A 144,179-nucleotide genomic window follows, 5' to 3' on the forward strand; every position below is an offset into this window, starting at 1 on the left:
GATTTTCTCCCGTACAATTCAGTTATAACTTTTGCTGGATTCTAAGAATTTTGTATTATAGAATATTCTTTCTTTTATTCCTTTTTGTTTTACTCATTCTTTGTATAAATTGCAGTGATATCAGCCATGTATAGTAACCGTTGCAGACAGAGCTTCAAGTCTATTTTTTTTTTAACTAAGTGAAATTCTATGTTAAATGTCATAAGAATTTTTCAGCTAAAGCATGAGTATAAATATGCATATACTCATGCCTTTCTCAACAGCTAGCTCAAGTGTCATGACTTTCTTGCTTATTAAAAAACAAGAAGTAATGGGAGTTGATAGCAGCACTGTACCCACATTACTAACTGTTGAGGTTTGAACACTTAAAATCTGTGTTACTGTCAGTTTTGACAGTTGGTAAAACTGTCCAACTAACTTAACTGTTTTACAGTTAAGTTAGTTAGTTAAGACCTATATATATAATGCTGGAAGTGCTCTATGAAGGAGGAGGAGTTGAAGACAGAAAATTCAGAGGGTTGAGAAAAACAGAAAGAGAGAGTTGTGAGTTTTGTATCTCGATTGTGAATCTGTAAGGAGCAAGACTCCATTGTTGCTTCAGGGTTTTTGATCCCTGTTTTGTACCTCTGATCAGAGTAATAAAATTCATCATCTCAGCCATGTTTAAGGCTGCTTTCTCCCGTGGATTAAGCTCATGATCACCTTGATTATGTAGCCCAACCACGTAAGTTCTTTGTGTTCATTTAGTGTTTTCTGCAAGTTATTCACTGGTTTAATTACTGGTTTATGTTGCTGGTTTAGTGTTGTTTGTATTCCTGATCTTTGTATGTTTAATTTGGTGTTGTGTTGGTTCTTGTTGGGAGTTCAAGCCTCCACAAATTGGTATCAGAGCCGAGGTTAATCTCGGTTGTTCAAGAATCAAATCAGTTCTTCAAAGAACTCACCAAGAAGATCAAGAATGTCCAGTTCAAAGTTTGAAATTGACAAGTTCAATGGTACAAATGACTTTGGTCTATGGAGAATCAAAATGAAAGCACTGTTGGTACATCAAGGTATTTCAGAGGCCTTGAATCTAGAAGCTCTTGCAGCTATTGATGACAAGAAGAAGAAGTTCGAAATAGAAACTAAAGCACACAGTGCAATTTTGCTCAGTTTGGGTGATGAAGTTTTAAGAGAAGTCTCAAGTGAGGAGAAAGCCTTGGGATTGTGGGAAAAGCTATCTGAGATCTACATGAAGAAATCCCTAGCCAACAAACTATATCTCAAGAAGAAACTGTACACTCTAAGAATGGATGAATCAAAGGAATTAAGAAAGCATCTTGATGACTATAACAAGATTGTCTTGGATCTGTGCAACATTGGGGTAAAGATTGATGATGAAGATCAAGCAATTATTTTGCTAAGTTCATTGCCTAAAAACTATGAACATTTTGTTGACACCATTCTGTATGGAAAAGACTCTCTCACCATGACAGAAGTCAAAGCTGCCCTAAGTTCTAAAGAGATTCAAAGAAAGGATGACAACAAGATTGAATCAAATGGTGAAGGTTTATTCACCAGAGGCAGAAGCACAAAAAGAGAGTATAAAGGGAACAAGAATCATCATGGGAATGGAGGATACAAGGCAAGATCTGGTTCAAGAAATGCAGTAGGGAAACAATGCTACTATTGCAAAAAGGAAGGGCACTTTAGGGATGATTGTCTTGCTCTCAAAGCCAAATTAAAGAGAGAGCAAAACAAGAAAAGCAAGTTCAAGGGAGAAGCTGACCTAGCTGCTGATGGTTATGAGTCTGCTGATGTACTTGTTGCATCAAGCATAAAGTCTGGTGAAGAATGGATACTGGACTCGGGTTGTTCATTTCACATGACACCAAATGACAAGCTGTTCAACACACTGTCGAATGAACAAGGTGGAAGTGTCCTATTGGGAAACAACAAATCATGCAAGATTGAAGGAATTGGATCAGTTCAAATGAAAATGCATGATGGTGAAATTAGAACTTTGCAACAAGTAAGGTATGTACCTGATCTAAAGAGAAACTTACTTTCAATTGGTGCTTTTGATAAAAATGGCTATACTGTTAAGATAGATGATGGCACACTGAAAGTTACTAGAGGATCACTTGTTGTTGCTAAAGGCAAACTCAAAAATGGTATATACTTTCTTGATGGGCACTCTGTTACTAGTTCTGCTGCACCAGCAATAGACAAATCACTTGTAAATAGTATCAAAATGTGGCATCTTAGGCTGGGACATGTAAGTGAAAGAGGATTGATGGAACTTGACAAACAAGGTGTTTTCAAAGGTGGCCTAAAAGAAAAGCTAGAATTCTGTGAATCTTGTGTGTTAGGGAAAAGTTGCAAAGTAAAATTCCCTAAAGGAATGCATACAACAACAGAAAAGTTAAGCTACATACATTCAGACCTATGGGGTCCTTCTAAGATTCAAACATTAGGGGGTGCAAACTATTTCCTTAGTATCATTGATGATTACTCTAGGAAAGTCTGGGTGTTCTTGCTTAAAAATAAGAATCTAGCATTTGAAACCTTTGTAAATTGGAGAACAATGATTGAGAAACAAACAGGGTGTTACATTAAGGTTCTAAGGACTGATAATGGACTCGAATTTTGCTCAGAAGAGTTCAAGAGCTACTGTACAAAAGAAGGCATTAGAAGACACAACACAGTTGTCAAAAATCTACAACAAAATGGATTGGCTGAAAGGATGAATAGAACTCTTCTTGAAAGAGTAAGATGTATGTTGAATAGTGCTGGTTTGGAAAGGAAGTTTTGGGGAGAAGCACTAAAGACAACCTGTTATTTAATCAACAGGTGTCCCTCAACAGCAATCAACTTCAAAACTCCACAAAAAATGTGGACTGGTCAAATTCCTAAGTATGAGCATCTAAAAGTATTTGGATGCACAGCCTATGCTCACATTAGGCAAGACAAACTTCAACCTAGAGCCATCAAGTGTCTATTCCTAGGCTATCCTGATGGGATCAAAGGATACAAGCTATTGTGTCTTGAAAATGGTTTTAAAAGGTGTATCATAAGTAGGGATGTTGTGTTTAGAGAGGATGAGATGGCCATGAAAACAACCAAAATACAGACTGAAACTGCTCCTGCTGCAGACACAAATTCAAGCAGTTTACAGCTTGAGGTGGAACCAAATGATTCAGATCAGACACAGGAAATTCAGATTGAAGAAGAACAAGAGAGATCAGGAAATGACCAGGAAGATCTCAGCAACTATCAGTTGGCCAGAGACAGAGAGAGAAGAGAAATAAAGCCACCTGATAGACTTGGATATGCTGAATTTATTGCATTTGCACTTACTGTTGCTGATGAAATTGACAGCTCAGTACCTTGAAACTTCTATGAAGCAGTGAATGGTAAGAATGGGAAGGCCTGGTTACAAGCAATTCAAGAAGAAATGACCTCACTCAGAAAGAACAGAACTTGGATTGTGGTCAAGAAACCTGCTGGAAAGAGAGTTGTTGGCTGCAAGTGGATTTTCAGAGAAAAGGAAGGTGATTCTAATGATGGTTCAAAGAAATTTAAAGCTAGGTTAGTAGCTAAGGGTTTCACTCAACAAGAAGGGGTAGATTTCAATGAAATCTTCTCACCAGTTGTCAAGCAAACCTCAATAAGAATGATACTGTCAAAGGCTGCTAAATTTGATCTTGAGGTGGATCAAATGGATGTAAGAACAGCTTTCCTACATGGAAATCTAGAGGAAGAGATCTATATGCAATTACCTGAAGGATTTGAAACCAAAGACAAAGATCAAGTCTGTCTCTTGAAGAAATCTCTATATGGCCTTAAACAAGCTCCTAGACAATGGAACTTGAAATTCGATGAATACATGAGTAAGATTGGTTACTGTAAGAGCAACTACGATCCTTGTGTATATTTTGCTAACAAAATCTACTTACTTTTGTATGTTGATGATATACTGGTTGTTGGGAAGGAAAGGACAGAAATTGACAAGTTAAAGCACCTGCTATGTGAAGAGTTCGAGATGAAGGATCTGGGAACAGCAAAGAGGATACTGGGAATTGATATAAAAAGAGAAAGACCTCACAAGATTACTCTATCTCAAAGCAATTACCTCAAGAAGGTTCTTGACAAGTTTGGAATGCAAAATTCCAAAGCTGTATCAACACCACTAGCACAGCATTTCAAATTATCTGCTACTCAATCTCCAACAACTGATGCTGAAAGAAAACACATGAGCAGTGTACCCTATGCTAGTTGTGTAGGAAGTCTAATGTACTCAATGGTGTGTACAAGACCAGACATTGCACATGCCGTGAGGGTCACAAGCAGATATTTGGCAAATCCTGGAATGAAACATTGGTCTGCACTCAAGTGGACAATGAGATACATTAAAGGTACTCTGAACACTGGTTTGGTATTTGACAGTAGAAATCAAATACATGGTGATGTAACTGACTATGTAGATTCGGATTATGCAGGGAACATTGATACTAGAAGGTCATTAACAGGATATGTGTTTACTGTTTATGGAGGATGTGTTAGCTGGAAATCGAACTTGCAAAAAGTGGTTGCTTTGTCATCCACTGAAGCTGAATATATGGCTGCTACAGAAGCCATCAAGGAAGCAATTTGGCTCAAGGGAATGTCATCTGAAATGGAAGTAAACTCTGATGATATCACTGTTTTCTGTGATAATCAAAGTGCTTTGCATCTCATGAAAAATCCCATGTTTCATGAGAGATCAAAGCACATTGACATAAAACTACATTTCATTCGAGACATAATCAGCTCGAAGCAAGTTCAAGTCAAGAAAATTGGGACTAATGATAACCCTGCAGACATTTTCACAAAGAGTACCACAGGTGACAAGTTTAGACATTGTCTAAACTTACTAAGTGTAAACTAAAAGCCATGTCTCATATTGGAGACAACCTATATTGGAATTAGAAAGCAGTCTACAATTTTCATTGGAAACTTCAAAGATATTCAAGTGATCAAACCAGGTGGAATTGTTGAGGTTTGAACACTTAAAATCTGTGTTACTGTCAGTTTTGACAGTTGGTAAAACTGTCCAACTAACTTAACTGTTTTACAGTTAAGTTAGTTAGTTAACACCTATATATATATTGCTGGAAGTGCTCTATGAAGGAGGAGGAGTTGAAGACAGAAAATTCAGAGGGTTGAGAAAAACAGAAAGAGAGAGTTGTGAGTTTTGTATCTCGATTGTGAATCTGTAAGGAGCAAGACTCCATTGTTGCTTCAGGGTTTTTGATCCCTGTTTTGTACCTCTGTTCAGAGTAATAAAATTCATCATCTCAGCCATGTTTAAGGCTGCTTTCTCCCGTGGATTAAGCTCATGATCACCTTGATTATGTAGCCCAACCACGTAAGTTCTTTGTGTTCATTTAGTGTTTTCTGCAAGTTATTCACTGGTTTAATTACTGGTTTATGTTGCTGGTTTAGTGTTGTTTGTATTCCTGATCTTTGTATGTTTAATTTGGTGTTGTGTTGGTTCTTGTTGGGAGTTCAAGCCTCCACACTAACAAAACAAAAAAAGGTTTTAACCACTGGGCACAGCGCTTGTTTGAGTGATAGATTTGCCATTTTGGTTATCTCATGAATGAGAATCCGATGAAATTATAGCTCAATACAAAATAAATTTCAGTTATTTAGAATAACCTGAAATCTATTCCGTCTTTTCAAAGTTCCGGGAATGATCATGTGTAATTAACTTTTTGAGTTCGGAAATTAAAATGGGTTTTTTTTATAAATATGGCTTTTTTGTAAGTGGTTTAGAAATATATGGAGAAATAAAGAAATTTTATAAAATCTGGAAAAATGAATAAAAAATTTAAAATATGGAAATAACTAATTAATATATATAATATCTCTCAACTAATGATTTGGCAAGTAGAAAACCCCTATTTTTTTCATTGTTTTCCTTAAGCCAAGATTTTCTCCTTTGTTTTTTTTTTTTTTTTTTAGCAACAATCAAATTCTTTTTTATTGAAAAAATTAGTAATAGTCTAATTTATTGTTTGACACCCTATAACAAATTTCTAAAGTTTTTTATAACTTTTAATATTCTACACAAATATTTATGAAGTTTTGTCATTGATCTTAACTTTTTTTTTTTTTTTTAAATTTGGATTTTAAGTTTGCTAGTGCCACACATAATGAAATAACCTATATATTTAGCTATTTACCCTAATTAATATGAAGAAAAAAATAGAATGTTAATTTTCAATATATTAAAAAAAAAAGTAACCTAGTAGTCATATAAGTGATACTTTTTAAGACCATATAGTTAATTTGGAACCTTAAAAAAAGCAATAACAAAAAAAAATCATAGTAAAAAAAAAGTAAAAAAAAATATCCTGATACTTTTTGGACACTATAGAAGTACTTTGTAAAAGTAACTTGGAACAATTAATAAAGATAATGATAAAAGGAACCTACTTATTTTAACATTATTAAAGTAACCTAAATAATTACATGCATAACAAATAGTAACCTAGTACTTTTAAATGCCATAAAAATTAACATATGCTAGAGACAACATCACAAAGTAACCCGATATATTTTTAATACCACTACCATTACACATGTAGTTTATTGGCAATATAAAAAAGTAACATAATATTTTTTAAACGCCACTACTATTACAAAGTAACTCGATGATTCTAAAGTAACCTGGTACCTAGAATATTGAATTTAGTTGTGTGCTACATGTTGACTGATTTTAATGCAAACATAACATTTTTTTTTTTCCTTTTTGTCTTTTATTATATTTTTGAAAGTAACTTGGTACTTGAAATATTAAATTTTCTTGTTATTCTATATTTCTTTTACACATGTAACCTATTAATAACATCAAAAAGTAAACTGATATTTTCTAAAGTAACTTGGTACCTGGAATATTGAATTTTGTTAGTAACATAATTTTCCATCTTTTGTCTTTTATTTTGCTTTCTAGAGTAATTTGGTACCTAAAATATGAAATTTTGTTGATGTGCTACATTTTTTACACATATGTAACCTATTCGCAACCTCAAAAAGTAACCCAATATTTTTTAAAATAATTCAATACCTGAAATATTAAATTTGGTTGATGTGTTATATTTCTTACACATGTAACCTATTGACAAATCAAAAGTAACCTGATGTTTGCTAAAGTAACCTGGAACCTTAAATATTAAATTAGGTTTAATGTGTTATATTTTGACTGATTTTAATGCAAAAGTAACATGTTTTTTTGTTTTTGTCTTTTTGTCTTTTATCCTGCTTTCTAAAGTAACTTGGTACCTAAGAATTTAAATAAAATATCATTGCATTCCTTTATAAAATATAATATCAAAATGTTAATTTATATTCAAATAAATAAAAAAAAATACTTTGTAATAATTAAGTCAAAAATAAAATAAACCTTCTACGTATATTAATAAATAGATTTCTTTAAAGAAAAAATAAAATAGAAATTTAAGCTAAGAAAGAATGATTATGTAGAGTTAAAATAAATAAAATAATTATAATATAAAAATAATATAAATGTATATATATTAATGATTTGCTTTAAAAAATATTAGAAATCTCTAAACATAGGTTAATAAAATGAAAATGTGGCTTTATTTAATAAAAACTTAAAAATATGGAAATCTTTTTCCATACAACTAACTTAAATTGTAAAAAAGCCATAAGTTAAGTAAATCTCTAATTTTTCCATATTTATGAAATTTAAGAAAAAAATGCCATATTCTACGTAATTAACTTTTTGAGTTCGGAAATTAAAATCACTATGGACAACGATCAAGTCAGTACATACATTTGCTATCAATCTGCGTCTTTTGATAAAAGCCCATTGGGCCGAAGGCCCAAGATGTAGACGGAATCATATGTGGCACCTTTTATGTGTTGTTTTCATTCAACGAACGTGAAATATGTATACAATTATGATTATCTGAAATGTCGTAAAACTCAACGGTTCTAATTAGCTAGATAGAAAATTACATTATAAGTGCTAATAAGACTTATAGGCACGAATAGTAAAATTGATGTATAGTTTGTTATGAAGGGCCATCAATTTTTGCTATGATGATATTACATATACAATTTATATGTATATGTATGAATCGATAACGACATCGCTCATGTATACCTTGTGATGAGACATGAATTTACTTATTATGAAGGCCCAGCTTAATTAGTACACATTAAAGTCATATGATGGCCATCACAACCAAAACCAAGCAACTATTTCAAGACATATGGGGCAAAAATGGAAAAGGAAAACTATAAATTAACAGAAGAAAATGAGATTTTAACAATTTTTAACTATCTAATTATCCATCATACCATGTCTCCAATGTTAGATACACATTACATTTACATCTTTATCAGTTTAGATTTTGACAAAGAGGCCTGGACAAAACCGTCCCGTCATTAGTAGCATAAATTTACCTATCTAAAAATACGTATACAAATGTCTACATTTCTCTTAAATTAACACAAACTAAAATTAATACAACTGTATTCAAAAGCTAATTAATTGATGAGTTTGGAGTACTTAATCCAGTCCTAGCTAGCTCATAAATATTTTATAGTCAGCATTTATTGGCAAAAATTATTCAGTTTATATGTATATTGAGCAATTAATTAAGCTCATAATATTTATCATTTATTGTCAGATATTGATTCATATTATGCAATCAATTACAGAATATATGCCCAATTAGAGGAGATGACATTTACCTTTAATTTACAAAAGGTCTCTACTGATGTGTAACACTCTTCTCGATGTCATATTATTAGTAGTGTAATTAAGTATCATATTCTTATATAACTTAAGAAAATAGTTTTTAGAGAATATTATCAACCAATCGTGAGATGTTACCTATAAAAAGTATTGGATACAACTGGTGCCCCATAGCAATGCTCACTCAAATCGCACACTTATTATTGTATATTAAATATTAACAATTTATATTTTTAAGTAAAGACTATATCACTTTTAATTATATAGTAAAAATTAATTACACATTATTATGTCTAAGTGTTCAAAAGTATATATAATTTTTTTTTTAACAAAATGATTAAAATCACTCATGAATTTACGACGCAGACATCCGCCACCGGCGTTAAAACTTCCTCGAACCACGATAGCTCATCGTCTAACCGTAAAGTATGTTTTGCGGGTCGCTAAATTCACAGAGCGAGCCACATGGGACAAAACTGCCACCGGAAATTTAGACAATAAAACTATAACATCTTCAAACAACGCTCCTAGCTCATTGAAATTATATAATTTGAGTGTGTCTGAATCATTATTGTGTATTTATATAGAAAAATTATATTATAGATTAAAGAAATTATAATTTAAATTTTCTTATATAATTATATATATATTGTAGTAAGCATACAAAAATAAAGTTTAAATAGTTAATAGCATACTTAAATCTTTAAACTCTATTTTTAATAATTGTAAAATATTTAAAAAAATTCAAAACAGTATATGTCTAATAAAAATATGAAAAATTTATTTTTCTAAAAAATAAAAAATAAAAATATATAAAAAAAATATATATTAATTCTTACTTATAGGAACAAAATGAAATCCTAATTTTTTTTAATATATAATTTTGACCATACTCATTCATTCATACTTTTCGATGCTTACAGAAAGATACTATATATCAAAGAGAGTATATGTATATAGAGTTTTGGAGACAATTTCACCACTCTATTATTTATCTTTTGCAGATATATAATATAATAGAGAGAAAAGAGATAAGACAAACAAATATCAATCGACAGAGATAAACACACAATGTTTTTTTATTATTATTATTATTATTATTTCTTTTCATTGTTATGCAATCCAGTTTTGCATTCACTTTAGAATAAGACACTGAGTGTTTGCCCATATTATTTGATGGAGGTGATTCTATTAGGAAGGGAAATTATGGGGTATAATGTTTGATTAATTAAAATGAATCCTATTTGCGATTAATTACCTATTAGCCTACCTAGGTTACTTTTGAGATATAGTGGTACCACTAATATAATCTTTAACTTGGATCAATGTCCGTTTTACCTATTTTTCTAACTTTGTTGTCGTCAACTGTGGAGAATTATGCTGTGGGTAGTATTATGGTCTATTTTAATTACAACTATAATGATAGTACTGGTGGTAGTAGCAATAATAGCTTATACCGTAGTAATAACATGTTACATCGACATATAGATTAGCATAGAAAAGGATAAGGAAGAAATGTCCAACATAGCTAGGGAAAAAGGTGTTGGTTTGCACATTCCCTCCAAAACCCCATTATTTCTCTTAATTAGGATGTAATAATAAATTGACAAATATATATGACCAAATTATACTTAATTATTATCTCTCTTAATCACTCCCCATTCTCCAATGTGAGAGGCCTAAATTTTTAACCTCTTTTCCGTTGTCCAAAAGTTTAGCTGAGCTAGCTACCTAGCATCATCGCCACACACAAATAAATGTGAAGATAAAAACTAAAATTGGATACTATCAATTATCAATTTAACATAGTACTATCGTAATTAAAAACGTGATAAACTTTATAGTACTATGTTTGTTCATTTGGTTGGTTTTTTTTTTCTTTGGAAAGAAATAGTACTATATTTGTATTGTATTAACGACACATTTTAAGATGTTAAATTCTTTTAATGTTTTTTTTTGGTTATAATAAGAAAAAAGAAGCATATATTGTGACTACAGTATTATTAATTATCTAGTAAAGACACAAATTGAACCATTTTAATCCATCATACATTTTTTTTGGTCAACGTAAATAAATATAATAATTATGATTTTATTAGCATTTTTGTTGCTAGATGGTATAGTGCGTAAGATGGAAGGTGTTACACCATTATTTCCCATCTCCTTCCTCATTCGGCATTTAGTATCGCATAACCTGACAAAAATTAATTACAGTTGTTAATAAATATTAATTATTGCTAAATTAATAATAAAAAATAAAATGGTTAAATAAGATGAGTTAGCCGAGCCGGCTTAAAAGCCGAGGTTTGCGCTTCGTTCGCGTAACCCGATAACAACACGCGCAGTTGCACGTGCAAAGACAGTCCCGAATTAAAAATGTAAAACCGTCACTTATATAATTACTTATTTTTATTTTTTTCTTACTCAGCAATTCAACAAAAATAATAATTTTTTTAAAAAAAAGGTCTTGTCAAAACTGAAAATAAAAATAAATAAAAATGAAAAATAGGAGGGGACACGAGTATATAACTACATTTGAGTGGGAGCATACACTCACTCTTACTGTTGTTTATTAAGTCTCAACTACTACTCCGAGCGAAACACAGTCTCTCAGAGAAGAGAGAGAAAGAGAGAGAGAGGGAAAGTGGTTTTCAATAGCATATTTCCTCCATTAATGCTTCTCAGCAACAAAGCGTGAAATCCTCTTTGATCATTTTCCTAAACAATCCCCAGCACTACCTACTGCTATTAAGGTTCAGACGAAGTTGTTCAGATTCGATAAACAGAGCCTAGCTTAGCTGCTAACTATATATATATATAGTCTTCTGTCTATATTTATACATATTTATATTCAAGTGGAAAGAGAGGTTGAAATGGAGTTGAGTCAAGTAACGTTAGAGATCTTCACAAAGCTGGAGCAGAAATGGCTCTCTCACTATGAAAACACTAAGAAGGTTCGGATTCTTAGCATTGACGGCGGCGGAACCACTGGCATTGTCGCTGGTGCCGCCTTAGTTCACCTTGAGGAACAGATCCGCCTCAAGACCGGTGATCCTCATGCTCAAATAGCCGATTTCTTTGACCTGGTTACTGGTACAGGCATTGGAGCTATTCTAGCAGCTATGATCACCGCCGACGACGGCGCAGGTCGTCCTCTGTTCACGGCGAGGGAAGCGGTCAATGCAATCGCTGAGAAGAACTCTGACCTGTATAAGGTCAAGTTTACCGGAATGTTTAGCCGGCGTCAGAGGTACACCGGCGCAAGCATGGATAAGGTGCTGAAGGAGTTGTTTAGGAGAGAGGACGGGAAAGATTTAACACTGAAAGAAACGTGTAAGCCTCTCCTTGTGCCGTGCTTCGACCTGAAAAGCTCAGCGCCATTCGTCTTCTCCCGAGCCGACGCGTCCGAGTCAGCAAGTTTCAACTTCGACCTGTGGAAGGTCTGCCGCGCCACATCAGCGACGCCTAGCCACTTCAAGCCCTTCAGCTTAAGCTCCGTCGACGGGAAGACGTCGTGCTACGCCGTAGACGGCGGACTAGTAATGAACAACCCAACGGCGGCGGCGGTGACGCATGTTCTCCACAACAAACGAGATTTCCCTTCGGTTAACGGCGTTGAGGATCTGTTAGTTCTGTCGTTGGGTAACGGTCCGCTGATCGGACGGAAACCATTCCGCGACGGCGCCAACTCCGATTGCTCCACGTCATCGGTTGTTGACATTGTGCTTGACGGGGTATCGGAGACCATTGACCAAATGTTGGGGAACGCATTCTGTTGGAATCGTACGGACTACGTCAGAATTCAGGTAATTCATTTATTACTCTTTTATTAATCCCTTTGAGTTCCTTCCTAGCCAATTTTCTATTTGGTTGGCATTGAAATTGGTAGAGAGTTAATAAAGTCGTTCGTATTAATGTTATTTGTTCCTTCATTTTGGGTACTTCCGTTCAAAATGACGGAGTTTAATGACGACGTCGTTTTCGAAAATGTGCAGGCAAACGGGTTAGTGGGACCGAGAACGAAGGATAACGAGGAGGTCGTGGTGGTGGAAGTCATGAAGGAAAGAGGGGTTGAGTCGTTACCATTTGGCGGGAAGCGGTTACTGACGGAAACTAACGGACAGAGAATCCAGAGTTTTGTTGAACGTCTCGTCGCTTCCGGAAAGACCAGTCTCCCACCTAGTCCTTGCAAGGCAGCCATCGTTAGTCCTCTTGCTAACGGCCGTTAATTACTAAAAAAACGAAAATTATATATAATTTTTTTTTTTAACTCTGTAAGACTGTAATGTAACCCACCTCAGGTTCACTTTTTTTTATATATAAATGTCCTTTCCGAGTTATATAGCTTAGCACTTATAAATTATAATAACAACTTGCTCTTTTCTTTTTCCTTTTTTAATTTGTTGTTCTGTGCATAAATTATTGTTTATTTATATTAATTAACTGCCATCATATGAGGTCTTTCCTTTGTGTCTTAAAAAATTATGGCCTGTAAATTGGAGTAAACTCTGGAATTCCTTTATACAAATCTGCTTGCAGTTGATGTATGCTGAAACATGAGGAAGGAAAAAGGAATCAATCCTATTATTTGGTGAGAAGGAGATATTGTACTATAATAGTACTCTTCTAATATGTAAATCCATGAAAGTTTTGCACAAATTTCAGTTTATTATATTTAGAAAAATGCTAAAGCATATCAGCAATACTCAATAATTACCCAACAAAAGAAGGTGATTTTTTGTGGAATGTAATCGTATTACGTCTTTGGCTACTTTTTTTTGGGTAGGTCGGTTAGGTGTGGGAGGACAAGCCTGTGCCATATACCCGTACTTCTCCACTAGTTTTGTTCTTGACAAATGAATCGAAAAGGTAGTCTTCTAAACCAGTATTAAATGGCCAACAAAATTTGTTGCTGGAGATAAATAAAAATTCACATTTGTTTATATGGGGAGAGAGAGAGAAAGAGAAACATATATACTTAATTACTTAAAGGATACATACATGGGAGTGAAACACTCATAGTTAATTAGTTAGGTAGAATATACTTTTTGGTGTACAACTCCATGTTTATTACTTTTAATCAAGCAACATGGGACATTCAGTAAGACAAGATTCAACTCATTAAAAAAGATTGAAGCTACCAAATGGTTTAGCCAACCTGGTTTATGAGGACTCTTTTATAGGCAATTCACAAATAGGAGAATTAGAATTGAATGGGATTTGTCTTTTCACAGCATGGCACTTGGCGTTTATGGTAACTGGGTTTGGTGTTGGTTCGGCAGATCTTGTCTAATTTGAGTAATAGAGCTTTGTTGGAACCAAATCAAATTATTAAGTACAATGTAAATTAGAGGGGTGAGGGGACCTCAGCTCATTGATTCATCTATTGTATAGCAATAATGTTATGGTACTTTAGTTCACATAAGAAAAAAAATAACAAAATGAACCTCATTAAAAATATATACATATAACTTATCTTGAAATTATGACATTGGTAAAGTTTTGTTTCCAAATTATTATTTTTTTTTTATATAAAAAATTATCCTCAAATTATGAAGATAATTACAATTTTTTTCTATCCATTATTATTATTATTATTGTTATTATTATTTTTGCTTATTTTTTGAGATTAATGTGGCTACGAGACATACATATAATTACAGTACGAGAATTTATTTAATTAATTTAAAGCTAGTTGGATCTAAGTATAATAACTTTAATTATTCAAGCTAAAATTATAGATACTCTTAAATTTTATTGATATCTATGTAATTACTTTTCAATTAGTCTCTCAAAAGTATAGTAGATTAGTCCTCGATAAGTATACAGTAAGAAATAAATGTTTACACAAAAAATAAATAAAATACAACTATTAAGGTATCACTGATCTTTATCATAGCTAATGGGGATGTGTTGTGCCACCAAAGCTAGATTTCCAAACTTAAGTCTCCAACCCACTCTAGAAAATTTTCTTTTATTCTAATTTGACTGTGAGAATGAACCTTACTGTTGAATCATATTTTTCAAATATGTCTGCAGCTTATAACATTGAGGTCTAATGTGACCCCTTCTATTGCAGAAGTGACATGTTGGCACAAATTGTTTTAAAATGGTTGCACTCTTTTCCAGTAGATGGCCATTTTGGTTTCTCAGCTTCACTGGCTTCAATCGATGCTTCTTCAAATCCATCTTTGCTATTGTTTCCAACAATAGTAACAAATGATGGTTTGGCACCTGATTCGAACTCACTTGGCCTTTCACTTGGAAATTCTATTTCCTTGTTATACAACATTTTGTAGCCAATAGTGTTCTATCTCCATAGGGATTTTGGAGGTGAAGTGTTTGGTTGAGAGCTCCTGTACCAGGAGGTATAAATTGTAGAGATTGTTTTGCTCAAACAAGTTCAACACTCAGCTTGTAAATCTCACTTTCCTTACTATCTGGCTCATGAATTAGTTTTTTTAACTTTTTCGTTTAGTTCTACATTATTGGCTGTCAATTCCTTGTTTGTCATGTAATTCCTTCAAATTTTAGCCATGTAAATCCATTATGCAAACATCTCTTCATATACTTTATTTCTTTCTACAACATCAAAATCTAATTCAAAGTCAGTTAAATCTCCATCTTCATCAGATATCTCAGAAACATTATCTTTGGCAATTAAAGTAACCATTTTCTTTTCTTCTTTAGAATCACCACTGACTCCTTCTTCATCTTTATTACTCCATGTGACAGCAAGAGCTTTCTTCTTCTTAAGTGCGGTAGAACATGATACTTGTATGTGACAAAACCCTTGACACTACATTAAATCCCCTTATTATTTTTATCACCTTGTTGTAGCTGCTTGTTAAAACTGGTTGTGTTCATCGATATTTTTAAAAAATAAATAAACAAGAGCTTTAAGAAAATAAATAAACTATTAAGTAAATAAGATGGAGATTTTGTATATGATTTGAGTGTTAATGAACCCTAGTCTATGAGTCAGTGTATTTACTTTTAAGGCTTTGAATGTATTACAATCTTGTACGTGCTTCTTAATCTTGAAGAGCCCTAACTCTTGCTATGGAGTTTTCGCTTTAGGTTTTTCTTGGAGAACAAGAAAGATTAGACTGGATTTCTAGGGTTTTGTCCCCTTTGCACGAAGGGGTGCCAAGGTTTATATAAGCTTGAGTTTGGATCCTGATCCATTTGGGTTTCTATGAAAAAATATGGTCACTAATGGGGTCAATACACAAAATACATGACTTTGAGGCCCACTAGTAGGTATTCAGCACATGGGGCGAAGGATCCATGCAGACAGGGGACCGCTTGATTCAGGACACGTGTCACACAGAAGCCACTCCTGTAAAGAAGAATGTTAGAGGCACTATTGGACAAAAAGGATGTATACTTTTGGTGGTGTGCGCACTACCATGACCTGACATAGGGCACAATATCTAATTATGTGTTAGAAAGGTGACCACGCCATCTTTTGGTAGACATCCGACACTCATCCTGCGCTGGGCATCTGAGAGTCCTCCCATAGTTGACATGCGGGAGTATCCCTTAGAGTTCCCCTCCAGAAGTGTCCCAATCTTTGTAATAGTTTTAAAAATACTTATTTTTTTACATTATTTTGAAGATTTTAATATTGTTGCCCACACTTTTACTAAAATCGCTCTTACATTGTCCGTTTGGTGGTCGAATTTTCTAATTTCTATTCAGAATTTATTAGTAGCAGATGCTACTCATTAATGCATTCTCGCTACCTCTTTTGATGAGTTTCATTACTCTTAGGGGTGGTTGAGGCCTTTTCCTAATAAAAATTAATTACATATGTATATGTAACATGCCTATACAAATGGCTATTAAAAATAATTTATATTCAATACATACTTACTTTTATCATTATATTATGTTACAAATTAGTTTTGTAACTTACTAAATAATCAAACACTTTATTTTTCTTTTGTTGACCGAGATTTTCGGCAACCAATTAAATGAGATAATGATGAGAGCTTTGGGGATAATTAATGTAGGTGATTTTTATGTGGTTCAAACATTAATGAGCCATAGTCCACGAGTCTTTGTTATTAATGAGAGTTCTTATACAAAGAATGTTCTTGGTGAGTTTTTTTCTCTCTCTTGTTTTCTTTTTTCATTGATCGACCCCCCTTCCCATTTTGTTCAGGGGTATTTATAGAGATTGGTAAGGATAGTTCAAAAGGAATCACTTGTCTTTGAGTGCCAGTAATGTATGAGCCCAAGTTCCCAAGAGATACAAAATAGGACATGCATAACTTACGTCGTAGGTATCGTAGGGATTAGGTGAGATTAATCTTTATCTTTCATTGATTGATGTGATTCTTCATAATGAAGCCATCACTAGCCCCTTTGATTATCGTGTAATCGCTGTAAACAAGGCTTACGTTGTCTGACACGTCCTCTTATGGACGTTCTTAGACGCTTTCCCCATGCTGCATTAAATGTGAGGTGCCTGTTCGAATATGTTTTCCTCCTCCCGGAGATGCTTTTATTATATTTTTAGCTCCCGGAAAGGAAGGACATGCTTTATGTACTTCTCTGGGGGCTCACCCCCGAACTACACTTGTCTGTCTGTATGACTCAGCTAATTCTCGGGTGAGGTGTCCTTCTGGTCTACGTGGCATACGTAACCGCGACCATGTATTTTGAAAAAAATCCGAGGCAACACTTTTATAGTTAATTAAAAAAAATATAACAATTAGTTATATATAAAATTATTATTTTTAATATTGATTAATAAATTAAAATTAGTATTAACATTATAATAATATATACGTACAATTTCATAATTAGTATTAGATTAGATAAATAATAAAATTATAAACTAATAACAACAAACAAAATAAATTTAAAAAAGTAATAGGTATCAAGTAATAATGATTCGTGCACATATCTTTTTAAACTAAATTTTACGAAATTTGAGCAAGCTTATTAATTTTTTTAAAGCAAATTTAAGCAAAATTATTATCTACAAAGAAAACACAAAACGAGTTCAAAAATACATAGTAAGCTTAGTGATTTATTCAAAATAATAAACTTTAAAAAAAATGAGAGATATTTTATATTACCTATTAAAATTGAAAACTTATTAATTCTTTTTTATATGCATGATTTATAATTTTTTATGTTCTTCACATCATTAATTGAAAATAATTACATCTTAATTTAACCGTATACTTTTTATAATATAAAATGTTATTAGTGAATATTGTTTTCCAAATCAAATCGAAAAGGTATATTAATTTTCTTAAAAAATATTGCTTATATTATTTTTTTTTTCACAAATGTACTTATATATTTAATTATAAATCGTAGTCATTTATTATTATTGGGGTGCTATAAGATATTTTTTGAAATTATTGTTATAAAAGATGATAAATAATAAATTAAAATCAATAAGAAAGTAGATAAAATATTTTTAGGCTCAATTAGAAATCGGGAAAGTAAATAATAGAGAATGGAAAAAGATTAAGATGCCACCTAAAATTAAAAGTACATTGGGATCATATTAAGATATTTAAGTGGGTAATATATAAAAAAAGTACATGAATAAATAAAATAAAATAAATAAAATATATAAAATTTTGATAATATTTACAAAATCAATGTAAATGTGTACAGACCAAGTAAAAAATAAATGATCACGAGTCATACCAACTTGATTAATTAACTAAAACATAAGATAAAAACATATAATAGTGCATGGCAAAATTTCTTTAGTTTCATAAGAATAATTTTTTATACAAAAAAATTTACAATTAGTGATGATGAAAGATATGACAACTAGTAGAGGCAAGAGATAAAAAACAGAGTTGAGAAACATATCATGCCTTGAAAGGTATAAGCTTCTTCAATAATAAAATATATGCTTCTAAATATGGTTGGCCAAATATATTTGTTGATGCTCAAATAATATATATGTATAAGATAGATATATAGTAAATATTAAATATGAGAATATGAAGAAAATGTAATAATAATAGATATTTGGTTTACTATGTGAGTTATAAAATGAAAAGACATATTATAGAAATAAATATTAATTATATAATTATTATAAAAATTGGAGAAAATATAAAATAAAAAAGTTAGGCTGCCAAATAACCTTTGTTTGGGCATTTTTATTAATATATATTGTTGTGTCTCTTAGAAAAAAAAAATGTTAATGTTGTGTTTGTATAGTATACACACTATACAAAGCCACATACAACTGATCTTTCCTCGTTGCAAAGGAAACACAAGTAAAATGCTAAACCTTGCGAGTTCTAAAGCTCGCAGGCAATTTGAATTTTTGAATTCTTAAAAGCTTCGTGTGGTGAACTGATTACTCAAAATTTGTATAATTAAAAAATAATTTTCTATCATAGAGAGAGGATGAAGATTTTACTGTCAAAATAGAGTTTCATATCATATTTGTGAATTAGGTCAATTTCCAACCCAACCACATTAAAGAAAAAAGAAAATTGCAATGCTGCATTGATATTTATATTTTTAATTAATTAATCTAGTATTATTTTGTCGGTTGAAAAAAATCTCCATCAATCCTTCATAATTATAAATTCATCTCTACAATATATGATAATATATGATTTTTCTAAGTTTTCATATCCGTGAAAATTAATGTTGGTATAATGTAGCAATTTTAGGCATTAATTCACAAATCACAACTCAAATTAGCAATCTTATTAGATGTGTTGTCTGGCCTTATAATTTTCTAATGATGATCATGCATATGTAGTTGGCTTAAGCCCATGTGTTAATTAAAGCAACTAGCTAGTAGAATATTTTCAGGGCAATTTGCTACAATTAATTGATTAAATCATAGCATAACTGTTTGTCGATCATTAAATTTCTCAATATTACATTGGATTCCTCAAATGAATAGATTTGTGTCTCAAATGAGACAGGCTGCAGATTCAGATTGACATTATATATGTGCATGTCTATATATATATAATATTTATTATTTGGTAGATCCCTTAAACAATGAATAACATAAATGATCTCACTCACTATATGATGGATCTAAATAGATTATTAGCCAATATATAAAAATATCATAGATATATCAACTAGTTTTTTTGGATGAATGATTAGAATTAGATTTGTTTGTTTCTCGGTGTATATAATTCACAAGTACAAAATTCACATTCACAACGACATCTTATAATTATTTTGTACGTAGAAAAAAAAACAGCAGGGCATGGAACAAAACTACCATTATTAATAAAAGTAGACTAGCTAGATTCGAAAAAAAAAAAGAAAGAAAGATTAATAATTGTATAGTACAGAACTACTACTATAATGTATTTTGAAAAGAAAGATATTATTATGTTTTTATGTGGTATAGGCGGCTTCAAAAATTGGCTAACTAATTAGGTGAGTGGCTTTGATGATATTATTATTTGATATAATGTGCCTGAATTGGTTATATTCTTAAACTTAAACCACCTGAGCCCGACACTCGACAGGGTTGGGAAGTGGGTCAAAGATTCAAAGGCTCAGACTCAGGCTAAGGCCTCATCCTGGCCCTTCTTGGCCACCACGTTTAGATTAAAATCTCCTCTTAATTAATGCATATATTTACTAACCCCAGCACTGCTCTATAGTGAGGCCCTTTTGGATTGTGTGAACCCTACAAATTGAAAAGAAAAAAAAAATCAGTATAATATCAAGATGCGTGGCTCAAAGTTTTTGAGTACTACAGTTTTTATTCCCCTAATAAATAGAGAAAAGATTAATTAGTATATGAAAATTACTATTTACTGGAACCAAATGAACCGTATATTAGTATAATATTGGAATCATTTTGTCGTGTATATTTTTGGGTACTACTGTCTCTGGTGATTAATTAAGGTATGGTATTAATAAATTCAAAAGTCAGCCTCTAGTAGTGCTTTATAGGGTCACTACCAGTACTGATCCAAATTCCAATAAAATGTATGCACCCTTCTTAATTTTTGTTAGAGCATTGCTATTAGGCACCAGTGGTGCCTAGCACCTTTGCGACATGTCGCGTTGCGATTGGCTAGCGATACTCTCTAAAAGTTATTATATTAAATTATATGGGACCCGATACTTAGTTGTACCAATAGCGATATTGACACATAAGAGGGTGCTAGGCACCACTGGTGTCCTTTAGCATTTCTCTTTTTCTTATATCAAATAAAGGTAAGGGTGCTTCTAGTACGGGGCTAGAAGGAGAGCACCTTTTATATGTTTTAGCATTTATTTTATATTTTTTTTATATTGGTATTCGTTATAATTATTTATGATATTTTATAATTTTAAAAAATTTATAACAATTTACAATATAAAAAATAATGTTTAAATAATTTATTTCTACAGATATTAAGATAAAAGAGTCACGAGTGTAATATACTGTTTGAATTCTATTATTTTCTACGTGTTAAATTTTTTAAATTTCTTAAAATTTAACAGAATGTCTTAAGTAACTACAGTGTATACGATTATATAGGCCCGACCCTGGATATAAACAGGCCGTGCCTAGAGCTCACCTAGCTTAGGAACCCAAAAAAAAATCCTCTTTTTAAAATTACACTTTTTTTTTACTAATTTTAAAAAATACCACATTTTACTCTTAATAAAGGCCTAAAAATATTTTTTCGAGAGAAGTTGAAGAATACTTTTTTTTTTCTTATACATTAACTAAATTTACATAAAAAAAAATCAAATATACATCTTTTTATGAGTATTGTACCTAAATTACTCTTACACCCTCACATAATTAAGATACAATTTCAAACATAATAGATTGTATTCTTTACAGATGGATGTGTAGGTTTATAGAAAAGTTTGAGTAAAATGATACAGAAGAATGGAGACTATCATGAATGATTGGGGTAAAATTAGTAGAATAATTGAAAAAAAAAAGTAAACATAATAGATTTTGAAAGAGAGGGTAAAATATAATTACATAAGGCACCATTTTTTGTAAAATATTTACAATTTTACGTTCAAAGAATGTTTTTTTACATTTTTACGGTTTTCCAAAAAATAACACGAAAACAACATAAAATCAACAAGAAAACTACATAAAAGTAACATGAAAATAACAACAAAAAATAGCATACATATAACAAAAAATCAACAACAAATTAACAAGATTACAACATAAAAAATACCATATTTTATGTAAATAAAATCAAAAAAATCGTAAAAAATGTTTTAAATTTCGTGAAACCGTATTTTTGTAATTTTTTTTTATTGTTTTTATGTTTTTGTGAAATAATCTCAAAATTAAATGTATCAATTTAAAAAAAGTATATAATGCAATATTCTTTATTTTTTCTCTTATGATCCATTAAAATTTCAGATCGGCTCTACGACCATGACTAAAATTTCTCTTAAATACCAAAATAAATAAAAATTCATTAATGCACCCTTAAAAAGGGGTGCATAGTAAAATTTTCTCCAAATGAATATATATCCCTCATTATAAAAATAAAATAAAGCCCATTAAAAAAAGTAGATCATTCATATTAAAGAAAATCTGATCTCTAATTTGACCATTTTCATTGGTATGCAACTCAATACATAGTCCTCCTTTCTCCGTTGCAAACTTTACCTTTTTGGTCAAATCTTTAAATATGCACATCTAGCTAGATCAATTTACAAAAGCTTCTAGTTAAGATCTGAAAATATATATCTATGCATGTATATATATATATATATATATATATATAAAACTACAAGAATCCAACTCCCATCTCTTTCACAAAGATAAAAAGGATGGCAAGAAATAACATGCTTCCAACTATCCAAGTAGTGGTTAAGTAATTAAAGCTAGAGTCTTGGACATAGGTTCCAAAACTTTCACATGTAACTTATATATATTTATTTTTCTTGATAATGGTTAAAAATTGTCGTAAAAGCATATTAGGGTAGGATGGGGTCAAAAGCTTTTCTTTCGCACAGGCTACCTTTCCCTCAGTTATTGGTTTCTTATCAATCTTATTTTAAGAAGACTAGTTCCTCTTTTAGTAAAGCAGATTCGGTATATAATATAGGCTCTTAATCTATTGATATTATTTTAGTAAAGAAATATTGGTAGGCATCATTTATATATTCATATTATATATATCTTTATAGAGAGAGATTTAATTTACAATTAAGTAGGTGGTAGTTGGCTATTCTCTTGATTGATCGGTTATCCACAGAGATATAAAATGTGTCTTCAATTGGTTGGTTTAGCCATTTAAAATGAATAAATTTATGTTTTATTAATGACCTAACTAGAAGAGCAATAGGGGGAAAATAATAATAATCAAATAAGGCAAAAAAAAGTTTGAGAAAAAAAATAATTAATATATAGTGTGATAAGTCATATATAGTGCTTGAGTGGCCGGTTTGGTTAGCTATCTTATCCTATTCATTAGATAATGACCACGTAATCTTTAGAGCACCATTTGATTATGACCCAATATTCCACATAAAAGGAAAGAGAGTAAGATTCAAGTGACATAAATATATGATGATGAGACTCTAATTGAGAACAAATTTGATTAAGACCCAAGTTATACTACTTTGAATTAATTTAACAAAGTTTTATACACAATTAATACTCTCTTAAAAAGAATACCATTAATTATTCTTGCTCCACAAAACAAAGCATTGAGTCCTCTTCAATTTTTTATCATTATCAACCACTATCAAAGCATTTGTCTTCTTCTTTATTACAGGGAATATAATTTATGTCAATAAATTAATGAGAAATTTGCGGCCAAACCCCTTTATGTTTGTATTTGTAAACACTTAACCCCCTTATGTTATTTTTTGGTGGTAAAACTATCTTATGTTTACTTTTGTTAACAAATTTAAATTATAAGTTAACTTTGACTGTTACATGCCACATAAGACTGCCACTTAGTACATTCATTTACACATGGCATATATTTATTGGTCTAAATAAATTTAATTATTTAAACATTATAAATACTAATTATAAATTATTTATAAATAAAATAACAAAATAACTTATTTTTTTTTTATAATTTAACAATTTTTTTGTAAATATTTTATTGTCTCTGCTCACCCACCCTCATCATCACAAATGCCATCTTCATCACCACCCACCATTGGCCACCATTGAATCAGCCCCCAGTAAGTACAATCTATTCCTCAACTAAATCAATACCCAAACAAAAACCAAATTCAAGTTTAAAAAAATTTCAGTTTCAGATTTCAATTTCAATCCAGAACAAAAAAAAAAAAATAAAGAATAGAATGTAAAGGAGGAGATCTGCCTCTCAACTCCGGATCCCAAACGACGAACTTGAAGCTCCTCCACCATCAGGCGAACCCATACTCCGACGGATTCCAACGCCATACTCGAAGCTCCACATCTCGGCAAACATCGACAGATCCAAATGCAAAGTCGAAGCTCTACCGCTCAACTCCGACAGACCCAAACACAAAGTCGAAGCTCTGCCGCTCAACTCCGACAGACCCAAACGAATGGACGTAATCTTGAGGTGGTCGATAATTTCTGGGTTTGCGATTTGAATCTTGATTTAAGGGTTTGTTTATTTTGTTAGATTTATCAAAGAATGCAGAATATTTTATACCAAAAAGAAAGAAAGAAAGACACAAGAATGAAGAGGAGATGATGATTTTATTTTAAGTAAGTATAAAAGGATAGACTTAAGAGATATGTTTGGGTTTTTTCCAATCGGAGAAGAAGACGATTGGAGTGAAATATGAATAATTTTTTTTTATTTTGTTATTTTATTTATAAATAATTTATAATTAGTTTTTATAATATTTAAATAATTAAATTTATTTGAACCAATAAATATATGCCATGTGTAAATGAATGTACTAAGTGGCAGTCTTATGTAGCATTTAACAGTCAAAGTTAACTTATACTTTAAATTTGTCAACAGAAGTAAACATAAGATAGTTTTACCACCAAAAAATAACATAAGGGGGTTAAGTGTCTACAAATATAAACATAAAGGGGTTTGACCGCAAATTTCTCTAAATTAATTAGGTTTATATGTGTATGTAGCAAGATGCCAAATTGCCTTTAGATAAAAATATAAGACAAGTATGCACAAGCTAACCCATGCGTGCAATAAACTTCAAAATTGAGAAGCACTCAATCGAAACTGATTGCGCAGTAGGTTAAGTAAGGCTAGAAATACATTAGCTGCTGTTTTTTTTTTTTGTTTTTGGAAAATTAATTAATTAGCTACTTTAATTAAGTATAACGCTTTATAAATGGAGAAAAAAGTATACTATGTTATTTCTATCTATCATCATAGTGTTCAATCATGATACTTACAATCCATTTAACATAAAAGTAAGCAATGGGGTCTAAATTAGTTAATCATGATGTGTGGTTAGAGGTAATAAAATTAAATGGAATGGAATGAAAATGAAACAATTTTTATTCTATTTATTTGTTTGGTTGCATTTAAAGTATTGAGATATTATTCCAATAAAATGTCGTTTCTACTATTTTCGTAGAATGACTATTCCATTTTAAAATTAAAGGAAAGAGCATTCCAATATAACATGAGAAAAAATTTAATAATTTTTTTATCAATATTTTATATGTATCTTAAATTTTATTCCATTACATTCATATTCATACTTCTATTCCCATTCCTATTTCTATATTTTTATTCCTCTCAATCAAACGCCTTAGAATTATCGTATCTCTTAGAAACTGAAGCAATATTCAAAGAAATGAAAGGCAGAAATAAAGAGAAGCAAAGATTGTGACAAAATAATTATCTTGTATTATTGAGAGGGATATGAGTCCATTATATAGTAGGTTAGGAATCAAGAAACTAGTCTAATTAACCAACTAACATTACAATCTGTCATAGCTAACTCTAAGGTATCATTTGGTTTGAGGTAATGAGATAGAATGCAATGAAAACATTTTATTCCTTTGTTTAGTTGCATATTAAAGTATTTGAAGGTCATTCTAATAGAATGACATTTCCATCATTTTAGTGGAATGTCTATTCCATTTTGAAATGGAAAGAATGACCATTTTCCTTCCATTTCAATGCATGGTAAGAAAAAAAATTAATAATTTTTTTATCAATTTTTTTTATGCATTTTAATTTATTTTATTCCATTCATATTCTTATGTTTTCATTCCTCCTAACCAAACTTCACCTAACTGTATTCACAAACACTAATGTGACGTTTGGTTTAAGGCAATGAAACAGAATAGAATGGAAAGGAAACTTTTATTTCATTCCTTTGTTTGGTTTCATTTTGAAGAATTAGAATGTCATTCCTATTTTAGTTATGTTTTCATTCCTTCCAACCAAACATCACCTAATAGGGTGTTCGTTATGTGAGTTTGAGTTGGAGAGAGTAAAGTTGGAGGGATTACACTTGGAGGGAAAATGAAACCCAAGTGTTGGAGGGTATTATCCGTGTTTTTAAGTAGGAGACACGTGGAATAATTAGAGGCAAAGATGTGTTAACCTCCCTGACCGATAGGGATGACCATCATGGCTCCTCATGGAGATGTCTTGTTGATCCGGGAGAGGTTTTATAGATATTTAAGGCGAAGAGTCATTTCTGGCCAGTTATCATCTTTGAGACACGGAAGGACTGCACTCGTCCTCAAACCCCAAGAAATCTCATAGCGACGGTTCAATTATCTAATATTTGGATAAGGATTTCTCCAGACTGATCACGAACGACAACTCCTACGCAGATGTGGATGGCCACGTCAGCCTCATATGAAAATCGACCTACAGGAAGTTATACGTTTTTCTGACATAGGATTGAATCTTGTCCCCCATGCCAAGCCATGGTAGTACGCATATGTACCTCAAGACATGCCTTTTGCTCAACGATTTGTCCAGAGAGTAATTTGTAAAGGAGAAACCTTTGAGCAACACATTTCTTTTATCCAGATGGTACTAGCCACTACCCCTGTGCACCGCACGATCAAGAAGGTTCTCCAAAGCCAGACGATCAGATCTACAATTGTATTCTTCTACCCTTGCAACGGGCTGTGGTACAAAACTCTAAGTGGATAAAGGGAATATCCTTACCCACATTTAAGCCTATAAATACCCTCATTTTCTATGTACAAGGGGTGAACACATTTTATACTATCAAAACCTCTGCAAAAATTCCTACAAGCTTTAATCTTCTTCAAGAGAAACAAAAGGAATGCAGAGCTAGGGTTTATACTGTAAACACTTGCATCACCCAAATACTTGCCCAAATATGCTACTACACCTAGCTTTACCCTTCAAGTTCTAGCTCCAACTTTGACTCTTCCTAGAAATCAGTTTTCGCCAACTGTTTACGGACCCACTGCTCCTGGTCTCGCACCTACATAGACCCATATTTTTAGGTATAGAGAGACACAGATCGGGTGCAGTGTGGCTCCCGGACAGGGAACAGAAGCTCTAGAATCAAATGTGAACCATACACAGAACAAAAGAAGGGGCGAAGGTAACAACTGAATTGATTCTTTGAAGAAGCCGAGGAAGGAGTATGACCCCAAATACACTGAGTATACTAGTTTAGTAGGCACGAAGGAGAATGTCTACAGAGCAACCTAAAATAGGGTACACTATAGAAAGCCTTGATGAATGTCTCACATAGGGAGAAATAGTCGTGACCAGAACAAAGAGTGTGAATATCACGGAGAAAAAGGCCCCACCACTAATGAGCGTGAATATTTGAAAGATGAGATCGAGACTTTGGTCAGATCAGGACACTTAGGACAATGGGTCTAGATTCCAATCATCTATCCCGGGTAAGGGGTTATTCACGAGCATTTGATTGTTCCGAGACAACAGAACGCTATCAATCCTCTGCAAGGGGTAGGTCGTTCTCAAGATCCTAGATCATTGCTGCCTACACTCCTTGCTCTGTCAGTGCCAGCTGGAGTAGTATTACTTGCTCTGGGACATGAAACTTCATATCATCTAGGATTTGCTCTGCCTTTAGTAGATGGACATGTGGCCATGATCTCTTGAAGACCACATCTTGCAAGAAGCACAAGGAACTCACAGAAAAGGTATTTAAGAGAAGTAAAAGAAGGGAAAACGTGTGTGTTGGTACAGTCCCCAACCCAACGTCCTAGAAGGGGAAACGTGTGGGTAATTCATTTACAACAACAAAGTAAATAGGTTGAGGGATGACCACCGGCAAAAAGCAAGCTTTTTCCAATACAAATTTGGCTAAGCCATGAGCAGCCAAATTAGTTGTACGCTTGACATATGAGATAGTCACACTAGGGAAAAGAAAACTAGTAACATCTACAATTAAGTCTTGAAAAGAAGAAATTGCAGTTGAAGGAGTGCGTAAAGCACTAACAACTAGCAGAGCATCAGATTCAATTTTTGTAATAGGAAGTCACCATTGAGATGCCTAATTTAAACTGTGAAAAAGGGCTTTAGCTTCCATCTCATGAGAGGTAAAATTTTCAATTATTGGCATTGAGAGGGCCGCTGTAACCTGAATGAGGGAATCATGTACAATAGCACTGACTCCGATGATATTCTTGTTGACATCCACTGCTGCGTCGACGTTAAGCTTTAGAGCACTTAAAATTGGCGGCTGCCATGGAGGAGGAGATTCAGTAGGAGAAGGCATTCTATCAGCAATAGTATTTGGCGAGTGATATTTACTTCTGGCAGCTTGAAAATTATGGATGTAATTGCTACCAAAAGCTGCAACATCCATGGCTAGTTTGGCTTTATGGCCATGAATTACCTAGTTTCGTTCTGTCCAAATCGACCATAGGGTACAAATGATGTGTTCCATTTTAGATTTCAAATAAATGGATGATAGGTGAACCAAATAATCGCATTTCCTCATTGTAACTGATTGTTGCCAATTAAAGTCCTGATTTGAATGTTTTCAAACTACTCTGGCATACCGACGCCCAAAGAGAGAATGTCCAATGGATTCCCATGCCTGACGACAAATTGAACATGTTGAATCAGTAATAATTGTTTGTCTTACCAAAGATGTAGCAACCAGTAGAGCATCATGGTAAATACGCCAGGCAAAGATTTTGATTTTTGGCGGTAGACGAAGAGACCAAAAGAATTTCCACCAATACTTGGCCAAATTTGAGGATGAACTTAGATCAAAATTTTCAATTGATGATGCTAAATGATAACCTGATTGAACTGTGTAGGTACATGAGTTTTGGTGATGCCAAATAAGAGTGTCTTTGTTTGGGAAGAGACTCAAAGGTATAGTGAGAATCATATCGACATCTATAGATAAAAATGATTGTTGCAGTAAAGATATATCCCATTGCCTTTCCTCTGTGATGAAGTTTGACACAACACCATAAGGAGAACTCGAGTAAAAAACTAGTAAGAAAGAGCTATGACTAGGGATCCAAGGGTCATAGCCGCAGTTAATGCCCCATCCTTCACCAATTTTCCATCTTAATCCTTTTGAAAGTAAATCCTTTCCCCAATGAATAGCTTTCCATGTTAAAGAAGGAGAATGACCAAGGTTTGCATCAAAAAAGGAGCTTTGAGGAAAATAATGGCTTTTGAGCACTTTTCCTGAAAGAGAGTCGGGATTCTCTAATAACTTTCAAGCTTGCTTAGCAAGTAGAGCTTTGTTAAGATTTTTCAAAGGAGCAAAAACTCACCATTTTTTCACCCTTTCTTTGACAAAGCAGATTCCAAGAACGCCAATGAATTTTTGAGCCCTTTTCATATAAACCCCACCAAAAGTTTGCCATCATTGACTCGAGTTGATTGCAAAAGTAAGTTGACAGCCGGAAGTAACTCATGACATAAGTAGGAATAGATTGAACCACTGTTTTGAGATGTACTTCTCGGCCTCCTATAGAAAAAATTGTCTCACTCTAAGTGTTCATGAGTTTCCAAATTTTCGCTTTGATATCACTGAAAATCTGCTTCTTATCTCTTCTCGAGTATGATGGTAACCCAAGATACTTCTCGTGGCACTCACAAATGGACATGGAAAATTACCTATGAAAGTAAACTTGGGCAGCCTGTGTTGTGTTGGGTGAAATAGACACTACAGACTTGCCCGAGTTAAGAACCTGACCTGAGGCACAATGATAAATGTCCAAAACTCTTTTGATTGCAAGGCATGAGCGCTCATTTGTTTGACAAAAAAGAAGGCAGTCACCAGCAAGAGTAAGTGAGAAATAGAAATAGCACGTCGAGTAAGTTTGAAACTATTAAGGTTTCCCACGTTTTCCTCGTGTTGTAACAACCGAGATAACCCCTTAGAGCAGATTAAAAACATTTACGATGACAAAGGACAGCCTTGGCAGAGACCCCGTGAAGGAACCATAGATCCTCTAATTTTCGCATTAATGAGGAAAGATAAGCTATTAGTAGTCAAGCACTCCATAATAAGATAGATCCATTGTTCTGCAAAACCTATTTTTCTCATGACTTCCTTGAGGAAACGCCATTCAACACGGTTGAACACTTTACTCATATCAAGCTTTAAGGATGCGATACCATTACGACCCGCAGTCTTGTTCTTCATAGTATGAACCAATTCAAAAGCTAGCAAGACATTATCTGTAATTAGTCGATTCGGCAAAAAAGCACTTTGAGATTCGAAGATTACATGTGGAAGAACTTGCTTAAAACGGGCCACAAGTACTTTTGTTATTAGCTTTGAGATGACGTTGCATAGGCTGATGGGTCAAAAGTCTTTTATATAATGAGTCTTTTTAATTTTCAGGATAAGGGTGATGAGTGTTTTGTTGAAAATTGACGGATTAGCCCCATCATTTAGTACCGCCAAGACTGCTTTGGTGACTAAACTTCCAACAATAGGCCAATTATTCTAGTAGAACATAGAAGAAATTCTGTCAACTCTAAGACTAATTTTATCCGATCCCATTGAGGGAAGGGTTGATTCCACTTCAACAGCTTGAAATTGCTGAAGTAAAGCTGCATTCATGTCATCAGTAATCACTGAAGGGATGGTGTTCAAAGTGAAGTCAAGAGCTACTTCATCAATATCATATGCTGAATAAATGTTGACTAAAAATCTCGGATAACAGTAGCTATTAGGGTTTTAGATTACACTTTAACACCCGCATCTGCATAGAGAAACTTGACTTTATTATTTGACTTCGTAGCAGATTCTCTAGCATGAAAAAACTTGGTGTTACGATCACCTGAATGCAACCAATCAATTCGTGAGCGTTGTTGCCAATAAATTACTTATTGCTCCAACAAGGCATCAAGAATAGCTTCCGATTCTTTTATTTCAGCCATTGAATCAGATGTACGGGTGTTGTTTAAATAATTAACTTTGGACTGTGTTTCTGCTATATTCTTCTTCATACGCCCGTATTTAGCAATGTGCCATGTTTGCAGATTGTTTGCACAAACTTCCAAGTTTTGAAGCACTATTTGGATAGGGTCATCCGATTCATTATTAAACCAGCTGTTGGTGATGATTTTGTTACTTTCAGGATCAGAAAGTCATAACTTTTCATAGCGAAACTATTTCTCCTTTTGTCATGTTGAGGCTGCTACTGCACTGAGATTGGAGCAAAAGACGCAAAAATTGCACAGTGATCTGAGTGATAATAGTCCAGGTGCTGCATTGTCGGATTGCAAAAAGAAAGATCCCAAAGATAGTTGACAAAATACCAATCTAACCGCTCTTTAACTGCATGCACAGCAGTACAATTCTTTATCCAAGTGAAGTGGTCTCCTTCGTAATGAGTACCATGTAAAGAGCACCGGTCTAAAGCATCTCTAAAAGCCTCCATTTGAGTTTCACTGCAAAGATTACCCCCTGATTTATCAACATTAGTGAGGATTTTATTGAAGTCATAGTAAGCCATGGTTGGAGTGGTGCAACATCATGAAGGCATTTGAGTTCAATCCAAGAAGATGCTCTGTTAGTGGCAATTGGTTCACCATAGAAAACTGTGAAATGAAAGCTTGGACCTCCATTAGCCACCAAGTAACAATCAAAAAAGATTTGACCATAATTTATTAAAATTATATCAACATCATCGGTCCATAAGACCATAAGTCCTCCACCAAGTCCAACTCTTGGGGGATTCAAGACCATGATTGAAATTTAAAGATCGACAAACACGTGACATATGTTGAAAATACAATTAGAAAATTAAAAATGAACTATATTACTATGTGGGTGGTTTTCTTTTTCTTTCTTTTTTCTTAAACAAATTAAAATAAATAATAAAAGTTATATTAATCTCTTATGAAATATCCTATTATAATCAAATTAACTACTATCATTTGATTGAAAATTAAAGGCTATAAAATTGCTCTTAGTTCTGAGTGCAAAAGTAATACTCACCTAAAGAGTACTATATATATATGATTTTTTTTATTAAGCTCAAGAGAGAAAATTAAATGCCTGCAAACATGTTATTTTACATGTAAAATTAAATACAAATAGTGTACCTGTTTTCCTTTTGGTGGGTAACCCTATATATTTCTTAATATTAATTTGTTACTTGTCACCAACCAAAAGTAGCTTGAAGAACTTCTAACTTGATTCAAGATATTTATTTCATTAACCCCACCTGATCCAATTCCTTATATATCTATCAACTATGCATATTTATTGTATATATGAGTATTATTATTTCATATTTTATGATCCCTACCCGACACTATATATTGTGTGATTGATAGAATATATATATTTAATTTTTTTAAAAAAAATTACACAAATTCACACAACATCAATTCAATATATTGCTTTAACTTATATCATTTATTATTATGAGATTGAAGATATAGAACCCATGATACATGAAAAAATTGAGTTTGATAGTGCAACATTTTTTTTAGTAAGTCAGTATGTATGATCACAACAAAACTCAATTACAAACTAGAGCCAATCTCAAAAAGAAACAATTAATTACAAATTTTTATGAGTAATCCTACCCACTTTTCATTTACACTATTAAAACTTTGTACATTCATATATTGTAATTTAAATAAATCGAATGAATAATATTTTTTACAATTACATATATAAATTGCTGGAAATTTTTGCTCCCACAAAATAATATTTCTATTTTTCTAAATAAAATATACTACAGTTATAATGCACTTGATAATGCAATATTATATTAACTTATATATATTAATGTTTTTTTAGCTACAAATTTCTAGTAAGATTGCGTCTCTTCATCAAAAATATTAATTAAAAAGCTCACACTTTTATTTAATTAAACTATTGTTAAACTCATCAATAAAAATTAATTGAAATACACGAGGGACAACAACTTATTCACTCCTATAGTCCTTTAAATAAAGAAATAATTAATATTACCAATAATTTAGAATGATGCAAATCAGTTTCAAATATTTACATTGTAATTAATCCATGCATGAAAAATTGAAAATTATAAATGTGGAGGATATGACACACTATATAGTATATACAGTACTTCTTTTTTTTTTTTTAATTAATAAATGGTAGTTGGTATAATAAATGTGTGGTTGTACTTTTTTCCTAATATCTATATTTACATAATGGGAATTTATTGTTAGTGCGGATTTTAAGATACGATTTCTTGTTCCAAACTTCAAAATGCTTCCTCCTGCATGTCCAATATTATCTTTTATCTCTACAGTACTAGTATTTACGTACGGACCAAATAATTATGATCAATGGTTAACATTCAACAGCCATGCCCGTTGGATGCCTTACCGTACAACAGACTTGGAATTTGGTGCACGCATCAAGACCAAGTTTGTGACAAAACACAGCAAAGCGAGAACTCAAGATAGGCTTAGTAAAAGGGACATGGTGAACACAAACCAACTGTTGAGAGATTTTTTCTCTAACAAAATACAAATCCAACTCAATGTACTTAGTCCTAGCATGGAGCACAAGATTAGCAGTTAATAGGATTGTACTAAGATTATCACACCATAGTGTGGGAGGTCTAGGCAGTCGTATTCGTAACTATAAAAACAGAGAATGTAACCATGTAAGTTCGGTGACTGCTTGAGCAACACTGCGGTATTCAGCTTCAGTACTCGATCAAGAGACCGTGTGTTGCTTTTTACATTGCCAGGCAATCAAATTTGAACCGAAGAAAATGGAAAAGCCTGATGTGGAGCTTCAATCGTCTGGGTCACTGGCCCAATCAGCATCACTAAATGTTGTGATTTCAAGATCTGAAATTGGTTTAAAGGTCAATCCACGAGACACAGTGCCACTTAAATATCGTAATATCCTTTTAACAGCGTTCCAATGTGTGTTGAGTGGGTGTGCCATGAATTGACACACTTTATTCACATTGTAGGATATTTCAGGGTGTGTGATAATAAGATATTGAAGTGCTCCAACTATAGAACAATATAGTTGTGGATCAGGGACAGGATCTCCCTCATGGGCAGATAATTTCAATCCACTTATCATAGGTGTAGGCATAGGTTTGGATCCTTCCATTTGTGCTCTAGCCAATAGATCGTGTATGTATCTACCCTGAGATAGGTGCAAACCAGCAGTAGGTTGCACTTCGATTACAAGGAAATAGTGTAGCTGGCCAAGGTGTTTGAGAGAAAATTGAGAATGTAAATCCCTAATTAAAGTAGTAATGAGAGTAGAATCACTACCCGTGATGATGATATCATCAACATACACTAAGATCAATGTAATAGAAGAAGATGTGTGCTTGATGAAGAGGCTATGATTAGACTTAGAAGAGATGAAGCCAAGTAATTCAAGACAGTGATGAAGCTTTTCAAACCAAGCTCGTGGAACTTGTTTGAGCCCATATAAAGCTTTGTGGAGCTTGCATACAAAGTGAGGGGCATCTGGAAGTTCAAAATCCTTGAATATCCTGTTCACCAAATCTAGTTGTCGGAGCATTAATTAGTTTAAAGACATAACCAGAGATTTACAATGACCATACCTAATATGATAAGTAGTCCTTAAGAGGTCCTCCTCTTAGATTCTTAACTAATGATAACCCAAGCGAAAATCAATCTTAGAGAGGATTATCTTTTCCTTAAAGTTAATTGAACAAAATCTTGATCCTAGGCCAAGAGTACTTGTTTTTAATTGTTAACTTGTTTACTTCTTGGAAGTCAATAATCATATGAAACGAACCATCTTTCCTTTATATAAACAACACTGGGATTTCCCAAGGTGACACACTAGGTCGGATTAATCCTAGGTCAAACATCCCTATAAATTGTAACTTTAATTACTTAAACTCTGTTGGAGCTACTTTATGGGGAGCCTTAAAAGCCGGTTCTGCTCTAGATACCGATTCAATGACAAGGTCCATCCTCTCACTGGGGTGGAAATCTTGGAAGTTCTTTTGGAATTCATCCAAGAACTATAGTACCACTTTAATATCCTCAGGCGAACTATCTCGGGCTAAGTGGTACCTAATACCACTACTACAAATTTTATACATCCATCTCGTAATAGATTTCTAGCTTTTAAGATTATGATAATTGGAGTTTGAGAACTCTAACACGATACCATAATACAAATGGTCCTTCATTTTTTACTTTTAGTAACATCAAAACTTGTGATTAAAAGTGAAAAAATTATGACTAATTATAAATTATAATTCTTATGTTGTGACTAAAAGGTTCGTGGATAAAAGTATTAGTCACAAAAATTATAATTTATTGTGACTAAATGTATTTTTAGTCACAATATTTGTTGTGACTAAAACTAAATTAGTGATAACTTGTAACTAAATACTATGTTTTAGTCACAAGTAACATTTTGTTGTGACTAAAAGTCACATTTAATCACAAAAAAAATTATATTGTTGACTAAAAAGTTGTCACTAAAAATAATAGTTTTTTGTAGTGAAGATTCGATTAGAATGTGGAATACATCAAGCTTGCGATATACAATAAAAGAGAGTCTATATATAAGTCAATTATTTTGTATTTTTGAAATTTATTTAATGAATCTTATCTGTGAGCGAGATTGTTGAAATCACGTACAAAAATCTTATGTATTTTTACGTTTATGCACGGTTTGTTTTATAGTTTATTTTGGAGTTACAGAATTATTTTTTGTAGCTACAGAATAACTATTTCAATTTTAATTTTATTATTTTACATTTAATTAAGATATTAATTAAATAATAAATTAATAATATTAAAATACAAAATTTCATTTTCAGACAGAACTGGTAAGGTGAGGTTAGTGTATACAAAATTACCTAAATTAACGGAAAAAAAAAAGAACTTAACAAAATTAATAATAATTAAGGAGTTAAAAAATATATGGGTGTCGGCTATGAAAGCTAGAAAGGGATCCTTCTCCCTGCTAAATTTTATATTGATAGCGTTATATTATATTCCTATATAAATAAAACAAAGGAGTAAAGAAGGTTCTTGTGAGCTTCCCAATGTAGGTCTCATTATTAAATATGAACTTAGATTCCCTTTTCTCACTCTCACTCTCATTCTCTCACGTCTCCACAGTCACACACCGCAGTTGCTGCCATTTTTAACTGCTCAAGAGTTCTCTCTCTCTCTCTCTCAAATAAATAATCTCCTAAATGGCAAATAAGTCAATCCCATCTCCAGTCCTGAGTCCTCTCTATTACCACCACTACAACAAAAAAGACTTTTTATCCCACTTTTTACATTGGAAAAAATAAAAAGTGGGATAAAAACTTTTGATCCCACTTTTACATTTGGAACCTTAAATAAAAGATAGGAACAAGGGCCTTGTTTGGCAATCGCACAAAAAAAGATGTTGGAAAGGAAATTTTTATGCATTTGCCAAACGCAACCTTAGCATTTTAAGTGAGACTTTTTATCCCGGTTTTTATGTAAAAACCGGGATAAAAAGTCCCACCCTATTTTTTTTATAGCTGCACATATATAAAGAACATTTAGGTTTAGGGTTTCATTATATGTTGTCTCTTCCACCGCTCTCTCTCTTTTTCCAGCTTGTAAGCCCCTCTCTCTCTCACTCCATGTTCTTTCTCTGCTACTCTCTCTCCTTTCCATGCTCTCTCTTCCTTCGTTCTCTCTCTCTCTCCATGTTCTCTCTTCCGCTGCATGAAGGACCAGCTCGTCCAGCCGCCTTTCTCCAGCCATGAAAGACCCAACAGAGGGCAAATCTGAGCCCCATACCCTCCAACACCTTCAAGTATTTTTTTTTTATCTTGTTCTTTTTTTTTTTTGCTAAAACTCTGATTCTCGATCATTATTCTAAATCTCTCTCTTTCTTTTTTTTCTTAGGTTGATAGAGTTGATCTGTGGCCATTCGTCGGTCACAGTGCTTCTAGGTTCATGGCGTTTCGTGGTGCACGAAGCTTCGTCATTGGTGGTCCTTGATGAGTTTTTTTTTTTTGTTGTGAACCCTTGATGGTGTATTAATATGTATATTTTGGTATAAATTTTTGGAATCTAATTGTAAAAACTGTTTCAAGGAACTGATATATTTTTTTTTTTATTTTTTACTTTTAATCCCGGTTATTTCATAAAAACTGGGATAAAAAGTCCCCCTTTTATCCCGGTTTTTATGAAATAACCGGGATAAAAAGTCCCCCTTTTATCCCAGTTTTTTAAAAACTTTTTATCCCACTCGCATATATCCCGGTTTTCATTTTAGCGAAAACCGAGATAAAAGGCCTTAAAAACCGGGATTAAAAGCCTTTGTTTGTAGTAGTGCACGTGTGATTTCAATCCATATAAAATAATATATGATCAGTAGTAATATGTGGACTGGTATATCAAAAGATTCAAAACATTATAATATATATATTACTCGTATAATACTGTATGCATATCCTATCGTTTCTGATCACGTATAGCTAGTCTCAAACTTTGGCTAGAGTCCTAATACCTGGCATGTGATGTGATGACACGTGTACTTCTTGGCTGGGTGACTACTATCTCAGTATCACTATCATATTTTCATATTTACTCTACAAAAACTTGCACTGTCTACGGCTATATATACAAATGAAAATAGCTATTTACCAAAAAAAAATATGAAAATAGCTACTAGCTAGCTACTGTTTCACGGGTCTGATACATTTTTAAACTAATTAATAATTATTGATTACATGCATATCCATCATATGTGTGTCTACCATTAATAATAGTAATATATAATACTTAATTGTATATTAATATATAGCTTATATTAGAATCAACATATTAATTCGATCAATTAATATATTTATATATACATACTTATATAAAGGCCTTATATATATTCACTCTTTTAAGTCAAATACTAGCTAGACATATTAAAAGTATCTCTACGACTCATTATGAAATAATAATTATAATATATACTACTAACAACTGTGTTAATAAAAAGAAATAGTAATTAAAAGATTGGAAGATATTAATTCCAACTGTGTGATATCTATGATATATATTATATATATTGTACATATGCCTAGGCATGCATGAGTGGCACATAGAATCTTAGTCAACTGGCCAATATGCGCATGTGCGCCAAGTGTCTCTATTTTATATATGACGAAGGTATATATAACTGAAGATCCAAAACATAGAATTCAACGAGCATAGTATAATAGAGGTTTAAATTGTAGGATCAAACTCATGATTTTTTCAACAATCTCGAGATATACCATGCACAAACCAGAAATTTAGAACACAATATAATCACAACACATGATGTTGGATCATGATATGCATATCATATATTTACGGGTAAATACCATTTTGGATCTTCTGTTTTACAAAAGTTACCAATTGGACCCTGTGTTTTATTAAATGACAAAATAGACCATGTATTTTCTAAAATAGTACAAATAGGACCTTGAATTGATTTTTTGTCAAAATAAAGTTCAATTATAATCCGATTTAAAAGTGCTATTTGACAAAACTGTTTACATTTTTTGTATCTGTTCGTATTAAGCATTGTCTTCAAGTTGGTTGTATTAAAAAAAATTATCAAAAATTAAGCTCAGGGTCCTATTTTTACTATTTTAGAAAATACAGGATCCATTTTGTCATTTAACAAAACACAAGGTCCAATCTGTAACTTTTGCAAAACATAGGGTCTAAAATAGTATTTACCCTATATTTATTTGGGTCAAAGATCTTAATCAAAACTAAACTAATCCCTAAACTAAATTAATTAAATAAATAAAATGTTTGATGATTAGCTTGAATGTGGTTATCAGTGAAGAGTTTTTCTTCATTTGATATTCACTGTCGTTTTCTAGCTAGATCTTACTATCAATAATGGAATCTCCTCGAGACACTGCAGCCAACCGAATCTGTAATTATCAGTTGAAATATTTATTTATAAACGTATATAAATTAATGTTCTGAAATTTTAATCGGTGTTGTCCATATATATATAAATCATCGACAGAAGAAAATAAAGACTGACAATTTACCAATCAAGGTGTTGTGGATTTTAGTTATAGCTGTATCACGATCACTATGTGTATATACATATATATTATATAAATATATATTTGTATAGATTCCCGACAAAGGAACGGATGGCAAATTAAAATGCCCATATATGGAATTATAATTTATATATAAAATAAATTATTAAAATTCATTTTATGATGATCACCACTTGCGGTCAAGTTGTGTAAAAATTATTATGGGTTCATCATGATAATGAGTGAATAGTATAAACTACAGTAGTGACCGTACGAATGAAAGAGATTGGTGAGTCATCATGATCGGATCATCATGATTCATGAACAACATGTTTGTTTATTTGTTGCGTACTTACAGCTGTACCAGATGATTTGCCTTACTACTACTACTGTTTGTACATATATTAGAGTATATATTTGTTTATCTTTTACAAGTAATTATTAACTGCATATAATATTTAAAAGAAGTTCATAAAAAATTATATATTTAAAAGAAGGCTGTGGTGCCCCGTATATATATTTTCCTGAAACTAAATTATACGTCAAGATTTTTCGACGAAACTACTCGAATAATAAAACAAATGCTTCTGCAATAAGTCTATATGGGCTAGCTAGTTTTGTCTACCTATTGCTATATTCGCTAAATTTTACATATGCATAAATATTTCTTGCAAAAGAAATGTTACGGTTATTACATCTCAATTAGCTAGAAAGTGCTCTTGTTATTAAATATTATGGTTATTTTCGTTAAGGATAATCATAGTTAATTAGTTTAGTTAGATTAGCTATTATTAGTGTTTAATTTCTGTTAGTTAGTTAAGTGTTCAGTTAATTAACTAATTACAGTAGTTAATAATCGCTTAGTTTTGTATATAAACCTGAATTGTTGATTCAGTTATCTCAACAAAATCAATCATCTCCTGTCACAACTCATTTACCTAAAACGTCACCTATTACGTCGTTCTCTCATTCATTGTCAGTACGATTAGATTAGCACAATTAGCTTCCATGGAAGCATCAAGTCTTCACCGCCATCAAAGGGATAGCCCTCTTCAACATTTTCTTGATCCGACTCTTACTCTGCCTAAATTTCTTACTAAAGGAGACCAACTTTCTAATCGAATGAATCATGAGTATGAAAACTGAAATCAACAAGATAGTATCCTTATATTTTGCATACTTTGTTCCATGTCCGAGAAGATCCTCACTAGAATGGTTGGATATGATACTATTGCTCAGATTTGGATCACGTACTATATATACATCTCTCAGCCGACAATATATCACACTCTTCACTACAACAGATTCCATTAGTACCGGCGGAACCGCCGGTATTAAATGCCCAGATCGCCGGTAATTATAAATACCGGTGGAATCCGTCGGTAATTATCCGTCGGCATTAATTGGTCGCTATTAATAGTTATTAGCGACGAAAATGGAATTCCGCCGGTAATAATATTAATACTGGCCGATTAATAGCGGTGGGGTCCGCCGGTATTAATATTTTTAAATATAAAAAAAAAATATTATAATGATTAATACCGGCGGACCCATCCGCCGGCAATAATACTTTTAAATATTAAAAAAAACATTATTCTAATTATTTAATATAATTAAATTAATTATAATAATTATTTTATATATAATAATTATTTCATAAATAAATATATTACTTAGAAATAAAATATCAAAATTAAAAAATTAAGCATTAAACATTAAAATTAAGAAATTAAGTATTAAAATTAATTTGTCCATTACAATAAAAAATATATTATCTTAAATAAAATTAAGAAATTGTCTTTAAATAAACTTTAAAACATAAGACGTAATTAAAAAAAACCTAACTATCGTTGTTCAAATCAGTAAACTCTAAAAATTCATCTGCATTCGAGCTAAGTCTTGAACCATCAATATTCTCACGGGATTGAGCAGGCGGGGCAGGGTAATAAAATTGTCCAGTCTGCGACGTAGGTAAGATCTCCACATATTGTCGAGGGTGCGGGCGAACCAAAATTGGTTGTTGCTGTTGTTGCTGACTCTGAGCAGTGAAAAAGCCTCCATACATAGGCTGTTGTGGAGATCCTCCCATTTGACCATACACAGGTTGTTGCTGCAACAATGACCCAAATTGACCGTACACCGGGTATGGTTGTTGGGATGAGCCTCCAATATTACCAACCATAGGTTGTGTCTGAGATCCTCCAGCGGCATCCAAAAAAAATATAGGAGGAGACTGTGAGGGAAGCCCGAACATGTAATGCAACTGAGGCGATTGTGAAGAGCCAGCAGACATGTTGGGAGAATGTTGTTGTTGTTGTTGAAAAAACTGGGGCTGTTGAGGCGATCGTGGTTGTTGTTGTTGTTGTTGTTGTTGTGGCATTGACGTTGGAGGGGGGCTGAACTGGACGCGCTACCTTGCGGTTGTGATGGTAAAAATTTTTGTAAAAAATTATTAAACCGCGGGTCATGCAGAGACGCGTCACTGGAGGTGCCAGACTGATCAATTTTATCACGCATTTTTAACATAAACTCGGCGAAGACTCCCATATCTTCCGGAGTAATGGATGAAGTCGGTACTTGTGATTGAGCTCGACTTTGAGTACTCGAACTTGATGTCGAGTGATTAAAGCACAAATTTGTACATTTTAAATCCTTAATTATGCATATAAATTAATATAAATTAAATATTTCATAATTTTTATGGTAAATTTATTTTTATTAGAAATATTTAATTTACTTTAATTTTATGTCATTTTTTTTTTAGATTTGAGTTGTAAATGAAATGTTGGCATTCTTGAAGTTAAAAGCCCAAATAAAGAAGTGGTATTCTTGCAGATAGAAAGATTTCAAATTATTTTGGCCCAAATTCAAGCTCAAAGGCTTGATTCAATGTAGGCATGAGCCATTATGCTACTAAAAATCAAGTTATTTAACATATATATACTTGGACCAAAGATTGTTGACTCACCACGTCAAGACTCCACCTCTCTCCAACATTGGTTCTATTTCGGGCTAAAAATTAAGACCAAGCCCAACAGATATATATATATATATATATATATATATATATATATATGCAAGAAGTGGTCCAAATTAAATCATGGCCGAACCCACTCGTCAGCGACGTCAGCTCTCTCTCCCAACAAGACTGGCTCACGGTTCCCACTACAGCAGTCCAACTCTTCCATTGCGCCACCTGTCCGCATTATTCTATTTTGTCCCCCACTTTTCTCAGCTTTTTGTGCCATTTATTCCACTAAATGGTACACGAAAAATACCATTTTGGAGAGCTATCTTTCACTATAAATTGCACCATTTTGCATTGTAAAAGCATCAGATTTTACCTAGAGTTATTATACCAAAATTGTGTCTTTTCTTTCTTTCTTCTTTATTTTGTTTTATTAATTTTAGTGTAAAGACAATGCCTTTTCTAGGCTAATTTCTTTGGCAAGACTCAAGTGTAAGTTCATGCAATTTTTATTCTTCTAATATATTGATTCTCTTTGTTCTTCATTTTCACATTTGTTATATTAAATTTATCTTCTTCTTAATTACACTTTAAATTTAATAGTACCTTTTATATAAGTTCAGTCATGCTTTTCTTATGTAAGTTAGACTATTAATTATTAGAGTGTTTATTATATTATATGATTTTTACTGCATTCTGCCGGTGGTATTTTGTCGATTTAAATTATATAATATGATAGTATTTTTAGAAGTAGTTTTAATTTAATTAGAGAACATATTTTTCTAGTGAGCTTAATCATACACATTTTCCAACTATAATTAATGGTGTAGAATTATAGTTGAGGTTAAAGAATCAATTTTATTAGGAAAATATAATTGCATGTACAAAGCTTGTGTCTTCCATAATCATTTTCTGATCACTTCTCATTTTAATTACTTGTTTAATTTTTAAAAATCATTTCTCAATATTCTCATCACATTCAAGGTTCATATTTTATTCTTGTAAAATTACTAATTGTCCTTTTGAGTGTATTTTTCCTCCCTGTGGATACGACATATAGCCCGTTTACTACCGCGACCGCAGTGTAACTAATTGGGCGACATCATCGAGCTGCCTTTCAATTTATAACACAATCCTCTTAGATAGTCCGACCGGCTCCCAAGAACTTTATTCATAGCTTTCAATTGCTTGTATTTGCTAGCAGACCCATCGCTGGAATCATCTTCTGTATCCGTCATGCTAGCAACCTCTTCAAGCATTTTCTCCTGATCAAATAAAATATTAGAAATACAATAACAACAGCATACATTAGTTGTAAGAAAATTATTAAAAAACATATTGAAACTTACATGTAGTTCTTTGCATGTCTCGCTAATCCAAGTGTCTTCGGTTCCTTTTTTGAGGTGGCCTTTCTTCCAAGTATGAATTGTGTAGTCTTCAGGGACGTCCTGTTTAAAAATAGAGTTAGTTTGTGCTTAGTAAAAGAAATTGCTAATAGAAAGTTGATAATTTTACTTACATGTTCATTTCGAGACGCTGCCATCGACCTCGAGCCTTGCGTTGACAAATACTGCATTTCCCCTCTATTTTTCTTGTTTTGATTTGAACGAGCAATGAATTTTGGGCTCAAAAATAAGTCAATGATTTGCTTCCAACTCTCGGTAGTGCAGTGATCAGGTACTGCTTCAATAACACTTGCCAAATCATTTGGATCCCCAGAATAATGTTCCTGAAACCAAGTGTGCCTGATATTTTTTCTCTCAGAATATCTTCTCTTCATCTCATGATAAAGAGTACTCATCACTTTTTCAGGCTCAGGATGGCCATCAATATCGTACAAATACTAAAAACAAATAGTATTTGTTAAAAAAATGTGTTAATTGAAATTAATTATTTGAAACATTAAACTTGTTAATGTGTTTTACCTTCATTTTTTGTACAATTTGGTCTTTAAAGTGTTGAGGGATTTCACTAAAATTCAAGTAGTGTCCTGGCAATGTAATTGTCACCTCAACACCCATTTGACGTACAAAAGCTGAACTCTCCTTACCAACCACTTTGCATGTCACGGCATCAAGTTTTAGTGGTAATGGTTTCCCTGCATCACGCCTTCTTTGCTCAACATCCAAGTTGGTAGCAAGGCCACGCCCCTTTCTTCTTGGCGGTGGAGCAGTCTGACAAGTTGGCGGTACCTTACTAGGGTCCGGTGGATCGGTACCACCCCCGTCTCCACCATGATAAGTGGATACATCAGCTGACATTACTTTTTTTTGAAAAAAACATATTTCATCTATAAGTAATAGTAACAATAATTTAAAATTAATAAAGTTAACTTGAAATTGTTGCTATAATTTTAAACACTACGCAAGTATACGCAATCAAGTAGTAAATCTCACACAGGTGAGGTCGATCCCACAGGGAATTGGATTAAGTACCACTAAATTATACTTATGATTCTATTCGGTAAATCGAAAGCAATTATGATTTAAAAACAGTAAAATATGAAAGAAATTCAGAAAACTTAATAACACAATTTAAAGTTGAGCAAGATGAGACAATAGGGAGGAGAATCCTGTTGTTGTTTACCCAAATCGTTAATGATTAATTACTATCCTATTCTTGCAGTGAATGACAGATTATGAAATAACCTAGCTCCTTTCAGATCTTCTAGATTCTAAATCACATGTTATCTAATTAATTCCTTAACTAAACTAACATGAAATCAGCATTAAGCAATAATCTACTCGTCACATAAGTCATGCAAATACTTTCGTTTCACATAGAACATTGATTATCTTAATTTTAGCATTCTCAATTCTCACTTTTCAGATTTTGAATTGAGATCATAGAGCATGCACAAGGTGATCAATCTTAAACATGAAATTAAGAACAAATTAAGATAATTTCACACACAAGAATTGAGGAATGGTAATTAAACATTAACTAGGCAAAACATTAAACAACAATCATCATCCTCCCTAAATGGGAAATTTAGTTCAGAAACAAATCCATAACCATTCCTATAGCAAAATTCAACATAAATAAATTAAAGAGGAATAAAGAAAAGAACTGTTGGTGGATGAATTCTGGATCTTCACTTGAATCTCTATGCTCTTCCTGCCGCTCTCAGCTGTGTTTTAGGGTTCCAAATCGCTCTCTCAGACTTCCAATCGCAGTTTTCTATTTATAATTGAAATTTAGGGTTCGATGGACAAAAATGCCCCTGGTCCGTACGGGATCTCGCCGCGGCCAAGCTTCCTCTCGCCGCGGCGAGAATATTGCAAAATTGGGTGCTCTCTGTATCTCTTAACTGGCCGCGGCGAGCCTCTTCATCGCCGCGGCGACTGACGCCTTGCTAAACTTCGAGATCTAGCCGCGGCCAAGTTGTGTTTAGCCGCGGCCAGATATGCACAATTGCTCAAAAATTGAGTTTTCTTCGGCTCAGCACGTCTTTTAACGAATTTCTGCACCCGAGACCTCTTTTATTCCAAAGAACCTGAAAACATAGAAAACAAGCGTAATTCCGTCCCAACACAGCTAAAAACGCACATAAATTGGATCCAAAACATAGGCTAAAAATAGCCTAACAAACTCCCCCAAACTGACTCTTTACTCGTCCCCGAGTAAACTAAGACTAAACTAAAAACAAACTGACAATGATAGCTAAACTTTCCAACAATTTAATTGTTACCACCACCTGCACAACTTCAATCCATCAATAACCAGAATTTCAACTTGCCAACTCTAAGAACTAAGTTGAATGTGCAATTTACAAGTAAGTAATTCATACATACATAAAGCATCGAAATTTCCATCAATATCACAACTGTTCTAACTTTCCAACATTCCACTAACACATGATCAATAAGTTTGAATGACATACCTCTCTCCACTAATGTTGACAAATTTCTATTTGGAATCAATAGGTCTTTTTCGGTTAACATCACATGGCTTAGGTACATGGGTAGGTGAGAAGTCATTTAGGCTTTACTATACCATCAGCACTATTAACCAAGCAAGCCTAGACATTGATTTTGCTTTCTTTCCATATATCCCAAAAACAGAAATAAGAGATTGCAATTTTTCTTATGTGTGTACCTCATAATTTTCTTAACTTTTTTTCAAGAAGACACATTTTTTTCTTCTTTTTTTTTTTCCATAGGCACCACACACAATATTATTCTTTTTTTTCTCTTTCAATCTCTCATTCCTACACTTTATTTTTTTTTATTTTTTTTTTCACTTACAGCACTTATCCCCCCCAAACTTGCTTCAAGGCTCATGGCATAATAAGGTATGTTCAGGGTGAAAAAAAGTTCAAGATAACGCTCAGTTAAGTGGTGAAAAAAAATTTTTAAACAGGCTAAGGCTCAACTTTGGGTATACTATGGTAAAAAATTCATAGGCAGGCTTGAAAGGCTCAATCGTTCCAAAGAAAACTTGCCTAAATCACTTTCCAAACAAAAATCATCAAGGATTTCGCTTCAAGAGAGTATGTCAAACAAATTCTATTCCATGTTCAATCAATCATTCCACAAACCAAATAGAACAGAGGTGATACGTGAGAATAGCAAATGTTTTAAATCTACATGAATCACTTCCTAGCACACATCCAATTTAATTCAAACAGTTGCAAGTCAAGCACACAGTTATGTTTTAATCCATTGCACAAGTGAATAACAACAATTCAATCCATCTTTCAATTTAACTATCACGAAAGACTAAAAAAAACTAAAACAAACTAAACTAAAACAAATAAACGCGAAAAAATAAATTAAGTTCCCCCCCAAACTAAAATGCACATTGTCCCCAATGTGTGAAAATAAACCAGGGTGAGAGAAACTTACCTGAGCCCCTTAGAAGGGGTTTGGCGGCGGTGGCTGGTCATAAGGGTTGAAACGGGGTGGCATGGCAAAATAGTTCGGTTCTTCCACACCGATATTCATCCTCGTGACAAGTGAATTCAATTGAGCCACCTGCTGCTCATCGAAGATACTCCTCTGGGCCATGTAATTTTGCATATGCATGTTTTGCTGAATCAGATAATTCAGCTGATCGTGAGTGTACTGCATGGCAGGGTCAAGAGGCCCGACAAGACGTGGTGGTTCAATGTCCTCACGTTCCTCTTCTTCTCTTGCCGGAGGACCTCTTTGAACTGGCGGTTGCCCATGAGGATGAGGGGGTTTGAAGCGAAGAACAGTCGCCAAGTTAATAGGGCGCTGTGGCGGTGCCTTTGTATCATATGAGTACTGTGGTACCCCATGTTTCTCACATAGATCAGTGATTATTCCAGCCAACCCAAGTCCTCCACCGGAAGATCCCTCAACCATAATGTCAAAGGTCACTCGAACAATATCCCCCACATTCAAATTATACCCTTTCATAATGCCGTAAACCCATTTAAGTCTGTCCATTTGAGCATCAGAAAAATGCTTGTTGGGAAGCATCCTTGCACTAACAAAGTAAAGCCAAGCCTTGGCCACTGGATTGAGTTCACATCGGTACAATTGGTATGGTTCTCCATTAAGCTCATGGAACCTAAGGCCAGGATACCCTAGAGTCTCAGCAATATCCACATAATTCAAACTTCTCTCATAAAATTGTCGTTTCAAGGGTTGTTCTTCCACAGTGAAAGTTTGGAGTTCATAAAGGGCATGAATATCGGCTGTGGTAGCAGGCACTCTAACCCCCCTAACTCTAACTTTGCCATCTTCTCTTTCAGGCCAGTTGGCTAAAAATTCCAAAGCTAGAGTTTGATTACCACGCTCAGTGACATCTACGAACTTAGTCCACTGCCTATGTAGGATTTGATCCCTAATAGATGCAAAAGCAGGGGGAATGTTGGCAGTTTGGCTTAGGTTCACAATGTCTATCCCTCTATCTTCAATGAATGCCCTATCTTTCAATTTCAAAAACCGCTCTTGAGCCTCCATGTTGGTAAACCTAACTCTATCAAGGTTAGAGCGTCCCCTAGGTGGGTTAGATGATGAAGCTCCCTCCTCATTAACTCTTGACCTCTTTGGACCCATCTCACCAAAAAAATTATATCCTAACTCCCAAGATTTTTCAAAATTTCGACAGCACTTCCCCTTAAAAATTGACTTCCTGGGATTAAAATCCCTTTCAATTTAACCCAATTCTATTACACAATCAATTTCAACAATGTATATAGCAAAAATCCCAAATATCCACCAAATAATCCAAAATTATCCAACAAATTCACAAATTCTTCAATAAAAATTGGAGTGGAAGTCTTAGAATCAATACCTCAATGACAATTCTTCCTTTAATCATCCTCCATTGTTGACATCTTGAAGCTTTTGAGAAGAAAAGGATGAATAAGGTATTTGGGTGAGGTTTTAGGGATTTGGGGTTGATTTTGAGTGGGAATTAGTGTTTAATGAGAGAAATAAGGGATTAGGATGATTATTGATGAAAGTTTATGGTTAGAGTTGGTGGAAAAGAGTTTAGAATGGGATTAGATGAAGAAAAAATGGTGAAAAGGGGTGTTTTCGGCGTGGAGAAGAGAGGGTTTGAATGGGGTGTGAGTTTTAAAATGTTAGGGATTTGGGGTTTTTAAACTTATTCTGACCAGTCTCGCCGCGGCCACATGTAGCCTCGCCGCGGCGAGATTCCGTGAAAATAACCCTCTTTCTGTAAGTCTTATCTGGCCGCGGCGGTATGTCCCCTCGCCGCGGCTAGAAATCGTGAAAATAAGGCCCTCTCTGTAAGGTTTATCTGGCCGCGGCTACACATACCATCGCCGCGGCCACTGACAAAAAAAAATTTTTTTTTTTTTTTTTTTTTTTTGTAACGAAAAAGAATGAACAACAAGAAAAATAACAGTAAACTTAAAAAGAGTTCAACTAAATCAAAAGAACACTTGGGTTGCCTCCCAATTAGCGCTAACTTTATCGTCGCTCAGCTAGACGTTGATTGAGATCTTCAAAGTGGCGCCAGAATCATGGCGGACTTGGTTTGATCAAATTGACCTCCCAAGTAGAGCTTTAATCGCTGTCCATTCACTTTGAAAGTATTAGGACTTTCACCTTTTAGTTCCACTGCTCCGTAGGGAAATACTTTGATCACCGTAAATGGCCCGGACCACCTTGACTTTAATTTACCAGGAAACAACTTTAGTCTTGAGTTGAAGAGTAGAACTTGTTGACCAGGTTGAAACTCCTTTCTGACTAGATTTCGGTCATGCCATCTCTTAGTTCTTTCCTTGTAAATCTTGGCGTTTTCATAAGCTTCATTTCGAAATTCTTCCAACTCATCCAACTGTAGTAGTCTTTTCTCGCCCAAGAAATTTTTAAGTCCATGTTTAGAGTTCTCATTGCCCAATAAGCTTTGTGTTCTAACTCCACCGGTAAATGACACGCCTTTCCAAACACCAACCGATATGGTGACATCCCAATTGGCGTTTTGAACGCTGTTCTGTAGGCCCACAATGCGTCATCCAACTTTCTTGACCAATCTTTCCTTGATCTCTGCACCGTTTTCTCCAGAATCATCTTTATTTCCCGGTTAGAAATCTCAGCTTGGCCATTACTTTGTGGATGATAGGGGAGGGCAGTTCGATGACGAACACCATACTTTGAAAGGAGTGCTTCGAACTGTTTGTTGCAGAAATGACTCCCTTCATCGCTTATGATCGCTCGGGGAGTACCAAACCGTGTGAATATATTCTTCTGAAGGAACCGAAGAACTTGTTTTTCCATCATTAGCCGGTGTTCTTTGCAGCTTCTACCCATTTTGATACGTAATCCACAGCTAGTAAAATGTATAGATTGCTAAACGATGAAGGAAAAGGACCCATAAAGTCTATCCCCCATACACCAAACAACTCTACTTCCAAGATTCCTGTCAAAGGCATTTCGTTTCTCCTTGAGATGTTTCCTGTACGCTGACAACGATCACATGCCTTCACAAAAGTACTAGCATCTTTGAAAAGCGTTGGCCAAAAGAACCCGCTTTGCAACACTTTTGCAGCTGTTCTAGTTCCACTGAAGTGTCCCCCACATGGTAAAGCATGACAGTGATTAAGAATAGAGTACATCTCCTCTTCAGGCACACACCTTCTTATTATCTGATCTGCACAGTGTTTGTAGAGGATTGGCTCTTCCCAATAGTAATGTTTTACCTCGGAAAAGAATTTCTTTAATTGTTGACGAGATAGCTCAGGAGGAGTGATATTAGCAGCTAAGTAGTTAACATAATCAGCATACCATGGTACCATAAGACTTTCCCTCACACTAAAGAGTTGTTCATCGGGAAATTGTTCATTTATTTGTACCTCTTTCGTATTCTGGCTTTCTTCCAGTTCTAGTCTTGACAAGTGATCTGCCACCAAGTTCTCAGTACCCTTCTTGTCTTTTATGTCTAGATCAAATTCTTGCAAAAGAAGAACCCATCGAATCAGTCGTGGTTTGGCATCCTTCTTAGTCATCAAGTATTTGATTGCTGAATGATCTGTATACACTATCACTTTATTGCCAATCAAGTAGGGTCGAAATTTGTCACATGCAAACACTATAGCCAGCATCTCTTTTTCTGTAGTAGCGTAGTTTAGTTGGGCATCATTCAAGGTTTTGCTTGCATAGTAAATGGTTCTGAATACCTTGTCAACCCGTTGTCCCAAAACTGCTCCAATAGCATAATCACTTGCATCGCACATGATTTCAAAAGGTAATTCCCAGTTTGGTGTAGTCACAATCGGTGCTGAGATTAACTTCTCCTTGAGAATTTGGAATGCTTCAAGACAATCTTTCCCAAATTCAAAAGGTACTCCACTAGCAAGAAGATTGGATAGCGGTTTGGCCACTTTGGAGAAATCTTTGATAAATCTTCTATAAAACCCAACATGACCCAAGAAGCTTCGAACTCCCTTAACTGAAACTGGAGGAGGCAAGTTCTCAATGGTAGATACTTTGGCTCTGTCAACCTCAATACCTTCTTTTGAGATTTTATGTCCCAAAGACTATTCCTTCGTAACCATGAAATGGCACTTTTCCCAGTTCAGCACCAAATTAGAGTCTTCACATCTTGCTAAAACCAATTCCAAGTTGCTCAGACATTGGTCAAACGATGAGCCAAACACTGAAAAATCATCCATGAACACCTCGATGCACTTTTCTATTAAATCTGAAAATATGGCCATCATACACCTCTGAAATGTTGCTGGAGCATTGCACAGCCCAAATGGCATTCGTCGAAAAGCAAAAGTACCATATGGACATGTGAATGTTGTTTTCTCTTGATCCTCCGGTGCTATAGCTATTTGGTGATACCCTGAGTATCCATCAAGGAAACAATAGTACTCTTGTCCTGCCAACTTGTCTAACATCTGATCAATGAATGGGAGTGGAAAGTGATCTTTTCTTGTGGCCTTGTTGAGTTTTCGGTAGTCAATGCAAATTCTCCATCCCGTGACAGTTCTAGTTGGGATGAGTTCATTCTTCTCGTTCTTTACCACCGTCATCCCTCCTTTCTTTGGAACAACTTGGACTGGGCTCACCCATTTACTGTCTGAAATAGGATATGCTACCCCGGCATCTAACCACTTCAAGACTTCTTTTCTGACAACCTCCTTCATTGGTGGATTTAATCTACGTTGTGCATCAATGGTTGGCTTCACTCCTTCCTCCATTAAGATTCTATGCATTACAGTTGAAGGGCTGATCCCTTTAATATCTGCTAAAGTCCATCCAATGGCTTTTGAATGCTTCCTTAGAACCCGTAATAGCTTATCTGTCTCTACAGAAGATAGGGAAGAAGCCACAATAACAGGAAGTGTCTTATTTTCTCCCAAATATTCATACCTGAGATGCTCTGGTAGGACTTTTAACTCTAGTTGAGGAGGCTTTTCAGTAGATGGGGTAGGCTTTGTTGGTATGACTCCTAACTCTTCATAATATTTTCTATTCAGCGGTCCATAAGAATCGAGCCACAAAGCATACTCATAAGCTTCCTTACCGTCTTGTTCCACCACCTCTTCTTGTACCAAACTCAGATTAAGAGGATCTTCAGCATGTGTCTTTGTCTCCATTAACTGGTCCACCACATCAATTGCAAAACAGTTGTCACTAGCCGTAGGATAGGTCATTGCTTTGAGCACATTAAATACAACTTCATCTCCTTGTACCCTTAGCTTTAACTCTCCTTTCTGAACATCAATTAGTGCTTTCCCTGTTGCCAAGAAAGGTCTACCCAGGATGATAGGAACATTACTATCTTCTTCCATATCCAGAACAATGAAATCAGCTGGAAAGATGAACTTGTCCACCTTTACTAACACATCCTCAATGACTCCTCTAGGGTGAGCTAGCGATCGATCTGCCAATTGAAGAGTTACAGTAGTTGGCTTTGCTTCACCTAGCTGCAATCTTTTAAACACTGACAAAGGCATTAAGTTTATACTGGCTCCCAAATCACATAGTGCATTTATTCCTTCAATTTTACCAATAGTACAAGGAATAGTGAAACTCCCTGGATCTCTGAGTTTTGGAGGGAGTTTCTTCTGTAGAATAGCGCTACACTCTTCAGTTAGAGCCACTGTCTCATAGTCTTCCATCTTCCTCTTCTTTGACAAAATTTCCTTCATAAACTTCACATAACTTGGCATCTGCTCTAGAGCTTCAGCAAAAGGAATGTTAATGTGAAGTCTTTTGAAGACTTCTAGAAACTTGGTGAACTGCTTGTCTAAGCTTGACTTTCTAAGCCTCTGAGGATAGGGTATTTTTACATGATGATCAATACTAATTGGTGGAGACTGTGGTGGTGCTGCTGGGCTGTCAGTAGCCTTCTCTGCTGTTGGTGTTGGTGTTTGCACTGGTTGAGCATTTATTTCTTCGTCTTCCTCAATTGGTTGTGGTAACTCGGGCCCATCATACTTCTTACCGCTCCTCAGGGTAATTGCCTTGCAATTTTCTTTGGGATTAACTTCAGTTGTGCTAGGCAAATTCCCTTGAGGGCGGGTTGCTACCTGAGTTGCTAGCTGGCCCATCTGAGTCTGAAGGTCTTTAATTGAAGATCTAGTTTCAGTCATGAATTGGAGCAGTAAATCTGTCTGCAAACTAGAACTTCCACCAGAGGCTTGTTGCTGATTAAACTGTTGGTTCTGATTTCTTTGTTGATAGAACCCACTATTTCTTCGGTTGTTATTCTGGTTGAACCCATAATTGTTGTTGTTGTTGTTCTGTGAAAAATTCCCAATGGCTTTAGCTTCATCCATTGGCAAATCATCCACATACGCTTGACACTCCGAAAAGTGATGACTTCCTCCACATAACTCACAAACAATTTGGGCTTGCTTAGCTTGCCCTGCAATGATTTTAGTCAATGCCTCAACCTGAGCTGTTAACTTTGTGATGGCATCAACTTCTAACACACCAGCTACCTTCTTAGATTGACTCCTTTCAGTTGGCCACTGCTGATTGTTTAGAGCCATCTCCTCCAATAGATCATACGCTTCATTAGCACTTTTTCTCATAAAAGCTCCGCCCGCTGCTGCATCTATTAAAGTTCTAGTATTACCAACCAGCCCGTTATAAAAGTTGTGAACCAGCATCCACTTCTCTATACCATGATGAGGACACCTCCTGATCAGATCTTTAAACCTCTCCCAAGTCTCATGGAGAGATTCATTATCTTGTTGGCAGAAATTATTGATCTCTCCTCTTAGCTTTGCAGACTTAGCTGGAGGAAAGAACTTTGACAAGAATTTTGTTGCCAGATCATTCCATGTAGCAATAGAATTAGGTGGCAAAGAATTCAACCAACTCTTGGCTCGTTCTCTGAGCGAGAATGGAAACAACCTCAGTCGAATGGCATCATCACTAACTCCATTAACCTTAAAAGTTTCACAAAGTTCCATGAAGTTAGAGAGATGCAAATTAGGATCTTCAGAAGGGAGACCACCAAACTGAACTGAAGACTGCACCATTTGAAGGATGGCAGGCTTAATCTCGAAATTGTTTGCATCCACTGCCGGTGGCCTGATACATGACTGCACTCCCGTCAGAGTAGGGAGAATGTAATCTCTCAAGCTACGGCCATTAGCTTGATCTTCCACGGCACCTCCATTATTACCGTTATTACCCCCATTGTTTCCAGCATTATTGTTCACATTCGCAGCCATGATCTCTGATGTTTCAGCAGTTGCTGAAACTCTTTCTTGCCTCTTGTTCTTTCGATTCCTCCTGCAAGTTTTCTCAATTTCAGGATCAACTGGTAATATGACTGTTTGTCCTTGACGGCGCATGCACTTAGGATTCCTGAAATAAATCAAGAAAATATTGCAAGAAAAAGGTTAGAAAAATCAGCAAGAGAAAAAATATACCAAATTAGAAGTTAGTATAATTTTATGTAATATTAATCTTAGACAATTCTCCGGCAGCGGCGCCAAAAACTTGTTGCTATAATTTTAAACACTACGCAAGTATACGCAATCAAGTAGTAAATCTCACACAGGTGAGGTCGATCCCACAGGGAATTGGATTAAGTACCACTAAATTATACTTATGATTCTATTCGGTAAATCGAAAGCAATTATGATTTAAAAACAGTGAAATATGAAAGAAATTCAGAAAACTTAATAACACAATTTAAAGTTGAGCAAGATGAGACAATAGGGAGGAGAATCCTGTTGTTGTTTACCCAAATCGTTAATGATTAATTACTATCCTATTCTTGCAGTGAATGACAGATTATGAAATAACCTAGCTCCTTTCAGATCTTCTAGATTCTAAATCACATGTTATCTAATTAATTCCTTAACTAAACTAACATGAAATCAGCATTAAGCAATAATCTACTCGTCACATAAGTCATGCAAATACTTTCGTTTCACATAGAACATTGATTATCTTAATTTTAGCATTCTCAATTCTCACTTTTCAGATTTTGAATTGAGATCATAGAGCATGCACAAGGTGATCAATCTTAAACATGAAATTAAGAACAAATTAAGATAATTTCACACACAAGAATTGAGGAATGGTAATTAAACATTAACTAGGCAAAACATTAAACAACAATCATCATCCTCCCTAAATGGGAAATTTAGTTCAGAAACAAATCCATAACCATTCCTATAGCAAAATTCAACATAAATAAATTAAAGAGGAATAAAGAAAAGAACTGTTGGTGGATGAATTCTGGATCTTCACTTGAATCTCTATGCTCTTCCTGCCGCTCTCAGCTGTGTTTTAGGGTTCCAAATCGCTCTCTCAGACTTCCAATCGCAGTTTTCTATTTATAATTGAAATTTAGGGTTCGATGGACAAAAATGCCCCTGGTCCGTACGGGATCTCGCCGCGGCCAAGCTTCCTCTCGCCGCGGCGAGAATATTGCAAAATTGGGTGCTCTCTGTATCTCTTAACTGGCCGCGGCGAGCCTCTTCATCGCCGCGGCGACTGACGCCTTGCTAAACTTCGAGATCTAGCCGCGGCCAAGTTGTGTTTAGCCGCGGCCAGATATGCACAATTGCTCAAAAATTGAGTTTTCTTCGGCTCAGCACGTCTTTTAACGAATTTCTGCACCCGAGACCTCTTTTATTCCAAAGAACCTGAAAACATAGAAAACAAGCGTAATTCCGTCCCAACACAGCTAAAAACGCACATAAATTGGATCCAAAACATAGGCTAAAAATAGCCTAACAGAAATAAGAAATATTAACTTGCAATTAATAATTATATGATTTACAAAATAAAGCGATTGAAAATTAATCATCCATATCACTATCATTATTAACTGAATGATCATTCACATCATCTTCACAAAGGTCAACTAAAATTTCTTCGTCAGATTCTTCAGTAGCATCTTCGTCGTCCACGTTGCGGTCATCTTCGTTGACAAGCGAACTTGGTTCAGTGCCAATGTCCATATGAGGTTGATTAGGTAGCAAAATTAACTCCCCAAGATCAACTGTTAACACAGAATTGGATGAGTTGGTGTCGTGTACCAAATCAGTTTCGACGTTAGCATCATCATCCACGATATCCCAAATTTGTCGGTGATTTACATTCTCAACTATTTTCCAATTTTTCCCTCTCAATAAATCATCGAGATAAAACACTTGCTTTGCTTGACTAGCAAGTATGTATGGGTCATCTTTATACCATACACCACTGACATTAATACTAGTGATAAGGTTCTCGACGATTGTTTTCTTCCGTCTTGGATTTGTATTGTACCACTTGCACTTAAATAATGTGACATGAATTGACTCATACCCCAACCCTAATTTTTTCAACTTTTTCTTGGCATCATAATAGTTTGATGGAATTTTATTTTCCTTTGGAAAAGCAAATTTTAATAACTTCAGTAATTCATCAAATATGTTGTTAGGAATCTTTCCCCTAACTTTCAAATGCAATAACTTTGCCAAAAAGTTAAGAGAAGATATCTAATCACAACCAGGATACAACTCGGCCTCAATTTCTTCAAATAATTCGTCGCGCCATTGATTTGCATCTGGATTATCATCCATTTCAAATGACGGCTGAAGGAAGTCATCCACTATCGGAATCATCTCGTCAATTTCAATATCATCATCAGCGGCATCATGGTCATTCATTGCATTAGTCGCACTAGATTCTGCTTCCCCGTGGTAAGTCCACTTCTCGTAACCTATAAAAAAACCCCAATCGAATATATGTGCTTTCACAACAGGTAAAGTTTGAAGCCTATTGTTCACACATCTTACACATGGGCACCTAATTCTACCATCACAATCTTTACATTTCGAGGCCATCTCTAAAAATGCATTTAGACCATCCCAATATTGTGAACATCTACGATTTCGCAATGTGGTCCAAGACTTGTCGATTGTCATCTAAAATTTTATGAAGACATAAGATTTAACTAGTATAAAGAAAAATTGAATGATAAAATTTTGTGCTATTTTATGATATTTTATGCTATTTTATTAAAAAAAAATCATTATTATTTTAATATTTACACAATTATTTATATATTATTAAAAAAAACATTCATTATTAAATACATTTTCTATTTTTAATTTTTAAAGATATATTATTTAAAAATATTTTACTATATTGAATCTTTTTCTTAAAAAAAAAATTATATTTAAATTCGTACAAAGTTTTTTAATTCATTACATCAAAATATTTTTTTTTTGCTTTTATATTTATTTTTCAAGTATACATAATACAATAAAATTTTCATTTATTAATTTTTTTTTATATTAAAAAAATTATTATTTTATTAATATTTTTTTTTACATATTTTAATTTTAAAATTTTATTATTTAATTAATTTTTTAAAAAAAAAAATTATTTAAAAATATTTACCTATATTCAATCTTTTTCTTAAAAAAAAATTATAATTAAATTCGTACATAATTTTTTAATTCATTACATCAAAATATTTTGTTTTTGCTTTTATATTTTTTTTTTCAAGTATATATTATAATAAAATTCGCATTTATTAAATTTTTTTAAATCAAAAAAATTATTAATTTATTAATATTTATTCTTTACATATTTTAATGTTAAAATTTTATTATTTAATTAATTTTTAATATTTAATTATTAAGTATATATTTCATAAAATTTTTGTTGTTAAGTATATATTAAAAAATTATAATTTAGATTTTGAAATCTTATTTAATAATTTATATGAAAAAGTTTATTTTTTATGTTGTATACACATAAAAATTAATTATATTTTTTTACATTATATACTTAATATTAAAAAATATTATACTTCTAAATATTTTTTCCAATAATAAAGATTTATTCTAATTTTTTAATTACATTTTCAAAAATAATCAATTATATATCAATTTTATAATTTTCTATATATATATAAGTTATATAACTTGTTTATATATATTATATATACAGTATATATACTGTATATACTATATATACATTATATACAGTATATATAATGTATATATAGTGTATATACAATATATAAAATACAATATCCAATATACAATATACAAAACACAAAATACAATATTTCCAAACACATATTTCCAAGTATAATGTGTATATTACATATATTATATATTAACATACACACAGATTTATATATATTTATATATCATCTACAAAAAATTTCACAAAATACACACAGATTTATATATATTAATATGCATACATATTTTATATAAAAATAATATACACTTATACTTACACTATCAATACACACAGATTTATATATATTAATATACCATTTACAAAAATTTTCACAACACAAAAAATAAAATACCAACAGAAAACTAAAATCACCAACCTCTTTATTTTCTGGTAGAAATTTGTATTCCTCCTCCGACGTTGCAAATATCCGTTAGCTATTATACTCCTACCCAAAACTTAAACCAAAGATAACAAAAAAAAATATATAATTACAAAATAAATTTTAAAACCGAAATAATATAGCAAAAAAAAAAAATATTACAACAAAAACTTTACCTTTGCAATGGCTGGAATGGGCGCCGGAGATGGAGGAGGAGAAGGAGAGGGCGTCGGAGATGGAGGCCGAGCAGAGGAGAAGGAGAAGGAGCCGGAGAAGGAGAGGGCTGGAATGGGTTATTTGAAAGGAAATGGAAAATGTTTTCAGCCTTCGGGGGGATAATTTATAGAATTTAATTACCGGCGGGACCCGCCGGTAATAAAAAGGGTTCTGCCGGTAATAATACAACGGTCAGACTCCCATAACTATTACCGGCGGAACCCGCCGGTAATAATCCGCCGGTAATAGTTGTTTTAAATTTTGGGCGGTCAAATTCCCGCCCAAGGAATTAGAGGCAGAATTTCCGCCGGTAAAAGTGTGGTCCGCCGATATTACTTTTTTTTTTAAATATTAATTTTTTTTTTATTATCAAAAAACAGTACCGGCGGATGACCAAATCCGCCGGCAATAACTAATTAATACCGGCGGTTTAGCCCCGCCGGTACTAATTCCGCTGGTAATTTCTAATTTTGTTGTAGTGCTTCTTTGCAGCACTAGGATGCAAGGCTCTTTAGGTGACTATCTTATCAAAATCAAGAACATCATCGACACCTTAGCATCTATATTGGTCACAAAATGAAGCGATCTTTAATGGCTTGACCAATGACTATATGACATTTTTATACCTCAGTCAACACAAGAGCTAATGCTTAGTTGCCGAGATTGAGACCTTGCTAATGGCTCAAGAAGGTCGCCTTGACAAGACTGTTAAAGAACTTGTTGTCAAGAATGAGGCTAATCTTGCTCATACTAAACTTGCAGTTTAGAATCGTGGCTCGTCTTCCGTTATTATGGATCAACTACGTCCACTATTCCTTACCCTATTGTGTTCGGACCACCTGGTTTTGATCGTTTTCCATTGTACAGTGGTGCCCGTACGTGCAGCTCAGATAGGTCGTGGATTCCATCATTTTCCTCAAGGGTAGTGTGTCTAATTCAGTACGTCACTATCAAACAATATTTCCATCATTTTGACAAGTCTTTCTCTAACCCTGAAACAATTCAGAAGTCAACTGGCACTATCAATGTTTCTTGAGATGCAATATCTTTGTGCCACTCCTGTTGGTGATTCTTGTTGGCATCTTGACTCGAGTGCTACCAACTATCTCACCCCATGGCCCATAAATTTACTCAAAATACTAACTACTTTGGAGACCAGTAGATTCATATGGGTAATGTATTGAAGTTTTTTTGTATATTGTCGCCACAACTAGTCCATTTTCTTTCTCATTCTATTATTAATTAAATTTTTACCTTGAAAACCCAAGTTCTTAGTTTCATGCGGGTCAATCCGATTTTACCAGCGTATTTCATGCGGGTCAAGTTCTTTCTCATTCTACTTTTACCAACATATTTTTGCGCTAGCAAAAGGAGTTGGAAAATTTGCATTGGTCATAGGACTTTTGCTAACGCAAAATTAAAAGTGTTGCTAAAAATGACTTTTGATAGCGTGTAATAATGTACTGGAAAAAATTAGATTTGTACCAACACAAATGTGCACTGAGAAAAATCTTACTTTTACTAGCGCATTAATTCGCTGCAAAAGTCTAGTTTTTACCAATACAAATGTATGTTGGGAAAAGTCTTACTTTTGCCAACACATTAATACACTGGCAAAAGTTATTTTGATAGATAGATACAATTACATAATAATGAGTTTATGAAACCTTGTAATTTAATTTTATTTTTATTTAATATTATTTAATTTTTTTAAAAAAAATAATTATTTTTAAATTATAATAAATAAAAAATAAAACATAAAAGCTTAATTATAAAAATTTACTTAATAAAACTTAATTTTAAATTGTTCTAAATATACATGCATAATACAGTTATAGTTATCTAAAAGTTAGTAAATAAATATGTGTTTATAATACCAACATAAATATAATTTTCTCAACTAAAATAAATATATACTACATATTGGTTGTGTCTCTCTCAATGTCATTGCCATGGACATTATTATTTCCCACCTTTATCCGGCTAGATCCAGCATCATCAAACTCTAGCGAGGGGAGGTTTATCTAAAATCTCAGAATACTCACACTCAATTTCTGGACAGACTCCCGCATCATAATTAGGTCCTGATTAACTTGATTTTGCTGAAAAGTAGCTTTCCTTTCTTGAATAGACATTATAGTCTTTCCATTCTCATATAAATAAACATACTGATCAGTTATTGTGGTATATTTATTAACAAAATACACTCAAACAAACTATATTTCACCTTGTATATAAGAATCCTTAGCAAACCCAAGGAACCAACAAGGTGACAAGCAGTCAATTGAACAAGAAATAGAAAAAATTTAGCTACAAGGCTGTATGACAGTCTCATTTGAAGGCAGACACCATCATATTCTCTAGGGTAATCAGAGACCCTAGAAATATAAAAATAAGAAAGTATATAGAAAATAAAGATCGAGAATAATCTACAAGCTCATATTAATAGTGTGTGCCTTAAAGACTATATAACACTCTACAATGCATCATATAGAACACTAAATGGAATAAGCAGTAAAGCCAACACTTGATCAAAATTCCCATAAAAAATTAAGATGGCAAATGGTACAAAAAATATTGTAATTGTTCTTTTTGTCTGGGTTTTAATTAAAATAGTATTATTCACGTTGTTGATAATGCCATTAATATCTCCAATTGTGCATATAAAAATTTAGCACAAGTAGACTTCATATCTTACATGCACGGACGGACTCACATAGAGGCGAAGTGCGGCAATCGCCCCTTGAAAAAAATAATTAGAAAAAATATATATATACATTTTAGCTAGTTATAACATATATTTTTAAATAAAAGTGATACTTATGAACATAATACAAGCTTTAGCATAATGGTAAAAGTATTTCATTTATATAGTAGAAGTCATGAGTTCTATCTCAATAAGAGCATATTTTTGAACCTCTACCAATGAAGACTTGTATTTAGTGTCTTAATTATTCAATTCAATATTTTTATTATTACTTTTTTAAAAATTTTATACTATATTTAATACTAAATACAATTTTGTATCAATTTTTAATGTGTTATATAATGTAAAAAAAAATGCCCCCCTCACTTAAAAAAAAATGTCGCTCCCCTTTCAACTTAAATCCTAAGCTTACCATTGCTTACATGAATATAATTAGTTAAAATATTTGTTACATTAAATATTTATCAAATTAAATTTGTGTGGACTACATATCCCAATCACTGAACTTGAACTTTTAATTTATGTTAAGAATGAGAAATAGTTTTACTTTTTGTTCTTTATTTTTTGAAACTAATAAATTATAACAAAATTTAAGAATTGAGGGTTGAGAAAATTACTACGGAACCATCTACACAGTTCACTCTGTAAACAACATTAGGAGCAGTTGTTAAGCCTTTTTTGTAAAGTAAAATGCTTGTAAGAATACACACCAAATAAAAATAACCTCTAAATTATAACTAGCTATATATTTTTTAAGTCCCGTATTCATAAAGTAGTACGTACAATTAAAAATATTCTTAAATGAAATTGAAAAGAAAATAAGGTGAAATTTATGAAAGGATTTGTTATTGAAGTTGGAAATCAAAGACATTTTGAATCGAGAGTAATTAATGAGATAATAAAAAAATATACACCCTCACCTTATAGACATAGCCCCAATCCTTGCCGGTTTTGTCCAATCTTGTCCACAAACAACACATTCATAACCATCTTGACACTTCGCAAGACGGTGATAAGAGTATGAGCTTGTCTTTCTCAAAAACAGAGTATTAGTATAGAGGACCCCAAAATTCATTGTCTCTTGCATCTAATACGGCATGTATCAATAATTAGAATGTTACCTAAACCAAATGAAAAGGATCATAACTCAATCCAAAAGAAAAAAATCAGTAAACACCATGTTTATACTACTACTATCCAACAATTTCAAATATATTTATATAATCTATGAATATTCGACTGTATTTTATTGAATCACTTTCTATTCAATCTCCAAAACCTTCAAATTAACCTCCCTCTTTCTACAAATTTCAAAATTAATCAAGTTTAATTCAACTCTCATTCAAATATTGGAGAAATAAAAAAGAAAATCGAGAATAATTAAAATAAAATAATTGCAAAATCAAAAAGGTGAGAAGAGAATATTGATATTTCGCGAACTGTCTGGTCAAAAACTTCATGAAATCCATTGTTGGATCTGCAAAAATGAGAAATGTGTGATCAAATCGAAACAATTGCGTCGAATCTGAGCACAGATTTCTTTTGAAGTATAAAAAACAAACACCATAGAAGCATCCAATAAAAAAAATTATAAACAAAGATATTATATATATATCTAGAGAGATAAAACTTACAGAAGGAGAAGGAAAGATCGGAGAGAGGGATGCCGGATGTGAGCTCGGGCAAAGGGCGGAGGTGTAGTGATCGGAGAAAGAAATATGATTGGAGAAGAAGAGGGCTAATTCTTGGGTTTGGTTTTTTATCATGTGTTTAAAATTAATGACGTTTTTACACGATGAAATCTAAAATCCCAAATGGTGATGGTGGATTATTTTTCTAATATTTTATCAGCTTCTTTGGTTCATTGGCAAGAGGTTATTGATTGTATTCTCATGACGATTACTGTTGCTCATAATTTAGCTATACTGATGCCTATTTTAGGTGAAGAAGTTAAAGATGTTTTGTTCTAAATGCATCCTGATAAATCTGGGCCTGATGGTATGACTCTGATATTTTACCAACGGTTCTGGTCAAATGTTGGGAGTGATGTGATTTCATTAGTTTAGGATTTTTTCTGCCTCTTTTATTTTTCCTATTGGGTTAAGTGATACTAATTTGGTTCTTATTCTGAAGAATAAAATCCTACTAGCATAGGCGACCTTCGGCCAATAGCCTTATGTAATGTTCTGTGTAAAGTCATTACTAAAGTGTTGGCTATTCGGCTAAAGGGTTTTCTTTTAGAGTCATTTCAGATGCTCCAAATGCTTTTATTCCTGGTCGACTGATTTTAGATAATATTTTGATCTCTTTTGAGGTTCTCCAATATTTAAAAAGGAAGAAGTAAGGGCATGACGATTATATGGCTTTAAAATGAGTAAAGTCTATAATAATCTTATTGAATGAGAGTTCTTTCAAGCTATTCTTTTAAAAATGGATTTCCATCCGTATTTGGTGAAGTTGATTATGGGGAGTGTTACGTCTATCAGATATTGGATTGTCCATGGAGGACAAAGGCTAGGGCCGATTACTCCTACTCGGGGCATTAGACAAGGTGATCCTCTTTCACCTTATTTATTATTTTGTGTACTGAAGGGTTATCTGCTTAATTAAGAAATACGAAATGAATAAGTGATTTCATGGGTGTAAGGTGGCCAGGAGGGCCCCAGTGGTATCCCACATGTTGTTCATTGATGACAGTTTTCTGTATTGCCGTGCAAATGAAGGAGAGACAGTCAAGATTATGGAGCTTTTTGCAGCATTTGAACAAGCTTCTGGTCAACAGGTGAATGTTGTTAAATCTTCCATCTTTTTTAGCACTAATACTTTGTTGACAATACGTGTTAGATTACAAGAGATTCTTGGAATGCAAGTAGCTGGTGATCAGAGCTTATATTTAGGTCTTCCTAGTACTATGGGGAGGGACAAGAATGCTACTTTTGGTTTTCTTAAAGACAAGATGCAAAAGCAGGTGAAAAGTTGGGATGGTAAGTGGCTTTCTAGGTCAAGCAAGGAAGTGTTATTGAAGTTAATTTCTCATGCTCTCCCCAGCTATGTTATGAGTGTCTTTTTGTTATATCTAAAATTGTGTTCGGAGATGGAGCAAATTATGTGTAAGTATTGGTGGTGGGCCAATGCTAATGGTCTAGTTATTCATTGGATGTCGTGGGATAAGTTGGTGGTGCATAAGGATAACATGGGAATGAGATTTTGGAATCATCAGATTTTAATTTTGCTACGCTAGGAAAACAAGGGTGGAGGCTTCTAACTCAAACAAAATATCTTGTTAGTCGCATTTTTCAATCCCATTATTATCCTCATGGCACACGACAGATTTGGGTTCAAATCCAAGCTATGTTTTGGCAAAGTATTCTTGCATCACAAAATTAATTTGTTGAAAGCAAGTTGTAGGTGTTGTGTTGTTGGTGGTTCTTCCATTGAAATTTTGGGGCAGTCATGGCTGAGGAGCAGTCATTGGTTACTTCCTTTCTTCGAGTTTAGTGGGAGAAAGGTCCAACAAATTATGATGGACGGAGCCAGAGTGTTGGATGTTAATTTTTAATGATTTATTCAATATTTCTGATCGTCATCTTATTAAAAGTATTACTTTGAATGATAAATCTGGCCAAGATCATTGGTATTGGTTTCAAGAGAATTTGGGAGTGTATATGTATAGTGTTAAGGATGCTTACAAGTATCTTCAAGTTTTACATGGAAGATGGTCTGAAGATAATAATTTTAGTTTTTGGAGAGCTTTATAGAATCTCAAAATCCCTCTAAAAGTTAAGGATCTTCTATAAAGAGCTTGTTTTGGGTGTCTACCAACATTGACTCAGCTTAAGGGCAGGCATGTGGATGTTCCCGTTATTTGTCTAGTGTGTCATGACATGGCCGAATCAATTCTTCACATATTGGTCGATTTCCCATTAGCAAAGGTATGCTGGCAGCAGGGTGATGAGGCTTTATGGCTGCTCTCAGCTGTAGATTTTTATGGCTAGTTTCATCAAGTTTTATTGGGTTTTTCGAAGTCAAAAGTGTGTCATATTACCATGATTTGTTGGTCTCTTTGAGATTCTTGAAATGGTATGGTGTGGCAGAGTAAAAGTTTTGTTGCTAATGATGTGGTGGCTGCAGCGTTGTCTTAATTTAATCAATCTTAATTTAATCAATGGAAGAATGCTCATGGAAATTCAACAAACACAATAGCTTCTCGCTCATGTGTTAGTGTAGAGCATTGATCGGTTCTGAGTGTTAATAAGATTACAATGTAGATGCCTCTATCAATCTTGGAGTGGACTTTTATGGGATTAGATGGCTTGCCCGTGACTATCATGGTACTGCCCTCTTTCACTCTTTGAAACAGATGCCTGGTCGTGTCAACCAGTCTTGGCCTAGGTGATTGGATTAAAGGAAGCGTTAAGTTGGATCAAACGACAAAGATACTCTCAAGTTGTGGTTGAGTCAGATTATAAGAGTGTTATTGATGCTCTTCATAGCTCAACTCAAATGTTATCCCCTTTAGGTTTAATTATTTCAGATTGTCTTACTCTAGTTTCAATGATCAACAATATCTCTTGTGTCTTTGTTAAACGATCTGCGAACAAGGCTGCTAGTTGTTTAGCGACTGCTGCTTGTTTTAATGCAGGTTGTAGTTATGGTTGGGGGCTAGCTTGTCCCTAGTACTTTTTAAACAATTATTTATAAGATTGTTTATTTAATAAAATTGCCATTTTTTTTGGTCCAAAAAAAAGCACAAAATTATATGAAATCTTATTAGGAAAAATATACATGAAAAAAATTAAAATAATTATTAAAATTAATATAAAATAATGTGATTTTTTTGAAAAGAAAAAAGTATTAAGATTGATTTTTTAAAATTAATTTAAAATGTATTAGAGTATACTTATAAAGTTCAAATAAAACTCTTATCTATATAAAAAAAAATAAATAAATAAAGATTTGAGTGGATAGTTATAAAGCTGAGTATCTGAAGGTAGGATTAAAACTAAAACGACATTCGTTTAGAGATTCAATTCATAAATGGCAGGGCGGGAAGGGCCCTTTAGAATTTTTCATATGTAAAACTTTGGCGGGATTGTAATTTTATATAAAAAGTAACCAACCCCGCTTCAATATTTCCCTCAAAAGCCGCCGTCAAAAATAAAAGGCCCAAAATTACCGTAAACCTATTCTATCTCCTCTCCCGTCGTCTTCTTCCTCCAGCCCCCCCATGGAACGCGATCAGAACCAAACCTCCTCCGCCAGAAAAAGCTTAAAGAGGAAGCTCGACCAAGATTTCCAAGAAGAACTCGATCAACAGTCCTCCGATCGGAAGATCTCTTCCGTCGCACCTCACGATGCTCACCAAGACCTGCTCCGTGACGTCCGATCTCTCATCGGAATCCTTGATTCAGCTGATTCCGATCGTGCTGCATTTAAACGCGCCACCCATGCGCTCTGTGAACTCGCCAAGAACGGTGCGGTTTTCATGCTGATCGAATATACAGTATTTCTTTGTTGTTGTTGTTGTTGTTGTTGTTGTTGTTGTTGTTGTTTCATTTCGTGATTTTCGATCTAATAATTTTTTTGGGGTGAGGTTAGGGTTTATGAGTTTCTGGTAAATTTTGTGATTCGTGCAGAGGAAATTGTAAATGTTATTGTGGATTGTGGAGCTGTTCCTGTTCTTGTTAAGCATCTCCAGACACTGATGATGTCTCCGGCTAGAGGTGGTGAGGCTGCGCCAAGGCTGTACGAGAATGAAGTGGAGAGAAATAGTGCTTTTGCGATCGGACTTCTTGCTGTTAAGGTAATTCAATTTTTTTCCTTCTTAATAGTTATTACTCGTTACGGTTTTATCTACTTTGTTGAATGTAATTATTTGGTAATCGATCAATTTGAAGAGTTCACAAGGAAAATGCGAAGTAAGATTAGTAGGTATTTTCCTAATTTATTTATTAACTATTATCTATTGGCTTGACTTGTTTGGGTCAATTATATATTTTAACTGCAAAATGAAAGGTAACGGTTGATGCTTTGTTTTCTTTTTTATCTGCTTATGTCGTAATATATCTCCCTTATATGTTGAACAGCCCGAGTATCAGCAGCTAATAGTTGATGCTGGAGCTATATCACACCTGGTCGATCTGTTAAAGAGGCATAAAAAAGATGCTAACTCCAGAGCAGTTAGTGGTGTTATCAGGAGGGCGGCTGATGCCATCACTAATCTTGCTCATGAGAATAGCAGCATCAAAACCCGTGTCAGGTTTGTTTAGTTCACTTAGTGTTTCTTCAAAGAAAAAAATATTATCAATTAGTGTCCGTGTAAATCAATAAATGCTTGTTTTCATATATCTGAAATTTGTATTCAGGATTGAAGGTGGCATACCACCTCTTGTTGAGTTGCTTGAGTTTTCTGATGCAAAGGTGCAGAGAGCAGCTGCTGCAGCCCTGCGGACCCTTGCATTTAAGAATGACGAGAACAAAAATCAGGTGACTAGCACTCCCATTTACACATTTTTGTTCACCCTTTTCAATTACTTTACAATTCAGTTATTAACTTCGAACTGAAATTGCAGATTGTAGAGTGTAATGCATTACCTATTCTTATACTAATGCTTTGGTCTGAAGATGCTACAATACATTATGAAGCGGTCCGTCTCAAATCTTTTTTCCTTGTCACCCTCCCCTCCCTTTATATTTGTTGTGGGCTTTCTTTAGCCTTGTTTTACTAGAGTAATTGAGCTGGTGTGGTTTGGCAGGTTGGTGTAATTGGAAATTTGGTTCACTCATCCCCAAACATTAAGAAGGAGGTTCTCTTAGCTGGTGCCTTGCAACCAGTTATTGGACTACTCAGGTAACTATCTCAATTAACATTTAAGTTTTAGCAATAATAGGCTGCTGTTGCACATTAGTATTAAGTTATTTGCTTTAAATTAAAAAACTCATTATTGGATTTTTTTCCCTTAATAATAATAGGTCTTGTTGCTCGGAGAGCCAAAGAGAAGCCGCTTTATTACTCGGTCAATTTGCTGCTGCTGATTCAGAGTGCAAGGTGAGCTACCATATTGATTTTGACTGTCTGTTCTCTCTGTGCTATGAGTAAATTATAATTTTATATAAGAATTATGCTTTAAATGTTGTTATTTATGAAGTCTTTATGTATAAAGGTTCATATTGTACAAAGAGGAGCTGTGCAGCCACTGATTGAGATGCTTCAGTCTTCAGACTCTCAAGTTAAGGAGATGTCAGCCTTTGCTCTAGGGAGGTTGGCCCAGGTTATTACCTTTTTATTTTCCCATTTCCCTTTTGCGTTTTACATGCTAGAACAACAGCTGGTTACCATAATGTATAATTGTCAGTGTGTCTTTCTCATGGACCATGTGCTTGTGTATATATAAATATAAATATATATCAGACACTTGTGTTGACACTATCGATCAGTCTTCTTCCCTTTAATAATTGAGTCCAGTGTTTTATAATCTTTCCTCTACCATATGATTTACTATAAGCTGATTGATAACTTTTAAATATTATAAATATTTCTGTACAAATAGCACAAGACTAGTAGTTTTGGAAACAAATTATACATTAGATAGAACTTTTTTGTTGCTTAATAGTTTATGTTTCCAGGATACGCACAATCAAGCTGGCATTGCTCATAATGGGGGTATATTACCTCTTCTTAAGCTTCTTGATTCAAAAAATGGATCTCTGCAACACAATGCCGCTTTTGCTCTATATGGTCTCGCAGATAATGAGGTAGCTTGTTATTTTGATTTCTTAAAATTCCGAATTTAATGTATTGTCATGCATGTCATTTAATGCCTAGAGGGACTAAACTTGAAGTTTATTCTAGGATAATGTTGCAGAATTTTTTAAAGCTGGTGGATTTCAAAAACTTCAAGATGGAGAATTCATGGTTCAAGTATGTAAATCTTAATTTTTGATTTCTTTTTTATTAGTTTTTGGTTCTCATTACCTTTCTCACAGTTTTGCTTTGTACATTGTTCGTGTAGCCAACCAAAGATTGTGTAGCAAAGACGTTAAAAAGACTAGAGGAAAAGATTAATGGACGGGTGAGTTTTCTTATAGTTTTGGTTCTTTCTGCTTGTGCATATTTGGCAGTGGCTTTTGGATTCAATTAGTTGATAATTTATTATATTTTTAATGATATTTTCCTCAAATCATAACTTAATTATCAAATGCAATTGATATGATGGTGTTTTTAAACTAGTTTGGTGCTTTGCTCTTAGGTATTAAGCCACCTACTTTATCTACTACGGTCTGCGGATAGAACAGTCCAAAGAAGAGTGGCCTTAGCTCTTGCTCATCTTTGTGCACCCGATGACCGAAAGACTATTTTCATTGATAACAATGGTAGCATATACTTTTCTTGCTGTTTACTATGGTGATCAGACATTTTTTTTAGATTTGTGCCAATTTAATGTCAGAATTTATAGATTTTGATGCCTTTCTTTTTACAATGTGAAGCAATCCACATAACCAGTCTTGTTCTTTAGTTTAGAAGTCCTAAATAGTACTGCAGACCCTTTAATAAGATGCACTCATAGTCTCATACAACCAAGCAAATCATCAGAAATAGTTGTAATTCTCCACTTATTTCTGAATTGCTCTTTTCTTACTGCAGGCTTAGACATACTAATTGGGCTTCTTGAGTCAGCGATCCTGAAGCAACAGCGTGATGGGTCTATGGCCTTGCACAAGCTGGCTACAAAATCTTCCTCTCTTTCTCCTGTGGATGCAGCGCCACTATCACCAACCCCACAGGTATTATTTTTGATGTCTAGTTGGTTAATTTCATGCGTAAAAATTGGATAATTGGATTTTCGAACTTATTCTTGTATTCACACGATCTTATGCTTCTTTTGTTTAGGTGTATTTGGGCGAGCAATATGTTAATAACCCCACCCTTTCTGATGTCACCTTCTTAGTTGAAGGTAGGAAGCTTACCATTTTTAGATAATAAAACAATAGTGCGTTTTTGTTATGCAGCTGATTCACTCGGAAGTTTTGCTGACCACAACTTGCTCACATTTTTTGTTTATTTAATTTTCTTATATCAGGTAAACGGTTTTATGCTCATAGAATATGTCTGCTTGCTTCTTCAGACACATTTCGTGCAATGTTTGATGGTGGTTATAGGGTGAGTCTTTAACTAAACTCTGTTTTTTGCTACGCTAATGGCCCTGCAAAGATTTGTTTTTGCTGAAACACATGTTTTGCAGGAGAGGGATGCTAATGATATAGATATTCCAAACATCAAATGGGATGTTTTTGAGTTGATGATGAGGTACAGTTTGCTATCATCAGTTTGACCGATTACAAGTTTTTAAAAAATCACCCAGTTTGATTCCTGATCACGTGTACATATTCTGGTCGTGCCTCTCAGATTCATATACACAGGTTCTGTACATGTCGATTTAGATATTGCTCAGGATGTACTCAGAGCCGCGGATCAGTATCTTTTGGATGGTCTGAAGCGTCTGTGTGAATATACCATTGCTCAGGTGGGGCTTTAATAAGAACTTTCTTTTGAATGAACATCACTTTTATGAGTCCGTTACTGGCGGCTTTTGTTTTTAGTTTCTTAAGAATGTTTCACTGACTTTCTTGTTTCGTTCCTAAAAGGATATATCTGTAGATAATGTTTCGCTCATGTACGACCTATCAGAGGCCTTCAACGCTTCATCATTAAAACAAGCTTGCATTCTTTTCATCTTGGCTCAGTATGACAAACTGAGCATCAAGCCATGGTATGTATGGCAAAGCCTGTGCTTGTACATATAAAATAAGTGTTCTTGAGTTTACCTCCAATATTGAGATGTTTGAAATGAAATAATTGTAGGTACGCTCGTTTGATTCAACTCATCATACCAGAGATGCGGAGTTCCTTCACCAAAGCACTTACAAAGCCTGCCCAAACTGATGTATGGCAGGACTAGATGAAGGCCAATCAGAAATTTTGATTTTCATACGACGGAGGGCGAAATGTACATAAAGATTAGATTGTACACAGATTAGATATGAAAACTATTTTCATCAATGCTCTACTTGATCCAGTTAAGTGAACCCCCATCTCTTCTTTGTGTTCGCCTAGTTGGGAAGATAGGTGAGATGTGATTTTCTGTATTGACTTTTGATCACTGATTGATGAAAAAAAAGCTGAAATGTCAAGAGTAGTTTTCTGGAACAAGAAATTATTTTAGGTGTTTACTGATTAGTTTAAATCTTTCACTTTCTTCTTTATATCTGTAGATATAGTTCAATTAGTTTATAATAAGTTATCGTTGCAACAATTTTTTGTTCATACACCATTTTCGTGCTCATAAACAAGTAAAGAGAAACATCAATAGAAAGGAAATTGCGAAATCATGGAGGAAACAATATAATTAACTAGTATATGTGCAGCTCACATTTTGTACCAAGAATACATTATATGAAGTAAGCCTTTGTAATCTAGTGGGACTAATTTTAAATCAATGTGATTGGGATCCTTTTTTCATTCTTGAGATTTGAGATACATAGAACTTTTTATCTTAAAAATTGATGGGAAATCTACAAATCAATCAGTTAATATATTAAATGAAATAATTGATTTCAGCTAAGTTGCAATCTATTCATCCTTGCATCTTTTCATTGTTACATTTGCTGACTGGACTAGGGATCTTTTAGCTTTCAGAGCAACATTTCAGTACTCTCACTGTCTCACATGTTGATTCAACTCAAAACTTAATTAAAATAATGGAAAAAATGGAGCATAAATTGCTTCAACTGCGTTAGCAGAGGTACGAATGCACTGACCAAAATACAAGTTTACAAAACAAAAAACAAGATACATATGGGACACCATAAGCAAATATCTTTCTTTTCTTCATTAAAATTCCAAAACGTGGCACAAATTGAAACAAGCGAACTTAAAATCTATTTTGTGATACATTTAAATGCCTTGAGCACTTTCTTCTTAATTATCTAGCAATTGTGGGAGCACAAGTAGAATCATCTTTGTTCGACCAACCCTCTTTAATTCCACAGGCTTGGAAAGGCCTTAACCTTTCAATTTCAATCTGTAGTTCTTCCACAGCTTCTTTCTCTAACTGTGAACAATATTTCCCAAATGTCTCTATACTTACTTGAAGCCTGAAATCAATAGTGAACAAAAACCTCATTTCCAATCTGTTTAATTCAGATGTGCTTACTCCTCCCACTTTAGCATAGTATGCGTTGTTAAAGAATCTGCAAGAAACCAAGAACCATGCCAAAAATATTAACAATACATATAAATATATATTAGATATATTATGATGATGACAACGAAACTTCAAGAGTATTGGGAACCAAAGGGTATTCAAGATTTAGTAGTTAAAAATTTTCATTATTTAACTTACGCATCATCCATAAATTTCGCTGCTAGCATTACACTAGTGATTAGCAGCCTATGAACGTTGAGAGATGTTAAGTGAATGTCTGTGTTCTCGAGAAATCTGTCCAAATAGATGTTTGCAACAACAAAGCAAGACGGGCTGCAGCCGGAGTACTTGAAGATGCGATCAATGTATTGGCTGATGCTTAAACTAGGCGCTCTTAGACCGTGAAATATGGTAAGAACATCTTTAGCTTGTGTTGCCTCCAATTGCAACTCGCTTATCTGTACTGATTTCTCAAGGAGTGAGGAAAGAAGTGATAAGACCCGGGGTAGTTTCATAACGCCTTTGCCTAATCCTTTGAGCCCCAAAGAAATGTAAACAACATCTGAACCTACATTACTCTCGTTCTCAACTGCCAGAGTTCCCATTATCAATTCTGCAAAATTAAGCATTGCCATAAGAAATTTTTTATTTACTTAGTCAGTCAAAGTACATAATACAAACATCTAATGCAAATAAGACTTAGACTCACGTGAAGTTTATTCATTTCAATATAAAATCGATTCTCAAAGTTGGGCATTTCAGAATGACCTAGTACAATTACTTAATCTCTTTAGATTAGAAAAATCAAACACGCAGGGAGGCAAATTCTCAGTAAGATTTTGGTGGCCCAATTTGCAAATGAAAGGCTCTTTTACTTTCAAGCTTTAATTGAACATAGTAATACATCTTCGTTCTAGAAGTACAACTTAAAGTTCACACATCTAGCATTATTGTCCTATCAATGTTTTACCATACATGGATTATGGTACATTAAGAGTAAATTCCTGTGTATAGCTAAGCAAACATGGGCTAAAAGTAAAAACCCACTTGAATTTTCCATTAAAGAACACAGATCAGAGTCCTACAAAAGTACCACACCCGAATTTGGTACTAAATCTAAAATCAAGGAAAACCCCATAAGGCAACAACATAATAAGCAGAAAGAACCCATCAATCTCATCCGACAACTAACACGAACCAGAAACCATTTCTTATTCAATTCCAACACAAACAAAAACCCAAGATCTAAAAATTCAGCTCCGAACGATAATTTTAGTAGTACTAAACTAGAAGAAATCACAAGAAGCAGAGTTTGAAAAGATCAAAACGAAGAACATACATAGATATTCTTGTAGGAGAAGTCTCCAAATCCCTGCAATTGGTTTGTGTTTGAGCATAAAAATACTCCCAAAGACGCAACAAGAAAGATACAGTGAATGTAGTGATATGATATCAGCGTCTAATTCAATGGACTTAGGCAGTGTTTTTGCTTTGCATCTACTTCCTCTTCTTCTTCATCTCTCTTCCATTACATTTTTCTCGGAATAGTTTTGCCGCAGAAAGAGAATAACATTTATTATTGTTTCCCTCTCTTTCTCTGTTTTCCCTCCTCACATGGAGATGGAGGCTTAGACAAACGCGGTTTCTCTCTCCCTTCCTCCTTCTCTCTCTCTCTCTCTCTCTCTCTCTCTCTCTATATATATATATATATGTAAAGTGCTTTCCCTGTAATACTTCACATTAAAGATAGTGTCGGCACCAGTCTTTTTTCTTATTTATAAATGATAAAATAATAAGTGGCTACCTTCACCGTCGTGAATTGGTATCCATTAGCTAGTAAATTTTTATTAGTACAAAATTAAAATAAGGTACCACTTGAAGTTGAGGTTAGTTCAAGTGGTTAGAGGTGAGTCTGTGTCGGTTGAAGGTTTGGGTTCTAGTACGAATAAAACATGGTTGTAATATATAAACGCTTAAATAAAAAGAAAATTAAAATAAAGTAAATAATTATAGAAAATTATAGCATGCATCTTCTACAAATAAAAAATAAAATTATAAAAATAGTATAAACTAATATTAATTAGTGAGAAATAAGATAAAAATAGTAATAGTTATAGAACTTAATAAAAAAGATACCTATGGTAAAAAGAAAAAACAAATTATACACATTATATTTATTATTTGTATTGACAAAAATTTAAATCACCATGTTATTGTGCCTTTGTGTTTGGAACAAGTTTATGTATTTTTATTGAATAACTATTAGGTGAAATAAGATTCAATTAATAATCTAATGTATTAGTTATTAGTTTTAACTATTAGTATTGGTGCAATTTAATTTTTTAATCACATACAATACTCTAATTTGTATATTTTTTTCTTCTCCAAATATAAAGAAATCAGGTGGTGGCAGTCTTCACCGTGCAGGTCGTTGGCCGACTGGGTTTGGAGACGAAGACCCCAAAATAATTCCCCGCCAAACGTGTTCTTTGAATTTGGACTAGTGGTTTTGTCATAGTCGACACCTTCTCGCTGTGTGTAGCCTCTTGGCTACAAGCCTAGCTTTAAAGGTCTCTACTTCCCCTTCAACATTTATATTCTTCTTGAAAATCCACTTACACTCTATGGGCGTAATATCCTTAGGTGGAGTTTCATATTCTCAGACTTTGTTGGTGCGCATTTAATCCATTTCTTGATTTATGACATTGTTTCACTTGTCTGAGTCAGGGTCTTCCATTACTTCTTTATAAGTCAATGGATCGTCCTTGTATGTGTCAGAGATAAGAACATGTGCTTAATGTTCATAGCGGACAGGTTGTCTTACAATCCTCCCATTACGGCAATGTACTGGGGTTTCCTTTTCAGGAACTGTGGTAACCGTTGTCAGTCGTTCAACTAATAGTGTTGAAATCATTAGTTCAGAAATCTGATCATTTCATTTCCTCGATAACCACTTAACAGTGTGGTTTGTGAATTTTCATATAGTCATATTTAAGAAAAGTAGCATTTGTCGATACAAATATTTTGTTGTCTTGATGACTATTGAAATAGACACCTTGAGTTTCATCTAAATATCCTACAAACATACACACTTCAGTGTTAGGAGCAAGTTTCCTAAACGTGGGTTTAAGAACATGAGCAAGACAACCCCAAATATAAAGATGTTTCAAACTGGGTTTTGTCCCATTTCATAATTCTATTGGAGTATTACTTATGCTCTTTGAGGGTACTACATTGAAAATGTAGGTAGCTGCCAGAAGTGCGTAATTCCAAAAGTTTAGTGGCATTAATGAGTAACACATCATCGATATGACCATGTCTAACAAGGCCCAGTTTTTTCTCTCTGCAACACCGTTCTGCTGAGGTGTTCTAGGTATTGTAAGTTGGGACAAGATCCATAATTCCAGTAAATAGTCTTTGAAATCAGAATCCAAATACTCTCCACCACGATCTGATCAAAGTATTTTTAATAATTTACCCAATTGCTTTTCAGTCATAGCCTTGAAGTCTTTGAACTTTCCAAAAGTTTCAGAATTCTTGGCCATTAGGTAAGTATGATTGTATCTAGAATAATCATCAATAAAAGTGACAAGTCATAAACACCTTGAGCTTTAATATTAATAGGTCTGCACACATCAATGTGTATTAGCTTTTGTTGTTCTTTGGCTCTATTGCCTTTTCAGCCAGTCCTTATGTTGCAGAATTCTTGAAGCCAAGTATCTAAGGGGACAAGACATCCTCAAGTGTAAGGCTAAAACGTCAGAATCTTGGTTCTGGAAGAGCGTAGTGAAAGCAACAGGCATCCTTAGGAGAGGGGCATGCAAAGTAATTACTGATGGAAAAGATACAAACATCTGGGAAGACCCCTGGATCACACATGGCAAAGAGTTCTACCCAAAATTGGCTAGGAACCCATCTCATAATTACACTTTGGTGTCTGAGCTTCTAACTCAGTCAGGTAACTGGGACACTAACAAACTGCATGACCTCTTTAATCTTGAGACGGTTGCTGCCATATTGAAAGGGGGTAAACCTTCAGGACAGGGGAAATATCATTGGGTGTGGACTAAAGAAGGAAATGGTCGATTCTCGAGCGAATTGGCCTACTTAATCCAGACTCTTCAACGATAACCTCACTGTGAGGTGGCCCCTTCGCTTTGGAACAAACTATGGAACAGCCAGATTCTTGAGCGCCACAAATTTATGTGGTGGAGCGTCCTTTCAAACGCTCTACCCGTAAGGGCTGCGTTACTCAAACGATTTCATATTGCTGACAGCACATGCCCGATTTGCAGCACGGAGGAGGAATCCATTGAGCACCTTTTCCTTCATTGTAACCTGGCCTTTCACCTATGGCGCTCATCACCTTAGGGCATTTTCCCAGTAACTGGTACAAGGATTCGTATGTGCGACTAGGTGAAATTTTTGTGGAACCTTCAAAGCAGAGACATAGATGCAGATGAGGTTTTCTTTTATGCCTCCATTGTAATCGACACGATTTGGCGAGTCAAGAACGATAAGGTACATAATGACAAGATGGATAATGTGAATCAATGTATTGACTGTATTTCTCACTCTCTGACCCCTCCCGCTGCGTGTAAACCTCCCCCCAAGACTGGCTCAAGTTAAACTGTGATGTTAAAGTTGGAGGGGAGCATATGTGTGTTGCAATTATTGCTAGAGACCACCTGAGTAAGGTGGCTTGGGTGCACACGGCCAAACTGGACTTTTCTGATGCTCTTTGTGGTGAAGCCGCACGGTTTGTTTGACTCTTGATGTTTCCAAGGACAAAGGGCTTAGGTTTATCCTGGTAGAAAGTGATTCTAAGGTAGTGTTTAATTCTCTCAATGACTTAGACCCTAGATGGGAAATTGAAAAATACTCCTTATTTTGTCAAAGAATTGCTTCATCTTATATTACTTGTTTATTTGTATTACTGCTAGAACCTGTAACTTTATGGCCCACAATGTGGTAAAATGGGCTTTTACCCATAACCAATTTGGGTGAATTTATGTTGATACTATCCCTATAAACTTTTCTGTAACGACCGAGAGGTCTAATTTTTCATTAATGAACGTTTCTATTCAAAAAAAAAAAAAGCTCTAATTAACTAGATTATTTATTAAGTCTCATCAACCAAATAATCTTTGTTTATTAATTATATGATTATTTCACTATAAATATAGAATTGAACTCTTAGTAATTATATAATTATATTTACTGAATTTTATTGTTGTTGACCGAGGTTTTCGGCAACTATTAAAATATAATTATTATAATGAGCTGTAAGAAAGTAAGATGAAGACTTTTTACGTGGTTGGGGCGTTAATGAGCCTTAGTCCACGAGCCACTGCTATTAATGGATGTATTTAATACAGATTCTACACTTGAGAGAATGTTTTCCTCTTAAATACAGAGAATGTTCTTGGTGAGTTTTTTCTCTTCTTGCTCTTTTTGCAACCAAGATTCTCGACCCCATTAAATGAGCTTTGAGGGGTTATTTATAGTGTTTTGGTGGGGTAATCCCTAGAATTGTTCTTACACATGTGTCTGTAAGTATCCATAAAGTTGGGCATTTCCGATGAATATACCATGGGTGATGCATGGTCAAATCCCTAGGTGCTGTAGGGTTTTTATGGAGAATGTCCTTTTTGTCTTATGATTGACGTGACTCTTCGCAGAGTAGCCGTCGCTAGACTTAAATGATCATTCTTGTAGCGGCTATTTCTTGTTCGGGGGTTGTCTTAGTCGGACTTTATTGCGTGTTACAGTCCCAACACGCTTCCTCCCATGCAGCATTAAATGCGACTTGATTTCTCGGGAGAGACCTGACACATCCCGGAGTGCCTTCATGCTATGCTAGCTTCCGGGAGTACCTTGTACTCCGGGTATATCCTCCGGGACCCATGCGAATAGCGCTTCCTGGTGGCATAAAAAGACTTAGCAAAACCTTTCCAAGTTATCTGATCCACGTGTCCCCTCTTGACTGGTCCACGTATATTGGGCGAATTTAGGAGCAACATTTACCCCCCAAGCCTTGTTTACTTAGTAAAAATAAACCAAGGCTTGTTCAAGTGTCTCCGGTTGACCCCTCGTTTCCCTAGCTCGAGCCTCGAGCGCGTGGGGGCACATTAAATGATGTCATTTAATGCAGCAATATGCTTGTTTGCAGGAATGTTTCCAGCCGCCTCCTCGGTCTTCTGATACGACTTGGGGGCGCGTGGAGGTGTGTCTAGTAATGGCATTAAATGCGGCGATTCACTTTTGCAGAGGTCGATTCGTTTCACGCCCCATGATTGATGCAGCGCATTGATGGTGTCAGACGGATACTCAAACGTTTCCACCGCCTTAATGGTAGATTGATCTGGTCCGTTGATCTTTTGGGAATTCGAATCGTGCGTTTCCCCCACCGTGCGATTGGTAGGTGAAGACGCCTGTTCCTCATGCACTTTTGCCTATAAAAGCCACCACCTTTCCTTCATTTCGGTTACTTTCCATTCCTTGCCATTTCTGCTCGAATTTCTCAGAGAGAAAATTCCTCAAAGTAGCACAAACTGCTTTAACACTTAAACACTTCTTTTAATTTTCCAGTGTTCGATTTTGCCAGCGCTTCTCAAATCTCACTCAACCACACTCAGTACCCCCAGTTCAACAATCAACTGTAAGTTTCTTGCATCTTTAGATAATAACATGCTTACATTTACTTCGTTTGTTTTCTGGGTTCGCACTTAGAGGCTTCTGGGTGTGTGAGTGTTTAAGTTCTTCGAGTTCTGCTTTATGTTTACTGTGTTAGTTGTAGAGTCGCCATTGTCATGCCTCTGTTGTAGGCATACAGCTTTGTTTGAAGAAGGCCATGTGTTCTTCGTTTAGCAATTGCTTAGGGCATAGGAAGGCTTTTCTCTTTTCTTTTCCTTTTTGCAAAACCACTTTTCTGCGATTTTACTGCACCCGACACTTGTTCAGGGATTCTCTCCTGAGTTTCCCAGGTGACACGTGTCCGGAGGGGGCCTCTTTCAAGCGGTTAGGGGACCCCCACTCCCTTTTTCCTGATTTAGGGTTTGGTATGGGGCCTAACTGCTGGGTTTTTTCTTTTTGTTTTTCTCAGAACATAAAATGTCTGCTTCTGGCTCGAAATCTTCGAAGAAGAAAGGGAAAAACATAGCCACCCTGGAGGAGGTTTCTCTGGGACCCGTTGCCCAGGAAGGGTACAAGTCCCGCGCCACTGGTTGGGAAGCGGCCGAGCTTCGATCGACCCTGACTTGCCCTCACCAGCTGGAGAACATCATTAATGTGGCTGGGATCAAACCCTCTACCTCAGGGACCTTCCACCGGCCTCCTCGTGACTCGGAGACGCCTAATCACAATTATGACGGCTTCGGGGCTTGGAGTCAGACCCACTTGATGGCTGGTGCCATGCTCCCGCTCCAAGATTACTTTGTGAATTTTCTTGTATTTGTCGGCCTTGCGCCATACCAACTTATTCCTCAAGCTTACCGCCTGCTCTCAGGCTTATTTATTTTTTACACCGCCCGCGGCTGGGGGTCTCCCAGCCCGGCGGAAATTTTATATTTTTATGAACTTGTATCCGTCCCCAAGAAAGGGGACAAACTTAAGGATGGTTTTTATGGGTTCCGGATCCACCCTGCTAACGAGGGGATGGTTCCATATAATAGGCAGACTCATGTTAAGGAGTACCGCCACCGCTTTTTCTTCTCGTCCGGGTTCAGAGCCGTGGACCACCCGGAGCTTCTCACGGAGTGGGTGCGGATCCCACCTTACCAGCGGACGCTCCCCACTCAGGCTTTCCTTCGAAGGGCCCAAGCCTTCGCCTCCTACGACCATGCCGATCTTGATGTCGGGGGCCTGGTCACCACGGAGAATTGTAGAAAGGCTAAACTTATCCTTTCTCATCAATCCGTGGATGACTCCAACCTCTCCAAGGTCATCTGCCCTAATGTGAGGGCGCCGGTTGCGGAGAAGGCCTTCCGAGATGAGCTCATTGCTACGACAGAGAAGAAGTACCAAGATTATCTCTACCGGAAGGCCCAGGAGAAGGCGTACTCTAAGGCCCAGGCTGCCTCTGGGAGAGGGCTTCGCGTGGGGAGCCCGGTGGTGCGAAGGAGCCAAGCCATTGGCGGGAAGTCCGAGGCAAAATTTTTTGACAAGATTCTTCAAGAAGAGATTGGGGGTCCTTCCGCCGGGGGGCCCCTTCGTCTTGAAGGTTCTTCTGAGAACCAGACTTCCCGGCCTCAGCCTTCAGCCCCCGAACCAAACTCGGGTGCTCCCGGTGCTAGCACTTCCGGTGCCGGTGGTAAGTCTCCCTTGATAATTCGCTATGTCCCTTCCGTTGATGAATATACCAGTCATAGGCCCATAGGGTTCGACGAGCGTCTCCGTAGGTTTAAGATGCCGTCGACCCGGTGGGGGGATCATTTGAAGGAATTTTATTTTACGAACTTAGGAGATTACCTGGGTCGGTCCCGGATGGGCTCCGGCCCTCCGGAACCTATTCCCTTAGGTCCGTCGGCTTACATAGCGTCCAGCTGGTTTCGGCCCTCGGACAGTTATCTTGGAGATGATGCTGCCAGTATTAAAGTTTGGGATTTTGCTAGGGCCGAATTAGGAAGTTCGGGTAGGAGTAGCTTATTTGTTGCGTCTTTTATAAGTGGTTCCTCACGAACTTCTAACACTTGCTTATTTTATTGGAACAGGTACCTCCATGGATGCCATCCTGGAACGGCTCGCCGGGGTTCATACTCCCGTGGCTCCCCCGGCTTTCACCCCCTCTCCCCCGGCTCCTTCCTTGAAGGTTCCTTCCGGCGCTCCTCCCGAAACCATTGACTTAGTGGATGACGAGGAGGTGCTTCCGGGAGAAGGCCAAGGGAAAGGGTGGGACTTCTCGGAGGAAGCCGCCGAGGGTACTGGAGAGCCTCAAGCCCTTCCAGTGGTAGCAGAGGAGGACGAGGAGGAGCCTGAAGTGGCTCTGATTCGCAAGCGTAAGGGCAAGATGATTGCCCAGGACGAGCCGAAGAGGCCTCGGAGGGCCGACACTCCTGCTCATGGCCTAGACGGCGGGGTTTCCCCGATGGAGGAAAATCCTGCTCCTCCTCACATTGATCTTACCCCGATTCCGGGGGATGAGGTGAGGCAGGAGCTTCGCATAGCCAAACACAACTACGCTATGGACGAGTACTCCCGGGGGTATGCCGAGGTGGAGGCCCTTAGGAGGATTCTGCGAGCTGAGGTTGAGGCGAGCATCAACCATCCGGACTATCATGATCCGTGGAACCTCAACCTGGACCCTTTAACGGACTGGTTCCGTCCCCTCCTAGGGCCCACTTTGGCTCCCTTTGCCGCGGAAATGACCGGTGAGTTCGCTTCTCAGCTTACACGCTGTGCGCCCAAGTGGTTTGCCACTTGCGCTTGCCTGAACTCCATCTTCCAGGTCCAGGACCTCAGCCATTCCCTCACAGTGGTAAGTACTTTGCAATTTTTTGCGTTTCCTTTTTGTTGTTTGTATTTTGTTTTCTTCCTTTGAGAAATTTTTCCTTATACCTCGTTATGGTTCAGCTTGCTGCTGAGGCTGGTCGCCTCTCCAGGAACATCATAAACCATGGCTTCGCTCTGTCCGACTTTGGGGACATGAACGACGTCAGGAAGGTCCTCCAAGACCTCACAGCGGAGAGGCAGATCTACCAGGAGGCGGCCGAGCGCCAGGAGGCAGCGGCCAAGGCCAAGGAAGAGAAGGCCAAGGCCAAGGAAGAGGAGGCCACCCGGAGGGAGGCTCAGGCGGAGGCCATGATCCAGGCCGAGGCCCAGCGGAGAGGCAGGATGGAGGCCCATCATCAGGAGGAACTAAGGGCTCAAACCGAGGCTGCCGAGAAGGCCAGGCGAGATCTTCGGGAGGCCAGGGAGGCTTTGGATGAAATGGCCGCCAAGGTGAGGTCTCTAGAGGAGACTCATCAGTCGGATATCGAATCCAAGGCCGCTCTAGCTGCGGAGTTGAAGGAGCTTCGGGACTACAAAGATCAGTCTACCAGGAAGGCCAAGAGGGCCGAGCTCCTTTCTCCTGTCTCCTGCGCCCGGTGCCCGAAGCGCTTTGATGATGGTGTCTACATGGCTTGGGCCACCAATGATCAGAGTATCAAGCTTACTTTTTATCCCAAACCCGAGGACATGATTGCCAAATTTCGGGAGAAGAAGAAGAGGCTTGATGCTGAGCTTGAGGCACGGATTGGACCTCGTCTTCCACCGCGGGCTGACCGAGCTGCCGTATTATTGACCCAGATTCTACCCGTTCTTCTTATAACTTTTTTTTTTTGTTTGTACATATTTGCTGCTGCCTTAGAACAATTTACATATAGGCGACAGCTTTTATTTGAAGGGGAGACAATTATATCTTAAGGCCTGTCCCCGGGCCATTTACATGTGTATGACCTACCCTTCGGGCTAGGATATTTTTTTTTTATATTTATATATATATGCGATCTTTTTTTTTTCACATTTATATATTTCAACCTGTCCTTTGGCTCAGAGTTTTTATACTTACGTTCTTTATTTTTGCGCATATTTTTTGACCTGCCCTTTGGGTCAGGATATTTTACTTAGATTGACCTGCCCTTTGGGTCAGGATATTTTACTTAGATTGTTTTTGTTTGTCCGTGCGGTATACCCTTGTAATACCCGGGATTAAGAAAAGGATTAGCAAAACCCTAACTAGATAATTATGTATAATTGAGGAAATTATATTATTATATAATTTAATATATGTGATTTTATATGAATTTAACATGTTAAAGACCCCGTTGGTGAGCCAGGGGCATTTTGGTAATTATGACCCGAGAAGAGTAAAATGATGAAATTAATTTAATTATGTGCTTAATAGAACTATATTATTATATAGTATGCCTGTGTTGTCTTTTCAGGTGTGTTCTGACAGGTTGGCGCGGTATAGTCACAACCGGGTATTTTGGGCCGAACCGGGTTCGGGCCCGAAATGCAAATTAGATTGAATTAATTGGCATTTTATTTGATAATGAGAAATCTGAAATTTAATTGGGTTTGAATTGGTGTGTAAATGTCATTTTGCCCTTGCATGCCTAAGTGAATGTTATTTGGCCCTAGGGGGCAAAATGGTCTTTTTAGACCCTTAATTTATGTTTAATAAAAGAATGATTTTAAGGAAAAGAGAATTATTTTTTCTAGTTTTCCTTCAGCCCTAAAACCGTACCTCTCCTCTCCTCTTCACTTATTTCTTAAATGTTTAGATTTTTGTAGATTGTTCTTGAATTGAAGGTTTTGTAAAGTTGAATTTCTTGTGGGTAGAAGCTTGAAGTTGTGGTAAGCTTCTAGACTTTCTTGCTGAAGTTATTTCACTAATTTTGAAATTGAAAGAAAAGCATAATGTGTTGAGGAATTTCTTTTGGATGCATGTTAGTAAAGAGTTGATGATTAGTGATTGTGTATGCTTGATTTTGTAGTAAAATGGTGTAGATTTCTCTTAATATGTTGTGGATGTGATTCTTAGGTTGTATGTATGCTTGATTTTGGATTATTGGTTCTGTTTTAAGTTAGTTTCAAGCTTGAGAATTTGGTTGTGAGATTCAAGAGCTTGAATAAATGTTGTATGGAATTTTTTTGGGTCAAGTTTAGAGCTTGAGAGTTGTATATTGTTAAATCTGATTTTGGTTGTGGATTAATGCATGAATTTTGTGTTTTTATCCTCTATTTTGGTTGAGATTCGATTATATGGAAAAGTGGGCATGTTTAGACCTTAAAATATGGTTTTCTGGGTTTTTCGAACCCAGTGGCCGCGACCAGATCTATGGTCGCCGCGGCCATAAAACCTGGCAGTGAGCCATCTTTTTCCTGATTTTGTTTTGGCCATAACTTTTGACTCGGGACTCCGTTTGGGACGTTCTTTATACCGTTGGAAAGCTCTTTTTGAGCTCTATGTGATTATCTGTATTTGAAATGCCATGAATTTATTTTATGAATGTGAAATCAGGGGTTAACCCTATTTGTGAAAATCCCGGATTGTGTGTGACTAGGATTACCGGCACCTGGTCAGGAGCACCCGGGGATTTGGAATCTCTATTATTGCGGGACAACAGGTAAGACAGTGGTTTGCACGTAGAGTATGCGCAGTGGCGCTTATGTTGAATATGATATATGTGAGTTATGGTAATCGGGATTAGGGTTATTACCCTAATAGGAACGGTTTGTTAGCCTAGGGTTATTACTCTAGTGAAATATGTGTATAAATGTCATGCCATGTTAATTGAAATGAAATTTAAGGATTATGCGCTCAAGGCATAATTAGGTTGGACTCGGTACACATAACCGAGATGAACCACTTCTAAGGCCTTAATGTATTTAGACGTGTGAGAGCAACACGTGGTTCTACGTCACGTAGATTTAATTAGATGTGTGAGCGTAACACATAGGTCTACGCCACGTAGACATAAATGGGCATGTTGATATAGTGATTAGGTCTGTGCTATACAGACATATGTAAATGAGCATATTATATTTATTGTGATTTATACTGTCTTGCTGGGCTTGGCTCACGGGTGCTCTACTGTGCAGGAAAGGGTAAGGCATTAGCTGATCTGCCATGAGTTTTCAGGAGCAGGACGAAGAATGTACATGTTCACGCCACTTCAGACCAAGCGGGTTATGGGTCTAACAGTGTTGACTTTTGTATTCTGTTTTGCCGCTTAGGCCGGCTAGTAAGAAAGAACTTGTAATAATTTTGTAAATATTTTTGGGATCCCAACTATGTTTGAAAAGTTTAAATATATTACAAGTTTATTTTCAGTCTGTTTAATATAAAAGTTTAAATTCTGCGCTATTTTTAATTAGTAATCCCGGTTAGGGGATTAGGGTTTCATAATAGTTTTGGGTAGCGTGCCTAATTATTTAGGGCGTTACTACCCTAGTACCCCCCTGAGTGGCATAGAAACTTTGTTTTTAAGGCACTCGGTTTTATTTAACATAGAGGAGGCATACATTTGGACGGTACAAACCCTTTGAACAAAATCTAAGTTTAATTCGCTACTGGTAATATTTTCTGAGGTGATCGGCATTCCAGGCTCTTGGGACAGTAGTTCCGTCCATTCTTTTCAGTTTGTAAGTGCCAGAACCGATTTCGTCCTCGATTTCATATGGTCCTTCCCAATTTGGTCCAAGTACTCCCACTCCGGGTTCTTGGGTGGCTGGGAAAACCCTTCTTAGGACCATATCCCCAATAGCGAATTTTCTGTTTTTAACCTTGGAGTTAAAATACTTGGTCTCCTTCTTTTGATAAGCGGCCATCCGTATTTGGGACTCATCCCGGAGTTCTTCGACTTGATCCAGAGCTTCTTGGAGCAGGGCCTGATTGGTGGCCGGATCGTAAGTCGTCCTCCTGTGGGATGGGAATAATGTTTCCACCGGGACCATTGCTTCACAGCCGTACGCCATTGAGAACGGCGAGTGACCGGTTGTGGTTCTGGGGGTCGTCCGGTAGGCCCACAATACCCTTGGCAATTCTTCGGTGCCGGTTATTTTTACAGCGTTGAGCCTTCTTTTTCAAGGTGACCTTTAGGATTTTATTGACTGCTTCCGCCTGGCCGTTTGTTTGAGGCCGGGCTACCGCGGAGAAGCTCTTTACCACTCCGTGTTGGTTGTAGAAGTCAGTAAATTCCTCGCAATCAAATTGCTTTCCATTGTCTGAGACTATCTTGTGAGGCAAGCCGTATCGACACACTATGTTTTTGATAACAAAGTCCAACGCCTTCTTAGCAGTTATTGTCTTCATAGGCTCAGCCTCTGTCCACTTGGTGAAGTAGTCCACTGCTACTATTGCATACTTTACCCCTCCTTTTCCCGTAGGTAGAGACCCGATGAGATCTATTCCCGTACCGCGAAGGGCCAGGGGCTGGTCATCAAAGTGATCTCATTTGGAGGAGCTCTCGGTATGTTCGCGTACCTTTGGCACGAGTCACACTTTTGGACATAGTCTATACAATCTTTTTTCATTGTTGGCCAGAAGTATCCCTGCCTCAATATTTTCTTTGAGAGGCTGGGTCCTCCCGTATGATCTCCACAGAACCCTTCATGGACCTCCAGCATGATTTGTCTAGCTTCAGGGTCCGATACACACCTTAAATAAGGCATGCTGAGTCCTCTCCGGTAGAGAATTTGATCCATCATTACATAACGATGAGCCTGATACTGAATCTTTCGAGACAGTGCCCTTTCTTGGGGCAACTCACCTGAGGTTATGTACTTTATGATGGGGACCATCCAGCTGGGTTCTTGCCCAACCGTTTGTGTGGTCTCTTTTATTTTGATGCTTGGCTCTGCCAAGCGTTCCACTGGTACTACCCCCAGCTCTTCGATTTCGCTGTCCGAGGCTAACTTAGCCAGACAGTCCGCGTGAGCGTTCTTTTCTCGGGGGATTCTTTCTATTTTATAGTTCGTGAACTCGTGGAGCAGTTCTCGGACTATTGTTACGTACGCGACCATCCTTTCGCCGCGAGTTTGATATTCTCCGGAAACTTGGTTTACGACCAGCTGAGAATCGCTGTAGACTTCCACCCTCTTGGCTCCTAAAGCTTTAGCCAGTTTTAGCCCTGCTATCAGGGCCTCATATTCGGCTTCATTATTCGAAGCTGTGAAGTTGAATCGGAGTGCTGCCTGGAGCCGCAACCCAGTAGGCGATATCATAGCCACTCCGGCTCCTGAACCGTTTTCATTAGAAGCTCCATCCACAAATACTCTCCAAGTGGGGATGGGTGGCTCCGGTGTATTGGCTGTTGCCTCGGCTTCATTACATTCGGTGATGAAGTCCGCCAAGGCTTGGCCTTTTATGGAAATCCGGGGCACATAATGCAAGTCGAACTGACTCAGCTCCATTGCCCACTTGAGGAGTCTTCCGGATGCTTCAGGCTTCTGGAGAACTTGGCGGAGTGGATGATTGGTCAGAATTCTGATCGGATGGGCTTGGAAGTATGGTCTCAACTTCCTTGATGCCATCAGGAGGCAGAATACTAATTTTTCAATAACCGGGTACCTTGTCTCGGCCCCTACCATGCGTTTACTAACATAGTACACGGGGTGCTGAATTTTTTCTTCCTCCCGGACTCGGCAAAGATCGACCGCATGCTCGGAGACGGCCAAGTAAAGGAACAAGTCTTCTCCAAGGACGGGTTTTGATAGGATAGGGGGTTTGGCCATGTGGTCTTTTAACCTTTTGAATGCCTCCTCGCATTCATCTGTCCATTCGAACTTTTGGCATTTCTTCAGTATGTTGAAGAAGGGTATGCACTTGTCCGTGGACCGTGAGATAAAGCGGCTCAGTGCGGCTACCTTTCCGGTCAAACTTTGCACGTCCTTATGTTTCTTGGGGGATGGCATGTCCAGGAGAGCTTGGATTTTCTCCGGGTTCGCTTCGATCCCCCTTTGGCTGACTATGAAGCCCAGGAATTTTCCCGACTTGACCCCGAAGGTGCATTTTTTCGGATTGAGTTTCATGCCGTATCTCCGGACGACTTCGAAACATTCCTCTAAGTCGCTTGCATGGCTGTTGCATGCTTTGGATTTGACGAGCATGTCGTCTACATATACTTCCATGTTTCGTCCCAGGAGGCTTTTAAACATCCGGTTAACCATTCTTTGATAGGTTGCTCCGGCGTTTTTCAGTCCGAAAGGCATGACTAGGTAACAGTATACCCCCTTATCTGGCCCCGAAGCTAGTGCACTCCGGTCCGCTCGTATGCATTTTTATTTGGTTGTACCCAGCATAGGCATCCATGAAAGACAACAGCTTAAATCCGGACGTGGCGTCCACCATCTGGTCGATCCTGGGCAGCGGAAAGCAGTCCTTTGGGCAGGCTTTATTTAGATCTGTGAAATCTATACAAACCCGCCAAGTCCCGTTTGGCTTGGGCACCAGGACCGGATTGGCCAGCCATTCCGGATAGTATACGTCGCGGATCATGCTATTGGACAAAAGTTTATCCACCTCTTTCTCTAAGGCCTCGGCTTTCACCGAGTCGAGCGGGCGTCTCTTTTGCTGTACAGGGGGCATGTCCGGGTTGACATTGAGTACATGGGTGATGACATGAGGGCTGATGCCGGTCATGTCTTCTTGGCGCCATGCAAAAATGTCGATGGCACCCTTCAGTGTTTTTATTATTTTATCTTTTTCCTCCGGATCTAGGCTTCTCCCTATCCGGAGTACTTTGGTGGAGTCGTCGTCGCACACTGGTATTTCTTCGACGTCCTCCATTGGTTCTACGACCCTTTCGGATCCTATGCGAGGATCCAGCTCGTCTTCTTCAGCCTTCTCTATCTCAGGGGGCCCCCGGACCATGAGTACTGGCAAGTGGGTGGCAACATTGTAACATTGCCTGGCCTCTCCTTGATTTCCCCTCACCGTTCCGACTCCGGCTTCCTGGGTAGGGAATTTTAGGCATAGGTGTCGGATTGAAGTTATTGCACCAAAGTCGACGAGGGCCGGTCGGCCTAAGATTGCGTTGTAGGCTGTCGGACAGTCTACCACCACGAAGGTGCAATACTTGAATGTGCTTTGGGGGGTATCCGGGCACAGGGTAACTGGGAGCCTGACTTTTCCCATCGGGATTAGCGTTGTCCCGTTAAACCCTGTGAGCTGCGATCCACTAGGAGAGAGGTCCCGGTCGGTCAACCCTATCGCAGTGAAGGCTTCTTTGAAGAGCAAGTTCACGGAACTTCCATTGTCAATCAGGACCCTAGCCACCACTTTATTTGCGATGGGGGTCTCTATGACCAGCGGGTCGTGATGAGGAAAACGCACCGTCTTGGCGTCTTCTTCCGTGAACGTTATGGGTTGGTCCATTAGCCGAGGCCTTTGAGCTGGGAGTTGAGTGACCTCCCACACCTCACTGTGTCTTGCGGCCTCGGCATATCTCTTTCGCTCCTTTCGAGTGTTTCCTCCGATATGGGGACCTCCGGAGATCATGGCTACCCGTCCATTAGGCCGGGGCGGTAGTCCGGGTATATGCTGGGTGTCACTGCGCGGAGCAGTGGAGGCAATACTCCCGCCGTACCCCCTGGTGTTCCCGAAGGCATACCCCCTGCCACCTGCCCCGGGTTAAGGTGGGGCAACCTATTTTTGATCCACTCATAGAGGTGGCCCAAACGGATCAGATTCTCAATCTCATCTTTGAGATTTTTACACTCATTGGTGCTGTGGCCAATGTCGTTGTGGTACTCGCACCTTTTACTCGGATCTCTCCGGGAGCTGTCTCTGTACAATGGCTGGGGTCTCCGGTAGTGCGTATTCTGCCTTGTGGCAAAATATACACGTTCCTGGGAGTCCGTGAGCTCTGTGTACTGGGTGTATTGGGGTGTGTACCCCTTCTTTTGGCGCTTCTCTCCCGTTCGGGTGCTGCCCTTGGAAGACCTTTTGCTTCTCGACCCCTGGGTAGGGCCTGTTAAGCTAGCGGTCGGGGCAGCCTGTGAAGGAGTCCGTCCATTCACCCCGGACGGGTTGTCGTAATGGGAAGATGCCGGGGGCAAAGCTTGGCCCTGGCTGTATCCGGGAGTAGCAGAAAACTATATGCCACTTATCGGAGGGGTCGCGGTCGGGACAGTACCCGAGGGCGATACTCCTGGCATGTATCCTGCTATCCCGTGGGATAATAGCCTCCGTAAGCCACGATCCGGGCTTCTTCGAGGTTAATATATTTTTGGACTCGCTTCGGAAGTCCCGAAGGCTAGCAGCGCCTTCTTCGTAATTCGTTCCAGAAGGGAGTCCCGGTGCGTATTCCTCGCTTGGAGAAGCGCAAGCCGTTGTCCGTCGTCGACCTTCTTGGTCTTCGAGGCTTCCTCTCGAACCTCTTGATGTAATTCTTCAAGGTCTCGGTGGGCGGTTGCTTGATGTTGGTCAAGGCACTAACCTCCAAGTTGACCTTCTGGCGGCGACAAATTGTCTCCGAAGTTGGTTTGGAGTTTGTTCCAACATCCCACCGATCCCGGTTCCAATTTCTTGAACCATTCCTCCGCCGATCCGCTCGAGTGAGGGGGAAGCATAAGCATTTGGCGTCATTGCCGACCCGCATGACCGTCATGACTCGGTTGAATCGTGACAAGTGATCACCGGGGTCGGAGTTCCCGCATATGCCGCCATCTCGGGCATCTTGAAGTTTTTAGGGAGCTCCGCCTCCAGGATATGTTTGGCACAAGGCTCCCGATCCTCACTGTCCGAGTCGGAGTCATCTCCCTTCTGCCTCCGGGAGACTCGGGCAATATCTTTTCGAAGTATGGCAAGCTCTGCCATAATTCCTTCGTTTACGAACCCGAGGAGACTACGGGTGCGTATCTTTTTTGGTCAAGGTGATCCCGGAGGTCACCTTGATTCCCATTGATTTGATTTCTCAGATCAATGGGTGGACATCTCTGTCCTCCTCTTCCTCTACCCCCTGGTTCCTGGTGCACGGAAACGCTTTTCCGGTCCCCTCGATCCTGAGGGCCAAGACTCCCTCTTTGGGGCTTGCCCCTCTGCGGACCTTTCCCTTTAGGGAAATCCGAGCGGACCTTTCGCGGATCCTGCGCCTTTTTCTTTCGACCAGGGGCAGAAGTAGGGTTTTTTGTTTGGTTTTCCTCAGCAGGGTGCCTTATAGGGCTAGGTTCCCTAGGCCTTTGCTGCTGGGAATTAGGCGAAGACGTCGCTGGCTCCCCGTCGAGTCCAGCGGCCATCGCCTTGGGATGCACGTGAATACCAGCTGCCTCCATGGCTTTCTGCATGGCTAGCATCACTTCATGCATTTTTTGATTTTGCACTTTCTGAGCTTCGATCTCGGCTTCATGATCGATAGATTTTTGTCTGAGGAGCACCAGCTCTTGGTAGCTTCCATCATCATAGGCATACTCGTCGAGGTGTTCCTCGTGGTTTTCCTCGGGAACTATTTCTTCTTCTTCCTCGGACTCCTCTGCCGCCCTTGAGGCTACATCTTCCTCATTGGGATCTTGAGCGTCTTCTAGAGGGCGAGGATGACGTGTAGCTCTTGTCTCCACCATTATCGTGAAGTTAAATGCTTGTTGTGAAGCAGCTTTCCTCAGCTCTCAATGAAAGCACCAAAATGTTGACCGAGGTTTTCGGCAACTATTAAAATATAATTATTATAATGAGCTGTAAGAAAGTAAGATGAAGACTTTTTACGTGGTTGGGGCGTTAATGAGCCTTAGTCCACGAGCCACTGCTATTAATGGATGTATTTAATACAGATTCTACACTTGAGAGAATGTTTTCCTCTTAAATACAGAGAATGTTCTTGGTGAGTTTTTTCTCTTCTTGCTCTTTTTGCAACCAAGATTCTCGACCCCATTAAATGAGCTTTGAGGGGTTATTTATAGTGTTTTGGTGGGGTAATCCCTAGAATTGTTCTTACACATGTGTCTGTAAGTATCCATAAAGTTGGGCATTTCCGATGAATATACCATGGGTGATGCATGGTCAAATCCCTAGGTGCTGTAGGGTTTTTATGGAGAATGTCCTTTTTGTCTTATGATTGACGTGACTCTTCGCAGAGTAGCCGTCGCTAGACTTAAATGATCATTACTGTAGCGCTGCTGTTCGGGGGTTGTGCCGTCAGACTTTATTGCGTGTTACAGTCCCAACACGCTTCCTCCCATGCAGCATTAAATGCGACTTGATTTCTCGGGAGAGACCTGACACATCCCGGAGTGCCTTCATGCTATGCTAGCTTCCGGGAGTACCTTGTACTCCGGGTATATCCTCCGGGACCCATGCGAATAGCGCTTCCTGGTGGCATAAAAAGACTTAGCAAAACCTTTCCAAGTTATCTGATCCACGTGTCCCCTCTTGACTGGTCCACGTATATTGGGCGAATTTAGGAGCAACAATTGTAGTATCCATTGATATAATTAATTCCAGTAATTAGCGCTCCATGTGTTGGTTCATAATTAGTTTTGTTCAAATTATCATTTTACTCTTCTAATTACTTCTTTATCCTTTAGTACCATTAACTCCCTTGTGGAAGTATAATTTAGATCCCATCTAAATTTGTGCACAACTTTTCAGTTCTAGAATTAACACTTAAAAAGAACCAACATTCGATCAGTTAGGAAAGTCAGGATTCTATAAATATAGATCATATTCCCAGCCATCCATATTATTAGATTCCCAAAATAACGAGTGAATCAAAGAAACTAATAACATGAACATGAGTTTATGATTCCTCAAGATTTAGGCTGATCTACTATTGATCATCATTATGATATGAATTAGATTTTTTTAGTAAACAACATGTTGGATAAAGACAACTTCATTCATATCGATCATTGTCATATATAATCTCTATTATATACAACACATTCACTTTGATGTCATACTACATCCGTAATCCGAACTGAGCTTACTTGGACCAAAGAACGGGCATCAGTGAATTATACTAGCAACTATTGATTAAAGATTCTATAACTTTAATATGTTGTTGACTGTTTTATTCATAGCTAAGTGGTCTTAGTTCTCTGTACAGCTACAAGCTACAATCTCATATATAAATAAAGAATTTTTTGATATTTCATGTAAATCATTCGATTATAAATAATAATATAACATTCAAGCTTATATAAAAATCTTCAACTCTTTATTAATAATTAGAAATATCTTTATAGGTTTTTCAGGGCATAAACCCTAACACATGTTCCAATTGTCTTCCCACTAAGGTTCAATTGAAAACCAAGCATGTAACTACCGATCTCAACTGTTTTTGGTGCAACATTGCTCCTGAATCTTTCTTACATTTGTTGGTTTGTTGCAACTTTTCTCAACAATGTTGGAGAAGTCTTTTTGGTGTTATTAGGGACATTTTAGAGGGCTTCTTTGCGACCTGGTTTCAACTAAGTCTCTCTTCTTGGCTTCGTGAGGAAGTGGAGTTGGTGTCTATGCTTTGTTGGGCATTATGAAAATGTCGTGATAATTTAGTTTGGTCAAGCATTCTGTCGTCGGTGGATAAGGTAGTCTCATTAAGCAAACATACTTTCAATCAATAAAAATTTACTCAAATTTACTCCAAAAAATTTTCTCAATTTGATATGAAATGTTGAGAAAGGTGAGCAATGGGTTAAATCTTACTTTAATATGATCAAAGTTAATGTGGATGGGGCTATTTTCACCCAAGTGAAGTGCTTTGGCTTTAGCTTCGTGGCTCGAGATCATGAAGGAGCTCTAATCAAAGCCAATCAAGCATCAAAACCGAGTATGGTTTCTGCTGTCATTGCAGAAGCAGTCAGCATCAAAAAGGCACTAAGTTGGTTCAAACACCAAGATTGGTCAAACATAATAGTGGAAACAGAGTGCATTAATGTTGTGCATGCCATTTAAAGTACTCGTCATATGATCTCTCCATATGGTGTTTAATTAATGAGTCTAAACTTTTATTATTGAAATTATATAATGTGTCGGTTAATCTTGTTAAACAATCTGCGAATAAGGTGTCCCAATTTCTTACACAATACTCCTATTCTATAGCTAGTTGTATCATGAGTAGGGAGTTTATACCAACTGATTTGTTATCTTTGTTATTGAAGGATAATTAATTAATGAAGTCGTTATTTTATTTTTATATAAAAAAGATAGTATTACAATTTAAATAAGATGAGCAACGAAGTTCAGACAAGAAGGCTCTGGTGTGTTGATGTTATTCAAGAGGACCTTCGGGCCGGGGTACGTTGCAAAAACTACCTGTTTAACACAACGTTGATACTATAGCCCTAGGGAGTGGTGAACCCTAGGAGTAGTCACTCAACATGCTATACTTGAAACGACGATGGCTCCATACCCTGATATGGATTGTGAGGGGGCTCAATACCCCTTAACAATCCCCAGGGGAGGTGAATCAGAGGAGAGAGGAAGCCCTCGTAGTCGGAGTAAAATATTAGATAATTACAATTTATATTTTAATAAAATATAAAATACCAATTAATTACTAATTAAAATATCAACATGATTTCTTTCAAAAAAAAAATATCATGATTTTTTTGTCAAAAAAAAAAAATAATCAGCATAAATTGTTTTTAAAAATATATATACTATTAATTGTATTTTTTTTTAGAAAAAACAACCAAATTAAAATTTCAAGAGTTACTCCCATCTATTTTTTGACTGTTGTTTATTTCAGCAGGTTATGGAGCAAGTGAGTGAGCATATGGCCGGGAATCAGGAGGTGGCTGACTGGTTTCCAAAGCTGGCAGCAGTGGCTGATTCTGAACAGCAGGGACAAGAAGCATCGAATTCATGTGTCGATATTGGCAGCCATGATTTACAGCATTTGGAGCAATAGGAACAATTGTCTTTTCAACAAATACTCAAATACAACTTCAAAGATTACACAGGATATTAAAAAAACAATGTATTATAGATTACATGTAACTAAAAAAAGAAGTTTGAAAGATCATGAGAAGTAGGGTAAGTAGGGTTGTACAAAAAAAATTTGTAAACCGCCCAAACTGAACCGAAAAAACCGATAAAAATTACAAACTGAAATAACCCGAAAAAATTACAAACCGCCCAATCTGTTAATTGGGCGGGTTGAAAATAGGTCCAACCCGCCTAATTAAATCGACCAACCTGATTTTGCACCTTTAATTTTTTTTTTTTTTAACTTTTTAGTTTTTATTATATATAACATAAATGATTAAATATATAATAATATAAAGTTATATACCTAATTATTAGTTTTAAAGTCATATATATGGTGTTGTACTTTGGTGGAATGTAATATTTTTAATTTATCTTTTTAATTTTTATTGATTTTAACTTTAAAACTAAAAAGAAAAAAAAAGTTTGGCCAGTTTGGGCGGGTTAACCCGACCAAACCGACCAAACCGCCTAAACCGTTGGTCGGTTTATACATTTTTTTTTAAAATTGGGCGGGTTGCACTTAAATTTTAGCAGCCTAAAATTTAAATTAGGTTAGAAAATATATAGGATAAACCGCCCAAACCTACAGCCCTAAAGAAGAGATACATATATTTTTATGTAATGCTAGATTGATGCCTAGCTTTTTGGCTTGTATAGCTTTGTAATTGTTTGTGATTAATGAAGTTTGTTATTTCTTGATAAAAAAAAAAATTAAGAGTAAAATCAGTCGAAGAAACCACAAAAAGAAAAAGAGAAGTATATTGGATAAAAATATTAATTGCAACTTTTTTGTGTGCTTAACATATTACATAATTTTACATTTCAAATAAATAATAATAATTAGCCCCTAAATTCTTTTACGTCTAGTCTTATAATTTGTTGGCAGGACGACATCATACTTATTAATTGAATTTGGATTTTTATACATTTTAGATATTTTCCAATAATATGTATAAGAAAATGAATCCAAACAAAACCTTGCGTCTCAGTTCATATCAAAGACTCCCATAAATAAATTTAATTAACAATCTTATTTGATGAGAAAATTGTGAAGATATTACAATGTTTTTTTTTTAATTTTTTTTAAAAATATATAGCAATAAAAGATAATTATAAATTAGATATTTGTACTAAATATTTACTAACTTGTACAAGATTGTAACATTAAAAAAAATATTGTAATTATTATGATTTTGCCATTATATTTTCATAGATATTTAAACAAAAAAAATGTACAAAAATATAAATTTACAGTCTTTATATATATAAATATAAAAATATATGATTATTTTTAATTCTCGAAATTTGATTGTAGGCATCTAAACCTTTTTTTTTAAATGGAAACTTAATTGGTTATATAGCTAGAAATGAATAAATACTAAGATTATTTTTTAAAGAACACAGAAAATTAAAAATTTAAATCAATGCTCTCTCTCTCTCTCAAAAATATATATATATATATATATATATATATATATTCAATGTTGTTTACACCAAAAGCAGACATAATGACATGGACATTAATATTTGACATGCAGTAAGAAAGATGACAACTCAGAGTTGAGTAGTCTCAAGCCATAGCAAGTCGACCTAGGTTGACTTTGGGAACTCCGGGATGGAAGTTCGGACTTCGTAACTTATTTTCAACTCACTATCTTTCAGTATTCTGCACCATGTAGATACGTAGCAATCAAATCCAAGCCCCAAGAGTCGGAATTACACGAATCTGTAACCTGGAAGCCAACCTGGGAACCTAGGGTTTAACCCAGCGCCAAGGTTGACATTCCCGACTAGGGTTACAATTTTCGGGACCATCTTAGTTCAAATGAGTCAAAACTTGCATTGAAACACCGACTAGACATACCACAGACATATTTGAGGCATCTAAATCAGAATCAGAGCAAGTTCTTTTTTGAGCACCCGGGCCCCGAGCACCCCAGCGCCTAAGTTGACAATTTGTCAATCTGGGCACCTTCCAAGTATCAGATTGACGATCCAACTTTTGCATCGCCTTCATCTTCATCAAAAATAAGGAAATAAGTCCTTTCGGGGAAGAAAAACACTTCTTGGGTGCCAAAGTAAGGCCCAGTCCTTTCAATGAAGTTTTATGAGAAATCTTCTAAGCATCTTCTTCGTTTTCAAAAAAGATTGAGATTCAACTATTTCCGGTAACCAAATGGAATTTCTGAAAGGCCATAATTGGGACCCAACGCCCAGGTTGACATCAACATGGGCTGTTTCCAATCAAGTTCACGAAAAAGTGTTCCAAGCATTTTTTTCTGTCATTAGAAATAATAAAGATTCAAGAAAACTCAGGGAGAAAATCACAAACCCGAGCCCCTGGAAACAGGGCCCAGCACCTAGGTTAACCTGGTGCTAAGCCCAACGTCTAGTGCCCAGGTTGACAATCAACTTGGGACGCTACCTTCAATTGATGAAATGCCAAATCTGATTCGACCAATGAATTTGAAATGGTCAAAAATGGGTAGGAGACCTCGTCCTTAAATTCAAAAGTCTTGGAAGTATCAAAACAAGATCCTACAAGCTCGGGAATAAGTACTTAGCGCCCAGGTTGACAAATGGCTTGGTACGCTGGGTTCTACTTATCCGATTTTGATTATGTTTTGATCATCCGTCTAGTTTTTCACAATAGCTAAGATCCATGAAGTCAGAGAAGTCAAATTCACAGCTTCACATTTCTCATTTCCAACATCGGAAACTCACTCGAAAATGAAGAGTTTTGAGTCTCTCATTTCTACAGAACAGCAACATCTCTAAGAACTGGTAACTAGCTTTGCAGAACTCAGAAACAGACTAAATGGTATCAAAATATCACTTAGGCATCTTAAAGTACATCCATTGGACATTTTTGGACTTACCCAGCGTCCAGGTTAACGCCATATGTCAACTTGGGCGTTGGATGTCAACATGGGTACTGGGTCTTAAACTACATTCAGTAAAACATTTATAATTCACTCAATATTAATTTGATTGACACAATTCAACTTGCATTTCAAAGATAATTCAATGCTCTATCAAGTCATGTCTCACACTTCAATTGTAATAATAAAGCTATCACCGTCAAATTTCACTCCAAGAGAGTTACAAAAATAAGCTTCGGGATACCTGCAACGGGACCCGCCGAGCTCCGAAAAATAGCCATCACCACCAAGAGCTAATTTTTATCGTTAGATCATCATCTACGGTCAAAAACATCTAATTTATATTTTTTTCTTATTTTTGTGGGTCTCTTTCACCTATCAAAGAAAAATTCTTTTAGCTTATTTTTCACATTCTGAAAACTACCTACAAGGTCAGAGTATCTCTCTATAAACTAGAGCTTAAATACTTAACATTATTCTATAATTCTCGTGAAAAATAAAAACTCAAAGTAGGCGTAACATTATTACTATCGCAACATGAGAAGTAAACTACTATAATTTTTAGAGTAATTTGCGGCAACCCCCCCCCCCCCCCAACTATCAATTTACTTGCAAAAAACCATCCAACCTCATATTTTGGTGGGAAAACCCTCCAAAGTACTGTTCCGTTTACATTTTTAAGGTGTCGTCTGTCCAGCCTCGTTAAGTCTTAATTTTTCCCACGTGGCAATGACAAGTCACTAAAAAATTATCCTATGTGGCCATATTTTACAAAATAAAAATAAAACTTTAAGAGTAATTTGCGGCAAAACTCCCCCAACTATCAATTTACTTGCAAAAAACTATCCAAAAAACTTTAAGGTTGGATGGTTTTTTGCAAGTAAATTGATAGTTGAGGGAGTTTTGCCGCAAATTACTCTTAAATTTTTTGTTTTTATTTTAATTTTTATTTTGTAAAATATGACCACGTAGGATAATTTTTTAGTGATCTGTCATTGCCACGTGGGTAAAATTAGGACTTAATGAGGCTGAATAGACGACACTTTAAAAATGTAAACGAAACAGTACTTTGGAAGATTTTTCCGCCAAAATATAAGATTGGATGATTTTTTGCAAATAAATTGATAGTTGAGGGGATTTTGCCGCAAATTATTTTAATTATTATATGTCTTTTTAAATTATTTATTAAAATTCAATAATTATCTCGTCAATTTATGGAAGTCATATGGACCAATTTTCAACCTTAACAATTTTTTTTTTTTAAGTAAAATTTAAAACAATGATAATACCATTCTAAATTACGCCGAAAGATAAGCAATGGTCATCACATACATTTCACACCACACACATAAATAGCAAAATTTGATTACAAAAAGACAAAACATAAAGATGTCAACTTTTCTAATGCTCATTTAATTGTTAATTAATTATACAACCTTCTTGTGATAAGTAACTACCAATTAGTAGTGACTCATGACTAGTTTCCTAATCTACATTTTAAAAAATATATATATATATTTTGTACCTTGATTAGCATGTGGTTAAACTTAAAACAATATTCATAGTGTTATGTCTATTGTATTTTATTTTATTAATGGGTACAAAACAAACCACGTTCCAAAATTTTAATAATCTAATTAAGACAAAAATACATATTTGTGCAGAATTTAGAAAGGTGTTTGGTTGAAGGAGTCACTTTAATTTTTTTTTTTTTTTTTTCAATTGAGGGACAAAATGTCTCTCTTATCTAACTGAAGTGATGGGGACTTTTCTTATTTTATTTATTCATTATTATGTCAAATCAATGGACCAAACGTTCCACCATTTTGTTCCTTTAATTAAGGCAAGGGTGATTGGTGTCAATATTTTCAATTAATATGTCGCCAAACACGTCCTTATCCAAAGATTACTTGTAGTGGCAGGGAAATGATAATTGCAAATTGTTTAAAATAAAAAACATGACTCATTTTCATAGGTTTTAAATAATTAAAATTAATCTCTATGATTATTCTGAGCCACCTGAACGATAAATTTAATAACAATATATATATATTTTTATAAATCACACCCTTTCTTATACACAGACACCTTTTTTCTTTCTTTTTTTTTCTGAATAAAACAGATATATTCCATCAAAAAGGACTTGTTTCATATAATTAATGGACCAGAGGTGTGCATTTATTTTTATATTTTTTTGGAAGTAAAATAAAATATGGGGTAGTTTTTTCTTTTTTATTGGGTAACCGCTGGGTACGAGCATTATTTAATATAAAATTATATAAGTTTGGGCATGAGAGGTTATTTTCTCAACCCGCTCCTTATTTAAGCCTAAAGAATCTGTTGCTAAGTTATGAGCTAAAGTATTTCCATTCCCTGGGACAAAATGCAAAAATACATTAAGATATGAAGATAAGACATCAACAATGTTTGAGATTAAACTGAATAAGGCTGGGTCGGCTTGTGCTTTATTTTTTGAACAAGTTGGAGGCAATCTTATCTGTTGCAATGAGGAAGAGAGGTAATTTTATTGCCAAACACCAACAGTACAGAGCAAGGGAAAGAGGTTGATTTTCCCTTGTGAGCATCCATTGAAGAACAGCAGCAACTTTAGCTACCTGAGGGTACCTTCAAAGGAGTTGCAGCAGAGCATGAATTTTAAATTATAGAATAAAGAAGCTCTTGATTGGTAGTGCTCACTGGAGATACCTTTCTCTCAAGTTCAATTATCTGAGAAAAAATCTAAATGAAGATATACTCGCAACACATCACATGGAAATAAAGCTATGAAAGCCTGTCGATATACATAGTCAAATTATACGTTGTCGGTCTACTATTTTAATTTCTTATCCCACCGCCTAATAAACTAAATAAATTGGATTGTCTTATTTGATTCAATTTGTTTATGGTTGTCTTTCATTAATTATGTTTGGAGGGTGTAGTGTTAGCTAACATGGTAACATTTATAATAATATATTATTAATAAATAAATTGGGAACTGGTCATACTAGTTAAATTATAAAGGTTGGTTCAAAGGAAGTTTCAAGAAAGAAAAAAAAGTTGGTTTAAAGGAGACAAATGAACTTGTTGTGCCTCTTAAATAACACAAAATATATAAATATAAAATTTTGAAATTCCATGTAATTAATGTCACATTCCAATCATGTTTTTCTAGTTAGAGTATTCACGGACAACTATTTCTATAAGTCGACATTCATTGATCAGATGAGCAGACATTGGAAAGATCGTTACCCTGCTGTAATTTCGGACTATGGTGATGATTTGTTCAAAGTCTCTTTCAATTGTGTAGGGGACAAACTCAAGGTGATGAATAAAGTGTTGGGTTTTATGCCCTAAATAAAACTCATTCTAATATAATCAGATTTACTTAATAAAGATCAGAAATAACATTTTATGTTGCATGGTTCACATGATTTATTTCATGATTATATATATAATGTATGAATTCTATTTAAGTCCAGAACATATGAATTTGTTAATGATTATAGTGTTGTCAACACAGTGGAATATAATCTTAATTATATGTTTGAAAGTTTATTCCGTGATTTGTCAGAACACTGGATTTAGACTGGCATGGTATAATCAGCGATAGGTATTCTTACACCTTGGATAAGTGTTATGTCCTTTCCAGGGCATTGGCAAAGTTTATCAGTATCATATGTATGGAGTATACATCGGAAGGGACATATATTGAACTTTGATTAGATATATTAAAATTTACCGTAATATCTATTTAATTCAATATCACTCGTTGATCCTAGATCAAATGATCTTAATCCTGATATGTTTAGGTTCGATCTCAAGAGTATTACACATGTTCTTTGATTTGTTAGTTAAGCCTACTTTTGGGTCGGGGTGATACGTACATTTTGGGAACATGATAGTATAATTGAGTGGGAGCGCTAACATAAATATGGAGTCTATAACTTCTATAGGAATTTAGAAGTGAAACGATGATATCCTTCGAGCTTGGCTAAACAGAGATAAATGGTGGAGATCTCATTTCACTTCGATGAAATATCATTTATACGGAGCTAAGTGTTTTAAGGATAAAATACATTGAAGGTGTAACGGTAACTTAGTGCCTATTCAATGTAGATCATCTATTAGAGGGTCATTGATCAAATTAGGATTATAACAATAGATAACTAATGACGTATCTATATCGTGGAACATATAGAGCGTTCTATATAACCGAGAGTGCAATTCCAAGTTCTAAGTGTGGATTCAATAAGGAATTAATAAGTTAGGGAATTTACTTGGTGAATTCGGTTCGTCTTATTGGAAGCTCGGTTATTAGGCCCATGGTCCCCATACTAGTTGAGACCATACTGCTTGTAAGACTCAGTTATTGATTTTAATTAATCAATTATAATTCTAAAGTTAGACTATGTCTACTTTGTGAATTTTCACTAAGCAATGGCGAAATTGTAAAGAAAAGAGATTCTAGGTTTATTTATTAATTAAGAGACTTTATATGTCTAATTAATAAATATATTAAATGACAATATTATTTAATAATTAATTTTTAGTTATTAAATAATTAGAATTGACATTTAAATGGTTGAATTTGAAAAGGGAAATTTGAATTTCTATGCATGCATTAGGGGATAATTTTTTCCCTAAACTAATACTTTTCTACATTGAAAATATATGATCACTTTTCCAAAACCCCAAAAATACCCCTCTCAAAACCTCAAACCCTTTCTCTCTCCTTCCCTCAAACTCTCTTTGCCTCTTTGCCTCTTCGCCCAAAACCCCATCGCAGGAAACCGCCCATAACCCTCAACCATCATCACCCACCCACCCACCGACCGCCCCAACCCTCCACGCAACCCCGACCGACTTACGACCGACCGCTCCAACCATCTCCTCCTCGTCCAACCACCCATGCCGAAAGCCAACCCACGCCCATCCATACCCATCTCAACCGAACCACCATCGGCGATCCACCACGCACGCATGCCGGTCGAACACCACCGGAGATCAAAGGCAAACCCAGTCCGATGGATCTGAGTTGAAGGCGGTGGTGAATCTGTGATTTTTGGGTTGAAAATTGCATTTTCTGGGCAGGGCCGATGCAGGTCCGATGCAGGCCCGATGCATCATGATGAAAAAATTGAATCTGGGTTGAAGACAAAGGCCTGATATAGGGTCCGATGGGGCCCGATGGCCAGCCCGATGGTCAGTCAATTTTTTTGGAAAAAGAGGAAGAGAGATGGACGGTTGGGAAAAATGGGAGGGGTTTTTTGGGGTTTAGGAAAAAGTTATCCCATTTTACAAATTATACATAGTATTAGTTTAAAAAACTAATTTATGAGTTTATTAAGCATGAAAATTCAAATTTCCCTTTGAAAATTGGCGTTTTTGAGAAAATGAGATGCAGAAATGATAAAACAGCAAAATTGCATAAGTGAGACCCATTATCCAAAGCACATGGCCGGCCACACTTAATGGATTTTATCATTTATTTTTTCATTATTTTAATGCCAAGTAATTCTAACTTAAACCTAGGTGGTACCTATAAATAGATAGTGATTGCTCTCATTCACACTTAACTTTGTCAGATGAAATTTGAGCCTCCTATTCTTTTCTCTATAGCCGAACCACTTTCCCTCTTCTTTTCTTCTTCAATTTCGAAATCCTTGAGTGATAGAGTAGTGCCCACACACATCAAGTGGTATCTCAATCATAGTGTGTAAGACTGTAGGAGATTCCAAACAACAAGAAGGAGAATCAGCATCAAAGGAAGGAGAGAAAGAGATCCAGGTTCAGATCTTGGTGATGCTCTGCTACAGAAAGGAATCAAGGGCTAGAGATCTGAACGGAAGGAGTCATTATATGTTGGGTTTTATGCCCTAAATAAAACTCATTTCAATATAATCAGATTTACTTATTAATATAGATCAGAAATAACATTTAATGTTGCATGGTTCACATGATTTATTTCATGATTATATGTACATAATGTATGAATTCGTCTGAAACCCTTTTCACATACTTGATCCTGTTTATTGTGTCGTCAACACATTGGAAAGTAAACATGACTATGTGAATAAAGTTTCCTAGATTTATCAGACACAGGGTTTTACTGATATGATAATCTACAACAGAGTTTACTTGCATTTGGAGAAGTGCTATGTTCTTTCCAGAGCATTGGTTAAAGTAAAGCTCAGGTTGGATGCATGGAGTATGCATCGGAAGGGACCGATATTGAACTTTGACTTAGATTTATTAAACTTACCGTAATATCTATTCAAGTCAATATCGCCAAGTTGATCCTAGATCAAATGTTCTTAATCATGTTATGATTAGGCTCAATCTTGAAAGGCTATTCGTGTTCTTTGATTTGTTAGTTAAGCCTACTTTTAGGTCAGGGTGATACGTACATTTTGGGAACACGGTAGTGCAATTGAGTGGGAGCGCTAACATAAACATGGAATCTATAGCTTCTATCTGGCGAATAGTAAGCAAAGGATGATCTCCTTCGAGCTTGACCAAACGAACATAAATGGTGGAGTACTCATTTCACATAAGCTGAAATATCATTTATACGGGGTCAAGTGTTTTAAGGATAAAATACATAGTAGGGTGTTACGGTAATCTAATCCCTTTACAGTGTAGATCATTCATATAGAGGATCATTGATCACATTAGGATTATAACAATGGATAACTAATGATGTGTCTATATGGTGGAACATATAGAGCATTCTATATAACTGAGAGTGCAATTCTAAGTTCTATGCGTGGATTCAACGAAGAATTAATAAGTTAGTGAATTTTAGTGCTAAATTCTTGATCTACTTATTGGAAGCTCGGTTATATAGACCCATGGTCCCCGCACTAGTTGAGATAATATTGCTTGTAAGACTCATGTAATTGGTTTTGATTAATCAATTATAATTCTCAAATTAGACTATGTCTATTTGTGAAATTTTCACTAAGTAAGGGCGAAATTGTAAAGAAAGAGTTGTTAGGGGCATATTTGTTAATTATGATACTTTGTATGGTTCAATTAATAAATATGATAAATGACAATATTATTTAATAATTATTTATAGTTATTAAATAGTTATAATTTGCATTTAAATGGTTGAATTAGAAAATTAGCGTTTTTGAGAAAATCAGATGCAGAAAAGGTAAAACTGCAAAATTGCAAAAAGTGAGGCCCAAATCCACTAAGCATGGCCGGTCACTTTTGTAGGGAATTTAAACTGATATTTTCATTATTTTAATGCCAAATAATTCAAACCTAACCCTAGTGGAATGCTATAAATAGATAGTGAAGGCTTCAGGAAAATTACACTTCTGACTCAGAAAAGGTGACTCAGAAAAACCTGAGCCTTTTCTCTCCCTATCTGGCCGACCACTCCCTCTCTCTTTCTTCCCTCTTGAATTTCGAAATCTTAGTGATTAGAGTAGTGCCCACACACAGCAAGTGATACCTCAATCATAGTGAGGAAGATCGTGAAGAAAGATCATCAGCAAAGGAGTTTCAGCATCAAGGATTCAGAGAAAGAGATCCAGGTTCAGATCTTGATAATACTCTGCTACAGAAAGGATACAAGGGTTAGAGATCTGAACTTAAGGAGTCATTTAATTCCGCTGCACCCAATGTAAGGTTTCTTAAACTTTATACGTGTTTATTTTATCGTTTTAGAAAGTTCATATTTAGGGTGTTAATAAACATACTTGTGAGTAGATCTAAGATCCTGGTAAAATAAATTCCAACATTATATTCCGCTGCACCCAATGTAAGGTTTCCTAAACTTTATATGTGTTTATTTTTATTGTTTTAGAATTCATATTAGGATGTTAATGAAACATACATGATAGTAAATCTAGATCCTGGTAAAATATTTCCAACATAAAGAACATTAGCACTTCCAAAATCATCTTATTGTAATGCACACACCAGATGTTCTGCAGAATGTTTCAATCAACAGTTTAATCTCTACTCCATTTTAGGTTCAGATTTATTGCTTGCATTTTCTAAGTAAGTCCAAGGCTCTGGCAACAGCTTTGAGTGAACTTATCGGTGAATTCATAGAGATACATGAAGATTCGTTTAATGAAGGATGAGGTCCTTTCCTTCGTATTAGAGTTAAACTTTTTATTGTCAAGCCACTTCCTCGGGTCGAATGATAAGTCTCCCAAAGATTAAAGACGAATTTTGGATAGACTTCCGTTATGAGCGTCTTCCGAAATTTTATTTTGAATGTGGTTTACTTTATCACACCTTTAAAAAATGTATTAAATTCATGGAGCGTATGTATATGGGTAATGATGACGACTTTCTTTATGGACCTTGGATGAAAGGAGCCAAACTTCCTACTACGTGTTACGACAAATATAGAACTGATTCTCTATAGGAAATGCTTGACCTCTTTTGACATGTCTTACACTAACCACTCTTCATTCAACTATACCTCGTTTACACAATATTGCTCAACCACAACCTCAGGTCTTGCTTGGGGAGAGTCATCTACGAACCTTGTTCCCCCTCCTCAGACTGCTCCTCCACGGCCTGCACTACAAACTTTAGACACCAATACTAACCCAACAAATTCACAAAACAGACCCTCCTCACTGCCCAACTCTTTCACAAACCATTGCATTATAACTCTACACCAACTATAACCATTATCCATGATAGCAACCAATCACCAACCACTAACCTTTCAAACATTTTCACACTAAATATTGGAACTGCAACAAGTCCTATCTTCCCTATAGCCACCTATCCTCCAACACCGACAGCAATATCCATCTCAAATAACATCTTCACTAGAACCCCTTCCCCTAGTCCACACCTTTAATAACATTTACTCCATTGATCACAAAAACACAAGTTTTTCACAAACTATGGATAACAAAAATGTCCCCCCTTCCAACTTACCAAAGAGACAATGTGAGTCTCTAACAATGAGATAATTTCTTAAATGACGTTACCCATACTCCACCATAGACGCTTTTCCCCCGTCACAAGGAGAAAGCTCTAGTCATTTTGTTTCCTATGATGACATAGATTCATATGGGTTTGTTGACAACTCAACGGAGATTGCATTGCAATCCTGCAACTCATCATGAAAATATTGAGTTGGAATACACAGGGTTTGGGGAACCCGAGTGGGTTCAAACACCTTCGATTGCTTGTCAAACAACAATCACCCTATGTTTTATTTCTTATGAAAACAAAACTTCCTACTATCTCAATTTCCCATTTTCGACAGTCCCTTAATCTTAATATTGGTCTTGAATCACCTCAAATTGGTCTCAGCGGTGACATAATGCTTCTTTGGCATGATAGTGTTGATGTTACTCTTCTTAACTATGGACATAACTTCTTTAATTGTTATATGATGTCAGATGGTGAAGCTAGCTTTCATTTTACAGTCTTTGTACGGTGCTCCAAATGTTTAAAACAAAGTAGATTGATATACACTTTTAAAACAGTTTGTTGATATTTCTCCCCTTCAACCATGGCTAGCAATTGGAGATTTTAAAGAAATCCATTTTTAACAACAACAAATCAAGTGGGTGCCTTAGAAATGAGCAACAAATAGAAGGCTTTGGAAAGGCTCAGCCCTACCTAATAAAGGTTTGGGCCCGGCCCACAAAAGGGAGGAAAGAAAAGAAGGGAAATGAGGCGTAAAGTAAAGAAAGAAAGAGGTATTATTAGTTAGTTATTTGAGTGGAAATGGAAGAACGTAGTGCGTACGATTTGGCTCTCAATTTAATTTTGAGTTTTGAGATTTGAGATTTGAGATTTGAGAATGAGGGTTTAATCATTATTTTCCCTCCAATATCAATATCTTCAATCATTTCCACTCTCTCTCCGCATCGCCTCCTCCTTTCCTTTCATCATTTCTTCTGCGTCCCACGCACGCAATCCAAACCCCCCATTCTTCCTTTTCCCGGAGAATTCATTTCCGCCACACCCACCTCAAATTTCCCAAAGTTTTAGGGTTTCACTGCTTCTCAGGTACACTAACTATGCTTCTTTAACGTATGTATGTTTTAATACTTTATTATTATTTTGCCAATTTCCTGTTCCTGTATGCAGATTTTTGAAATTTATTCACAAATTGAACTCTAGGGTGTTATCATTATTCGCCATAGATCTGTGTAAATATATGTACGATATTTCATTTCGTGGATCTGCTAAATGATCCCACACACACTCATATATATATAATGCATATATTTTTGCTGATTTAGATCGTCATACGTCGGAATATAATGCATATATTCCGACGTGTTTCTGTGTCTGTCATAGCCGTTCTTTCATATCCTTTTCTTACCTACGCAACTCAATTTGGGATTATTTATGTTCTTAAGTTTTTATTGGATTTTATTGAAGCAGTATTGTTAAGAGATGTTAATAAATAGGAGAATTTTTAGTGAATGTCCTTTCAATATTGTATGGCAGAAACATCAACAATCAACTTTAATCGTTTGCTGTAATGAGTTTAACTGTGTAAGCTTCAACGTTTGATTGTTCTGTTGTTTGCATAAAATATATGTTCCTCCAGTCAATTTTCGAGATACTCGTGAACTGTTGTCAGTTGTATCATGCCACCATTATCTGAGGATTAAAATAGAGGCATTGGAGCATTCGTCATTACCATAAACTGCATTTCTGATCAATACAACTGTTACTTCTTCTGTTATTTTTGCCACTGGTCCCATTGGGTAGTCTCAATGTAATTTGTGAAGTGTCTTTTGACTTGACTGTACAAAAGTGTATGCGAACTCTACCATTGTGGAGCCAAGTTGAGTTTGTTTGTGCACAATGCACATAAATGCACCTTGCCACCTTGGTAGTGAATAGTGACTATGACTCTCTGTGTGGTTTGCTTATTGGTGTTCCTCCCTCGTTAACATTTTACTAATTTTTGACCCTCTTACGAGTTTTTAACTGGTAAGTTTACATTGTTACAGGTAATTTTGACATGGATTCTACTGCACAAACTTTCAACCACCGGTTGACATCAATTAAATTATGGCCCCCCAGCCAGAGTACCAGACTGCTGCTTGTAGAAAGAATGACTAAGAATCTCATAACTCCATCTATTTTTTCTAGGAAGTATGGCCTGCTTGATAAAGAAGAGGCTGAGCAGGATTCAAAGAAAATAGAGAATATTGCTTTTGCAACTGCAAACCAACATTTTGAGAAGGAACCAGATGGCGATGGAGGTTCTGCAGTACAAATATATGCCAAAGAATCAAGTAGGCTTATGCTGGAAGTTTTAAAAAGAGGTCCTAGAGTGAAGGATGGAGAGATGATAACATCTGAAAAAGTTGGTGCTGCTCATGAGACTGTCTTTGATATATCTGGTGGTCATCGATCCTTTATTGATGCAGAGGAGGCCGAGGAGCTTTTAAAGCCACTATCAGTACAAGGAAAATACACTAAGATTTGCTTCAGCAATAGAAGCTTTGGATTAGGTGCAGCTCGCGTTGCTGAACCTATCTTATTATCCATTAAAGATCAATTGACAGAAGTGAATCTATCAGATTTTATTGCGGGAAGGCCAGAGGCAGAAGCTCTTGAAGTTATGAATATATTTTCTGCAGCATTGGAAGGATGTGTCTTGAGGTTTCTGGATCTTTCAAACAATGCCATGGGTGAGAAGGGTGTCAGGGCATTTGGTTCCCTATTGAGGTCACAACATAATTTGGAGGAGCTTTATTTGATGAATGATGGAATCTCTGAGGAAGCTGCTAGAGCCATTTCTGAATTAATCCCATCAACAGAGAAGCTTAAGATTCTTCATTTTCACAATAACATGACAGGAGATGAGGGAGCAGTTGCGATAGCAAAGATGGTGGGGCATTCTCCTGTTTTGGAGGATTTCCGTTGTTCTTCTACAAGGGTGGGTTCTGAAGGGGGTGTGGCACTGGCTGAAGCACTTGCGACCTGTACCAATCTGAAGAAACTAGATCTACGTGATAATATGTTTGGTGTAGAAGCTGGATTAGCTTTGAGTAAAGCTATTCCTGCCTTTTCAGATCTTACCGAAGTGTACCTTAGTTACATTAACTTGGAGGATGAAGGTACGGAAGCGCTTGCCCATGCTCTCAAGGATTCTGCTCCTTCACTTAAAGTGCTAGAAATGGCTGGAAATGACATTACTACAAAATCTGCTGCTGCTTTAGCTACAACTATAGCTGCAAAACAATTCCTTACCATATTAAACCTGTCTGAGAATGAGCTGAAGGATGAAGGTGCCATTCTGATCGGTAAAGCATTGGAAGATGGTCATGACCAGTTGAAGGAGGTCGACATGAGTACAAATATGATCAGAAGGGCCGGGGCAAGATTTTTGGCGCAAGTTGTTTTGCGTAAATCTGGTTTTAAGTTGCTTAATATTAATGGGAACTACATATCTGATGAAGGAATTGATGAGGTGAAAGATATTTTTAAGAATTCACCTAGTATGCTTGGGCTATTGGATGAGAACGACCCAGATGGAGAGGATGATGCTGATGAGGAAGATGCTGATAATGATGACGAATTGGAATCAAGGCTCAAGGGCCTTGAGATCAAGCAAGATGAGTAGAACTCTGGCTCTTGCCTTCTGCTTATTTGGATTTATCTTGATTGAAATTATGGATCAGAACTTATTTTTTATTTAATTATAATGAGTAGTTTCAGCTCCCTTTGTTGTAGATTAGGTTTAGCATTCAGCACATTCATGTTTAGTGGAAGCTAGCTAAATACTCCAATTTACCTGCCATGTTCATTTGCTGACTGGTGCAGGTTCTCTCTTTTTTAATGTTTGCTCGACATTAAATTTGTGGAATTATATATCTTTCTTGGTATCAAAAGCTTATTATATGGTGGTCCCTCCCAATTACAATTTATGTTTCACAGAATGTGAACTGTTCTATAATAAACTTACAGCATGATGTGTCTCTTTATTAGTTTAATTTTCTTTATTTATAAAGATTTGCATATCATCCATGTTTGATTATTACAATAAAGAAACAAAAATTGTTAATTGTAGTCTTCAGCGAAGTGCTTATACAAGTAAACAAACAACTGGGAGATGAATAGACGCAATTTTGATGGTCATTCATACAGCTACTGGAACTTTAAGGGACTCTAATATCTTGTCATCTAACTCGAATTTCATTTCTTTCTTGTCTCTCCCAATCTTTATGTACTCATCGAATCGTTCTTTCAAATCTTCAGGAAGGTTTGTGGATGCCTGCCATCCCAAAATTTCTTTTGCAGCTCTTGGTTCAGCATAAAAGTGCTGCAAAGTACAACAAATATATGGAGTTGGAATGGCTATCAATCAGATTGTTAGTTCCTAATTGGGATGTGTTTTGCTAAAAAACTTATCCCGAGTGTAGTTTTAATTTTCTATGAAGATAAAAAGAAAATTAGTTGCATTACCATGTTACGGAAAGGAAAAGCTTTCTTTGCATCCTTCCCTATGGTTTTCGGGTCGTAATGCACAATGTTGACAGGGCGGCCAGCAGCTTGAGCACAGAGTTTGGCTATTCCATCCAAAGTTACAGCTCGATCGCTTACGCAATTGAATATGTTGCCACTTGCAGCCTCTGGGTTCTCCACAGCTAGAGTAAGCATGGAAGACAAGTCCCTCACGTGGGTAATGTTGGCGAGTTGCATCCCTGAGCCTGGGATTGGAAGTGGTCTATCCCTAACAATTCCTGCTCATATATAGTTAGATCACTATAGAAATGAACATAGCAACACTAACTGATACAAATTAGTGTATTATCCTGTTCAAAAACATAGAAGGGTTCACATACTGAGCATAATTCTATGCAAAAGTTGATTATCTAATCTACTTACTATCAAAGAACCACTCCTCGCAGTCTTTGTTGTTTCCAGATCCAGTCATATACTGGGGACGAAATATTGCCCAAGAATCAAAAACTTCTGCAATGTACTTCTCTACTCCAACATGACTTGCATCAGCCTTCACAGCATCCTATATAAGAAATTCAGGCTTAAGTTTTTATAATAGAACTGGGGGTATACTATTAGTCTGGACATAACACAATAAAGTGATGAATGAACAAACCCCTTCAACGTGAGGAGGCTCGTCGGTTGACTTGTAAATCCCAGCGCTGCTGATGAACAAGAATTGCTTCACACCAGAGCTCTTAGCCCAATCTGCCACAGGCCTAAGCGTGAAGATCATAAATGAAGCTATTAGAATAATGGTCACTTGGGTTCTCCATGTTATCCACTTCCTAAATCAGAATAATAAAACAAAAAAAAAAAAAAAACCAAAATCAGACATACTTTACTGCGTCCAAATCCTTGCCATTGTTATCCAACACCACATCAAAAGCTGCTCCTCCCACAACTTTCCCAACATCTGATGGGTCTCCCCAAACGGTTTTCCCTCCACCACTTACAATTTCCTAGTAAACATACACAAATCCCATGTTAAAAAGTTCAATAACTGACTCAATTTAAGTCATAAGTATGGATCAAAACTGATATAATACTAACTGAGAATCTGTTAAATGGGGGCTTCTTCATCTTATCAGAACCTTCATCACCAACTGTGAGTATTGTGACCTCATGGCCAGAACCCAGAAGCTCTTTTGCGAAGTAGAACCCAATTACGGCATGCCCACCACTGTTGGTGTTCACTATGAGGACCTTCTTCTTCTCGGCGGCGCTAGCCTTGACACTTAAGGAACATACACTAAAGCTTCTGGAAGTTGTTGATAGAGGCTTTGAGAGAAAAGTGGGGAAAATGGAAAGAGAAGAAGATAGAGGAGAGGAGTGAGAGAGGCGTGGAGATGAGGAAACAATGGAGTAAGTTGGATGAAGAAACTTGTTGGTGGTGGATGGAGAGGAGAAGAACAGAGCGGATGAGAAAGCTAGAGTGGCCATTGACTCTGGCTCAGTTTTGTCACTGATTGCATGAGAACCAGCAATTTCAAGCTATAGATAAAATGAACCGGTCGGTTTTTAATTTTTATTTTTAAATTGTTATAATGACTGTATATCCAATCTAAGTTTATTTTTTATTTCATCCAATTAATTAGTAAGATAATTTTAATATTAATTTAAAAAGATAGAAAAATTTATATAAACTAAATATCATCTTTTATTTTAGTTTTGTACTCTATAAAATATATAAAATATTATCTTTATATGTTTAATGTAGCTAAAAATTTATAATAAGGATAACATAAACTAAACAAAACAAAACATCATGAAAATAAATACACGACGATCAAATATTACAAACTAGGCAACATAGCCGCTTTTCGTGCGACTAATTTAATTTTTTTAAGTATTTATAATATTACTTATAATTCTCATTGTTGCCCCTAATTTCTCCTAATATACGTGGACCAACCAAACAAGGACACGTGGATCAAGCAATACACAATCTAAAATATTTGCTAAGTCTTTATGCTGTAAGGTGGCTTCCAGGACGTAGCCCCCGGAGAAGGCATATGGAACCCCATATGCTCCCGGAAGCTCGAAGTAACGTTAAGGCATCTCCGCGACGTATCAGGTTTCTCCTGAACAATCAAGTCGCATTTAATGCCGCATGGGAGCAAACGTGTTGGGACTGCTACACGCAATAAAGTCTGACGGCACAACCTCCAACCAGCAACTACAAAGTAATGATTATTTAAGTCTAGCGACGGCTACACTGTGAAGAGTCACATCAGACAAAAGGCAATAAGGACATTCCACATAAAAACCCTACAGCACCTGGGGATTTGACCATGCATTACCCATGGTATATTCATTGGGAACGCCCAACTTTATGGATACTTACAGATACATTGGTAAGGATAATTCTGGGAATCACCCCACCAAAAACACTATAAATACCCCCTCAAAGCTCATTAAATGGGATCGAGAATCTTGGGCTGCATAAGAGCAAGTAGAGTAAATACTCACCAAGAACATTCTCTGTATTTATAAGGGTGAAATACTCACCAAATACATTCTTTGTATTAAATACATCCATAAATAACAAAGACTCGTGGACTAAGGCTCATTAACGCCCCAACCACGTAAAAATCCTTCTCTAATTTTCTTACAGCTCTCTAACTTTATAATATTTTATTAGTTGCCGAAAACCTCGGTCAACACTAATATATAGTAAAATTATAAATAATATTATCTTATTTCATATTATTATTAATAATTTTATTTATTAAAAATTAAATACACAAATTTATTAATTAGTATTTAGAATTATTTATTAAGAAGTTTAAAATTTATTATGTATAGTATTTTAAATTACTTTGTTAAAAGAAATTACTTTCACAAAATAAATAAATAGGGTGGTGTAGAAAAAATTATGGTGTTCCCGAGAGAATTAAAGAGAGAAGAGAAAAATAAATTTGCTGAGATTTTAGATTTTAGAGTGTCATGTCACCGCCTCATTCCTCTTCTTTATATATATTATATAGAAAAATTATTAAAATAATAGTAGAGTATCAATTTGTAGATTTATGATGAGAATCATGGAGTTCCATCTCAAAGACCCTCAAGATGGTGGCTATTTTTGCTCACTAATCTTGAATCACCTTATCACAAGCTCTGCCATTTGCTCGCTTATTTTTGTTCGAATCTCAGGTATCTTTGCACCATCTGGATATCGTGCGGCTGGCTAACCATCTGGATAGGTGTGGATCGAAAGCCCGCTAGGGATATGGCTCTGATACCATGATGAGAATCATGAGGTTCCATCTCAAAACCAATTGGCAATGAGTGGAGTAGTCTATGTTCTTATATATGGCTCAATACTTTTATATTTAATCTATGTGGGACAATGTTCTCCAATAATTTATATTTTTTTAGAGTGTCATGTCACCGTCTCATACTTTTTCTTTATATATATTGATTTTAGTTGTCATACATTGTTGAATTTAGAAAATAAAAATAAAGAAAAAAGACTTAAAAAAATCTTTAGAAAATTGCACTATAAAACTTACATGAGAGGAAAAAATTGCAATTCACATGCAAAATAGGAAGAAGAAAAAAATGAAGCTAAGCTACGGATATGAGAGAATAAAAAGAATAATATAAGAAGGGTAGAATATGTTTAGTTTAATATTAATATAATCATAAAGTAATAAATAAATAAATTAATTATTTTTAATTCTCATAAAAGTCAAACGGTCATTACACTGGCACTTAGTGATTCCTGGGGACTAACTCACTCTTGAATGATATTTTCTCCTGATTCCAAGTCTAATATCTTATTTTTGGAGTGAAACAAGAAGAATGCCTGAGACAGAATCAGAATTGGATCAACTAGACCACCAGAAGTGTGGCTACGTTAACCTTGGCGCCCAACTCTTCATCGGGAGCCTTAATGGCTTTGTTTGTCCCCCAAAAGCACTTGTATCTTTCTCGTGGGTGAAAATAAGGGAAATGCCTGGGAGACTTCTCTAGAATGACGTCTCGGAGTGCCCCGTGTTTAAATTTGCCAACCTGGACACCCAATATGGCATGGAGGCCTGCATTGGGAGCCTAGGTGGGGGTCCACATCTCCGAAATTGGTCCTGTTGATGTTCAATATTCTTTATGATGAAAAGTGCTCCACAAATTTCAGTTTCATCAAATTTGCACCGACGAAACTTGGTGAAACAAAATCGGTGCCTAGGTTAAAATGTCAACCTGGGCGCCTATAGCTGTGTATGGGCTCCTTTAGGATTTCGTTGATGAAACATCATGTCTTTGCATTATTCCTTGATGGATTTGAGGATTCGGGTCCATGTATGACCCCGAAAACTTAAACCCTAAACCCTAGCCACTATATGCCTAGATCAACTAGATGTCAATCTGGGTGCCCATTAAGGCTTCCGGGTGCCCATGTGCTGTTTCATGTATACTCGTCTCCAAAGTTTGAAACTTGATTGTGACATGTCTGTCATGTATCTTAGGACAATAGCCAATCAGATTTCTCATAAGAAGTTGATAGGAATGAAAACTGACGCGAGTTGGCACACATGATGTCAACATGGGCGCCTAGCACTAATGCTGGTCCTAGTTGAGTCGTGGGATGTCCACGTGACATCCTCAGCTCCATGGTTCTTCATTTTAGGGTCATGGAGACCTATTTGTTGAAAGACAACTCAGAAACAACTTCGCTAAATCTTGTTACTTACCCGGGTGCCCCATTGTGCAGGTAACACTACCCTATCCTGGGATGCAAGGCCCTGGGATTGTTTCCTTCATGCCATGTGTCAAAAATAGTGTCAATATCATCAAGCCAAATTTTTTAGCAAATAGGTTCCATGGCTTCAAAGCTCAAACTAACAAAGTCACGAGCTCATATACCATAAAATTGAGGGGCAATTGTAAGAGATAAAAATAATCTTGAGGGTAAATAAGTAATTCGAGGAAGGTAAAATGAGGAGAAAAGGCTGATATTGAAATATGGGAGGACATAAAGAGAAACACACCATTCCATTAAAGAAAGGAAGCATAGCAATAAGCTTAAAGACAAAAGAGCATAACTCTATATAAAGAGAGACGCGGAGCAGAGCAGAGCTCGAGAAGGAATAGAATGACACTTTAAAGAGCTTTGAAGGCAGAAAGGAGGCGCGATGAGCAGCAAACAAGATTTAACACATGGACAAATTAGAATAGAAAAAGAGAAGGAAGCAGGGATTCCTTTCTACCTATAAATATAAGATCCCCTCCTTCAAAATGCAAATGAATTCTTGATCACACCAGATTGGTTGAAACTCTATAGGAATACACCATCAAATTTGTACTTGAACTCATGAAGCAAGTGACCTAGACCTAATTGAGAGAATTGTGAGAAAAATTATGTAAACCGAATGAGAATGTAATTCGACTAGATCGAACCTGATACAAAGAATTCAAAGTCTTATTAACAATTTGTTGTAGAGTCAATTTTCGACATTATCAATATTAAACTAACTAAAACTTGTCCAAATCAAGTTTGTTGGCATTAAAGTTACAACATTAGCACTAAGAATATATTTCCTTCAAATTTGTCATGTATTTTCTGACTGAACTCTCAATTGAGACTATATTACCATAACATTAGTATTATCCATACATGTTTTAGAAAATGAATAATAAATAATACAGGGGAATTTTCATTTTCTCTATCCAGAGTTATATGTTAGTTAGGGGATAATTTTTATCAAAAAAAAGAAAAAAAAACATCCAAGAAAATAATTTAAAAGGACCATCAATATTTCAAGCAATTATCCAGTTTATTGGTCGAGTATTGAAACAAGGTCAGTAATAAAAGCGAGTGCTACAATACTTGGCACTTGGCAGTTTGACCACTTGATGCATAAAGTTTAAAACAATCAAAACTTGGTTCCCTCCGTAATCACTATTATTGCTTTGATGAACCAATCAAGTAATTAAAGTAAAACTGGATAGTGGGTCCCCCCAGACGTTGAAAATCCACATCACCTTTCTCATCTTAAAAGTAGTGGACCAGATCCCTTCTTCCAAGATTACATTACATATTCGAACGTTAACCTTTAATTTTTGGCCCCATCTATTTAAATTAATCTCTTTCATTTATCACACACCTCCTTCAAACTAGCCGTTACACTTACTGATCCTCACTCTCTCCTCCAATCTCAAAACCTCCATCTTTTCCTCTGTCATACTCTAATGGCAGCGTCTTTGGAGATACCCTCGCCTACCCATCTCCACAAGGTTTCTGCTTTATCTCTTTTCTCTCTTTTCTCTCTCCTTTATCAAACTCACTACGCAATATAATTTTTCACTAACAAATTTATTTGCTTTTTTGCAGGAATCACCTCACTTGTTAATGGGTTCTCCTAATTTCAGTCCCTCCTCAGACAGGCGATTCTGGAGTACCCTCCATGGCCGAGTAGACGCGCTTCTCGACGATCATAACTCCAAAATCTCATCCGGGAAACTTCCCCCAAATCATGATCGCCCCATAAAGGTGATTTTTTTTTTTTTAAGTTCATGGTGCTAAAATTGAACCAGATGGGAACTTTATTTCTTATTTTTTCTTTTAATTTAATTTGATAGAGCTATAAAGATTCTGGACGTTCAAAGCGATTAAAGGATGACACATTGCTTTTGATGAGAGGGTTTGACTCGGTTGCTCACACTCTGTCTCAACTATCAAACCATTTGGACAATGCTCTTCAGGTTGGGTTTTAATTTTTGGTGGTGCCATCATTTTGGTACATTATATTTATTTAATTGAAGTTCTATCATGTATATATATAAGGAACTAATGAAAAAGTTCTTCTTTCTTCTTTGTATAGGGAGCTAATGATCTTGCTAAACCACCCACCTTAACAGAAATATTTCACAGTAGCTTAAAGGAGTCAGCCAGTAACAAAGATGAAGTTGTAGGAAAACAAGAAAATGAGTTAGATCCCAACAAAGGATTGAAAAGAAAATACGAAACCAGCCATTGCTCAGAGGATCAAGAAGAGGGGCCAAGAGATGAAAAGGAGCAGGATCCGAAAGATGGAAAGCTGAATAAAGCCAAAAATGTTGGGTCTTGTATCTCTTTATTTATATATGTTCAAATGTTGGGCCAACAGATTTTATCGAAGCTAAAATTGGTTGTTATTTGTTGTAACTTTGTTAACAGCTAGCAGTTACCATGGCAACAAAAGCAGCTTCACTTGCGAGGGAAATGAAGTTAATAAAATCAGATTTATGTTTCATGCAAGAGCGGTGCTCGCTGCTGGAAGAGGAGAACAGAAGACTAAGAGATGGATTTGCCAAAGGGATAAGACCTGACGAAGATGATCTGGTATAATGATTACTTATGTTAATGTTTGAAAAGAATATATAATATCATTATGGTTACTTATTGTTTAACAAAAAATGGTGATTTGGGTTTGGTAGGTGAGACTTCAATTGGAGACATTGCTAGCTGAAAAATCCAGATTGGCAAATGAAAATGCAAATCTTGTAAGGGAAAACCAATGCCTGAATCAGCTTGTGGAGTACCACCAACTGGCTTCTGAAGATTTTTCTTCATATGAACAAGTTGTACAAGGAATGTGCTTAGACTTCTCGTCTCCGCCCCGGCTCGTGCCAGGAGATCATGAGCAGTCAACTGATGAGGATCATGGCGATTCAGAATGCTTCCAAACACCTGCCGGTAAACATTTTGGCTTCGCCACCCCCGATCTCGATGAGTGTGAAAACCACACTGAAGGGGCAGCAGCAGCAGTACCGTAATTGAATTGGTTGACATTTTGAGTTGTGAATGCTGTAATGGGGTTCATCTTTTTGCAAAAAATTTTCACTGGGTTCGGAAATAAATGCTACAATGTAAATTTTCTTCTATATAGTTCATATGAGATAGTAGGCCACTTTTCAATTTCAAGCAATGAAGCTAATAAATTTATCCCCAAAGTTGGGGTTAGGTTAATTAATTCTCTTCACAGAGACAAATAAACAAACACATTATCGACAATACAAAATTACACCCAAATCGAGAATCATCGTCGATCTCCACTACTGTCGCGTTCCTTCTCAACCAGTTGCTTCTGCTTCTCAACGAGTTTATCTATAGCCGACTGTACAGCATCACGGCCGCCGATGAGCAACCGGGTCACAATTTCGGGATCCGTTTCGAAGCGGGCGAGCTCGAATTCCCTCCGGGCGTTCTCTCTGAGGACATCGCGCCACAGAACGCCCTTGGAGTCGGGCCACATGAAAAATCGGGTAGTTCGGAGGATGTCTCGGTAGAGACTGAGTGCCTCTCGGCGCGTGCTGGTCAATCGCCTCCGCCTCAAGAGCTCGTCTTCTTCTTCGTCGTGGAGATGGGATTTGTCTTTCTTCACTACATGTCGGTCTATGAGCTCCTCCAGCGTGTCGGGTCCTTCGTGCAAAAGACGACGGGTAAGGTTAGATACGACGGCGTTTTGGGGAATAAGCTTTAAAGGGAGGCGTAGCTTCGTGCTCATATTTTCCACTTCGATCGATTTTGCAAAGGAAAGGATTGTGTTGGTCAGGTGGGGAGGAGGACTCTAGTCTAGATCTCAATTGTGGGTCATAAACTTGGGCTGTTTAGCTGCATATAAATCAACCACACATATACCACATTTCTTGTGGAAATTACAACATTACATATGGTAATATGTTATTTTTGTTGTAGGATTCATTTGTAATTTTCTTAAAAAACATTTTCTATTTCAATTTATGTTATTTTCTTGAATTTTTTTAGGTTATTAAAAATTTTCTTGAACTATTGAGATTGTTAGATTTAAAGACTTTTATCTAATTTTACTAAAGTAAATCTAACGTAGATACACTCAAAAAAAAAAAGAAAAAGTCTAACGTAGATGAACTTTTAGGAAGCACAATTCGGTACATATTAAAATTTGGAGCACAATTTAGTATATGGACAATTACCATATTAGCAAAATTGAATAATTAGATAAAAAATTTTAAATCTAGCAATCTCAATAGTTTAAATGAGATTTTTAACGACCTAAAAAGTTCAGGGGCATAATCTAGTATATGTCTAAGTTCAGAGGACAAAAATCTTGATAAATCTTCTGATTATATAAAATAAAAAAAAACTGTGCGCCTCATCACGAGATTACTACTAAGAGTGTGTATAAATTGATCCAATCCAATAACAACTAACTGATCCAATAATAATTGACTGCCAAAAATTAAATATCCAATTGTGATCAGATCAGATTAAATGTTATTTTTTAATATCCATTAGATCAGATCAGATGTTAGATAGATAGAGCGTCTAAGAATTCAATACATCTAAAATTTAATCAAACTAATTAATATTATTATTTAGTTTGTATAAATAATTAAATTTTATATTGTCATTCGTAAAATTTATATGCATATACAAAAATTAATATTAAAATGTTATATATTTTTTTTATTAAATAATAGACTTAAAAAAAGTTTAAATATTAGATATATTCGATCCGATTCAAAAAAATATTAAGTCTAAAATATTCGATAACGTTGAATTAAATTACTAACTATTTACGAAATACATCCAATAAATAAAATCGATGCAATATAATATTATTCAATTATATCAGATGGATTAAATAATTAAAATTAATTAGATTAGATCCTATAATAAAATTTAGGCTAATTAATAATTTTTTTCCTGAACTTGGACATGTAGTAAATTGTGCCACCTGAACTTTTTTGGCCGTTAAAAATTCGCCCGAACTATTGAGATTGTTAAATTTAAGAACTTTTAACTAGTTTCATTCAATTTTACTGTTTCAATGATTGTTTATTTACTAAACCATGCTCCTTAGACTTTGATATCTACCAAATCATGCCTCTTAAACTTTGATATGTACTAAATCATGCCCCTTGAACTTTCATTCATATTAGAATTTTTTTTACTAATGAATTTTTAACGGTAAGAGCACGATTTATTACATAGTTCAGAGAAAAAAATTACTAACGAGGCTAAAATTTAACCATTAATATATAATTAGTTTTGAAGTAAATAATCAAGTCTCATATATCCTTGATAGGAGAGAAAACATATGAACTAAAATAAAAATTGTACTGATTCTATATAAGAGTCATGTCTCTTGACATGTTTGTTGTCTCTCTACATTAGAGTGATTCTCAATTTTTGTGTGTAACTGTTTATTGGTGATTGTTTGATTGATCTTCTCTGTAATGGCTTCATCTAGTGGAGTGAACAAGGATATGGAACAAAAATGGAAAAATATATGTCTTGATGATGAGGAAGATAATGAGGTAGTTTATGAAGAGGAGGATGTGGAAGAACTCGAGTTTGACGATCGGTGGTGCTTTGTCGGTCGATTGTTAACGGGGAAAGTGTCGGACTTCATGATATTTCAAAATATTATGGCGGATTTATGGAAACCGGGGAAAGGAATGTATGTCAAGATCATTGAACAGAATCGATTCCTCTTCCAATTTTTTCATGAAATCGATATTCAAAGAGTGTTAACGGGAAGCCCATGGACGTATGATCGAAAGCAGTTAATTATCGAGCGGCTGAAAAAGGGTGATAATCCGAGAACAATTGCACTAAATAAGCTGGATATTTGGGTGCAAATCCATGACCTTCAATCTGGATTCAAAACTGCAAGGGCGGTACAACAAGCAGGCAACTATATGGGCGTTTATCTGGAATCGGATCCGAAAAATTTTCAAGGTGTATGGCGTGAATATTTGCGGGTTCGAGTTCGTTTGACTGTTGACGTTCCACTCAAGAGGCGCATGAAATTCAGAAAAAAAAAGGTGGTGAGTCGTTTTATGCTAACTTCAAGTATGAATATCTACCAACATTTTGTTTTATTTGCGGTATAATGGGCCATTCCGAGCGTTTATGTCACAAGTTATATGATACTCCATTGGAAGACATTGAAAAACCTTATGGTATAGCCATGCGAGCCCCATCAAGAAAGCAAAGCTTCCTCACAGCTTCTCCATGGTTGCGTACCAGCTTTGCCGATCAACTACCAAGAGCCGACGATAACAATGGTGGTCCGAGCACCATTACTCCAAAGCCATCAACACAAGCTGATTTTGTGGGATCTCACCAGCTGCATCATAACACCCACGGCAATCAAGGCATTCCCATATCTCAATCCCATGATTCTAGGGAGGTTGGTCAAAGACTTGATAAGGTTATCTTTGATCCTATCGTTAATGTGATAGAGAATGATGCTATGTACATTTCTGATGTGGACATGGATTTGGTGGAATTAAAAAGGAAAAGAATGGAAAGTGCTATATATAAAGCTGCTGATGTGGCAAAGTCTAAGGAAGTGGACCATGATGATGAGCCCAATAATGTTCTTGTTCAAGATAATATTGGTTTTTCAAAAAATGGGAGTTCGGTGGGCCCTGGTTTCCAGGCCCACCAATCATTATGAATATCATAAGTTGGAATTGTCGTGGGCTTGGGAACCCGCGGGCCTTACAATTCCTAGTTGACATTTGTGTCAGTAAGAAACCCAAGTTCTTGTTCCTTTGTGAGACTTTGTGTAAAAAAGATATTGTGGAAAGGGTAAAAATCAAATTGGGCTTTGAAAGTTGTTTCTCTGTTGAAGCCCAAGGAAGAAAAGGAGGCCTTGCACTATTTTGGAAGATATCAAGTGAAGCCCATCTTTTAGGATACTCCAACAATCACATTGATATGGAGATTTCTATCACTGGGTATGCTAAATGGAGGCTGACCGGCTTTTATGGTGAACCCCAACGTTCACTCCGCGCAACAACTTGGAATTTGCTCCGTGACATTGCCGCTGAGTCGACTCTCCCATGGTGCGTAATCGGAGATTTCAACAACATCACTTCCAACGGTGATGTTAAAGGAGGCCGCCCCTACCCCGACACCCTCATCAACGGCTTCAACCTTGCTCTTTGTGACTGCCGTCTTGATGAATTGGCTCTTGGTGGTTACCAGTACACTTGGGAGCGTGGAAGAGGAGGTCCTGCACATGTTGAAATCAGGTTAGATAGAGCCTTTGCTACTCATGAATGGTTCTCTATTTTTCTTGAAGCTAAATTTGTCCAATTTTGATTATACTTCCTACGATCATACACCCTGTTTGCTTGAACCCGACCCCACTATCAATTTCAGACCAGCCCGTTTGTTTCGTTATGAGAACGCATGGGGCCGTGAGGCTTTGTGTGGGCAGTTGGTTAAAAACTGCTGTGATGAAAATATACATGTTTCTCTTGCTGAAAAAATTCATATGTGTAGTTTAATTTTAACTGAATGGGGATATGAAATTACTGGAAGCTTTAAACAGAGATTAAATAAAAGCAAGAAAAAAATGAGCCATCTCAAGTCGGCTACTGGTCCTTTTTCTACTGATGATTTTTCTGCAGAACAATGTAATTACTTTGAGATTTTAGCTCAACAAGAGATTTATTGGAAGCAGCGATCAAAACAATTTTGGATACATGCGGGTGACAAAAATAGTAAATACTTTCATGCTACTGCAAGTGCTCGTAAACGTAGTAATGAAATTGTTCAATTGCAAGACAGTGCTGGTAATTGGAAGAACTGGTCTTCGAGGCTTGATCATGTTATTGTTGACTATTTTTCCTCTCTGTATAATGCCGAAGGCATCACTTGTGATACTGTTGTGAGGGGCATCAATTGCTCTGTGTCTAATGTTCATAATGAGGCTCTTTTGCAACCGGTTACTCCTGAGGAAATCAAGCAAGCTCTATTTCAAATGCATCTGACAAAGCACCGAGCCCCGATGGTATGGGTCCCGGCTTCTTTCAGCGACATTGGGAAGCGGTAGTCACGATATTGTGCAACTTGTTACGAGTTTCTTTGTTACTGAGGAACTTCCACCAAGTATAAATGACACTCACCTCGTGCTGATTCCTAAAAAGAAGAACTTTACTACTATGGGTGATCTGCATCCTATTGCCTTGTGTAATGTCTCTTATAAAATTGTGGCCAAAGTTCTTACAAACAGGATGAGAGGCATGATTGATCTTATTATCTCTCCCACACAGAGTGCCTTTATACCTGGTAGACTTATATCTGACAACATTATGGTTGCTTTTGAAGTCATGCATTATCTGAAGCGGAAAAGAAGAGGTAAAAAAGGCTTCATGGCCTTGAAACTTGACATGAGTAAGGCATATGATCGTGTCGAGTGGGACTATCTGAAAGCTGTTATGGTCAAGATGGGATTTGCTAGTAAATGGATTAATCTTATTATGAAGTGTGTTACCTCTGTCAGATATTCTGTGGTTCATAATGGTCATATCTTGGGGCCCATTATTCCTTCTCGTGGGATTCGTCAAGGTGATCCATTGTCTACTTATCTGTTTATTATTTGTGCTGAAGGTTTTTCAGCTTTAATCAAGAGTTATGAGGCTAACAGAATCATACAAGGCTATCGCGTGGCTAATGGGGCACCTTCTATTACGCATATGCTCTTCGCTGATGACAGTTATCTTTTCTGCCAAGCCACATCTGATGCTGCTGGTAGTATGAACAGACTTCTTCACACTTTTGAGCTTGCTTCGGGACAGCGTGTTAATGTCACCAAGTCTTCCATCTTTTTTAGTCCTAACACAGTAATTTCGGTTAAGGAGCAAATCACTTCTATTCTTGGAATGGCCGAAGCAACTGCTGGTTCTTTCTATCTAGGGCTTCCAAATATCATTGGGAGGAAAAAAACGGTGATCCTTGGCTTTCTCAAGAACAAAATTGTTAACCGAATCAACAGTTGGGATGGTAAATTTCTTTCTCGTGCTGGGAAAGAAATTTTGCTTAAGACTGTCATCCAATCTCTCCCAACGTATGCCATGAGTGTTTTCCTTATTCCTTTAGGTATTTGCCAAGACATTGAGAAAATTATGGCAAGCTTTTGGTGGAAAACAAAGAGTTCAAATGGACAAGGTATCATCTGGATGTCTTGGGATCGTATGGCCGCACCTAAAGACTCTGGAGGTATGGGTTTTCGACATCTCCATGACTTTAATCTTGCCATGTTAGCCAAGCAAGGCTGGAGACTTCTCTACTCTCCTTCTTCTCTTGCTAGTCAGGTGTACAAAGCTAAATACTACCCTCATACTGATTTTCTAAATGCTGAATTGGGTAATAATCCTAGTTTTGTCTGGCGTAGCATTTGGAGTGCACAGCATCTGGTTCGGCTAGGAGCTAGAATCACTATTGGTACTGGTCTTTCAACACATATCCTCAAGCAACCTTGGCTTCCTGACTCTGTCAACCCCTATGTCTCTACTACAGGACCGAGTCTCGATGGGTATATGGTAAGCTCTCTCTTTGATGTCTCAACTCGAAGCTGGGATGTCTCTCTTGTCCAGGATATGTTTAACACACGGGATGCGGCTCTCATCCTTGGAATTCCTCTTAGCTCTACAGCTACTGAAGATTGTTGGTCTTGGACTGGGGATAGAACAGGCAGCTACACTGTCAAGTCTGCCTATGCTATGTTGCAACTTCAGAAGACTTCTCGGTCTGGGGAAAACAATTCGGGATTCTGGCACAAACTTTGGCACCTTAAAATACCGCCAAAAGTGACAAATTTCATGTGGAGAGCAGTTTCTGATGCTCTTCCTACATGCCTCCAACTGGTTACTAAGTGTGTAAGTATCTCTCCCACTTGCCCTGTTTGTCAACTACATGCCGAAACACCTTCTCATGTTCTTCTTAACTGCCCGCTTGCTCTAAGCTGCTGGCACAAGGTTGATTTGATTCCTTTAGCTGATTCGCAAGGCACTATTGGTCATTGGCTTTATAGTGTGTTTGCTAATTATGATGATGATGTTATTTGTCGTGTGGTTATGATCTACTGGGCTCTTTGGAAAGCAAGAAACACCTTAGTTTGGGACAAAAAAGCTTCTTCTGCTACTCAAATTCTCACTTCGGCTTGGGTTACTCTTGATCATTGGCGTAAAGCTCAAGACAAAACATGTTTACTATCATTCTCTCTTTTGCATAATGGTAGTAACATTGAGCAATGGATACCACCTGCTTCTAATACGATCAAGATCAATGTCGATGGCGCTATATTTGAGAAGGAAAATGCCTATGGGTTTGGAGTGGTTGCACGTGATTCAACCGGCCAAATAATTGATTTTATTGCTAAATATTACCATGGGGATTACAAGGCGGAGGTAGTTGAGGCTTTAGGGGTTAAGGAGGCCCTTAGTTGGATCAAGAATAAAGGGTGGAATACAATGGAGGTGGAAACTGACAGCTTACTCACTGTTCAAGCAATTTTTAGTATACAACAAATGTCTTCGGTATTTGGTTTGGTTACTAATGATTGTAAAACTTTACTGTCTTCTTCACCAAATACTAGTTTACGTTTTGTTAAACGATCAACAAATCGAGTGGCACATTTTGTGGCTAGACGCTCTCGATTTTACTCTGATCGTAGCATTCTTGAGAATAATGTTCTAGCTGATCTTGTTATTTTGTAATTAGAATCTTTCATTTCAATGAAGTTGATATTTCATTTTCAAAAAAAAAAAAAAAAGTAAATAAGTTAAAAAATGTGTCTAATAAAAACCCCATTTACTACTAACGTAAGACTAGTAGTGATTTCATTGTCGAAAAGATAAGATTGGAATCCCGTTTACCGATAAGCCTTCCTTCCTCGTCCAGTCCAGCAAACTCCATTTCCCGCTACAGATCCCAACGGTACCATTCCAGTTTGTGTGAGGTGCATCTACACCTCCCAGTTTTTCTATTTCATCACTCCCATGGTTCCCTTTCTCTTTTCTCAGGCTTCTACTACTCCTACTACTTGTCCACTCCTTTTCATCCCAACCCCATTTCTGCAAATCCACCCATCTCGCTTCAAACACCACCCCCGCCGTACTCTTTTACCTATAAGGTCAATCTCCCAAAACCCATATCAGTTTTCTGACCAGAACCGTCGATGGGACCTGCAGAGGCAAGACCCGCCAAGGACTCTCTTCCCCGGGGGCTACAAGCGGCCTGAGATCAAAGTTCCCAATTTTGTACTCCAGTTGGACCCAGAGGATGTCTTGGGTGATGATGCTGCATTGGATTTGATCGACAGGGCTGTGTCCAAATGGGTCGGGATTGTCATTCTCAATGCCAGCGGCCAAACTACTGGTGGGAAGGTCTACGAAGCCGCTTGCAAGTTAAAGGCCGTAATTAGAGACCGCGCCTATTTGTTGGTTTCTGAACGAGTCGATATTGCCGCCGCAGCTAAGGCTAGTGGAGTTGTGCTCTCTGATCAAGGTGTTCTAACTTGTATAAAAATAATATATAGTCATATTTACGTGATTTTAGTTTCTGGGCAATGATAGCTTAGTCTGTTCAATTCACTCTACATTATAAAAACTTAATTCTATAGGAAAGTAAGTAACTTGTGCGTTGTGAATTTGGTTATAGGCCTTCCTGTTATTGTAGCAAGGAATACAATGATGGATTCTAAGTCTGATTCAGTGGTCCTTCCTTTGGTGGCAAGAAATGTGCAATCTGTGGAAGCTGCTTTAGATGCATCTAACTCTGAAGGAGCTGATTTTATTATTTACAATTTTGACGACGACAAAAATGTGGATGTTGTTCTGAACTCTGTATGTGAAAATGTCAAGATACCGATTTTTGTCCTGTTTAATTCATATGATGAGGACAAGTTGGTTACTGAGGCATCAAAATTGCTCAGATTTGGTGCTAGTGGATTAGTTACTTCTTTGAATGGTTTCGAGAAGTTCAGTGTTGATGCTTTGAACCATTTGTTCAATGATGTATACACAATAAATAGAAAGTCCCAAGATGTCATTGTTAGTGATTCTGCTGAAGAAAGAGTTGCTGGCTTTGTAAAGTTAAAGGAACGAGAAAAACAGTTCATAGAAAGAGAGAAATCAGTGTTGCTTAAAGCAATAGATGTCATTCGGAAAGCTGCTCCACTGGTGATCTTTTAATTAAATTATTTGGTAGTTGAAGTTGATAATTATCAAAATTTTAACTTTCTTGAATATTATTAAGTGCAGTATTTGTTGAATCTGAATCCTGTAAATTTGTATTTTTTTTTTATCAGATGGAGGAGGTTTCGCTTCTTAGTGATGCAGTTTCTCAGATTGATGAACCTTTTTTGCTGGCTATAGTGGTAATTGTGTGCTGAACTTCAACAACTTCTGGTTCCAGGATATACATGGGTATTAGCTCTTATTTTCACAAAAATCCTCTTTTTTCCTTGAAAGAATTTAAAACTAAGCTGACCTTTGTTCGACTTTGTTCAACAGTGATATCAAAATAAGTATGGTAGCATCCTTATATGTACCGAATCTCCTAAATACTTCATCCATTTGAGTCTGCTACTGATTCACTGAACCTATAGCAATTTTTGGGTCCTATACTCATCATGTCCTGCCCAAATTGCTTTTGTTAGATCCTTAACATAAAAACCATGCAGGATCAATCAAATATACAATTTTTTTTTGGCTAATGTTAGTTTGTCTCGTCTATTTTCTTACTTTATAACCTTGGCCATTGTTCTCCTGATCTTTAATATAGCTTCTTCTCTTTTTGATTTTGAGGGTGAAATAACATGATTACTCTCATATCTTGTGGATAATTATAGAGCCAATTGTCAATTTGGGTTCAAGCTTCATTGTTCTTGGTCTTGTCATTCTAATTTCTAATCTCTGACAATAAGAATTTTCTTTCCTATTAATTTATATATAATAATAAGAGAAATATAAGTTTCATGATGAGAAAATTTAGCTGGCTTTCTAGAAACTTGTATGGGAATGTTGCTCAAAATTTAAGTGTTCCTAATATCTTCTTTTTGGGGTTTTATATTTTAATATCAGGGTGAGTTTAACTCTGGGAAGTCAACTGTTGTTAATGCGCTTCTTGGAAGAAGATATCTAAAAGATGGGGTTGTTCCTACAACTAATGAGATCACTTTCCTGCGGCATTTCAACTTGAATTCTGGTGAAGAACAACATTGTGAAAGGCATCCAGATGGTCAATTTATATGCTACCTTCCTGCTCCTATTCTTAAAGGGGTGAGTCATATACCTATTTTTGTAATAAACCATACCTGTATGTGCATATATATGCCAATAGCTAGTCACACCCAAGACGGGTGGGTACCTTAGATGGTGGTTTGCTTACTCAAGGTAGTTTTAGTCTTTTCTGGTACCTACGTAGCGATTGCCATTGTTTCCTACTCAGATATTGTAGGGTTAGACATGGAGTACACACAAACTTAGCTAATTTACTCACTTTTTTGTGCTGTTAATATATTCTGTGTATAAACTGAAATTGGCGGCAGTGGGTGAACATAGAGTTGCTATTATTATTCTTTTCTGTCACAATGATTGTTTGGAAAGGGGGAAAAAGAAAATTGTGCACAACCTTATTTGCTACCAAGGTTTTGGTAGAAGATGAGATCAAAATGGAGCTAATTTATTTAGTTTATGTGGAAGCAGATGAACATAGTTGATACACCTGGAACAAATGTGATTCTTCAGAGGCAACAACGCCTTACTGAGGAATTTGTGCCCCGTGCAGACTTGCTTCTTTTTGTTATATCTGCTGATCGTCCTCTAACCGAAAGTGAGGTATGCTTAGTTAGTTTGTCAATTTGACATAGCATGCTCTTTGATTGTTCTATTCATACAAAATTTGTAAATTTAAATACCACAAGCTCTGGCATATGTATTATGTCCAGTTACTTTTTTACTAGTGTAGCGTGACTCATTTTGGTTCTGCTACTGGCATTGTCCTTTCAGGTTTCTTTTCTTCGATATATTCAGCAGTGGAAGAAAAAAGTTGTGTTTGTCTTGAATAAATCTGATCTCTATCGTAATGCTGATGAGGTTTGTCAATGGATTATTTACCTTCAGCTTTCATTGTCCAATACCTATAACAAACTTGTACTGCTTGTGCTTCCCAATCAACTTTGTTTTGTCCCATTCTAATTTCCATGATTTATTGCAGCTTGAGGAAGCTATGTCATTCATCAAGGAAAACACACGGAAGTTGTTGAATGCTGAAGATGTAACAATATATCCTGTGTCAGCACGATCTGCCCTTGAAGCAAAGCTTTCAAAAAACCATGACCTTGAAAAGGAATATCAAGAAATAGCACTATCTGATTCTCACTGGAAACACAGTACCTTCAATGATCTCGAAAAGTACTTGTATAGCTTTTTAGATGGGTCAACAAGTAATGGAATGGAAAGAATGAAACTTAAACTTGGAACACCCATTGCAATTGCTGAAAGACTGATTTCTTCCTGTGAAACTCTTGTGAGACAGGACTGTCGTTATGCTAAACAGGACTTGGCCTCGATAACTGATATAATTAACAGTGTAAAAGATTATGCAATGAAAATGGAAGGTGAGAGCATATCTTGGAGAAGAAAAGCATTAGCAACGGTAAGCTCGTATAACTCATATTCTTACCAGTTGGAAGCACATCTGCATGTGTTCCATTGAATTAATGATCTACACTTGTGTATGACTGCAGATTGATAAAGCAAAATCACAAGTTATGGAGCTCATACGTAGTACAATGCAATTATCAAATCTTGATATTGTTGCCTCATATGTGTTCAAAGGGGGAAATTCTTCTACATTTCCTGCCACCTCAAGGATTCAAAATGATGTAATGGGTCCTGCACTTGTGGATGCACAAGTAAGATAATATTAATATTTTTTCCATAAACATTTTCCTTTTTATTTTCTGCTGTTTGAGTGAGCCATCAAAACGACGATGCATATTATTTGTCTGATCTCGGAGGCATGGATATGATGCTTTTGTTCTTGCCTTCTATCATTGCATCATAGATTCTAATATAACTTATATTTATTACTTGTGTTTCCCTTGTATCATTTTATCTCCAGAATTATGTGATTCTTTTTTTCAACTCAATATTGAAATGTTAGCATTTTCTTGTCGTATAGAATTTCCTTGGAGAATATGTACAGTGGTTACAATCCAACAATATTCGTGAAGGGAGGCTGTACAAAGAGTCATTTGAAAAACGTTGGCCGTCATTTGATTACCCAAACAGTCAGTTGCATTTTGAGACATTTGAATCTCTAAAAAAGGTTGATGAACTTAGCTTGGGAGTGGTACGGAACTTCAGTGGACCTGCTGCTTCTAAATTGTTCGAACAAGAAGTTCGAGAAGTGGTGAGTTTTTTAGGTTGAGGAAGAAAGAAAACAGAAATCAAGGAACTAAATGTCTTTACTAGCTGATGTATTATTGCACTGAATATATGGAAGTCTTTACTAGCTGATGTATTATTGCACTGAATATTGTAGTGGCAGGAATGTTAAGGATTATGTTTTCCTAAAGCATGTATATCATATAATATATTCTAGCTGACTGTATTAATCTTCTTGTTGACTTAGTTCCTGGGAACGTTTGGTGGACTTGGAGCAGCCGGTTTATCTGCTTCGCTTTTGACTTCTGTTCTCCCAACAACATTAGAAGACCTTCTTGCTCTTGGCCTATGTTCAGCTGGCGGGTGATATTTCTTATCTAATTCTCTTTCTCATGATTATTGATCTGTCTCTTAATGGTTTATTTAATTGTACATTGGTTGAAACTTTATGTCTGAAATTTCAATGCTTCATTTCATTGATCTCAATTATAGTTACTAGCAGTGTTTGTTAGAATAACTATATCATAATAGTCTTGTTTTGATAATTTTTTGCTAAATGGCCTTCCAAACACTTTTACCACCTTGTTGGAAATTCTCAAAACCCTGTCGAGAATTGAAGATATCCCATTGGAAATGCTCGACACCATGTCTGAATTGGAGGTCTTTTTGCAAATTGACACCATAGAGTTGTCTGTATAGTTTGAAGATGAAAATAACATCGATTTCTTTTTATTAGTAATTGGAGAGAATTGATCTCAGTTTCCAAAAGGATGTTCTTTAGATATTTCTGCAAAATGGCCTCTAGATTATGTCTTAAGAATTTTTAATAGGTTCTCGAATGTGTATGGAAGGTCATTTTTCAAATTGATTACTAAGAATAGGTTATTGTGAGAAACACTTCTATATTTTTAAGTTGCTTTCTGTTAGCCTTTTAACCAAAATCCACAAGGCAAAAGAAAACAAAATGAATCACCATTTGGTATCCTTATATCTCAATTGTCTTTCATTGTGTTAGACTATTAGCGATTTCGAACTTCCCGGCTCGTAGGCAAGCAATGATGGACAAAGTGAACAAAACAGCCGATGCCTTGGCTCGTGAACTTGAAGAGGCCATGCAAAAGGATCTCATTGAAGCGCTCGACAACTTGGAACACTTCGTAAAAGTAGTTGCTGAGCCTTACCAGAACGAGGCACGGAGTAAACTAGAGAAGCTACTTGCAGTTCAGGCTGAAATATCAGAGGTTGGAAATGAACTGCAAGCTTTACAGGTTGATATTCAAAATCTTCATGTATCGTGATACTGATTTTGAAAATTCACCAGATGTGGGGTGGTGGGTGGTGAATGATTAGATTAGCAGGAGGTTTATCTATCTGTATTACATTTCTTTAATGCACAAGCTTGTAAAGTATAATTATATTTATATATATATAATATGTATATCAATAAATAAATGCATATATGATTCTCATTCTGTTTTAAGCTATGTTGTGATGACTATGAAGAACTACTGTTTTTAGTTCAAGTCAAAAGAGTTGTATATATTAACATGACGTTTCCGCTTTAAAAACACCATTATCATTATATATATAGCCTCTTAAACATCAATTCCATTGACCCTTTTAAGATTAATTATTATTGTTCTCTTTGCATAATTAAGTGAGTAGTGGGAGAGAGAAAGAGAGGTCATATTCCAAAGAATTGGCTTAATTGGTCGACTCGACAAATACAATCGTAAAGTATAGTAACTTAGAAAAATATTATTAATTAATTAATGGGATTGGGAACCGTCCAAAAAGATAGTATTTTTATATAATAAGACACACCATTTAATACTCGACAAGTGTCCTAAATATTTAATATTTTAAATTTTGTTATAGTTGCCAGAAAAGTAAAAGGAGGTTGAGTACAGTGAAAAATAATGCAGCAGTAAATAATGCAGCAGTGAATGATGAAAATCAGCTCAATGAGCCTTTGGGGTATACTTTCATTTATATAGCCACTAGGGCAACACTTTGTACAATCTAGAAGGGACACGTCATTCCCATAAGGTTGGAATACAAATCAAATAAAGGAAAAGAATATACTCTGACACTAACCGAAAAGAGAGAGAAAAGGTACAATTACAATGATTGGCAAATCATGTACAAATGAATAAAGAATGGTAACTTGTAACAAAGAGTAACCAGTAACCAGTGGCATGAATATCATTTTCTAACACCTCCTCTCAAACTAAGTGGGGTATTGACCACACCTAGTTTGTCAACCAGAAAATGGAACCTTGAATTGGACAGGCTTTTGGTCAAGCAATCTGCTGTTTGATCATGGCTGGGAATGTATCTGATATCCAGTGTTTTGGCTAGAACTTTGTCCCTCACGAAATGCACATCCAGTTCAATGTGCTTAGTTCTTGCATGGTAGACTGGATTAGAGGCTAAGGCACTAGCACCCATGTTGTCACACCAAATAATTGGAGTATGTTGCAGAGGAAAACTCACTTCTTTGAGTAAGGACTGAATCCATGTGATTTCTGCAGCAACTTGAGCAAGTGCTCTGTATTCTGATTCTGTACTGGACCTTGAGATTACAGCTTGCTTTTTCGATGACCAAGACACCAGAGAATCCCCAAAATAAACACAGTAGCCAGCTACTGATCTTCGATCATCGGGGCAACATGCCCAGTCAGCATCAGAATAACCTGTAAGAGTTAGTCTCTCACTGTATTTGATGTGTAAGCCATGATCTTGTGTACCCTTTAGATATCTCAAGATTCTCTTTGCAGCAGACCAATGAACATCAGTTGGAGCCTTGAGAAACTGACTCAATTTGTTCACAGAAAAACTGATGTCAGGTCTAGTATGAGTGAGGTATTGAAGAGCCCCAATTAAACTTCTATAATCTGTAGGATTTTTCATTGGTGTGCCATCTTGTATAGACAATGCCTTTCCTACTGTCATGGGAGTTGAGCAAGCTTTCAAATGTGTCATATCAGTTTTATCAAGCAGGTCTGCTATATATTTTCCCTGAGACAAAAACATTCCAGTGTCATCTCTGCACACTTCGATTCCCAAAAAATAATGCAGCAAACCGAGGTCTTTCAAGGCAAAGACTTTGTTGAGTTTGCTTGTAAACTGTTTAAGCTTGTCTGAGTTGTTGCCTGTAACAATTATATCATCTACATAGATGAGAACAAACACAATATCAGTAGCATTTCTGTAGAAAAACAGCGAGGTATCTGCCTTAGAATTTCTGAATTTCCACTCGAGCAGTGTGTGCTTCAGCTTATCAAACCAAGCCCTTGGGGCTTGTCTCAGACCATACAAAGATTTGGACAGCTTGCAAACATAATTAGGATGATTTTTGTCTTCAAAACCAGCAGGTTGTGCCATATAAACATCCTCTGTGAGACTCCCATTTAGGAAAGCATTGTTTATGTCGAGTTGTCTAACCTCCCATGACTTTGCTACAGCAATAGTTAGCACAATTCTGATTGTACAAGCCTTTACTACAGGACTAAACGTTTCCCCATAGTCTATACCAGGTCTTTGACTAAATCCCTTAGCCACAAGTCTTGCTTTGAGTCTTTGGAGAGAACCATCAGCATTTAACTTGATTCTATGCACCCATTTGTTTCCAACAATGTTCATATTAGGCAACCTTGGAACCAACACCCATGTTTTATTCTTTTTCAAGGCATGAACTTCTTCTTTCATAGCATTATTCCAGCCTTCATGAGCTAAAGCTTCAGCAAGAGACTTGGGCAGTTTGTATTCATCTGTTGCTGCAACTTTTCCCATGTAGGTTTTTGGTTTGAAGATCCCAGCCTTGGCTCTTGTTATCATGGGATGAATAGGTGCAAGTGAACTGCCAGCATGCTCAATAATTTGCTCTTCATCTTGCTGATTGTTATTTTCACTGCCTTGAATATCAGTAGCAGCAAGATTTTCACTTTGAACTTCTCTGGTTTCGACAGCATAGTTGCTGTCATGGTCACTATGAGTATTTTGCTGAGACTGATTATTGTCAGAAAGTGCTTCATGAGTGCTAAGGATTGGTTCTCTATCAGTTTGAGCATGGTTGTTACTGCTTGGTTTGGACTGTGTTTCAGGTGTTGGAGCATTTAAGGATACAGACCAGGAAGGGAGTTGGACCTGAACTGGTTTTTCAGTTTGGAAATTATTGAGAAATCCATGCTTAAATGGAAATTCATTTTCATTGAAGATCACATTTCTTGAGATATACACTCTCCCTGTACTGCTTAAACATTTATAGCCCTTAAAGTTTTCACTATAACCCAAGTTGACACACTTAGTGGAATGGTATTGAAACTTGTGTGTTTGATAAGGTCTTAGACATGGATAACAAGCAACACCAAAAGTTTTAAGATATTTGTAATCAGGTTTCTTGGAAAATAGAGTTTCAATGGGAGAAATGTTTCCCAAAACAGGTGTTGGTAACCTGTTTATAAGGTACACAGCAGTAAGAAAAGCATCACACCAATATTTTAAAGGCATGCTTGCTTGAGCAAGGAGAGTAAGACCCATTTCCACAATGTGTCTATGTTTTCTCTCAGCTCTACCATTTTGAGCTGAGGTATGAGGACAAGAGTGTTGGAAATCAATGCCACTTTCAATGACAAGGTTAGTGAAAGGTTGATACTCACCACCATAGTCAGATTTCAGTCTTTTTATTTTTCTATTAAACTGATTTTCAGCAAGGTTTTTGAACTGAGTGAAAGCTTGGAAGGCATCTGACTTGGCTTTTAAAGGGTAAAGCCAAGTGTACCTGCTGAAATCGTCTATAAAATGAATGTAAAATCTGAAATTGGTGTTGGACATTATGGGGGCAGGGCCCCAAATGTCAGTGTGCACTAACTCGAGTGGATTTTTGGCTTTGTCATGATTTAGTTTAAAAGGCAGGGCATGAGATTTGCCATATTGGCAAGCCTCACAAAAATGAAACTCATCATTCTTAACATTCTTAATATTCATTTGATTTAAAACAAGGTTCAACACATGATTGGAGGGATGGCCAAGTTTCCTATGCCATTTGTCCTTAATTGAATTTAAACTAGACACATTATCAGTCATAGACTGAGTTACACTTTGATTAAAAACAGAAGACAAAGCAGACAGACATGTGGGCTTGGGCTGAGAGGCTGATGAAACAGAGACACTTTGACAGGTTTTGTTTGATGGCTTGACACAGGTTGGCTCGAACTGATAAAGCCCTTCCTTAAGCTTCCCTTGAAGCACTTTCCTCTTTGTTTGGTTGTCCTTCACACAACAATAATCAGATGAGAACTCAACAGTAACATCATTGTCATTAGTTAATTTTGAAATACTAATGAGATTTTTAGTTATCATAGGAACATGCAACATTTCCTTCAGAACAAGAGGACTGCTGTCATTGTTAGTTGAAATAAAACCAGATCCAATGTGCTCAATAGATAGCTTATTACCATCACCAACAATTAGAGAATCCTTACCATTATACTTGGATTTCTGGTTCAGATTTCCAGCTTCAGAGGTAATGTGGTTGCTGGCACCACTATCTGCATACCAAGCATCATCTTGAAGCATTTCTGGAGTAGCAACAAAGGCAGCAGCATTTTGTCCAGATTTGCTATTTTCATTTGCACTTCCAGGTGGTGTAGTTCCCATGAACGACTCATCATATCGATTGTAACAATATGCAGCAGAGTGTCCATATCTCCCACACACTTGACAAGTGGGTTTTGGACCACCTCTACCACCTCTTCCTCTTCCATTTGACCTTCCACGATTACTGTTGTTACTGTTGTTTCCTCCTCTGCCTCTCGAGTTTCCTGGGTTGTAATTTCCACCACCAGCAGAACCTTTATTAGCAAGATTGGCTGAGGGAGAGCCATTGTTTCCATGTTTGCTATTTCCAGAGAAGGAGCTGAGCCTATCAAGCTTGCTGTCAAAGCTCAGCAGTAGATCTTGAAGAGTTTGCCAAGTTGTCTTCTCTCTAGCTTCAATCTGCAGTACAATGGGCAAGTATTCCATGTCCAAACCAGAGATAACATTAGAAACTAGAAGAGATTCAGGATATGGGTCACCTGCTAGTGCAAGAACATCAGCCCATTGTTTCTTTTGCTTGAGATATTCTGTCATGTTCATAGAGTTCTTTCTCACAGTCTGTATTTTGGTTCTGTATTCGTCCATCCTAGCCTTTGAGTGTGCACCAAACAAAGCCTCTAAACCACTCCATAAATCAGCAGAAGATGAACATCCCATGACTTCAGTAGCAATACTTTCAGTCATTGAGCCATATAGCCAGCCCATTAGTAATTGATCATTGACAATCCATTGTTCGAACTCAGGATTCATTTCAGAGGTAGCTCCTGGTTCAGTTTCAACACCAGGTGCTGAAATATACTCAACTGGTCTTGATCTAGCACCTGTTAAGTAGCCATCAAGACGATGTCCTCTTACAATGGCCATGACCATTGTTTTCCACAGGGAGAAATTGTTCCTGTCTAACTTGAGAGCAAATGGTTGATTCAAAGTGCTCCCAAAATGAGGAACAGAGACATTGGAGGAAGAAGCTCCAACTGTGCTGAACTGCTGGTTAGCAACATTGCTACCAGTTTGAGCTGATGCATTTCCAGGGGTCTGCTCACCGGAGGCCATGGATCTTTACTGGTGCTCTGATACCAAGTGAAAAATAATGCAGAAAGTATAATGCAGCAGGAATTGGTGAAATCAGCTCAATGAGCTTTTGATGTATACTTTCATTTATATAGCCACTAGGGCAACAATTGTACAATCTAGAAGGGGACACGTCATTCCCAAATGCTTGGAATACAAAGCAATAAAAGAATATACTCTGACACTATAACAGAAAGGAGAGAGAAATAGTACAGATCCAATGATTGGAAAATAATGTACAAATGAATAAAGAATGGTAACTTGTAACAAAGAGTAACCAGTAACCAGTGGCATGAATATCATTTTCTAACAAGTACGTGAGTAAAGGGCATGGCACTAACAAGTATTGGTCAAAAAAGGGTATAATAAACAGAGTGCGTCCCGTTGACATGTTTTGCTGCAAAAGTTATGAATTTGATACCTTCTCTCAACTTTCATTGTGAAGAACATAAACTAAATTTCAAAAAGCAAAAGCATAAGAGCAACGATTTTAAATTATTAGTAATTTTTTTGTACACAAGCACAATAAAGAATAACATAACTTTAACAAAAGAGTCTAAAAAGTTTTGAGGTTTTCTATTTAGAGCTAGCTGGTGGGATCCTAACCCCTTTTTCTCTTGGTCTGGGATAGCCAATCTTAAACAAAAGAAAATATTTATATTAATATATATATGTATAAATATAACGATAGCAAAATAAAGGCATGGATGGATTGCGAAAGCAAATTTGATGGTTAGGGGTTTCCTAGTAAGAGAAAGAGAGAGAGAGAGCACATATTCTTTGTCATCCACCTCACTAAAAAACACTTAAGATTAAATTAAGTTAATATTTTATGTAAATTTTACTCTTATTGGGATTGCATACCGGCTTCGAAAGCGTCCTATATTTGTCTTAAACCAGCTAAGACTAGAATCTTAAGGTCCTTTTTTAGTCAATACGTACATAATATTAGTGTGCATGTTTAATCGATCTCCATATTAGCTGAGCATGAAAGCAACCTTTCATCATAATATATTTTTATTTGCAAAACCTGTTAGGCTATTTTTAGCCTATGTTATGGATCCGATTTATGTGCATTCTTAGCTGTGTTGGGACGGAATTACGCTTGTTTTCTATGTTTTCAGGTTCTTTGGAGTAAAAGAGGTCTCGGGTGCAGAAATTCATTGAAAGACGTCTTGGCGAAGAAAAACTCAAAAATTGAGTTTTTCTATATCTGGCCGCGGCGATGAAGAGGCTCGCCGCGGCGAGATACGAGAAACAGAGAGAGGCTGAAATTGGCAAATTCTCGCCGCGGCGAGAGGAAGCTTGGCCGCGGCGAGATCCCGTACGGACCAGGGGTATTTTCGTCCATCGAACCCTAAATTTCAAGTATAAAAAGAAAACTGCGATTGGAAGTCAGGGAGAGCGATTTGGAACCCTAAAACACAGCTGAGAGCGGCAGGAAGAGCATAGAGATTCAAGTGAAGATCCAGAATTCATCCTCAAACAGTTCTTTTCTTTATTCCTCTTTAATTTACTTATGTTGAATATTGCTATAGGAATGGTTATGGATTTGTTTCTGAACTAAATTTCCCATTTAGGGAGGATGATGATTGTTGTTTAATGTTTTGCCTAGTTAATGTTTAATTACCATTCCTCAATTCTTGTGTGTGAAATTATCTTAGTTAGTGTTTAATTTCATGTTTAAGATTGATCACCTTGTGCATGTTCTATGATCTCAATTCAAAATCTGAAAAGTGAGAATTGAGAATGCTAAAATTAAGATAATCAATGTTCTATGTGAAACGAAAGTATTTACATGACTTATGTGACGAGTAGATTATTACTTAATGCTGATTTCATGTTAGTTTAAATTAAGGAATTAATTAGATAACATGTGATTTAGAATCTAGAAGATACGAAAGGAGCTAGGTTATTTCATAATACGTCATTCACTCCAAGAATAGGATAGTAATTAAGCATTAACGATTTGGGTAAACAACAACGGGATTCTCCTCCCTATTGCCTCATCTTGCTCAACTTTAATACGTGTTATTAAGTTTTACGAATTTCTTTCAAATTTCTTGTTTTTAAACCGTAATTGCTTTTGATTTACCGAATAGAATCATAAGTATAATTTAGTGGTACTTAATCCAATTCCCTGTGGGATCGACCTCACCTGTGTGAGATTTACTACTTGATTGCGTATACTTGCGTAGCGCTTAAAAATATAGCAACAAGTTTTTGGCGCCGTTCTTGGAATTGTTTAAAGATTAATATTACATAAAATTATACTAACTTCTACTTTGGTATATTTTCTCTTGCTGATTTTTCTAACCTTTTTCTTGCAATATTTTCTTTATTTATTTCAGGAATCCTAAGTGCATGCGCCGTCAAGGACAATCAGTCATATTACCGGTTGATCACGAAATTGAGAAAACCTGCAGGAAGAATCGAAAGAACAAGAGGCAAGAAAGAGTTTCAGCAACTGCTGAAACATCAGAAATCATGGCTGCCAATGTGAACAATAATGTTGGGAACAATGGGCGTAATAATGGTAATAATGGTGGTGCCGTTGAAGATCAAGCTAATGGCCGTAGCTTGAGAGATTACATTCTCCCTACTCTTACTGGAGTGCAGTCATGTATCAGGCCACCGGCAGTGGATGCGAATAACTTTGAGATCAAACTCGCCATCCTTCAAATGGTGCAGTCTTCGATTCGGTTTGGTGGTCTCCCTTCTGAGGATCCTAATTTGCATCTCTCTAACTTCATGGAACTTTGTGAAACTTTTAAAGTTAATGGAGTTAGCGACGATGCCATTAGGCGAGGTTGTTTCCATTCTCGCTCGAGAGAACGAGCCAAGAGTTGGTTGAATTCTTTGCCACCGAATTCTATTGCTACATGGAATGATGCGGCAACAAAATTCTTGTCAAAGTTCTTTCCTCCGGCTAAGTACGCAAAGCTAAGAGGAGAAATCAACAATTTACGCAACAAGATAATGAATCTCTCTATGAGGCTTGGGAGAGGTTTAAAGATGCCGATCGGGAGGTGTCCCCATCATGGTATAGAGAAGTGGATCTTTGGTTCACAACTTCTACAACGGGTTGGTTGGTAATACTAGGACTCTAATAGATGCAGCAGCGGGCGGAGCTTTTATGAGAAAGAGTGCTAATGAGGCATATGATCTATTGGAGGAGATGGCTCTAAACAACCAGCAGTGGCCAACCGAAAGGAGTCAATCCAAGAAGGTAGGCGGTGTGTTAGAAGTCGATGCCATCACAAAGTTAACGGCTCGAGTTGAGGCATTGACTAAAATCATTGCGGGGCAAGCTAAGCAAGCCCAAATTGTTTGTGAGTTATGTGGAGGAAGTCATCACTTTTCGGAGTGCCAAGCGAGATGTGGATGATTTGCCAATGGATGAAGCTAAGGCCATGGGGAATTTTTCACGGAACAACAACAACAACAATTATGGGTTCAACCGAATAACAACCGAAGAAATAGTGGGTTCTATCAACAAAGAAATCGAACCAACGGTTTAATCGGCAACAATCCTGCGGTGGAAGTTCTAGTTTGCGGACAGATTCTTGCTCCAATTCATGGTGAAACTAGATCTTCAATTAAAGACACGAGACTCGGATGGGCCGGTAGCAACTCGGGTAGCAACCCGCCCTCAAGGAAATTTGCCTAGCACCACCGAAGTTAATCCTAAAGAAAGCGCAAGGCAATTACCACGAGAAGCGGTAAGAAGTATGATGGGCACGAGTTACCACAACCAGGTTGAGGTAGATGTAGAAATAAATGCTCAACCGGTCCGAGCACCAACACCGACAGAGCAGAGAAGGCTACTGATAGCCCAGCACCACCACAACAGTCTCCACCGATTTGTATTGATCATCATGTAAAGATACCCTATCCTCAAAGGCTGAGAAAGTCAAGCTTAGACAAGCAGTTCACTAAGTTCCTAGAAGTCTTCAAAAGACTTCACATTAACATTCCTTTTGCTGAAGCTCTAGAGCAGATGCCAAGTTATGTGAAGTTTATGAAGGAAATTTTGTCAAAGAAGAGGAAGATGGAAGACTATGAGACGGTGGCTCTAACCGAAGAGTGTAGCGCTATTCTACGAAGAAACTCCCTCCAAAACTCGAGAGATCCGGGGAGCTTCACTATTCCTTGTACTATTGGTAAAATTGAAGGGATAAATGCACTATGTGATTTGGGAGCCAGTATTAACTTAATGCCTTTGTCAGTGTTCAAAAGATTGCAGCTAGGTGAAGCAAAGCCAACTACTGTAACTCTTCAATTGGCAGATCGATCGCTAGCTCACCCTAGAGGAGTTATTGAGGATGTGTTAGTAAAGGTGGACAAGTTCATCTTCCCGAGTGATTTCATTGTTACGGATATGGAAGAAGACAGTAATGTTCCTATCATCCTGGGGAGACCTTTCTTGGCAACAGGGAAAGCACTAATTGATGTTCAGAAAGGAGAGTTAAAGCTAAGGGTACAAGGAGATGAAGTTGTATTTAATGTGCTCGAAAGCAATGACCTATCCTACGGCTAGTGACAAGCGTTTTGCAATTGATGTGGTGGACCGGTTGGTGGAGACAAAGACACATCTTGAAGATCCTCTTAATCGACTTTGGTACAAGAAGAGGTGGTGGAACAAGATGGTAAGGAAGCTTATGAATATGCTATGTGGCTCGATTCTTATGGACCGGTTGAATAGAAAATATTATGAAGAGTTAGGAGTCATACCAACAAAGCCTACCCCATCTGCGAAAAGCCTCCTCAACTAGAGTTGAAAGTCCTACGAGCATCTCGGGTATGAATATTTGGGTGAAAATAAGACACTTCTGTTATTGTGGCTTCTTCCCTATCTTACGTAGAGACGAGATAAGCTATTACGGGTTCTAAGGAAGCATTCAAAAGCCATTGGATGGACTTTAGCGAGATATTAAAGGGATCGGCCCTTCAGCGTAATGCATAGAATCTTAATGGAGGAAGGAGTGAAACCAACCATTGATGCACAACGTAGATTAAATCCACCAATGAAGGAAGTTGTCGAAAGAAGTCTTGAAGTGGTTAGATGCGGGGGTAGCGTATCCTATTTCGGACGGTAAATGGGTGAGCCCGGTCCAAGTTGTCCCAAAGAAAGGAGGGATGACGGTGGTAAAGAATGAGAAGAATGAACTCATCCCAACCGAAGCGTCACGGGATGGAGAATTTGCATTGACTACGAAAACTCAACAAGGCCACAAGAAAAGATCACTTTCCACTCCCATTCATTGATCGAGATGTTAGACAAGTTGGCGGGACAAGAGTACTATTGTTTCCTTGATGGATACTCGGGGTATCACCAAATAGCTATAGCACTTGGGAGGATCAAGAGAAAACAACATTCACATGTCCATATGGTACTTTTGCTTTTCGACGAATGCCATTTGGGCTATGTAATGCTCCGGCAACATTTCGAGAGGTGTATGATGGCTATATTTTCGGATTTAATAGAAAAGTGCATCGAGGTGTTCATGGATGATTTTTCGGTGTTTGGCTCATCGTTTGACCAATGTCCGAGTAACTTGGAGTTGGTTTTAGCAAGATGTGAAGATTCTAATTTGGTCTTTGAGCTGGGAAAAGTGCCATTTCATGGTTACGAAGGAATAGTCTTTGGGACATAAAATCTCAAAAGAAGGTATTGAGGTTGACAGGAGCCAAAGTATCTACAATTGAGAACTTGCCTCCTCCAATTTCGGTTAAGGGAGTTCGAAGCTTTTTGGGTCATGCCGGGTTTTATAGAAGATTTATCAAAGATTTCTCCAAAGTGGCCAAACCGCTATCCAATCTTCTTGCTAGTGGAGTACCCTTTGAATTTGGGAAAGATTGTCTTGAAGCATTCCAAATTCTCCAGGAGAAGTTAATCTCGGCAAGACCGATTGTGACTACACCAAGCGGGAATTACCTTTTGAAATCATGTGCGATGCAAGTGATTATGCTATTGGAGCGAGTCTTGGGACAACGGGTTGACAAGGTATTCGGAACCATTTATTATGCAAGCAAAACCTTGAATGATGCCCAACTAAACTACGCTACTACGAGAAAAAGAGATGCTTGGCCAT

General features: G+C 36.4%; 10 protein-coding genes, 1 long non-coding RNA gene and 2 other non-coding genes across 14 annotated transcripts; 7 read left to right on the top strand and 6 right to left on the bottom strand.

Annotated features, from left to right (window-relative positions):
- Nucleotides 1-11,264: 11,264 nt before the first annotated feature.
- On the top strand, nucleotides 11,265-13,095 carry LOC115703704 (probable inactive patatin-like protein 9). The gene is made up of 2 exons (XM_030630942.2): nucleotides 11,265-12,561; nucleotides 12,751-13,095. The coding sequence occupies exons 1-2, from the start codon at nucleotides 11,629-11,631 to the stop codon at nucleotides 12,982-12,984; spliced, it is 1,167 nt and encodes a 388-aa protein (XP_030486802.1). The 5' UTR covers nucleotides 11,265-11,628; the 3' UTR covers nucleotides 12,985-13,095.
- Nucleotides 13,096-40,965: 27,870 nt separating this feature from the next.
- LOC133032057 (glutenin, low molecular weight subunit-like) lies at nucleotides 40,966-41,505 on the bottom strand. Its single transcript, XM_061105877.1, has one exon. It carries the CDS (start codon nucleotides 41,503-41,505, stop codon nucleotides 40,966-40,968), a length of 540 nt encoding a protein of 179 aa, XP_060961860.1.
- A 12,167-nt stretch (nucleotides 41,506-53,672) lies between these two features.
- Nucleotides 53,673-53,779, top strand: LOC133032837 (small nucleolar RNA R71). The gene has a single exon (XR_009685426.1). It is a non-coding gene; the product is annotated as a small nucleolar RNA R71 (small nucleolar RNA).
- A 6,623-nt stretch (nucleotides 53,780-60,402) lies between these two features.
- Nucleotides 60,403-63,279, bottom strand: LOC133031981 (uncharacterized). Of its 2 annotated transcripts, XR_009684975.1 has the most exons (3): nucleotides 62,920-63,224; nucleotides 62,206-62,762; nucleotides 60,403-60,719 (listed from the first exon to the last, which is right to left on the bottom strand). It is a non-coding gene; the product is annotated as an uncharacterized LOC133031981 (long non-coding RNA). The 2 variants fall into 2 exon arrangements; XR_009684974.1 differs by lacking the exon at nucleotides 60,403-60,719 and having other exon boundaries at nucleotides 61,890-62,762; nucleotides 62,920-63,279.
- A 3,010-nt stretch (nucleotides 63,280-66,289) lies between these two features.
- On the top strand, nucleotides 66,290-71,597 carry LOC115703697 (ARM REPEAT PROTEIN INTERACTING WITH ABF2). Its single transcript, XM_030630934.2, has 19 exons — nucleotides 66,290-66,759; nucleotides 66,922-67,088; nucleotides 67,372-67,544; nucleotides 67,651-67,771; nucleotides 67,858-67,932; nucleotides 68,041-68,135; nucleotides 68,258-68,333; nucleotides 68,449-68,556; nucleotides 68,912-69,040; nucleotides 69,138-69,206; nucleotides 69,298-69,357; nucleotides 69,535-69,658; nucleotides 69,930-70,069; nucleotides 70,176-70,239; nucleotides 70,366-70,445; nucleotides 70,528-70,592; nucleotides 70,692-70,809; nucleotides 70,931-71,055; nucleotides 71,148-71,597. Exons 1-19 carry the CDS (start codon nucleotides 66,513-66,515, stop codon nucleotides 71,242-71,244), a joined length of 2,133 nt encoding a protein of 710 aa, XP_030486794.2. The 5' UTR covers nucleotides 66,290-66,512; the 3' UTR covers nucleotides 71,245-71,597.
- Nucleotides 71,598-72,064: 467 nt separating this feature from the next.
- LOC115703688 (cyclin-P3-1) lies at nucleotides 72,065-74,300 on the bottom strand. The gene is made up of 3 exons (XM_030630927.2): nucleotides 73,829-74,300; nucleotides 72,688-73,102; nucleotides 72,065-72,535 (listed from the first exon to the last, which is right to left on the bottom strand). The coding sequence occupies exons 2-3, from the start codon at nucleotides 73,092-73,094 to the stop codon at nucleotides 72,268-72,270; spliced, it is 675 nt and encodes a 224-aa protein (XP_030486787.2). The 5' UTR covers nucleotides 73,095-73,102; nucleotides 73,829-74,300; the 3' UTR covers nucleotides 72,065-72,267.
- A 33,128-nt stretch (nucleotides 74,301-107,428) lies between these two features.
- On the top strand, nucleotides 107,429-110,639 carry LOC115703648 (RAN GTPase-activating protein 1). The gene is made up of 2 exons (XM_030630890.2): nucleotides 107,429-107,790; nucleotides 108,750-110,639. Exon 2 carries the CDS (start codon nucleotides 108,761-108,763, stop codon nucleotides 110,369-110,371), a length of 1,611 nt encoding a protein of 536 aa, XP_030486750.2. The 5' UTR covers nucleotides 107,429-107,790; nucleotides 108,750-108,760; the 3' UTR covers nucleotides 110,372-110,639.
- Nucleotides 110,640-110,728: 89 nt separating this feature from the next.
- LOC115703656 (chloroplast stem-loop binding protein of 41 kDa a, chloroplastic) lies at nucleotides 110,729-112,798 on the bottom strand. Its single transcript, XM_030630898.2, has 6 exons — nucleotides 112,306-112,798; nucleotides 112,093-112,214; nucleotides 111,869-111,971; nucleotides 111,637-111,775; nucleotides 111,214-111,491; nucleotides 110,729-111,070 (listed from the first exon to the last, which is right to left on the bottom strand). Exons 1-6 carry the CDS (start codon nucleotides 112,693-112,695, stop codon nucleotides 110,888-110,890), a joined length of 1,215 nt encoding a protein of 404 aa, XP_030486758.2. The 5' UTR covers nucleotides 112,696-112,798; the 3' UTR covers nucleotides 110,729-110,887.
- Nucleotides 112,799-117,096: 4,298 nt separating this feature from the next.
- LOC115703628 (uncharacterized) lies at nucleotides 117,097-119,829 on the top strand. Its single transcript, XM_030630868.2, has 6 exons — nucleotides 117,097-117,489; nucleotides 117,587-117,745; nucleotides 117,835-117,957; nucleotides 118,077-118,310; nucleotides 118,412-118,576; nucleotides 118,672-119,829. Exons 1-6 carry the CDS (start codon nucleotides 117,445-117,447, stop codon nucleotides 119,008-119,010), a joined length of 1,065 nt encoding a protein of 354 aa, XP_030486728.2. The 5' UTR covers nucleotides 117,097-117,444; the 3' UTR covers nucleotides 119,011-119,829.
- On the bottom strand, nucleotides 119,146-119,741 carry LOC115703639 (uncharacterized). Its single transcript, XM_030630879.2, has one exon. It carries the CDS (start codon nucleotides 119,739-119,741, stop codon nucleotides 119,274-119,276), a length of 468 nt encoding a protein of 155 aa, XP_030486739.2. The 3' UTR covers nucleotides 119,146-119,273.
- A 1,626-nt stretch (nucleotides 119,830-121,455) lies between the features above and the next one.
- On the top strand, nucleotides 121,456-122,115 carry LOC133032058 (uncharacterized). The gene has a single exon (XM_061105878.1). The coding sequence runs from the start codon at nucleotides 121,456-121,458 to the stop codon at nucleotides 122,113-122,115; it is 660 nt and encodes a 219-aa protein (XP_060961861.1).
- A 4,724-nt stretch (nucleotides 122,116-126,839) lies between these two features.
- Nucleotides 126,840-132,892, top strand: LOC115703620 (probable transmembrane GTPase FZO-like, chloroplastic). Its single transcript, XM_030630859.2, has 11 exons — nucleotides 126,840-127,525; nucleotides 127,679-128,199; nucleotides 128,328-128,396; nucleotides 129,103-129,300; nucleotides 129,727-129,858; nucleotides 130,030-130,116; nucleotides 130,238-130,678; nucleotides 130,770-130,937; nucleotides 131,207-131,437; nucleotides 131,660-131,775; nucleotides 132,428-132,892. The coding sequence occupies exons 1-11, from the start codon at nucleotides 127,018-127,020 to the stop codon at nucleotides 132,708-132,710; spliced, it is 2,754 nt and encodes a 917-aa protein (XP_030486719.2). The 5' UTR covers nucleotides 126,840-127,017; the 3' UTR covers nucleotides 132,711-132,892.
- An 8,132-nt stretch (nucleotides 132,893-141,024) lies between these two features.
- LOC133032871 (small nucleolar RNA R71) lies at nucleotides 141,025-141,131 on the bottom strand. The gene has a single exon (XR_009685458.1). It is a non-coding gene; the product is annotated as a small nucleolar RNA R71 (small nucleolar RNA).
- Between the last annotated feature and the right edge of the window lie 3,048 nt (nucleotides 141,132-144,179).

This window comes from Cannabis sativa, chromosome X (genome assembly GCF_029168945.1).
Source record: "Cannabis sativa cultivar Pink pepper isolate KNU-18-1 chromosome X, ASM2916894v1, whole genome shotgun sequence".
NCBI classification, from domain to species: domain Eukaryota; kingdom Viridiplantae; phylum Streptophyta; class Magnoliopsida; order Rosales; family Cannabaceae; genus Cannabis; species Cannabis sativa.

Excerpts from the sequence above, each read along its gene's own strand:
- LOC115703688 (XM_030630927.2), bottom strand. The coding sequence starts at position 73,094 with ATGGGAACTCTGGCAGTTGAGAACGAGAGTAATGTAGGTTCAGATGTT. Across the intron at positions 72,536-72,687 it reads GCGAAATTTATGGATGATGC|ATTCTTTAACAACGCATACT; the intron begins GTAAGTTAAATA and ends GGTTTCTTGCAG.
- LOC115703639 (XM_030630879.2), bottom strand. The coding sequence starts at position 119,741 with ATGAGCACGAAGCTACGCCTCCCTTTAAAGCTTATTCCCCAAAACGCC.
- LOC133032058 (XM_061105878.1), top strand. The coding sequence starts at position 121,456 with ATGGCTTCATCTAGTGGAGTGAACAAGGATATGGAACAAAAATGGAAA.
- LOC115703704 (XM_030630942.2), top strand. The coding sequence starts at position 11,629 with ATGGAGTTGAGTCAAGTAACGTTAGAGATCTTCACAAAGCTGGAGCAG. Across the intron at positions 12,562-12,750 it reads CGGACTACGTCAGAATTCAG|GCAAACGGGTTAGTGGGACC; the intron begins GTAATTCATTTA and ends GAAAATGTGCAG.
- LOC115703656 (XM_030630898.2), bottom strand. The coding sequence starts at position 112,695 with ATGGCCACTCTAGCTTTCTCATCCGCTCTGTTCTTCTCCTCTCCATCC. Across the intron at positions 112,215-112,305 it reads CCCCATTTAACAGATTCTCA|GAAATTGTAAGTGGTGGAGG; the intron begins GTTAGTATTATA and ends TATGTTTACTAG. Across the intron at positions 111,071-111,213 it reads CTTTTCCTTTCCGTAACATG|CACTTTTATGCTGAACCAAG; the intron begins GTAATGCAACTA and ends TGTACTTTGCAG.
- LOC115703697 (XM_030630934.2), top strand. The coding sequence starts at position 66,513 with ATGGAACGCGATCAGAACCAAACCTCCTCCGCCAGAAAAAGCTTAAAG. Across the intron at positions 67,089-67,371 it reads TCGGACTTCTTGCTGTTAAG|CCCGAGTATCAGCAGCTAAT; the intron begins GTAATTCAATTT and ends TATGTTGAACAG. Across the intron at positions 71,056-71,147 it reads AAACTGAGCATCAAGCCATG|GTACGCTCGTTTGATTCAAC; the intron begins GTATGTATGGCA and ends AAATAATTGTAG.
- LOC133032057 (XM_061105877.1), bottom strand. The coding sequence starts at position 41,505 with ATGCCACAACAACAACAACAACAACAACAACCACGATCGCCTCAACAG.
- LOC115703620 (XM_030630859.2), top strand. The coding sequence starts at position 127,018 with ATGGTTCCCTTTCTCTTTTCTCAGGCTTCTACTACTCCTACTACTTGT. Across the intron at positions 129,301-129,726 it reads CTGCTCCTATTCTTAAAGGG|ATGAACATAGTTGATACACC; the intron begins GTGAGTCATATA and ends ATGTGGAAGCAG. Across the intron at positions 131,438-131,659 it reads AACAAGAAGTTCGAGAAGTG|TTCCTGGGAACGTTTGGTGG; the intron begins GTGAGTTTTTTA and ends TTGTTGACTTAG.
- LOC115703628 (XM_030630868.2), top strand. The coding sequence starts at position 117,445 with ATGGCAGCGTCTTTGGAGATACCCTCGCCTACCCATCTCCACAAG. Across the intron at positions 117,958-118,076 it reads ATTTGGACAATGCTCTTCAG|GGAGCTAATGATCTTGCTAA; the intron begins GTTGGGTTTTAA and ends TTCTTTGTATAG. Across the intron at positions 118,311-118,411 it reads AGCTGAATAAAGCCAAAAAT|CTAGCAGTTACCATGGCAAC; the intron begins GTTGGGTCTTGT and ends CTTTGTTAACAG.
- LOC115703648 (XM_030630890.2), top strand. The coding sequence starts at position 108,761 with ATGGATTCTACTGCACAAACTTTCAACCACCGGTTGACATCAATTAAA.